This window comes from Sphaeramia orbicularis, chromosome 5, assembly GCF_902148855.1.
Source record: "Sphaeramia orbicularis chromosome 5, fSphaOr1.1, whole genome shotgun sequence".
Taxonomy (NCBI): Eukaryota; Metazoa; Chordata; class Actinopteri; order Kurtiformes; family Apogonidae; genus Sphaeramia; species Sphaeramia orbicularis.
Genome location: NC_043961.1, coordinates 899,824 through 1,044,002, shown reverse-complemented (window position 1 = coordinate 1,044,002; position 144,179 = coordinate 899,824). Strand labels below are relative to the sequence as shown.

General features: G+C 38.4%; 3 protein-coding genes across 3 annotated transcripts in view; 2 read left to right on the top strand and 1 right to left on the bottom strand.

The window, feature by feature from the left end:
* Positions 1-9,711: 9,711 nt before the first annotated feature.
* LOC115419866 (toll-like receptor 13) lies at positions 9,712-20,557 on the bottom strand. Its single transcript, XM_030134930.1, has 4 exons — positions 20,503-20,557; positions 14,517-17,057; positions 12,041-12,158; positions 9,712-10,650 (listed from the first exon to the last, which is right to left on the bottom strand). The coding sequence occupies exons 1-4, from the start codon at positions 20,528-20,530 to the stop codon at positions 10,413-10,415; spliced, it is 2,925 nt and encodes a 974-aa protein (XP_029990790.1). The 5' UTR covers positions 20,531-20,557; the 3' UTR covers positions 9,712-10,412.
* A 24,840-nt stretch (positions 20,558-45,397) lies between these two features.
* Positions 45,398-133,247, top strand: cntn2 (contactin 2). The gene is made up of 23 exons (XM_030134929.1): positions 45,398-45,535; positions 79,868-79,986; positions 87,857-87,998; positions 88,625-88,800; positions 88,896-88,991; positions 89,912-90,124; positions 92,844-92,946; positions 93,090-93,271; positions 94,422-94,558; positions 99,664-99,793; positions 99,899-100,049; positions 105,872-105,999; positions 108,574-108,749; positions 111,326-111,446; positions 113,088-113,246; positions 114,301-114,450; positions 116,004-116,074; positions 117,758-117,992; positions 121,914-122,029; positions 123,959-124,145; positions 127,904-128,016; positions 129,737-129,905; positions 133,077-133,247. The coding sequence occupies exons 2-23, from the start codon at positions 79,929-79,931 to the stop codon at positions 133,193-133,195; spliced, it is 3,132 nt and encodes a 1,043-aa protein (XP_029990789.1). The 5' UTR covers positions 45,398-45,535; positions 79,868-79,928; the 3' UTR covers positions 133,196-133,247.
* Positions 133,248-141,045: 7,798 nt separating this feature from the next.
* The window catches only part of chia.1 (chitinase, acidic.1), a 17,750-nt gene continuing 14,616 nt past the window's right edge, over positions 141,046-144,179 (top strand). The window contains exon 1 of the mRNA XM_030134240.1: positions 141,046-141,061. Coding sequence (XP_029990100.1) covers positions 141,046-141,061 — 16 coding nt within the window. The remainder of the gene's footprint in view (positions 141,062-144,179) is intronic.

The following is a 144,179-nucleotide window of genomic DNA, read 5'->3' as shown; positions in this document are numbered from 1 at the left end:
CGTTTTAAATTAAAATCGACTGCATCTCCACAAAAACTTCAGCCTGAAATGGTTTGTTTTTACCCTCTGTTCGACTTATTTTACCCAATTTTAGTCTGTTTTAACCACCTTTTACTGTGGTTTTACCCTCTGTTCGACTTATTTTACCCAATTTTAGTCTGTTTAACCACCTTTTACTGTGGTTTTACCCTCTGTTCGACTTATTTTACCCAATTTTAGTCTGTTTTAACCACCTTTTACTGTGGTTTTACCCTCTGTTCGACTTATTTTACCCAATTTTAGTCTGTTTTAACCACCTTTTACTGTGGTTTTACCCTCTGTTCGACTTATTTTACCCAATTTTAGTCTGTTTTAACCACCTTTTACTGTGGTTTTACCCTCTGTTCGACTTATTTACCCAATTTTAGTCTGTTTTAACCACCTTTACTGTGGTTTTACCCTCTGTTCGACTTATTTTACCCAATTTTTAGTCTGTTTTAACCACCTTTTACTGTTGGTTTTACCCTCTGTTCGACTTATTTTACCAATTTTAGTCTGTTTTAACCACCTTTTTACTGTTGGTTTTACCCTCTGTTCGACTTATTTTACCCAAGTTTTAGTCTGTTTTAACCACTTGTTACTGTGGTTGTACCCTCTGTTCGACTTATTTTACCCAGTTTAGTCTGTTTTAACCACCTTTTACTGTGGTTTTACCCTCTGTTCGACTTATTTACCCCAATTTTAGTCTGTTTTTAACCACCTTTTACTGTGGTTTTTACCCTCTGTTCGACTTATTTTACCCAATTTTAGTCTGTTTTAACCACCTTTTACTGTGGTTTTACCCTCTGTTCGACTTATTTTACCCAATTTTAGTCTGTTTTAACCACCTTTTACTGTGGTTTTACCCTCTGTTCGACTTATTTTACCCAATTTTAATCTGTTTAACCACCTTTTACTGTGGTTTTACCCTCTGTTCGACTTATTTTACCCAATTTTAATCTGTTTAACCACTGTTTAGTTTGTTTTCATCATCGTTTTGACTTTTTTTTTTTTCCACCCAATTTTAGTCTGTTAAATCACCTTTTAGTTTGTTTTTACCATCTTTTAGACTTGTTTTACACATTTTTTTTAACCACCTATTATTTTTTTTACCCTCTTCTATACTTGTTTTACCCAATTTTAGTGTTTTAACTCCCTTTTAGTTTAGTTTTACTGTCTTTTATGCTGGGTTTACCAACTTCTAGTCTGTTAAAACCATCTCTCAGTTTGGTTTTACTATACTGTAGTCTAGTTTAACCACCTTTAAGTCTGGTTTAACCGTCAAATAGTTTGTTTTTATTATTTTTTAGACTGGTGTTACCCAGTTCTAGTCTGTTTTAAGTACCTTTTAGTTTAGTGTTCCTCACTTACAAATCATTTTGACTCTTTAGGATTTACAGTGTCAAACATGCACTGACCGTTTTTTTTTTTTTTTTTTAATGTAATTTTTTTTAGATTAAAATCAACAGCGTCTCCATAAAAACTTCAGCCTGAAACCAACATGTCTGGGTGCGTGAGACCTGAAGTGGCCCTGGTGGACCCCCAGGGGCCCCCCAGGCAGTTTCCAGCCTCTGATAAATAAGTAAATAAAGCGTAGCTAATTAAATCCTGCTGAACACACTCCAGTGGTGTGTGCTGTCATCACACACTCCTCACATTATACTTTCATTTCAGGAACAAACACAGAAATGAGGCGTCGATGTGTGAGAACGTTTCAGGGAAAATGTACCAGGACTCTTCTCAGTGACTCCAGTATCCAGACAACAGGGATTACACAAAACTACACAAACCGCCCCATTCATTTGCAAAGGGGGTAAACGGGGGTAACCCAGACCTGGTTTAGAGACTCGTTACTGGTTTAACGTAGGAACGTGGGTCATAATTTGGACACTTCCGACTTTTCTGGTGTCGAATCAGTGTCTGGATCTGGTCTAGTGTTTATGAACTCAGTCTAAGTTTGATGCTCTTGGGTAATTGACCCTTTGCTAAGTCCCGCCCCCCATGGTTACAGTTGCTAGGCCTGGCAAGCGTTCTCTTGCGGTTCATTCCCGCTGGCATGTAAACATGGATTTCTCAACATTTTGAGGACTCCTGTACAGAACAGACGTGTACAGGAACAACAGTGTTCTTGGTGAAGGCTCGCCAGGCGCTCCTCTCTTAGTTACCGTTGCTAACGTATGATTGATCTGTGGTGGTTCTAGGGCGGGACTTAGCGAGGGGTCAGTCGGGTAATCTCATCGTCCACCTCTACTCATCTGTAATTTTACTACATTTTATCCTGGTTTTACCCACTTCTAGTCTGTTTAAACCATCTTTTAGTTTGGTTTTACTATACTTTAGTCCAGTCTAACCATCTCTAAGTCTGGTGGAACCAACTTCTAGTTTTTCCGTCATTTTTAGACTTGTTTTACTAACTTTTCATCTGTTTCAGTCATCCTATCGTTGGGTTTAGGATCTTTTAGTTTGGTTTCATCTTCTTTTACTTTGTTTTATCCACCTTTTAGTTTAGTTTTACTGTGTTTTTCACTGGTTTGACCAACATTTAATTGTCTGTGAATTTGGCTTTACTATACTTTGCCCAATTTGACCATATTTAAGTCTGGTGTAACTATTAAATAGTTTGGTTTTACCATCTTTTTTAGACTTGTTCTACCAAATTATAGCTTGGTTTATCCACCTTTTAGTTTGGATTTCCTGTTTTAACTTCTCGTCTGTTCAAACCATCCCTTTAGTTAGATTTTACTATACTTTAGTTTGACCATCCTTCTGTTGGGTTAAGCCATTTTGTAGTTTGGTTTTATTATCTCTTTCATTAACGTTGTTAAAATTGCACTGACTTCTATTAACCTCCTCAGACCCAGCTCTGGGTTTTCTGTCCATATTTGTGGACAAGAGTTCCACAACTTTATACAAAAAAAAAAGAAAACTGTCCACCACAAAGGACATTCCACAAAAATTTTAAAAACTGCATCTGAAAAAACTGTTGCATCAGGATGTTTCCAATATAGGCGCTGATTTAATACAAAACTAAAAAAGCTGGTACTGCTGACATTTCCTGGGTCTTAAGAGGTTTTTAAGACATGTCTGGTTATTCACATTTTTTGTAAAGAAGGGTTTATACGTGTAAATATTTTCATTTAATTTACTTTTTTACACTAAAGCAAAGAGAAACCTTTGGAGTTGTCATTATTTATAGTTTATGACACATTAGACATCACATTGGTTTGTATGTGGACTGAACTGAATTGATTTTGACATCCCTGACTTAAGTGTCATTTTTTCATTTCAGTTCATCCCATGGGCCGGGTCGGACCCTTTTGGCGGTCAGTTTTGGTCCATGGGCCGTACATTGGACCCCCCTGGTCTAGATGCTGTTGTTTTTGCTCGTTTTTGGTCTGACCTGGGTTTGAAATGAACTAAATCCATCCATGGGAGCGCTGTGAAAGTGAATTCCACACTGAAAAGAACCCAGACTGACAGCAGCCATGCCCCCCCCCCCCAGCCCCTCCTCTTAGCAGACCCCAGCCCAAACACCCAGGCCCCCCTGGGACTACGGCCGTGTACTGGCTGTCTATCTGGACAGGGTGGAGGAGACACATCACAGCAGGGGTGGGGGGGCATGGGGGGTTAAAACAAGCACATCTTTTATTAATTGGATGGAGGCTTTAAGTGATCTTTATTAATCATTCACATGGTGCGTTTCATTATATTTCCTGTCACTTTGGCCTGGGTCTGAACGGCGGCGGGGCGGGGGGGTGGTGGTGGATGGGGGGGGGGCTTTGTTTAGAGTTCAGTCTCAACAGCAGGACCTGGAAACCTGATTTATTTACAGGGCAAAAGTTAAATTAGGCCATTTTATTAACACGTGCTGAACAGGTTTTACTGAACACTTTGTTTCCGATAAATCAGATAATATAATTATAATGTACAGAAGGAGATTTATGGAATTAGAGCAGAGTGTCTGTAAATACGAACATCACAGCAGCTTTAACTGTCTGTTTAAAGTGGGCGAAAATATAGAATTAATAAAAACAAATCCAGAAAGTATCATGAGCAGATCACAGTGAATTTCATCTCTTTTAACCATTTTCCAGGTGAAATGCGCCTTTATTTCACTCGCTTCACAATAAATTCTACTGTATTTATGCTCAGGTTAACTGCCCTTCACTGTCTGTGCTGTAAACAGCGCTTCAGTGTCTTTATGCTAAGTGCTACTTTACTGTGTTTACTTCAGCTAAATGGTCCCTTAGCATATTCACACTAAACTGCAAAGTAGTTATGGGCTTTATGCTAAAATGGTGGTTATAGTCAGTACCATTTAGCATTTACACTGAGCTAAACAGTGCATTAGCATCTTTATGTTAAACTAATTATGCTTTAGTGTTTTTATGCTAGGCTAACAGTGCATTACTGTCTTTATGTCAGACTAAACATTATTTTAGTGTTTTTACACTAAATCAAATATTTCTTTACTGCTCATTATACTAAATTAAATGATACTTTACAGTCTCAATGCTAAGCTAAAGTGCATTACTGTCTGCAGTAACATTACTGTACTGCAGTGCATTACTGTCTTTATGTCAGACTAAACATTATTTTAGTGTTTTTTTTTGCTAAATTAAATGGTATTTTATTTCTCATTAAACTAAGTTAAATGAGACTTTACTGTCTTTATGCTAAGCTAAATAGTGCATCACTATCTTTATGTCAGACTAAATATTATTTTAGTGTTTTTTTGCTAAATTAAATGGTATTTTATTTCTCATTAAACTAAGCTAAATGAGACTTTACTGTCTTTATGCTAAGCTAAATAGTGCATCACTATCTTTATGTCAGACTAAATATTATTTTAGTGTTTTCACACTAAATTAAATAGTCCTTTACTTCTCATTTGGCTAAATTAAATGGTACTTTATTTCTCATTAAACTGTTAAATGGTACTTTACTGTCTTTATGCTAAGCTAAGCAGTACTTCAGATCTGAATGCTTAACAGCTGGTGTCGTCTTCAGTTTCTACTCAACAGACTGAGATGGAGTCACATTTATTAAACTGAGCAGGTTACCCCTCGTCCACATGTTATGATTTACATTTGCATTTGGCACTAATTTGGATCGAAACTTCCGAAAATCAGATACAAAGTGAATATTTTGTGTGATTTGTTTCAGAGTGAAATGAAAATAAGACTGAAGATGCAAATTTATTAATATATTCAGGAGATGTTTATTTTTTGTCTATTTTAGTGGTTTTTTTTCACATTTATTTTGTATTGTTGACAGTTTTGTCTTATTTGTTGATTTTTATTTATTTCAATATTTCAATAGTTTTGTTTTCTGATCATTTATGTTAATTTTGTTGCTTAGGGTTTTTTTTTCCTTTGTCAGTTGTTCTTTATTTTGATCATTTAGTTCACTAACTACATCTGTTCAGTCTTGATTCTTATGGAAGTTTGTTTTTATTTTCAGGACAGCTGGGAGTTTACCTCTAACCATCGTCTTTGTCTGACGGTTTTTGTCCTTCGTGGTCAAGGTTCCAAGTCCTGCTGGGACCTGGTCCTGGTCTGGGTCTACATGACAACCTCAGATCATTATGTCATATAAGTAGTGGACGTAGTGGGTCAGGTCTCCCCAGGGAGGGGGGTGGGGGGGGGTCTCCTCTTAACGGGGTCAGGAGGCTAACGGGATTAACTCCTGGTTACAGACTGTCCGTCACCCGTCCAGTTTATGGACCTCGACAGCGACCGGTGATTGATTCCAACACTGACAACTGTTTTGTCTCTTTAATCCTAATTAAAACGATCGGTTATCGACTCGTTAAATCCAGATCTAAGAGGATCTAAATGATCCATGTGGAGGATCCCAGACCTGATCCCTGACGGTTCACAGGGTTTTCACTGAGTTTCCAGATCTACGCTCACCTGTTTAATGGTCATGGTCATCATCATCATCATCATCATCATCATCATCTGTTCTGATCCATCTGGTCACTGGTTCTGGATCATAAATGTATTGTTATATAATTCTGTTATCACTATTATATGAAATAAGGTCCAAGTAACTTATAATTTACTGATTCTTTCATCAGCTTCAATGAATGAATGATTAACATAATTAACTGTTCATTTCTTCAGTATAATTTTTTTAATTTCATAAACTCATCCCATGGGTTGGACTGGATCCTTTGGCGGCTGGTTTTGGGCCGTGGGCCGCATGTTTGACACCCCTGAGTTATATGTTCCATAGGTTGATCTACAAAGCTACTGATAAATGTTTTATTTATTTATTTATTTATTTATTTATTAGGGACAGTGCATATTAATGAACATCTACAACAGTTGCAGCTGTGCTAATTTCCATCTTTTGTCTGGAAATAATATTTAGATGAACCAAGTCTTTCTCCGACCGGCTGTAAATCTGCGTATTTGCGTATTTTATTGTTAATTAATCTTTTTTCTGTTTGGTTTATTTTTCTCTCTTTGTCGTATTTTCAGATGAATCAACTTTCAACCTCATCAGGTTCAGGATCGGTCCGATTAGCGTTGAGGAGCTGAGATGTCCTCCTGATCGTTTAGACATGTGGTTCTTCTGGTTCTGGACCAGCTGAGTCTAGACCTGGTGCTGGATCCAGATGTGATCAGTCTAATTGATCAGAACCTTCAATGGTCCTGATAGAGTTGACGTTCCCACTCGTCCAGATCAATGACTCCACCTCCGAGTCCAGATAATGGGCCTTAATGGTAGGATCCTCCTGAGGCCGGGGGGGGGGCTCTGTCACCGTTTAATCATCATGTTTGATTGACGCAGGTCGGGTTTCAATCAGACCATCTGCACATGGACGGAAAACGAGCAACGACGTCTCCATCAAACAGAAAATCAATACGACCTCAGAGGACGACGCCCACAAATCTGTCTGTTCTCCTCAGGTTTGGATCAAGAACCAACAACTTTGAAAGAAAAGGTACAAATCACATGGAATGATTGAATAGTTTTCCCTCTTCTCATGAAATGACAGTGATAATGTGACTTATTTATTTCATTAGTACCAGTGTTTCCAACTCCTCAGTAGTGAAAGTGTCTTTGGTTTGTCCTAAAAATCTCTAGAAGTTGCTAAATGACGTCATCACCTAATTTACATAATTATAATTGTGCATGTAATAGTAATGAGCGATTTTAGGACAAAGGAATATCAGTTTTAGTGATAAAAAAATAAGTATAAAAACACCCTAAATATGTTTAGAACTACAAATAAACTATACTATGTCAGTTCTTGTTTGACCGGCTACAGTGACCCAGAAGAGACACTGGAGGAGTTATTTATGTTAGTTATTTGTTGGTTTGTTTGTTTGTTCAGTTTTTAGCTTCATTTCTTCCGTTTGGTTTGGTTTTTAACCTTAGGGTCCACTTAGGAGCCTACAACAAGTCATGGTAAAACATTTTTAAGCAGAATATTTGTAACTGTCAGTCTACGTTGACAATCTAAATCAGGGGTCTCAAATATGCGGCCCGGGGGCCAAATGTGGCCCACCTAAGGTTCCAATCCGGCCCTGTAGGATGAATTTGCAAAGTGCAAAAATTCCACAGTTGGACTGTCGAGCTGTGGAACTCATTTTAGTTCAGGTTTCACATACAGACCAATATGATCTACAGTCAAATAATAGCATAATAATCTACTAAAAAGAATGACAGATTTTCTTCCCGGTTTGATGAGAAAAAATAATATTACACTATGCCTATAGTTAAATAATGACAACTTCAATTTTTTTTCTTTTAGTGTAAAAAATACCATTAAATTATGAAAATATTTTCATTTACAAACTCTCCTGTAACAATGAAATGTGAATAACTTGAACAAATATGAACACCCTGAAATGTCTAAAGAAAATTAAGCACAATTTGAACTCTTTTCTGCCTGTTATTAAGTGTTTAGTGTCTTTGTAGATCTGATCCAGAATGCACATGTAGAAATGATAAGTTGAGGCAGAATATTGTTAAAATTGCACTTATTTTTCTTAAGAAATTTCAGGGTTTTTTATGTTATTCACATCTTTTTTGTTTGGATGGTTTATAAAAGTAAATATTTACAGAATTTAATGGGGTTTTTTTTTTAAACTAAAACAAAGAAAAATTTGGAGTTGTCATTATTTATAGGTTGTTATGCTATTATTTTACTGGTCTGGCCCACTGCAGATCAAACTGGGCTGAATGTGGAACCTGAAACAAAATGAGTTTGACAGCCCTGATGTAAATGGACCAAAAAGAGACAATAGACAAAACTGTCAGTGTCAATGGGACTGATTTATATTCAGTGATTGTTTTAGACCAGTGTTTCTCAACCATTTTTGAACAAACACCCACTAATGGCATCAGGAGTCTCCTGCCGACCCCCCATCCCTGAAAAAAAATTTGTGACCGTGACGGACCTGTTTGGAGGTTCTATAGCTCAGTAGGTAAAGCCGCCCTCACCTCACTGTTGACCACTTGGCGCCTCCTGAAAACAAATTTGCGACAGGGGCGGGGGGTGCAAGACCAGAGGGGGTGTATGGGAGTGAGGTGTGCCTCTGTTATACGTGGGACATGGGTTTACACTGGGGGGGGGGGGGGGGCAGTGATGTATAATGTTGTAAAGTATGACAGTGACTGACGCCCCCCCACTGAAAGGCAATCACAACTGTTAAAATCTGTACTTCTCTTAATATGTCCATCTGAACTTTGACACTGCTAGTATTAGTTGGCATACTTTTTTCTCTTTTTCCTGTCTTTTTTCCTTCCTTTTCTTCTCTCCTTTCTTTCCTTTCCTTCTGTACATGATCATAATTGTGCAGTTATATGACTTCTATGACGACTGATCACTTTGTATGATTGTTATGAAGGGTCTACATCTGTAATGTAAACTGGGCTGTTCTAAATAACGTATATGTATTAAAAAAAAAAAAAAAACACCCCCCTCCCCATTTGTGCCTGAGCGCCCCCCCGTTTCAGCTTTCTCTCTCCAAACACCCCCCCAAGATGCCCCAATGCCCCCTGGGGGGTGGTACTGCCCCCATTAAGAAACACTGTTTTAGACAAAGAACGATACATGCGTTGACAGCAGAGTCTCCAAAAACACCAGAAAAGGTTGATAGATTTGTCACTGGTGGATTTTTGGATAAAGAGTCTCTAGGGTCGGAAAAATCACAAAACATACCAACAAAGCGTCTAAGCTGGAAACACTGACGTTACAGCGAGAGACACAATAGTAAGAAAATCATTTGGTATCATTTAGGGGAAAAATGTGTGTTTTAGTGTTTGAGTCACTTTACAAAAGTTGATGAAAGTTTCCAAATACATTTTTAAAGAAGCTAAATTTGTCGCTAGGCTCTGAAAAGTTGCAAAAGCTACTTTTCAGAAGTGCTCAGTTGACATCAATGGCTTTAAATGACCAAAATCAAGATCAACAAAGTATTTGAAAAATTTATGACTTGAAATATCTGATAAAAAATACTGACCTTTTTGTGACGTTCTAATCAGCTGAGATGCATTTTTACATCTGAACACAAGTGGAACCTACAGGACGTACAGAGACACGGACTTCTACCTTCAAACAGGAGAGTTTAAGGTGAAAGATCATGAGTAGAATAATCAATGAACAGGTGGATTATACGACCATGTCAACACCGAATGAATGAACCAGACGAGGCCGGAGACAAGTTTTATTCTTTATCCAAGTCAAACATTCAGACAAATATCACAGGCATGTTCAAGTCATTTTAGTTCAGGTTCCACATTCAGCCTTATATGAGCTCAAACAGCTCAAACCAGGAAAATAATTACATCATAACCTATAGGTAATGTCAACTCCAAACTTTTCTCTACGTTTTAGTAAAAAGAAAAAAATACATAATGTAAAAGTTTACATCTACAAACTATCATTTAAAAATGTGAATATTTATTTATTTATTTGTACATCACAAACAACAAGAAGGGAATAAAAGAATTATGCAAGTGACGCCATTGTACAGGAGAGGTTAGAAGCCAAAAAGCCTTAAATAAATACCTCCCCTAGCAAATAAACACAACACACAAAAAAGAAAAAAAGAATATAAATTAAATACAAACTGGACCCTTCGGTGGCTGGTTTTGGCCCATGGGCCACATGTTTGACACCCCATCACATGGTTTCATCCTGATTCATGTTTGTTGTTGTTGATTCATGTTGAAAATGCAATGATTTATGCAAAAAAAACAAACAACTATATCAGGATAACAAATGAAAGTATAATGAAACTCAAACTGCAGCTTTATTCTATAAAAGGTTCCGTTTTTCTCTAAATATGACCACATGTTTTATATTTTTTCCTCTGTCAGGATCTTTTTCCTGTGTTTCTTGGAGGAGGAACCTCGGCGGTGGACGGTGGTGCCTACATCAGGTCCGGTCCGACGGGCCGGTCCTGGTCTGCGGCCTTGTCTCCGGTCCTCAGGGCTCGGTTCAGGTTCTGCCAGAACAGGCCAGTTTGTGGAGCGAACCGGGTCCAGCTCAGGTAGGTTCGTTTCTTCAGCACCTTCCTCATCCGATGGTGAGGAGACAGCTGCCAGGATGGGATGTCCTCCAGGAAAACCAGGACCAGGACGTCCTTCTGCTCGTCAAAAAGACGGAAACTGACAACAAAGACACACAACAGAGTCAGAACCAGAACTGGGGTTCATCAGGTCTGACCTTTGACTCTGGGTTAGGTGCACCTTTCACCTCATCTCTGTCATTTTTTATATTTGTGGGATTTTTGTCTTTTTCAGCAAAATATATCATTAATTACTAAAACTATCCTTTTACGCTGATGATACCGTCACTTATGTGACATTATGTTAGCATTTATTTGCGTCCATTTCCTTTTGTGTTTGTCAGATATTTAATATAGCCCTCATTCTTTGACATTTTCTAAACAGGCTTAAGTTTCAATGAATTTCAGTTGATTTATCCATTATTTTTTATTTGTGCATCATTTTGCATCTTAACCGTTAAATAGACCTACAACTATTTTTGTAGTGATTTCCAAATACATTTTCCTCCATATTTATTCTTTCCTACTTGACATATGACTATCTAATATACTATTATCCTCTGTATTTTTATCAATTTGCCAGTGTAAATCAGGTATTCAATATTTAATTCACTGATCATGTAGATGTTCATAAAAGCTCAGTAAATTCAAAAATTATTATATCAAAAGAAAAGTGAGAGAAAATATGCATAAATGCAACAAAACACAATAAGATGACAATGATGGAAAACATAAAATTACATGAAAAACTGCAACACTAGACACAACTAAATGTAATAAGACAGAAAAAATAAACAACCAGAGATAATGAGATCGAAAGTAATTTAAAATAATGCAACAGGAATAAAACGACACAAAACACTGAAGAATAACACAAAAACATTAGATACAAAATGATAAAAATAAAAAAAATTGCAACAAGACGAAAATAGTGACAATGAAACCAAAGATGAACCTAAATAAAAGATGAAAACACTGTAAAAAAAAAAAAAAAAAATGCCAAAAACGAAGCCATACATGAACCTAAATAAAAGATGAAAACACTGTAAAAAAAAAAAAAAAATGCCAAAAACGAAACCATACATGAACCTAAATGAAAGATGAAAACACTGTAAAAAAAAAAAGAAAAAAAGAAAAAAAAGCAACAAAAATGAAGTAAAAATGCAACAAGAAGAAAACAATGAAAATGAAAGCATACAAGATGAACCTAAATGAAAGATGAAAACACTGTAAAAACAAACAAACAACAAAAATGAAGCAAAAGATGCAACAAGAAAACAACAAAAATAAAACCATCCAGGATGAACTTAAATGAAAGATGAAAACACTGTAATAAATACAACAAAAATGAAGTAAAAAATGCAACAAGAAAACGACTAAAATAAAACTATCCAAGACTATCCTAAATGAAAGATGAAAACACTGTAAAAGATGCAACAAAAACACAGTCCAAACTACAATAAGAGGCTGTGGGTCAGCGGCGCCCCCACCTGGCCATCTGGATCTCTCTGGAACACCATTCACTCTGCAGGTAACAGCGGCTGATCACGCAGATGGTTTTCCTGCTGCCGTAGATGGCGTCGGTGATGTTGTCGACGATGGGTTTCCCTGGAAACACAAACCAGTTCAGACCAGTCACGCCATCGTCAACACCTGAAACATTTAGCGACGCTAGTTTCACCTGCAGGTCTGTCTGGTTTTACGTCTGGTTGTTTTGTACAAGAGCCTGGTTAGGGATACACTGCACAGTATTTATGTAGAGTAGAAACTGCACATAGGAATAATAAAATATATCATAACTGTAATATTAGGAAATAAAGTGATAAAATAAACAATAACTCAAGAACAGTACCTTTAAAAATAAAAATAGAAGCAATAAATATACAGCTGCACATAAGAAATGAAACAATCTGAATTTACAGTAATATTTTATTACTGTTAAAACACAGGACGTGAAGATTATATAACACAGTGTTATTTTGAGTGAGTAATAAGTGTCTATGAGTTTTAATTTGAAGAAAAAAACTTGATTATACCATAATACAGATGTATGGAAATAATTACATTTTATTTTATCCACCTTTTCATTTAGTTTTACTGCCTTTAATAGTAGTTTTGTGGACTTTTTTTTAACTGTTTAAACCATCTCTTAGTTTGGTTTTACTATGCTTTAGTCTAGTTTAGTTGGATTTAGCATATTTTAGTTTGATTTTTATCTTTACATTGATTTTTTTCTTCATCTTTTAGTATAGTTTAAGCATCCTTTTGTCATACCCGCAGCCAGACGTTAGTCTGGTTTTGTCTGTCTTTTATGTTTTGTTTGTCATTTCCTGTCTTATTTTGTTAAGTTTCCCCTCATGTGTCTTGTCTGTCGTCTTTACTTCCTGTTCTCTGTTCTCCCTGACCTCTTACCTGATTACCTGTCTCCGCCCTGATTTGCTCCACCTGTGTCTAGTTGTCTTCCCTCCCTTTTGTGTATTTAAACCCTGTCTCTTCCCTCAGTCAGACGCCAGTTTGTAACTCTCGTAGTTCTTACCAGCGTCTTGACCTCGTTTGTTCGTTTTGTCTGCCTGTTGTGACCCTTTTTGGATTCCTCAGTTTTTTGCCTACTGCCTGCTCCCTGTCGGTTTTGTCTGCCTCATCTGGTTTCGATCTTCTCGCCCTGACTTTCTGGTACGTGAGTATTTGTCCAGCCCTTATGTCCTGTTGCCTGAGTGATAGCCTGCCTGTGCATGACCTGTTTCCGTCCCTGACCTCCCTTTGCTTTTCCCCAGTCGGGAAAAATACCCCAAACGCCGCTCGGGGAGACGGGCTGCCGCCCTCGAACCGGAGGACGAATCAGAGGAGGATTTCTCCTACCATTATCCTCAAGATTCTGTCACTATTATTACTCTTACACTTTTGTGTAACTAATAAACCTTTTGAACCTTATTTTTGTGTCTGAGTTCCTGCATTTGGATTCAGTGTTTGTACTAACGCCATTACACCTTCATTCAGTTTAAACCATCTCTTAGTTTAGTTTTACTACACATTAGTGTAGTTTAATCAAGTCTGATGTAAAGGGGTTGTATTTTGCTAAACCCACTTTTATTACTCTTTGGTTCATTTATTTGTGTATTTGGATCCTAATAGTTCATACACTTTGAATTTGAACCCTCCAGCTGCTGCTAAACTATCTTTATATTCATTTTGGCAAAAAATCCAGTGGATTTCTACAACCTGTTTGAATTCCTTCTTAATTTGTTGTGTCCATAACTAGCTACGTCTCAATATTTGCACATAGGTCAAGACTTACGACGAACATTTCTCGGAGTATGGAAAAACGGGACAGAAAGCACAGCCAACGACCTGGAGGGGGCGGGGCCTGAAGTGTCTCCTGTGCATTTAAAGGGCCAGTGCTCCAAACAACCTTTCTGGTGTCATTACTCAGAAATAGGGTTGAAAATGGAGCTGTGGAGTTGAATGAATGAAGAATTCAGACCCAAGCAGAACATTTACAGTTTATGGAGACCACAGGGAAATGTTTGAAAATGCATAATTCCATTTTAAAAAAGCTAAATATCACTCCTTTAATCATCAAATGGTTTGGTTTTACAGTATTTTAGATGCTTTCTTTAAACCAATTTTCTGTCTGTTTCAACATCTTTAATGTAGCTGTACCATCTTTTATACTGGTTGTACCAAGGTTTATTCTGTTAAAACCATCACTTAGTTTGGTTTTACTATACTTTATCCTAGTTTAATTGTCCTTTAGTTGGATTTAACACCTTTTAGTTTAGTTTTATTGTCTTTTATACTGGTTTCACCCATGATCGTTATACTTTATACAGTGAGTGATACAGTCTGTGGCAATAATAGCATTGATTCGTTGGTGGTTTTGGTAGCTGTGGGTTCATTCTGGTACTTAGTTGGATTCATTTTTAATTGTCAGTGCCACATGTAAATCATTAAAGTATAAAACGTTACCTGGTTCAAAGTCTCGGTGGTGCAAGCAGAGCCTCCAGCCCTGTTCACCTTCCAGCACCGGCAACATTTCCCTGTAAACCCACTCCTCATCCTGAACGTTGTAGGAAATGAAGGCGTCATATTGATAGTGAACGCCTCTTTTCCTGTTCTTGGTATCATAGAGAAATGCCAGGAACAGGTAGTAGGCGTAAACTACGTGCCATCTCAGAGAATTGTAGAAAAGGGAAGTGAAAAGAACAAACACAATCAGGGACGAGGTAGAGATGAAGCAAATAAAACTGGCATCTACCCAACAGGAGTGGGCGTCAAAGTCCAGGAACTTTCTTCCTTGTTCACCGACGGGAAAGGCGCAGGGGTACTGGTAACCGTTCACCACCTGTGTTTGGGTGTTGTAATGCACCCATAGGTTGAAGCCGGCGTTGGTGCATTCACAGGTTAAAGGGTTGTCCATCAGGTCCAGATACCTTAATGATGGGAGCATTAGAAAGATGGTCTCGTTTATTATTGACAGTTTATTCTCCGTAATTATCAACTGGCTCAGTTCCATGAGGTTGGACTGGGCCAAGAAATCCAAAGACCGGAAATTATTTTTGGAGAGATCGAGCACCTGCAGCTTTGGAATATGATGAAAGAGTTCAGGAGGTAAAACCGACAACTCACAGTAGATGATCTGAAGACTCTGCAGGTGAGGGGTGTACTTAAATGTGTCTGGATGCACTGCTTTCTGGAAGAAGTTATCGGCGCTGAAGTCCTCCAAACAGTCCAGACCACTGAGTAGGTCTGGATAAATGTGAGTGAACAGAAGCCGGTTGTAAACCTTCAGCTTGAGCCTTTTCAGGTTTGGTAAACTTGAGAACGGTGGGTCATTGTTAAGTCCAGACCTCATCCAGTTCCAATGGAATGTCAGATGTAACGTCAGGTTTTGTAGATGTTTCAGTCCATGGAAAAGCTCCTTCTTGTAACGGTATGTTGAAACGCTGAGAGCCTGAAGATGATCAAGTCCTTCAAAAGCATTGTTATACACGATGTAACGGATTTTTGACTGTAGGTCCAGAAAACGAAGGGAGGATAGATTCCTAAACTCTCCTCGCTTGAAGCTCATGGCATCGTTACTGCGCAAATTTAAGATTTCCAGCTTCTGCATATTGACCTTGAAGCTGTTTTCAAGAGCGAAAATGGAATTCTTTCCAATATTAAGAACTCTTAAATTTTGCAAGTTTTGAAAGACACATTCTTGGAGTCTGAAAATGTAATTGTACTCAAGGTCAAGTTCTTTTAACTTTGTCATGTTTGCAAAGTCGAGGCAGTTGAGCTCAGTGATGTGATTGGAGTTGAGGGCCAGGGTTTCCAGCGTGGACAGTCCTCGTACTGTCAGCGGTACTTTAGGCAGCCAGTTCCCGATTAAACCCAAAACCCTGAGGCGTGTCATGGAACTGAGTGATTGTTCCGACATTTTAGACATTTGACTGGCTGTTATTCGCAGCTCCGTGAGCCGATAACAAGGTTGAAGCAGGTTGTCATCGACTGAATGTATTTCACAAAACTGCACTTTGAGAATCCTTAGTGACGGCTTGAAGCAGGAAACATGTACCAAGTGTTTGGCTAACCCGGTCCCCATGGAGCTCATGACTAGCGTCTGCAGCGAGTCGGTGCTGTTAATCATGACTCTGTATGTTGCCAAATTAATTTGAAGTCCACTCAAGTGTAAACTGGTCAAGCTCCTCAGAAATGTAGTATTTGCTACGTCCCATTCAATGTTGTAAGTGCACTTGGTGAAGTCGAGGGATTGAAGGTGAGGGAACTTATCTCTGGTGATGCTAAACCTTCTGAGTGGATTTTGACTCAGATCTAGAGTTGTGATATTGATTGTGTCAAAAGGAAGATCTTGGGATTGAATAGAAGTCAACTGGTTGTCGCTGAGGGACAAATCCTTCAAATCCAGTATCTGAAAGATTGTCCTAATGTCCCTGATCTGGTGCAGTCGGTTGGACTTCAGCTGTAATGTCTTTAAACTCGATAAGGATCTAAACGCCACCGGGGAGATGGACGAGATGCTGTTCCTCTGCAGAGACAGCAAAATTAAACTTGACAGTCCTTCAAACATGTGATCCGTCAGGTTTGTGAGTTGGTTTGCGTCCATGAGCAGAGTCTGCAACTGCTCCAGATCTGCAAAAGATCCATCATTCACCTCAAAAACCATATTATTATTAATGCAGAGAAACTTGAGCTTTGACAGATTCCTTAAATCGGTGGTGTTGATCGTAGAGATGCTGTTCATGCCGAGATCTAGCGTTGTCGAGTTTCGGGGGATGTCGTCGGGTATCGACACCAGGCTATAATTAAAACACATCACACTCATATCGGATGGATTCTCAGAGTAGGAAATAGTGCAGTTTTTCAGTGAAAAAGTCATTGAAGGCGTCGCATAAAGCAGAAGTGAGAAGAGGAACAGACTCCATCCACCGACCGCCGCTGTCGTCTTTTTGGTCTTCATTGGACTCAGGGTTTGTTCCCTTTTCTTTATGAACCTCTGAGCTGAGTCTGAGGAACAAGGAAAGACGTTGAACTCATTGACTTTTGACCACAAAATACTTCTAGTACAACATCATGAAGGACTAAGAATGAGTAGAACCTGGTGACACGACCAGGTCCAGGTTCAAGTTTCTTCATTACTACCTGTAAGTAAATTAGTTTTTCAGTCAGATGATGAGATACAGGATACTTTTGTCTGTTTTTATAACTCTGTTGTTTCCTGTCAGTTTGGTGGAAACATGCATATCTTGGTCTTTTTTGTTTGTTTTACTTCCCATTTATAATAATAATAACTTTAATAATAATAACTTTATTTGTATAGCACCTTTAACAACAAAGTTTACGAAGTGCTTTGACAGAGGGCACAACAGCAGGATACACCAAGCAAGTAAAAACACTCAAACACAAGCAACACAATTAGATGTATGAACAAATTAATAATCAAACAGGATCAAATTTAAAAATTAAAATTAAAAATTAAAAAGGGACAGACATCACATAAAAGCAAGTCTATAAAAATGCGTTTTAAGAAGTGATTTAAAAGAGCCTTATCTCCTGGGGCAGGCCGTTCCAAAGTCCAGGGGTCCTGATGGAAAAGGCCCGGCCCCCTTCAGATTTAAACCTGGACTTTGGAACAGCGTGGAGCCCTCTGCCCCCCCACCAGAGGATCTAAGGCTGCGTACTGGCTCCTAGTCAACTAGCATCTCATCTACATAACTTGGGGCCAGACCCGTTCGGGCTTTAAAAGCGATCAGTAAAATCTTACAATCAATTCTAAAACACACAGGGAGCCGATGAAGGGGGGCCAGGATACGAGTGATATGATGTCGTCTGTTAAAACCAGTGAGAAGCCGAGCTGCTGCGTTCTGGACCAGCTGGAGGCGCGACAATGACTTTTGGCTGATGCCGGACAGAAGTGAGTTACAGTAGTGGAGTCGGTGAATATGAATGAATGGATGACTGTTTCCATTTATATCAACATCAGACTGAATTCAACTGTACAACATTCTGTATGTACTGTAGTGAGCCAAATCTAATCCTATCACCCACGGCCGTTGATCAGGGCTGTTAGCCTACATAGCTGTGGGGGGGCCCAAGGGAGAGGGGGGCCCATGGGAAGTTAAGATGTTTTTTGGTTTTTTTTTAAGTATTTTTTTTTTCCTGTTGTTCAACTAAATTACATGATAAATATTGACCTATATGCAAGCTTCATGCTTTAGATTTTATAAACTGGTATATTATTGTATTCCAAAAAACTACAGACTGCTGTCACTACTCTGTGAACACCCCTGAGAAAAGCGCAAAATGGTTCAGTCCACGCGGAGTTTGACAAACGCACCTTGCTTGTTCGGCTTCTCTCCATTGAACGCACATTGGCAGGAGCACTGGACTTTAAAGACCTCATCAGGGATTTTTCCAGCAAGAAGACCCGTCAGTGGGCATGTTCTGTCCAGTCAACTGGAATGGATAGAATTGGGCTATTTTTTATTTTTGGAACACTTGTTCAAATCTGTTTGGTTTTGCCTTTTTGTATCTTCACAGGAAAATGACAATTGAGTCATGTTTTGTTTGGTTACCTTTGATGACATATTATGGGCTGTTGAAAAATGTGGCCCATTCTGGTTCCCTCAGTAAATCTAATGGGTAAATACAGTCTGTGCTTGTGTTTTCTTATACAGTAGCTTAAACAGACTGGTGAATTATGGTTAAATCATAATGTTAGCCCGGTGATAGAGCCGTTGTGTTGGTGGGTAAGGCCCTTGGCAGATGTGGGGTCCATCAGGACTTTTTGTGTATGGACCCAGAATTTGGTGCTACGGCCCTGCTATCACCAGAAAAACTGCTGCCAAATATCGCTGGTCTACAAGTAAAAAAAACCCCAAAGAACTCCAAAATAGAAGTAGTGAAACTTTACCATGTTTGAGTCACTAATAAATAAAAATTCAGTCCAAATGTTTCACAGATAGTCTTTGTTGATTATTTTGTTGATTTTATTTATTATTTCATTATTTTTTGTTTGTTTGTTGATTATTTTGCTGGTTTAATTGGCTGATTTATTATTGTTTGTTTTGTTGATTATTTTATTGATTTTTATTGATTGGAAACCGTGGATAACACTGTCCATAGTTATTAACACCAAACTTACAAATGAATCAGCTGAATTCCAATGAAAAGCAGAACATCCAGAAGACACTGATATGATACCATGAAGTGAAAATAATACTGAGATCTGACCCTGAATGAGTCGACAAAATTAACCAGTGAAAACACTTGTAGTAATTCCTCCTGTGCCCGTATGAGGATGGAGGACGCTGCATAAAAGTGGTTTCAGATGAAGTACAAGGAAGTTATTGTGAAATACATGCCATGGGAGACTGTATGTGCGTGTATTAAAGAGCAGCAGCTGCTTGGTACGAGTGAAAAAGTGCAAAGAAAAGTGTCAAATGGTTGGTTTTAGATGTTTTTACACATTTGTGTTAATAAAGCTGAATAAAGCTGGACAAATTACCCATTACTGTTGTGGTTAAATTATGAATAATTTCTCTTTTCCATTTGAAAACACTTTCCTTGTTCCTTTCAGATTAAATGTAAAAATTATTCAGTTACTAATAAGTCTTGATGTTCAATGCAAAGACAAAAAAATATATAAAAACACATAAATAAATACTTATTTCTGGGGGGAAAAGTACTGTTTTCACTCAAGACAATTGTTTTTAATTATACCTCATCTATATCCTTTATTATTACCACATATTTCCTTTAGGGTTAGGGTTAGATATATTTCTTCTATATCTGGTATAGAGTTGGTCTTTTGTGCATTGTCAGTGTTTTTCAGCATATATTTTTAGTCTAATTTTTTTGTGATAGTTTTATATACAGTCTTTCTTTTGGACTGGAATCTGCTGCTAAACTGTTTTTATTGTTCTTGTAACAGTCACACTGAAGATTTATTTTATTCTGTTAATGCTGATTGATTGATTGATTGATTGATTGATTGATGTATTTATTTTGAATATGAATGTCAAAACAGAAGAACATAAAGAAAGAAACATTTCAACATAAGACATATAAAACAGATTTGAAAAGGAGTAAGAAGAAGCATAACTTATAAACTCCCACCCCTTCTCCTTATATAATGAATAACAGTAATAATCTTCCTAGTCTAAGCAGATCTGTACTATTTACTATAATATGCCTGATACTTATGCAATGCAAACACAAAGCTAAACATGAGGTGGTATAAGTATGTGACGTTGGTATAAATGTCTAGAAACAGCGATAATCAGATACATTTTTATGCAAACATCTTAAAAACATCCTGCATGTGTTGCTTGCAGATGTCAGCGGTGAAATGTTCTCCTAATATAATCTTTATGTAATAGAGTCAATCTGAAAATACCGAACACGATGAGAACAGGCTGTAAATACAGAAGAAATAAACAAAAGATGTTACCTGATGTTCGGTTTCTGTGGACGAACATGTTTTATCACAAGCAGAAGACATGACGCGAAATGAAGAAGTGAAACTAGGAAGAATTAATTTCTCTGAAATGATAGGAAGTTGAAACGCCTTCATCTGAATGGACGATCACGGTTTTCTTTTTCTGTTTCTGTACATATTAATTTCTTTATTTCCTTTTTTTTTTTTTAAATATAATTTCTTACTGTCTGTTGTTCATTCCCCTCTGGATTTATGAAAAATGAAAAACTTCTAATCCTTTTCCTTTCTTTTATTTATTTATTTATTTTTCCTTGTCAGTCATAGTCAGTAGATCCAGTTGTGGAGCCTGATGTGAAATATGCATCCCTTCAGTTGGATTATTCATTTTAAAACAAACCCGGCTTTTGACATTATTCCCTCAGTGTGATGTTTTTTTGCACTCGTATGTTCACCATTAAATGCTTTTAAAGTGAAAAATTACAAGTAAGTTAATTTAATAAAAATCTGTAGTAACAGTCTATCATCTATAATAATAAAATCTGGTCTGACATCATGAAACTCTAAAATTTAATAAATTATAATAAAAGTAATAAAAGTTCCTGGACATGGTGGTGGAAAAGGGGCTGAAATAATTTCTTAGGAAGAAGCACCTAGTGGCTGTTAGCGGTATTACAACTTGAACTTACAAACTCAGTGGATTCATTTTGGTGTGGACGTCCTGGATCCTCGGTCCAGTTTCTTCAAGGACCGACAATATACAAGCATGAACATATAAACCTCATTCATTTCCTGTATGTTCTGAACTCCATCCAGGACAACGAATGTAAATGACATCAGGGTTTGACAACAATAAAAAACACAGAATGACTGGTTCTACGCTCTGAATTCTGTCTCCATGGAGTCCAGCTCTGTAGGCGATGTCACTAATTCATCAATTATTAACCCTTAAAGACCCAGTCCTACTTTTGTTGGCAATTCACAATTTTTTTTTATTTTTTTCTGTATTTCACCTTTCTTAAGTGATTTATCACCATGTATTGTAATAATTATCCTCTTTATTTTGAGTTTTTTCAGTGTAAATCATATTTTTTTTCTATATTTAATTCAATGATCATGTAGATTTTCATTAAAGCTCAGTGTAAAGTTGAGGATTATTGTATCGAAACAGAGAAAACGGAAGAAAAAGTGACTTTTTCAGCAAATATTTCTATAACTGAATGTAAAACTCAGTGTGTCCATCCACTGTCGTTGATCCAACTCCATGGGTTTTACTGGTGTATCCATGTTGTAGAAGATGACGGTGAATCCATGTTGTAGAAGATGACAGTGTTTCCATGGTAACTACGGAGCCTCTGAACGTCCAAATGGGTCATATCTGATGACCATGAAAAGATGAAGAACTGTATTTGACACTAATTATTGACATGTATTGATAGGATTAGTGGATCAGCAGGTATTAAACAGTTTAGATCAGGAGATGTTTTTGGTTAACGGTGGGTGTTTGGCTCTTTATGGGTTAATAGTGACAAACTGGCACCAAATACTCAAAGACTCCAAACTGAAAAACCCCTCAGTGGGTCAGTCTCCAAAAACACAATCCCTTTAACCTAATTACAAAGCAAAGCCAACAAAACACCCCAGAGACTGGAAGAACAAACCTGGAGCCAAAGTGGATTAGACGGTTATCAGGCCAAAGCTGAACTCTCCTCTGGTGGATGATGCGTTTACTGTGGAGCTGGTGTTCACAAAGCTGAGCCCAACGGCCATTTGGCAAATGAAGCAGGGCCCAAAGTCATGTGAGCTAAAAGCAGACATGGACGGAGGCCAGAGGGAGGACTGGGGATGAGACGCTGGAAGTGGGATGAGTCACTTCTGCTTCCTCTTCAGCCTTTGATGAAGATCCTCCTTCACTTGTAGAGTTTTAGTGTTTGAGGAGCCTCACTTATTTGTCCTTGAGTGTTTTTTTATTATTATTGTATTTAAGGACCTCAAACATACTTAAAATGATTAAGGTAATTAAGAGAAAATGTAGCTCAGACACATATTTTCATCAGTGTGTTCTTCATCGCAGTAAAACAAAGACCATCAAACCACAGGAAAAGGAAAAAAAGACAAATAATAATCATAATAACAATAATAAACTAGAAAAGCACTCAGAGAGCGCAGACCTCTGCCAAGGCTGATCAGCCCCCCCCATCACCACCAAAATGTAATCATTTGTTCCTTGTGCCAGTATCAACATTTCCTGAAAATTTCATCCAAATCCTTCCAGAACTTTTTGAGTTTTCTTGCAAACAGACAAACAAAAAAAAACATGTTTTCTAAATGTACAGATTTATGAAACTGATTAAACAACAATAGATCTAATTTGCTACTTGTAATTGTTCCACAAATAGATGAGAATATATGAGAAAAACAATGTATAACTTCCACAGGTGTTTAGTGTCCGACTGCAGTGGAAGCTCAGCTTCCCCTAAAATTATGAAAATTAAATGCTCAAATCTGTTCAGTTGTTTTCATTTCATTGACTCCAAATGTGTTGGAACACGTTCATCTCTCAGACCAGTTGGTTCAGAATCAGTTTGATCCCAGATCAGTGGACTGGATGTTGTTCACTTCTCCTCCATTCCCGTGTCTGTGTTTGTTCATTCCATCTCTGCTCAGTGCATTTGTCCGTAGACGCTCAGCGTCCATGCACTTCAATGGGACTGAGTGGAACTGCCGGAAAAACCACTACAAACTGGACCAGCACTGGACACAGGACACCATGTTGTCCCACCCCCGAATGCTAGGCGTCTCTGGGGGTGAATGGAGCCGTGGGCGGAGCTTGGCTGGGCCGGACACTGAGCTTCCACGTGCTGATTGGTGGACGGGTCCAAAGGCTGAACCCTGTTTGATTGACAGCTGTTTTCAGATCTGCTCCTTCACTGACACAGTTCAGTTTAATACCGTCACACATTCTGCTGGGAAATCACAGAAACCAAATGAACTGTTCATTTACTGACCTGGAAGAAAACACAAGCACTGGAATAACTGGTACACTGGACTGAATTTCAGCGTTTTCTTATTTAGTTGGTTCGATAAGGTCACTGAGCATTTTCTGAAAAAGGAACGGAGGACGAATTTATGTTTAAAGAACTGGACTTTTTTTTTTAATGTAAGCCAACAATGAGCTTCCCCTGTCTGAAAGACGAACAGACGCCACTGATAACTTCACAGATGTAGATCTGCATGAAAAGTATAAGTGATAATTATTCAGTACTTACTACTGACATACACACCCACTGAGCCGTCAGGTGACCGCTTTTCTATCCGGCTGTCCTCATTCTTTTCAGGATGTGACATTTGCTCCTGTATCTATGCATATACTGTTATATATATATATATATGCACAAGAAGCAGGACCAGGACCCCCTCCCCCTTCCATTTTTTGTGGATCTGCCACTGTATTCTGTAAAGTTAGGATCATGTGCATCAGAAACATCCAATTTTCTGAACTTGTGTTTGTTTCTGCTTCTTGTGCAGCTAAATTCATGTCTGTACGATTCTTTACTCACAGACCTCAGGTATTTTCTGTAAGGTTATGTATGCCTAGGCACTCCCTTAGTTAACCATCCATCCATCCATCCATCCACTGTTTAAGTCAAAGAACGATACCTGCTTTCACTCCAGAGTTTCCACAAGTCTCCAGTAACACCAGAAAAAGTTCATAGATTTGTCACTTGTCACTTTTTTGATGAAGCGTCTCCAGAGGGGTCAGAAGCACCAGTAAATGCACCACCAAAGGGCCTCAGCTGGAGACTCACACACACAGACAGACCCTGGGTTTTATGACTGTCACACAGGAAGTCATTTTGTGTCATTTAGACGAAAATATGTGTGTTTTAACGTTTGAGTCACTTTTCAAAAGTTGATAAAAGTTTCCAAACAAATTTTAAGAGCAGCTAAATTTGTTGCGAGGGTCTGAAAAATCGCTAAAGCTGGCAACAAAAGTGCTCAGCTGGCATCAACGGACCAAAGATCTAGATCAACGAAGTACTGGAAACATTTTTGACATAAAATATGGACCTTTTTTCCAGAGATGCATTTGGACATTTGAACATGAGTGGAACCTACAGGACGTACAGACAGATGGACTTCTACCTTCAAACATCTGCTTTTTTTATTTTGACCCGCTCATAAGGTTCATTATCAAGTCCAAAGGAAACCCCTCTGCTCATCAGATGATTCTGCTGTATATAGTTTGTCCTGCAGATGCTTATTGTCGCTTCTGAAGTAGACAAGTCCGACAGCGGCTGATGAAACATCACTTCAGGTTCTGAGTTTTAATCATGGAGGGCCATCATGGAGCCCACGGCCCCGGGACCCCGACCTGAAGGGCCTCTCAGGTTTCTGTGCAGGCTTTTAGGCCTCATTAACATCAGTGTATTGATCTGAGCAGCAGATGGAGGCACCTCAGGGACTCAGATCCACAACCAGACCTGGGTAGAGCAGGACCAGGACCAGGACCAGGACCAGGACCAGGACCAGGTAGGAATAGGATACATGTAGGAAAAAATCATTTGGAAGCCGCCACAGAAACAGTTTTAGGTCTTTAAGGGTTAATATTCATATAATAAATATGAGATTTCAGAGGCGGAGTCAGAACTGTTGCTAGGTAGAACACATTGTCTTTAGAACTGTGATTGGTTGATGGGGAAAAAAAGACAATGAATGGCAGAACATTTATAGATTTATTTATTAGTTAATAGTTATTTTATTTAATTTCACTTTTATGAGTTTTATTTTTATGTTACTTTGTGTTTTAATGTTGAAGGTTTTCCTGGGTTTTGTTTAGTAATAGAGACATCAAATGAACAAAATTAACTTTTTCTTCAGTTTTTCTGTTTTGATTTAATACCTTTTGAATTTTTTTTCTGAGCTTTAATGAACATCTACATGATCAGTGAATTAAATACAGAAAAATACATGATTTACACTGAAAAAATGCAAAATACAGAGGACGATATAACAAATAATGCTGTTAAATGTAGAATAAAAATGTTAAATGTTGACCTGGTTTACTATCAGTGATGCAGTAAAGTTTATTTGAGTTATATCACTAGTCACTTTTCCATTGGACATCTGCACAAAACTTTACTGATATGTACTAAATGTTGAAAAAACAGAAGTGCGTAATGTCAGTTTTTCCATTAAATCCTGAATTCAATGATTTGTTTATTTATTATCGCGAGATGACACGAGAAGTCATTCCATAAACATGGAGACTATGGAAGCAAATGTGTGTCATCAGATATTGAATGGTTATATTTTGCAACAATTTTTTTTTAATGGTTGTATTTTGTAATTTGAATTTTTTGTAGTTGAAAATTTATTTTAATAGTTGTATTTCGTTACTTGAATTTTTTTTATAGTTGAATTGCTTTTTTAAAAGTTGTATTTCATAATTTGAATTTTTTTTATAGTTGCTTTTTATTTTTTTAATTGTTGAATTTTTACACACAGAGTTTAATATTCTGAATTCAATTATTAAAAAAAAAAAGTTTATTAATTCAATATTCTCAAATACAATGTGTTTCAAATTCAATCTAAAAAAAAAATTAAATCTAAAAAAAATTCCATATAACATCTTGACCAGGCAAAACCAATGGAGTGCTGAGCCGCTCCATCTAACTTTCACCCAATCATACGTCACGCAGAAGATCACGTGATGCGCACGTAGTGGCACAGACCGGGACTCCTGTGAAAAACCATGCTGTTGTTTCGCATCGCCGTGCACATTTTTGGACCGCTGGTTGATGGCGTTTAGTGATGGGACTGTTGGTTCTTTGAAGGGAGTCGTTCAATCAGGAGTCGTTCACTGAAAAGAGTCGTTCAACAGACTGACTCTGTTCTGTTTTTGCATTCTTTTGAAACACCAGTGTTTGAATGACTAAACAGGCTACATGTGATGATTGACATTCCATTTTAAAGGTGTTGAATTGGTGTGGCAGTAAATATGATCTTACTGTAAAACAGAATGGTTAGTTCAAATGTGTGGGTTAAATCCATGACATGAGAGGTGACATTAGACAAATGATGGAACTGGAGCAAAAACATCCCAGTCCATTCTGTGGACTAGTCTGTAGAATAAAAATGAAGAAGAAATAAAACATTTTCTGATGAAATAACATTTTATTTTCCTCAAAACAAGAACAATAAATGTGTGGAAACATACGGAAAAAACTGCAGAAAACACAACAGTGATGAACCCTTTCATACACAGTGGTCACTCCAGTGGACAGCTGTTCTCTGGTATATTCATGGGTTTGGTTGTTTCAGTTCCATATCAGCCGACACAGTGCACACTCATGCACCATCCTATGCACTGACATTCATACCATTACTGTAACTTTGCTGCTCTGCATAAACCTGATCTGCACTAACGTGTGAGTATAAAAAAAAGTTGACAATTGTTACTAGACTGTAGTTAACAGTTTTGTTTTCTGTTTTTTTAAACAAAAGTTTTGTTTTTTTTTGTTTGCATATTATCTCCATGCAGGTATGTTAAAATGTGAGAAAACGTCAGATTAGCAGCATATTAGAAGTGTTTTTATTTCATAGTTTTCCCACTGTGTATCACTAAATGCATGTCTCTTTACTTCTAAAATGAAACACATGGTGTCCAGCTGAGTGGACAGTTTTGGAACTCCATGAAAAATAGGTTCATAAAAAAATCAATCAAATTATAATTTTTTTTTCAATGCCTAAAAATGAATAAAACACTCAGGAAAAAAAAATCTTCATTAAGGTTCTCATAATTCATGCATGAAAGGGTTAATCACTGCAATTACTTAAATACCTGAAGTATAGTGCAGTTCTCAGAACAAGGACCATAAATGTGTGGAAACATACGGAAAAAAGTGCACACAACACAACAGTGATGAATCAGTGCAGTTCCAGGACTGAAACACCCAAAAAACTGTAGTGCAAATAAAATACTTCAAGTAACATTGTAAAATACCTGATATCTGTAATGGAAATATCCAAATGATTCCACACCAGCAGTTCTCTCACTTCTACTCTGTATATGAAGCCAGCCCCTCCCCAGTGACGCTAAACTGACAGGCAACCGGACCCTCCCTCCTTAAAAAAAAATAAATAAATAAATAAAAAATAAACGGCTCTTTACAAAGACTCGGTTCCCATCGTTCATTTCAAAGAACTGTTCAAAAGATTCGATTCGTTCATGAACGTCACATCACTAATGGCGTCTGCGCTGCTTCTTCCTGATGGGGAAGAGCAGGAACCGGAGACGCTCTCCCACAGACAAGCGCTGCTCTGGTGTTCACAAGCCTGCCTGACATCCACAGGAGAAAGACCCAGAGTTCACTGAGTGGCATAAACATGAATGTGTGGGTTTGTCTGTGACACATGTACAAACATGTTGTAAGAACAGTCTGTAAAGTGAACATTAGTGAGGTCAGCAGAGCGGCGCTGTTATCCAAGTTTATGTGAGGCAGAAGAACACACCGACAAAAGGCTATATTAAATAAGGTTGAATTGTAAAAACTTTAACGTATTTAAAACAAAATAGTGGGTTATAAAGACAACAAACACCTGCACTGATTACTTAAAAAAAGGGACAAAACCCACTGAACTTCGGAGCTGTGTGTGTTCCTTTCCTTTCAGAACCAGATCTGACCAGTTCACCAAACTGAGGAGGCATTCACTGACGATCTCTGAACAGGAAAATACACGTTTAAGATCTACCTTCATAATAAATGAAATACTGTAAAGACACTTATTACATATGTAACTACATTTTAACAACCTAATATGAACTGTACATTTTTAATAGCACAATAATAAATTAACTTCTATGTTTTATAACCATGTGTTTATTATTTTTGCATTCTTCACTTTTTAGGCATTTTTATCCAGGCTACAACTGTGAATGGACAAGTTAAGCTAAAATTACTAAAATGCAAAACTATTTTGGGTCTGGGAATAAAAATAATAATATGCAACTTCCTTCGAGGTCAAACGTTGACATTTAACCCCAAAGGGAAGGAAAAGTTCCACAACTTAACTCTGTAACCAACCCTTAAACCACAACTAAATGAACACATAAATCTGAAACTAGAAAAAGGAAATAAGACAAAGAAGAGTCCCCAACCCTGAAGAAAACACACAGAAAAAGAACATGAGTCAGTTTGTCATGACAAAGAGGTGAGAGCTCATTCACTCTGCTTCTGCTCACTCCTTTTTGAATATTTTATCAGAATAAAGTTGAATAGAAAAGAGTCATAATTTTATGAGAATAAAGTCCTTTTATTTTAGGTTTTATCTCAATATTTTATGTCTTTTATTTTTTTTTAATTGATTTATTTTGTGTATGGAAATGGTACAAGCTTCCTGATTACTACTATTTGACTTCTTTGCACACCGTAAAATAGAAATGAAAATTCAAGGAAGCATAAAATAATGATACACACAAAAAGAAAAAGAAAAAAACGTCATTTGAAAAGGAGTGAGAAGAAGCAGAGCTTATATCAGCTCTGACCCCTGGGTCTAAAGCAACTATATGAACATATATACATACATAGACACATATACATACACATCTATCTATATATACATATATACATATACACACACACACACACATATATATACACACACACACAGACATACATACATATACATACACATGTACACAAGCATACATACACACCAGTGGTGTTTTCTCTCAGACTGCAGTGGAAGCCCAGCTTATGGTTAAATATGTACAGTTGTGTTGACATTTCATTGACTCCAAATGTGTTGGAACACGTTCATCTCTCAGATGAGTTGGTTCAGAATCAGCTTTATCCCAGATCAGTGGACTGGCTGTTGTTCCCTTCTCCTCCATCCCCGTGTCTGTGTTTTCTCCTCCATCTCTGCTCAGTGCATGTGTCCACAGACTGTGTCCGTCTGTGGGCTTCAGTGGGACTGAGTGGAACTGGTTTAAACTGACTCTAAACTGGACGCTAATTGGATAAATGACACAATGTTGTCCCGCCCCCGGACGCCGGGCGTCTCTGGGGGTGAATGGAGCTGTGGGCGGAGCTCGGCCGGGCCGGACGCCAGAATCCCACGTGCTGATTGGAGGATCAGTGGAAAGGCTGAATCCCGTTTGATTGACAGCTGTTTTCAGATGTGCTCCTTCACTGACACAGTTCAGTTTAATACCGTCACACATTCTGCTGGGAAATCACAGAAACCAAAGTACTGGTTCATTTCTTGCACTGTGAATAAAACACACTCATTGGACTTCCTTGTTTCAATTTAACATCATTTCAGTGTTTTCTTGTTTCAGTTCCATAATTTAATCATTTCTTGTTCAGTTTCATCTGGTTTTGTAGATAGTTAAATCAGTCAGACTGTCGGCTCGGTGGCAGTGAAAGGAGCATCTGTGGTTTAAAAAGGCTGAAGTCTGACACCCACAATGCACTGGGCCAAGGCCGTCTGAGCAGACCAGCTCTGCTGGACATTCAGAGGACACTGGTCCAGTCCTGGAAAAGACGCCTACTGGTACGATAAGGACACTGAGCATTTTCTTTTTTTTTTTTTTCTTTTTTTTTTTTTTTTAAGCCGACAGTGAGCTTCCCCTGTCTGAAAGACGAGCAGCCGCCACTGATATACACATCCACATATATACACACACACACACACACACATATACATACACCTACATATACATACATCCACATACATGCATATACACACATATACATACCCATGCACACACACTTACATATACATGTACAAATTCATATATACACTGTTCCATACACACACATATAGAAAACTTTAGAAGACTTAAATCTCGTAGTGTCAGTGTGTTTCTTTTCTTATGTGGCCTGAATACGTCGTCGTTTGTTTACCTCTTCTGATCTACTGTCTTTACTCTCAAAAGTTTAACCTCCTTTTCTGTTGCTGCTGTCTGTAATTCCAAAAAATTTTCCTCATTTTTCCTCCTCAAAATACGTTGTTCCCCCACAGACAGTAACATGAATTATTCATTGGACGAGGAAATGGACAAAACGACAGCAGAGTAAAAGCACCAGACTGGAGTGAATCATGCATTACATTATCTGAGGGAATTCATCTGGACACGACCATTCATCTGCTGGACGGTGGAAAAATAGGACTCCTAATGATGTGGGCAATGTTAGAAACTTGGTTTATTATTGGCACATCTCAAGACATAGCACAGCCCATTAGGTGGAATAGTGTGTTCAGTAAATGGCTGGAATGCAGAACGCTGATTAATTTACCTCCATGACGCAGAACTGGCCTGAAAACACACCATCTTCCATTCTGTTCGTTTCTCCCGTACGTATTTATGCATTCATTTATTCTGCTGCATATTGTCGGCTCCATTCTCCACTAAACTCTGGTAAAGTTGGCGCTGATAGTCGAATCAGCCCGGACAGATACGTATCTTTAAATTACACCGACTGGCCAAACCGTGGGCGTGATGGAGAATAAAAGGAAGCGTTTTTCATGGACTCTGCATATTTAACATCTTCACATGACAACACAGTCTCACACAGGGGGAAAGTTTTGACTGTAGTTTCAGGAACCAATCTGATAGTGATGTGTCGACTGATACTGAAATATCGATATCTTTGTTACCAGATCTTACATTCTAGAACAGGGTCCAAATCTGGCCCCCCAGAGGGTCCAGTCCAGCCCTTCAGATGAATTTATGAAATGCAAAAATACATATTAACCCTTTCATGCATGAATTATCGAACCTTTGTCGATACATTTTTTCTGAGTGTTTTTGTTCCTCTTTAGGCATGAAAAAAAAACAATGTGATCAAGTTTTTTTTTTTTTAAGGAGTTACAAAAATGTCCAGTCAGCCAGAGATCATGTATTTAATTTTTGAAGCAAAGAAACATGTATTTAAAACCTAATATCAGAAAGAGATATGGAAAACTATGCAATAAGAACATTTTTAATGCTGCTAATCAGATGTTTTCTCACATTTTAAAATACTCTAATACTGTTTATTATTCACTTCATGGAGATAATATGTAAAAAAAAAAAAAAAACAAAAAAACAAAACCCCTTTTTGTTAAAAAAAACAACAACCATTAATTACAGTCTAATAACAATTAACAATTGATTTCCTCTCAAACATGTCAGTGCAGATCAGGTTTATCTAGAACAGCACAGTTACAGTAATGGTCTGAATGTCAGTGTATTATTATGGGATGGTGCATTAGTGTCCACTGTGTCGGCTGATACGGAACTAAAACAACAAAAGCCATGAATATACAAGAGAACAGCTGGAGAAGAACTGTCCACTGGAGTGACCACTGGAGTGACCACTGGAGTGACCACTGTGCATGAAAGGGTTAAAATATGAACAGTCCTTTTAGTTCCGGTTCCAAACTCAGACCAGTTCCATCTGCAGTGGGTCAGACCAGTCAAATACCATCAGAATAACCTATAAATATTCACAACTCCAAATGTCTCTCTTTGTAAATATAAATATTTTCATGTATTTACTCTAAAACAAAGATTAATTTCACAAAAAATGTGAAGAAGCTGAACAAATGTGAAGAACCTGAAATGTCTTAAGAAAAATTAATGATATTTTAATAATATTCCACCTGTTCTTAAATGTTTTGTGTGTTTGTAGATCCACTGTGATCCTAAACTTATAATGTACATGTGGAAATGATAAACTGAGACAGAATATTGTTCAAATTACACTTATTCTTTCAGTTTGTTCATGTTATTCACATTGTTTGACAGGACAGTTTGTAGATGTAAACATCGTCATTGTTTAATTTTACTTTTTTCACTGTAAAATATAGAGGAAAAATTTGGAGTTGTCATTATTTCTATATTATTCTGTTCTTATTTGACTGGTCCGGCCCACTGCAGATCAAATCAGGCTGAATGTGGAACCTGAAAGAACATGAGTTTGAGAGCCCTGATCTAGAATCCATTCACAAATCAAAATATCAACACTTTCATTCTCATCATTGGGCCTTCTAGTGCTTCACCATCAGCCGGTAAATATGAGAAAGCTGCAGTTTTGTTCCATACGGTGACTGTGAAAAAGCTGATCCTGACAGTGTGGAGGAAGGACTCAGCCCTGATGTTTGACCTTCGTTTGGTGGAACCGGCAAACACCACATCTGAAAAGCCTGAGGTCTTCTAATGATGACAGAGGAGAAGTGTTGGAGCAGATGTGAGACCTGTGTTCACATGTCATCTGTGAGGTGACTGATGTGAGCGACCGACCTGTTTTTTCTGCATTACATTCACTTTTCTTTCTTTTATTTAATACTTGTTTTCTAATTTGTAGCATATTCATTTACTGTTGTCAGGACTGTGTTGCTGTAAATTCACTGATGTGCAGGAGGGAGGTGGGGCTGTTTTATGTTCATGCTGTTTTTTGAAAAATGAAAAAAAGGAATAAATATACTGTATATTTTTTAAAAGATTGATACTTTTGATACTTCAGTCATTTGAGGTAATGTACACCAGGAACACAGTGGAAAGTGGCCAAACTACAGGGTGTATACGCAAAAACTATACATTTTGAAAATTCCCCCAGTTCCACATTTGCTAAGTTTTTGGAACTGTCTTTTCTGGACGGCAGTAGGTGGGGGACTGGTGGATATTTGTCCAAACTTACAGACCCAGGTTTTCATGCATGAGTGAACAGGGACAATTGCACAATCCAGGTTAAAACTGGTTTGGGTGAAGCAGCGGTGGGATTTAAATCCAGTGGGAGGGGACATAGGGTCATGGGAGGGGCCAGTGGGCATCCATCTTGTTTTCCACCAAACTGCCAGGTTCCAGCAGTAACGCTCTGGACACCATGTCAGCTTCATTTCTTTACCCATGGCAGCTGGTCCTGCCTTTCAAAGTGAATTCAACTGCTTTAGTCCTGAGGACAGGACGGGTTAGGGACAGAGACAGAAAAGTTCTGTGATACACGCTGAGACAAAAGACAGTCACTGGATTCTGGAATCAGAAGATTTTACTTTCAAGGAGTCCAGTCCATCCAGCAGATGCAGCAGCTGACTGAGGAACTGCAGGAAGTTTAAGATCTGATGAAAGAACAGGAAGGTTCCAACCACTGGACCCAGTGTCCAAACAGAAGGACGTAGATCTGGGTCACCACTGGTTTAGGGACTCAACACACGCTGGTGCATGGGTGCAGTGGCTGCGTTTGTTCTCTTCTATGGTCTGATCTGCCCAAAGGCAGCAGACGCTCTGGTCCAAACTGGATGAAAACAAGCAGGTAGTGAAGACCTGGTGGACACATCCTGAGTGGGTGTGTGTGGACGTTCTGACAGAACATGTCATCAGAGCCCATCCATGCCTGGTGCTCTGGACACCTGCTGTTTACAGGATATAGTCCAATAGTCTAATATGACATTTTTCTAACAGATAGCTTTAGAGTTAGGGTTCAAAATGTATAGTTTTTTTTTTTTTTTTTATGCAGGAACTACTTCTTCTTCCGCCCGGGTAAGTGTGTACCGTGTCACACTTCTCGGTCAGCTGTTTCCACTTTTACACAGAAATCCAGGAAAAAAGGGGAGATGGTGATCCCTCCTTTTTTCCACCACTGACTGTTTTCCACGGCAGAACAGACAGAGGTGAGACAGGCTGGACTGTTACACAGCGGACCTGCATTCTGGAATCAAAGGGCGGTGACGCAGCGCAGCGTACAGTGGGACGTATCACTTCCATGTTGGAAATACCCCGAGCATAGCGGTGTTGTTAACCTCTCCCATCTTTCACTGTTCCACAAATGTTCAGCGTCACCAGTGGCAGATTTTTTTTTACTTAATTACCTTTGCCAAGTGTAACAGTGTAGTAACACAGGTTCTGTTTTCATCAGGGTTTGTTTGTGTGTTTGTCTGTTAGCAGGATAACTCAGAAAGTTTTGGATTTGGATGAGATTTTCAGGAAATGTTGATTCTGGCACAAGGAAGAAATGGTTCAATTTTGGTGGTGATGGGGGGGGGGGGGGGTCTGCCTTGGTGGAGGTCTGCGTTCTCTGAATGCTTTTTTAGTTCAAAACTTTTTTGCTCAATTCAACTTTTGTTTTTGCTTGATTCAATTTTTTTTTGCTTAATTCACAATTTTTTTTTTTTTGCTTAATTCAAGATTTTTTTTATGATTAATTCAACTATTGTTTTGGCTTAATTCAAATTGTTTTTTGCTGAATTCACGATTTTTTTTTTTTTTTTTGCTTAAATCAAGATTTTTTTTATGATGAATTCAACTTTTGTTTTGGCTTAATTCAAAAAAAATTTTCTGCTTAATTCATGTTTTTTTTTTTTTGCTTTCATCAAGATTTTTTTTTGCTTAATTCAAGAATTTTTTTTTTGCTTAATTCAACTTTTGTTTTTGCTTAATTAAATTTTTTTTTGTTTAATTCATGATTTTTTTTTTTTGTTGTTTTTTTGCTTAACTGAAGATTTTTTTTTTTTTTTGCTTAATTCACAATTTTTTTTTTGCTTAATTCAAGAATTTTTTTGCTTAATTCAAGCAAAAAATCTGCCAGTGGAATAAGTGAAAATTATCTTGGTAAAATTTGTTGAAATCCGATTTTCCAGATCTATTGTCTGTAAATCAGTTGTTCTATCTCACTGAACAGTTCCTCTTTATGTGACTCTGTCTGATTTTAAGTGTGATCAGATATTTAAACTAGAAATGAGACAAACACACTTGGTCAGATTTAGATTTTTCCAGTGTTGGTTCTTTGACAGCAGACAGAACTGGGTGTTGTGTGTCTCGGAGCTGGTTCCAGATCCGTTACCGTCTCCGACCCGGTCCTGGGTCTGCATCGGCAGAAAAGTCGTCATGTATGACGATGAAAGTCTGAGGACGTTCATCACAGACACTCAGGACGTCTGTCAGCTGATTTCATCAGACAACACATCCAATTCATCTGCAGAGGCTGAACAGCACTGTGGAAGAGTCAGAGGGTAAAGCTGACACCAGCAGCACACTAATACACACACTAATACACACACACACATAGACACACACACACACACACATAGACACACACACACACACACACACGCACATACACACACACACACACACACACACGCACACACACACACACACACACACACACACATAGACACACACACACACACACACACGCACATACACACACACACACACACACACACACACACACGCACACACACACACACACACACACACACACACACACACACACTTCCAGTGGATGACGGTGTGACAGTTGGTGGATGATTTGTAGACGCTGCAGCACAAATGAAAATGAATCGGACGACAGGGAGAGTGGAGGGCAGATGATGGGGGGGGGGGGTTAATAGTGGAGGTGGGGTACATGTGGGGGTGGGGTGGGGTGGGGGGGTAGTCAGTCTGTCGGGGGTATCTGATCTGCACAAGGACGGGCAAACTAGTGAAACTAGTGACCAGGCCGGTTTGTGCTTGTTTTTCCTCATATTTGTGAACAGGTTCCTGAAAATAATCAGTACATGTTTAAAAACACAGTGAACACTCAGTTTGATGACATCACAAAGGAGTGTGGGATCATGGGAGTTGCTGTTTTTAGATGTAACTCACTCTGAAGTAATGTTATATGTTTTAGTCACGGTATGTTTTCATGGAGTTAATTGACATCATGTGTTTTCATTTTACAGAAACAGCTGCAAATAATAGTAATGACATGATAGAATTAACCCTTTATTGAGCAAGTGATCATTTTCGGTAACTTCTGCACACATTACCTGACAGTAGTCACTTTTCCATCGACCCTCAAATTGCTCAAATATAACTTGTGCATAAAAATTTATTTTTTTAAAAACTTTTTTTTTTTTAACTTTTTTTTTCGCCACTTACGGGTAAGGAACCAAATTTGGTAACTTTATGTACCTTAATTTTCTATACAACAATAAGACTTTTTTTTTTTTTTTTTAAATTTCACAATATTAATAAAGTCTTGTTCTGTCCTCCAATAACACACTGGTTTACATTTTATATTTCAGAGTATTTCTATGAGTGTCCTATAAAGGGTTAACAGGTGACTAAATAAATCATGAGAACAGCTGATACACTGAAGAAAATCACAAACGTTTGACAAAATGTAAATTCAATTATGATATCAAGATTTCAAAAAGCTCGACTGCAGTCGTCATGAACAGGTTACACAAACAGCACAATGAGATGACCAGAAATTTATTGTTAGCTAGCATTTAGCATTAGCCCATCCATAACCCCTCACAGATGACTCCGCTCCTTTTGTCCAAATATGGTCATTTTTGTTGGCAGTAAAATTCTAAGTATTTGATTTTTGTCTGTCGTCTTAGTTTTTGTCTATTGTCATCTATAAGTTTTTCAGTTTTTTGTTTTTCCTTCATAGCTATTGTCTTTATTTTTGTTTCTTTTTTTTTTTTTTTTTTTTTTCTCGAGTGACTCGTAGTTTCCTGTTGTTGTGATTTTATCAGTAAAAATAGAATTTTTTTTTTTTTTATTCTAAAGTATTGGTTTCATTTTTGGACTGTATTTTTTTCTCCTCTTAAAAATATCAATAACATCCTGCATACGTTACTTAACTAATTTTACCACAATATGAATTTAATGAATCTTTAATTATAAGTTGACACAAACAGAATAGAAAATGTAAAATTGACTTTTTTTTTTTTTTTTTTTTTACATATTTCTCTGAATCTGACCATTTTAGGAAGCAGATAATGTAATCTAAGGCACAAAGCACAAAAATAACATGTTTAATTCCATAAGTGCTACATATTGCACCTTTAATCAGCCCATAACTGATATGAAAACATTGTAGCACCGGCTGCAGGTTGGATGTTCATGATGGGAAATGTGATGAGGGGTTCATGATTCTTCAGGGGTTTGGAAATCTGACACCTTAGAAATGAGTAAATCTCACAGTTACTGTAAGAGACTCAGAAGGGAGCAGTTTGGACTAAAAAATGACACATCAGTAGGTGTAAAAGGAGACCAGTCTGGAGCACAGCCACAGATGTTCATCTGAAACCCTTTCACTGCAACCACTCACCAGTTTAATGACGTCTTCTACAGAATGGATTAAAAAAACACAAAAGAGGAACCAGTTCAGTGACATGACAGACTGAAGTGAAGTCATATGTGTCAAATTATTTATTATTCATTATTTTGTTTATTCTGTCCAAAATTTTAAAAAAGAACTTAAAAAAAAAAACAATAAAAAATGGAGAAGTCAACTACATATGCACCTTTCAACGGTGCAGAAACAAAATACAATAAATGGGACATAAATGAACATGTGAATGAACTCATAAACACAGTTTGAGAAGGAGCAGACAGAAGCAGAGGTTTATCTAGTCCTGCCCTCCTTAGATTCAGAACCAGATATCATCTGTTATTTATCCCATTCAATTACAGAACAAGGAACAACTGGTCCGAGCACTTTTATACCGTTTGGATCAGCAGAGTGTGAGCGTTCTGCCACAAATGAACCAATACAGACTCAACTGTTCAGGCTCCAACACACAAACCCAGACTAAAAGATAAACCCAGACTAAAAGATAAACCCAGACTACACATAAACCCAGACTAAAAGATAAACCCAGACTAAAAGATAAACCCAGACTACAGATAAACCCAGACTAAAAGATAAACCCAGACTAAAAGATAAACCCAGACCAAAAGATAAACCCAGACTACACATAAACCCAGACTACACATAAACCCAGACTAAAAGATAAACCCAGACTACAGATAAACCCAGACTACACATAAACCCAGACTAAAAGATAAACCCAGACTACACATAAACCCAGACTACACATAAACCCAGACTAAAAGATAAACCCAGACTAAAAGATAAACCCAGACCAAAAGATAAACCCAGACTACACATAAACCCAGACTACACATAAACCCAGACTAAAAGATAAACCCAGACTACACATAAACCCAGACTAAAGATAAACCCAGACTACACATAAACCCAGACTACACATAAACCCAGACTACAGATAAACCCAGACTAAAAGATAAACCCAGACTACACATAAACCCAGACTACACATAAACCCAGACTAAAAGATAAACCCAGACTAAAAGATAAACCCAGACCAAAAGATAAACCCAGACTACACATAAACCCAGACTACACATAAACCCAGACTAAAAGATAAACCCAGACTACACATAAACCCAGACTAAAAGATAAACCCAGACTACACATAAACCCAGACTACACATAAACCCAGACTAAAAGATAAACCCAGACTACACATAAACCCAGACTACACACAAACCCAGACTAAAAGATAAACCCAGACTACACATAAACCCAGACTAAAAGATAAACCCAGACTAAAAGATAAACCCAGACAACACATAAACCCAGACTAAAAGATAAACCCAGACTAAAAGATAAACCCAGACTACACATAAACCCAGACTAAAAGATAAACCCAGACTACACATAAACCCAGACTACACATAAACCCAGACTAAAAGATAAACCCAGACTAAAAGATAAACCCAGACCAAAAGATAAACCCAGACTACACGTAAACCCAGACTACACATAAACCCAGACTAAAAGATAAACCCAGACTACACATAAACCCAGACTACACATAAACCCAGGATAAAAGATAAACCCAGACTAAAAGATCAACCCAGACTACACATAAACCCAGACTACAGATAAACCCAGACTACAGATAAACCCAGACTACAGATAAACCCAGACTACACATAAACCCAGACTAAAAGATAAACCCAGACTAAAAGATAAACCCAGACTACACATAAACCCAGACTACACATAAACCCAGACTACAGATAAACCCAGACTACAGATAAACCCAGACTACAGATAAACCCAGACTACACATAAACCCAGACTAAAAGATAAACCCAGACTAAAAGATAAACCCAGACTACACATAAACCCAGACTACACATAAACCCAGACTACAGATAAACCCAGACTACACATAAACCCAGACTACAGATAAACCCAGACTACAGATAAACCCAGACTACAGATAAACCCAGACTACACATAAACCCAGACTACACATAAACCCAGACTACAGATAAACCCAGACTACACATAAACCCAGACTACAGATAAACCCAGACTACAGATAAACCCAGACTACACATAAACCCAGACTACACATAAACCCAGACTACAGATAAACCCAGACTACACATAAACCCAGACTACAGATAAACCCAGACTACAGATAAACCCAGACTACACATAAACCCAGACTACAGATAAACCCAGACTACACATAAACCCAGACTACACATAAACCCAGACTACAGATAAACCCAGACTACAGATAAACCCAGACTACACATAAACCCCAGACTACAGATAAACCCAGACTACAGATAAACCCAGACTACACATAAACCCAGACTACACATAAACCCAGACTACACATAAACCCAGACTACACATAAACCCAGACTACAGATAAACCCCAGACTACAGATAAACCCAGACTAAAAGATAAACCCAGACTACAGATAAACCCAGACTACACATAAACCCAGACTACAGATAAACCCAGACTACAGATAAACCCAGACTACACATAAACCCAGACTACAGATAAACCCAGACTACACATAAACCCAGACTACAGATAAACCCAGACTACAGATAAACCCAGACTACACATAAACCCAGACTACACATAAACCCAGACTACAGATAAACCCAGACTACAGATAAACCCAGACTACAGATAAACCCAGACTACAGATAAACCCCAGACTACACATAAACCCAGACTACAGATAAACTTGCTGACAGTGTCTCCCATCACACACTAAATATAAATGTGGAACGCAGCATGGATCCATTTACCAGTACATTCCAGCTGCTGTAGGTCTGTCTGTCCTCTGTTTTACAGGATCTGCTCTTTTCTAGTTTGGTTCTGTAGGTGGTAACCCCACACTCGTCCTCTTCATCTTCTTCACCCCCCTTCTCCTTCTCCTCCTCCTCTCCCTCCCCCTCTCCCTCCTCCTCCTCCTCCTTTTTCTTCTTCTCCTCCTCCTCCTTCTTCTCCTCCTTCTTCTCCTCCTTCTCCTCTCCCTCCCCCTCCTCCTTCTTTTTCTTCTCCTCCCCCTCTCCCTCCTCCTCCTCCTCCTTTTTCTTCTTCTCCTCCTCCTCCTTCTTCTCCTCCTTCTTCTCCTCCTTCTCCTCTCCCTCCCCCTCCTCCTCCTCCTTTTTCTTCTTCTCCTCCTCCTCCTTCTTCTCCTCCTTCTCCTCTCCCTCCCCCTCCTCCTTCTTTTTCTTCTCCTCCTCCTCTCCCTCCTCCTCTTCCTCCTCCTTTTTCTTCTTCTCCTCCTCCTCCTTCTTCTCCTCCTTCTCCTCTCCCTCCCCCTCCTCCTTCTTTTTCTTCTCCTCCTCCTCTCCCTCCCCCTCCCCCTCTCCCTCCTCTCCTCCTCCTCCTTTTTCTTCTTCTCCTCCTCCTCCTTCTCCTCTCCCTCCCCTCCTCCTCCTCCTTTTTCTTCTTCTCCTCCTCCTCCTTCTTCTCCTCCTTCTCCTCTCCCTCCCCCTCCTCCTTCTTTTCTTCTCCTCCTCCTCTCCCTCCCCCTCCTCCTCTCCCTCCTCCTCCTCCTCCTTCCTTTTTTTCATTAACCTGGTGTGTTTTTATAATCTAATGACTGTTCTGTTTTTATTTCCTGTGTTTTCTATAAAACACTTTATTACTTCATCCTGTTCAACAGTTTGTTTCTTCGTTACAGTTTTTTTTCTTTTCTAAATAGATATTTAATGAGGTTTATTTCACTGTCTTCATTTTCAGACTCTACTTCTTGTTTCTCTTTCTCCTCTGATCCTTAATTTAATAACAACCTGGAAAAATTGACTGAAACCTGCGTAATTAAGAATAAATTATCCTTTACAGAGAACGTGCTGAGTCATTAATTAGCAGATAAACTGTACAGTAATTCTAACACTGTTTTAGTCACACCACGAACTGCATAATTCACAGTTTTTATTCATTTACATATTGATTTCAATGTAATTTTTATGTGTGTGAATGTATATTAGAATATACAGATAGCTTACATTTTATTTATTTTTGTTTTATTTGTTCAGTAATGTTCTCTTAATTTATTCAGTGGGTTAGTGTTTCTTTGTGATTTTTATTTAATTGTATTGTATTGTATTTAATTTTATTTTATGTTATTTTATTTCCTATGTGTTCAGTAATGTTCCCTTTATTTATTCAGTGGGTTAGTGTGTCTTTGTTATTTTATTTTATTTTATTTTATTTTACTTCATTCTATTTTATTTTATTTTATTTTATTTTACTTCATTCTATTTTATTCTATTTTATTTTATTTTATTTCCAGTGTGTTCAGTAATATTCTCTTTCTTGGTTCAGTGTGTTAGTGTGTCTTTGTGATTTTATTTTATTTTATTTTATTTTATTTTATTTTCTTTCCAGTGTATTCAGTAATATTCTCTTTCTTTGTCCAGTGTGTTAGTGTGTCTTTGTGATTTTTTATTTTATTTTATTTTATTTTATTTCCAGTGTGTTCAGTAATATTCTCTTTCTTGGTTCAGTGTGTTAGTGTGTCTTTGTGATTTTATTTTATTTTATTTTATTTTATTTTATTTTATTTTATTTTATTTTATTTTATTTTATTTTATTTTATTTCCAGTGTGTTCAGTAATATTCTCTTTCTTTGTCCAGTGTGTTAGTGTGTCTTTGTGATTTTTATTTTATTTTATTTTATTTTATTTTATTTTATTTTATTTTATTTTCTTTCCAGTGTGTTCAGTAATATTCTCTTTCTTGGTTCAGTGTGTTAGTGTGTCTTTGTGATTTTTATTTTATTTTATTTTATTTTATTTCCAGTGTGTTCAGTAATATTCTCTTTCTTTGTCCAGTGTGTTAGTGTGTCTTTGTGATTTTTATTTTATTTTATTTTATTTTATTTTATTTTATTTTATTTTCTTTCCAGTGTGTTCAGTAATATTCTCTTTCTTGGTTCAGTGTGTTAGTGTGTCTTTGTGATTTTTATTTTATTTTATTTTATTTATTTTATTTTATTTTATTTCCAGTGTGTTCAGTAATATTCTCTTTCTTTGTCCAGTGTGTTAGTGTGTCTTTGTGATTTTTATTTTATTTTATTTTATTTTATTTTATTTTATTTTATTTTCAGTGTGTTCAGTAATATTCTCTTTCTTGGTTCAGTGTGTTAGTGTGTCTTTGTGATTTTTATTTTATTTTATTTTATTTTATTTTATTTTATTTTATTTTATTTTCTTTCCAGTGTGTTCAGTAATATTCTCTTTCTTTGTCCAGTGTGTTAGTGTGTCCTTGGTGACTTTTACTACTTGTATTCATGTGTTCATTCATTTGTTTGTTGTGCTTATTTATCATCTGCAGGTGAATAATGACCATGAGGATGAGGATGATGAAGGCCGTCCTTCCTCTGGTCCTGGTCCTGGTCCTGGTCCTGGTCCTGGTCCAGTCCATGTGTTCCAGGCTGATCCTCCTTGGGCTGTTTCAGGGCCCTCTGTCTCCAGGTCCCCGGGGACCGGGGGGTGGGGTGGGGGGGGCAGCACCTGCCGCCTCGCGCTCCTCTTCTCGGAGCTCCACAACAAAAGGCTCCATCTGACCGACACACGGCGCGTGAAGCGGACGCAGAGCAGGACGGACCGGACCGGAAGTGGCTCCGGGTCCTTCACAAAGAGGACGGACCGACGAACCGGAACCGGGACAAAATGAATCTGAACAGAAACAAACAAACAAACAAACAAACAAACAAAAACAAAAAACAAACAAACAAACAAACAAAAAACAAAAAAACAAAAAACAAAAAAAAAAAAAAAAAAAAACAAAAAAAAACACAAAAAAAAACTGCTCAAAGAACGAACGGAACACCGGCAGGACTGACGGTAAAACGAAGAGTCACGTGGTTCCGTGGGTTTTCTACCATTTTGTTTTGCAAAAAATATCACGACTCTAGAAATGACCCAAAAAGTCATGTTGAACTTTAACTTCCATATTAACAGCATATGCTTCACTAATAAAACAAACGACACAATTATAGTAATAAAAACAATCTGAAAGTAAAATAAAATTGGCGAAATAACTAACTAATTCAACTCCTTCCACTTGAGTGCATTAAATACTTTACGTTTTATTCTTCTTAAAGCATCTCATTAAATGTTATGAAGATTCAAATCACATTAAACATATTCAGTTTAATGTAATAATAATAATAACATGAAACACTCATGAACATGAACATTGATTCTCACAAAGTTGTTATTAATTAATTAATCTGATTTAATCTCATTAGCAAAATGCAAATCACCAAATGACCAAAATTATTAAGTAACGAAATAATTTTAATGAATTATTTAATTATTATTAAAGTAAAAGTTAAAAATTTTCTCAAAATATATACAATATAATAATTATTAATAAATTAGATAATTACTTTATATAATGCCATGAAATATGAAATTGTATTGAATTTAACAGGATGTTTCATATTCAAATCTTTCCCAGTTAAATTTATTCACATATGCTTATTTAACTCCTGCTAAAATAAAAGTGATTTAATGAAGCTTGAAACTTAATTAAATCAATTAAATATGTCATTGTTTTTGGTTTCTCCCCTTTTTATTTTTAATTATATTAACCCTTTCATGCACAGTGGTCACTCCAGTGGTCACTCCAGTGGTCACTCCAGTGGTCACTCCAGTGGTCAGTTCTTCTCCAGCTGTTCTCTTGTATAATCATGGTTTGGTTTTTTTAGTTCCATATCAGCCAACACAGTGGACACTAATGCACCATCCCATAATAATACACTGACATTCAGACCATTAGTGTAACTGTGCTGTTCTAGATAAACCTGATCTGCACTCACATGTTTGAGTGGAAATCAATTGCTAACTGTTATTAGACTGGAATTAACAGTTTTCTTTAACAAAGGTTTTTTTCTGTTGCATATTATCTCCATGAAGTGAGTAATAACTAGTTTTAGTGTTTGTTAAAATGTGAGAAAACATCAGATTATCTGCTTAAAAATGTTTTTATATCATAGTTTTCACACAGTATAGAAGTTTAAAAAAATGCCTTAAGTTTAAAATTTTTCAGAAATATTGAATTGAGATGGTAGATGTGTTTTTGTTGTTGATATTTTTATTTGTTATTATTCTGGTGTGAATGTTCGATGCTGTACACATTTAAGTTAATGTAAGCAGTGGGTTAGGAGAAAAGGAGAGGCAAAAAGTAAGCTTTTGCTTCAAGCCTGTTCCTGTTTTGATTGTTATGTTCATTATGATTAATTTACTGAGTACAATGATTGATGTAAAACCAAAATAAATTCATTCATTCATTTATACATTCACTCACAGTATATCACTTTCTGATTTCTTTGCTTCAAAAATTACACCCATGGTGTCCAGCTAAGTGGACATTTTTGTAACTTCATGAAAAATAAGTTCATAAAAAATGTCCCTTGCATTGTTTTGTCAGGACCAAAGAAGAATAAAGACACTAAAGAAAAATACTGACTAAGGTTCTGATAATTCATGCATGGAAGGGTTAAAATATAAAAGGATGTAAATTCTTCTTTAAGATGTAAAATTATGTAAAAATTATGTAAAAATCCAGTTTATTCACAGTCCGTGTTTTATTTTGTAGGTCCAGACCGGAAGTGGTAGATCTTATTTTGACAGTGTGACGCAGCCGGAGGAGCAGAAGGAGGAGAGAAAAGGAGGATGAGGAGGAGGAGGAGAGGCTGATGCACCGGACACACCGACAGGCTCGTCCTTCACCGGCTCCCCTCGGACTCAGCGGCTCCTCTCGGACAGTCAGACGGGCTCTCTGCTGCCGGAGCCCGGCTCTGCTTCTGTCCGTGCCTCGGTGCTCCTTCCCCCGCCTCCTGCGCAGCCTCCGCCGCAGCCCTGCACCGCGGCTCCGCACCGCCCGGGGACACACCGAACCTCCGCCGAACCTCCAGGTAAGCCCCCCCCCCCCCGGTGTCCGTGCGTCCGGTCCACCCGCAGTCCGTCCTCTCCGGTTGGCCGTAAACGCCACAGCGGCTCCGGCTCCTCTGAACCGGGCTGAACCCACGGGGGTCCCGCTGTGGACCGGTTCTGACGCAGTGTAGCTCCGACAGTCTGCGCTAAAACAGAACGGAACGGAACGGAACGCGTTTGAGTGTGTTTTTAATCCCACAGGCCCTGCTGGAAGTTACAGTCCGCATTTCTGTGAACGTAAACACATCATAACGTGACCGAGGACCGTGAACGTTTCACTGCACACCTTTAACTGAATGAAGCTGAGGAGGATTTACTTCTGTTACTGAGAATGGACTGAAGAATCTGACATGTCACTCAGTATTCAGGTTATTTTACACCGTTTAACGTTCCCGCACTTGAGTTTGTTGTTAATCTGAAGGAAAAAACACCATGGACGTGTTTTAATGTTCACAAACATGGTGGATCAGCTCAGGACACAAACACTGGAAGTTCCAGACTCATGAAAACCCCAGATAACACCATAAACCTGTGCACAGCAGGGAGGGTTCTATGGTTAATGTCAAATCAGCAGATTACTTTAAGTGTGGGGGAGGATTTTTGGTCACGAGTGAAAAAATCAGAGTGATTTATGCTAAATTATGCAATCCAACTTTATTTAAAAAGCACTTTAAAACAACTGCAGTGGACCAAAGCGCTGTACAGAAGAATAAATAAAAGCAAAATAAAAGAATAAAATACAGAAGAGATTAAAAAGCCATACAATTTAAAAACAACATAGATAGATAGATAGATAGATAGATAGATAGATAGATAGATAGATAGATAGATAGATAGATAAGTAAATAAGAACAATAAACCCCTACCTAATAAAAACAACAGAATAAAGATAGCACCTTCAAACATCTCACATGGTTTCAAAAGCCAAAGAGAAAAGATGGGTTTGAAGAAGGGATTTAAAATTATGCATAAAAGACACGAAAACATGGAATAATGTGAACGATGAAACAAGACTGAAGTGATGTGAGACACCGAACAAGATAAAAATAACATAAACTATTAAGACCAAAATAATGTAAAATACACACTAGTAAAATAAAATGGAAAGTGGAACCAAATTAAAATGATGTAAAATATATAAGAAGATGAAAATAATGAAAAACTCAACAAAATGAAGCTAAAATAAACAAAATGAGACAAAACTAATTTAAAATACAGGATAAAACTGTAATAAAAAAAACAGAAGCAAATGAAAATGATGTAAAAGATGAAAATGATGAAAAAGCATAAAATGAAAACCCTGTAAAACAGGCTAAAAGAACAGGAAAAAGGTTTTGAGTTAAAAAAAAAACAAACAAACAAACTGGAATTTGTCTTTCAAAACAACTCTATGGGGCAAATACAATTAAAATCCATTTAACAAAAATGCACAAAACAGACGATAAAACTCCGAACCTTAAAGGTGTCAGATGTGATGCTTTTACAACATGCAGCCAAAGTAAATACGTTCTTGGTCCTGGAGATGAAACCTGTCAAACACTGATATTTGCATTTGCAGATTCTTCTTTATGATCTGAGCGTTTCTCGGATGCTGCTTTTCGACTCCGTTGTTCCGTCGTTTCCTTTGTGTTCGATCCAGATCCATCAGAGATCAGATCTGATTCTGTTTTATCGAGGTTCAAACTGAACCGTCACCCATTGGCTGATCCTGAATCGTCGCCGCTGTGTCGTCATGGCGACGTCGGAAACGTCAAGTTTTTTCTTTTCATGAAATCACAGTTTCCGGTTCATTTTCCTCCAGTAACAGATTACCTGTAGCTGCAGTCACGCTGAAGATAAGGTCACAGTGGTTTACATGGTTGCTATGACGACCAGGTGAGCTGAGACAGAGCGTTACCTGCAGGTAGAATGGTAGACGTCACTGAACGATTACACGTTCATCCTACAGAGTGGACAGGAGGAGCGGAGCTGAAGGGTTTATTACTCTGTCTGTCTGTCGGCTTTAGTTGGTCTGTCGTTGGTCTGTTGTCGGTCTGTTGCTGGTCTGTTGTTGGTCTGTTGTTGGTCTGTTGTTGGTCTGTTGTTGGTCTGTTGCTGGTCTGTTGCTGGTCTGTTGTTGGTCTGTTGCTGGTCTGTTGTTGGTCTGTTGTTGGTCTGTTGCTGGTCTGTTGTTGGTCTGTTGTTGGTCTGTTGTTGGTCTGTTGTTGGTCTGTTGTTGGTCTGTTGTTGGTCTGTTGCTGGTCTGTTGCTGGTCTGTTGCTGGTCTGTTGTTGGTCTGTTGTTGGTCTGTTGTTGGTCTGTTGCTGGTCTGTTGTTGGTCTGTTGTTGGTCTGTTGCTGGTCTGTTGTTGGTCTGTTGCTGGTCTGTTGTCGGTCTGTTGCTGGTTTGTTGTCGGTCTGTTGCTGGTCTGTTGCTGGTCTATTGTTGGTCTGTTGCTGGTTTGTTGTCGGTCTGTTGCTGGTCTGTTGCTGGTCAGTTACTGGTCTGTTGCTGGTCTGTTGTCGGTCTGTTGCTGGTCTGTTGTCGGTCTGTTGTCGGTCCGTTGCTGATCTGTTGCTGGTCTGTTGTCGGTCTGTTGGTGGTCTGTTGTTGATCTGTTGTCGGTCTGTTGCTGGTCTATTGTTGGTCTGTTGCTGGTTTGTTGTCGGTCTGTTGCTGGTCTGTTGCTGGTCAGTTACTGGTCTGTTGCTGGTCTGTTGTCCGTCTGTTGCTGGTCTGTTGCTGGTCTGTTGTCGGTCCGTTGCTGGTCTGTTGTTGGTCTGTTGTCGGCCTGTTGTCGGTCTGTTGCTGGTCTGTTGCTGGTCTGTTGTCGGTCTGTTGGTGGTTTGTTGTCGGTCTGTTGCTGGTCTATTGTTGGTCTGTTGCTGGTCTGTTGTTGATCTGTTGCTGGTCTGTTGCTGGTCTGTTGCTGGTCTGTTGCTGGTCTGTTGTCAGTTTGTTGTTGGTCTGTTGCTGGTCTGTTGTTGGTCTGTTGCTGGTCTGTTGTCGGTCTGTTGCTGGTTTGTTGTCGGTCTGTTGCTGGTCTGTTGTCGGTCTGTTGCTGGTCTGTTGTCGGTCTGTTGCTGGTCTGTTGTCGGTCTGTTGCTGGTTTGTTGTCGGTCTGTTGCTGGTCTGTTGCTGGTCTGTTGTCGGTCTGTTGCTGGTTTGTTGTCGGTCTGTTGTCGGTCTGTTGCTGGTCTGTTGTCGGTCTGTTGCTGGTTTGTTGTCGGTCTGTTGCTGGTCTGTTGTCGGTCTGTTGTCGGTCTGTTGTCGGTCTGTTGTCGGTCTGTTGCTGGTCTGTTGTCGGTCTGTTGCTGGTTTGTTGTCGGTCTGTTGCTGGTCTGTTGTCGGTCTGTTGTCGGTCTGTTGTCGGTCTGTTGCTGGTCTGTTGTCGGTCTGTTGTCGGTCTGTTGTCGGTCTGTTGCTGGTCTGTTGCTGGTTTGTTGTCGGTCTGTTGCTGGTCTGTTGTCGGTCTGTTGTCGGTCTGTTGTCGGTCTGTTGCTGGTCTGTTGTCGGTCTGTTGTCGGTCTGTTGTCGGTCTGTTGTCGGTCTGTTGCTGGTCTGTTGCTGGTCTGTTGTCGGTCTGTTGCTGGTTTGTTGTCGGTCTGTTGTCGGTCTGTTGCTGGTCTGTTGCTGGTCTGTTGTCGGTCTGTTGCTGGTTTGTTGTCGGTCTGTTGTCGGTCTGTTGCTGGTCTGTTGTCGGTCTGTTGCTGGTTTGTTGTCGGTCTGTTGTCGGTCTGTTGCTGGTCTGTTGTCGGTCTGTTGCTGGTCTGTTGCTGGTCTGTTGTCGGTCTGTTGTCGGTCTGTTGCTGGTCTGTTGCTGGTCTGTTGCTGGTCTGTTGCTGGTCTGTTGTTGGTCTGTTGTCGGTCTGTTGCTGGTCTGTTGTCGGTCTTCATTGTGTCCAGTCCATTTCCTGAACACACACTGAGGCTGTTTTTTTTCTCTTCCTTTAAAGCTGGTCTGTAATGACTTGAACACTTCAGTATTTTCTGTTATTTTCAGACTTTAAATGTCTCGTTTCTCTCTGATTGTTTCTGATTAGTTTGATGGACGTTTAATTTCCTGCTTCTATTTTCGTCTGTTAATGACCAACAGATGAATGGTTGTAGTCATCCATCCACTGTGTTACTGCTGTTGGACCAAAGACACTCATGAGTTGTGGTTTGAGTGGAGGTGAATGGTTTGTAGATGATCAGAGGGTGGGGCTGAACAGCAGTGATGTCATCCGTCATAGTTTTGTGTTAAAGGTCATCAGGTGTCACCGGTGTTGTGCTGGTAAAATAAAAATAACAGTCTGTAGTTTTACAGACGCTGGAGGTTTGATGGGATCAAAAATGTTCAGTTCCTCTAATTCATGACTAGAAGATGAAATATATGAAAACACTGTAATCTGGTAAAGTCATGACATCACTTCCTGTTTCCTCTCTTCAATAGTCTGTAATCAGTCTGTTGTCGGGACGTAACGATTACCAGGAAAACGATAAACCAGAAAATTCCAGATGGTTAGTATCACTGTTTAAATTCTAATGGTCATGATAAGAACCACACATGATTACAGCACGGTGAAAACCACAGGTACAGATCATTTCATTTCATTTCATCTATCTATCTATCTATCTATCTATCTATCTATCTATCTATCTATCTATCTATCTATCTATCTATCTATCTATCTATCTATCTATCTATCTATCTATCGTTCTATCTATCGTTCTATCTATCTATCTATCTATCTATCTATCTATCTATCTATCGTTCTATCGTTCTATCGTTCTATCTATCTATCGTTCTATCTATCTATCTATCGTTCTATCGTTCTGTCGTTCTGTCGTTCTGTCGTTCTATCTATCGTTCTGTCGTTCTATCTATCTATCGTTCTATCTATTGTTCTATCGTTCTATCGTTCTATCTATCGTTCTAGCTATCGTTCTATCATTCTATTTATTGTTCTATCTATCGTTCTATGTATCTTATCTATGAAAAAAAACCTGACACAACTCAAACTCTGTCTGTAAACTGTTCAGTCAGTTTTCATACAGTTCTGTCTTTAATGCACATTTGTATGTTTGATGTTTACATGTTAATATTTAAATGTTTCTGACACAGAAAGTACATTGTGCCATCGTGCAATTATTTGATTTCATTAATTTTTTTGTATTTTTTCCAAAATACAACTTGGTGAAATTATTTCAGTGTGTGTATTAATACTTTTTCAACATTTTGAACACATTTCAACAATACTGTGATAATAGTGATAACCGTGATAATTTAGGTCACAGTAACTGTGATAGGACGTTTTCCTGTGGTTCCATCCCAGTCTGGTGTGCAGAGTTGGCCTTTTGTGTGTTCAGTAAATTTGTTCAGCTCATTCTACCTCCTAACAGTAATGATGACGATGGTGTTAGCTAACATTAGCGCATTAGCTAACGAGCATTAGCCCTCACGCCATCTTTAAACCTGATCTTTGTGGAGCCTCCTGGTGTAGAATATGATTTGTATGTTTCACATCCTCAGTTGTTGTTCTTCATCTGTTCTGTTCAGTTCAAAGGAAGAAATAGAAATGATTTATGTCGTCACAAATAAGAATAAAGTGAAGTGATACGCTGCAGAAACTGGATTTAAGACACTGAACTCATTGTAAACCAGAGTCCAGACTCAGCTGTTGTCGACTTCTTGGACCCAGAAATGGACCTCCGAGGTCGGCGTTAAAATCTGGAACGCAGAACTGGGCGAGTGCAGACTGTTAACCAACTAGCCCAGAAACAGGAAAGTGCAAAATGTGTGAAGTGGACGCAGTTTGCGTCGCGCTGGGCTTAATGATTTAACGAGCCAGTGTATAAACGAGCCCCTGGTCCTGAAAACAGGACAGAGGGGCTAAAGTTCAAACCAGATGTAGACTAATGTTATGAAGCAGGTTTGGAAGCACTTTGGGTCTATTTAAAAAAAAGTATTTACTGAGATAAAAGAGAAACTATTTTTTAGATAAAACACATTTTTATACTATTTTTATACAAAAATCTACATGCACAGTAAAAAGGATGTGGAAATTATGCGCTACTTTTTTTCGAATATTTTTTTAGTCTCTCACAGGTACATTTTGGGAATCAAACTAATTATGCAAAGCAGAATGTTTCACAAAAATTAACACTGTTGCAAAATCATTCACAATTTATTTGTGTCTAAATGGGCAGGTTCCGCATGTAACGCGAGTGGACACGATAGGTTATGCACGAAACCTGGAATGAGACTGAGATTCATGAAAAACCCACATGTGTGGATTAGAAAAACCACTAGGACCATCAAATTGAACACAGTGTCTTTATTCATAGCAGCATTTAAGAACATTTCAAGCCATGTTTTCCAGATCTAATGCACTGACACCCAGGTAGCTTTAATGTCCCAATTTTGGTCCTATTTTTGGCCCCAATATTTTATTAAAATTTTATTAATTTTGGGATGGCTCAGAGCAAGAGTATAATTTTTTTTTAAATTATCTGAGGTCATCATTAGGTCCATCCTGGGGGGAAATATGTCTACATTTCTCTTTTATTATTGGGTCTAGAAAACCTGGCAAAGTGCCAGGTACCAAAATAAACCCAGTTTTATAGACGCACCCGTGTCTTTCTCGTCATATTGCTTGTTATCTCTTCATCTAATGGGTAGAATAAAGGAATCTGTGCGAACACACGTCTGAGCTTCTGTCTCTGCCTTTATCCGTGTTCGTTCCCGTAGCTCGTCACCGCTCCATCCACCGTCTGCTCCTCGGCAGCTCCTCATCTCCACATCAAGGCTGGTATCGATCGGACAGTGAATGCAGCACAGCTCTGATGGGCTCTGAGACACAGTAAAGCCTTCACTCCGGCTTCAACAGCTCTTTGTGCGTTAATAACGGCCAACACCACCGGGGTCAGTCTGTCTGGTCGGGGCCGATTATAGCCCAGTTGTAACTTCTGAACCGTGGTGGAAGTGTCACAGATGTGCAGATAAGGAAGGGCGAGGCTTTGTCCTGGACTCAGACATCAGCCCATGATGCCTTCAAATGAGTCAGATTCCACAAAACGCACAAGATGTCCTTTGTGTTTGACGGTTGGAATTCTGTACATTTCATATTCAGTCTAGTCAGTGTTTCAGCAGTAGGTGAGTCCAGTCCTGCCCCTGCAGGACTTTAGTTCATAAAACAGTGTATTCCACTGGTGAGGGAGGACAAATATTTGGATGAAATAATAATTATTCCATCATTTACTCATGTGATGGGTCCTCTGTCTGAGGGTTCTGTTCAGGGTCTTAGCTGTTCCTAGGACTGCGTTCTTTTGGACTCAGATCTCTGGTGTTGTTCCTGGTATCTGCTGGTTCCATCCACCTGCCTGGGGGTGGGGGTGGGGGGGTCACTACTGGGACCACTGGTGCCTTCAAAGTCCACATTTTCTTGAGCTCCACTTTCAGTCCTTGGTATTTCTCAAGCGTGTTCTTTCTTTCTGATGTTGCTATCAATTGGGAATGCTACATCTATCTTTTTTTCATTTTTAATTCATTTTGTTCATGTTTACCACTTTGACTATTTTTGCTTTTTTTCAGGTTATTTATTATTTTTCAATATTTGTTTTTGTTTAATTTATTTAATATACATTTAAACCCAGTGTGTCCATCCACTGTCACTGGTCCAACTCCATGGGTTTTACTGGGGAATCAATGTTGTAGAAGATGACAGTGTTTCCATGGTAACTACGGAGCCTCTGAACGTCCAAATGGGTCATATCTGATGTCCATGAAAAGACGAAAAACTTCATTTTACACCAATTATTGACATGCATTGATAGCATTAGTGGATCAACAGGGATTAAACGTTTAACGTCAGTAGATGGTTTAGGTTGGGGGTGGATGTTTGGGTCTTCTGAGGGTTAAATGGTGTTTAGAAAGTGTTTGAGGAGTGTACGCTCTTTGATGTTTGTGAATAATTACATGGTCTAATTATTTTTATTTTACCCGGTACAGTTGAAGTCTTCATCTGCGGTCAGACGCTACAGAATGTGTTCATTAGTTCTAAAAACATCTGACTCATCTTGAACCTGAACATACATCTACTGTCCAAACCCTGGGGTTCAGACTCAAATATAAGACCTAGACAAGTGTTTTCTGCAGATAAATGGAAGTAACAGCAGTAGATGAGAGATCATTCCAGGTCTTATGCAGACACCAGACCATCAGCTGTGTCTGTATGTGTGTTCCTGAAGGGTGGGCTGGGTTTTCCTGCTCTAGAAGTGGGTGTTTGAGCTGAATGTTGGGAAGTGTTGAGGTGTAGATAGAAGCTCTGCAGCAGACTGACTCCAAATTAAAACCCAGTGAAACGAGGATCTGCCTCATGGATGGCCTTAGGTAAACTGAGGATACACAGACAGACTTAGCAATGTAGTGTTGGAGATAAGTGTGGGTTAAAGGTGAGAATAAACAGCTGATGAGTTACAGCGTTTATCATTCAACAGAGGAAATCGACTGAACATGAGCTTCCATGACCTTGACTACCGGCGGCGTCCGTTCAATGAGTCTGGAAAACGTTTTATTTGCTTTGTCAGGTCTGATCTGATGTCTGGGGCAGATTGGAATAGACATGGACGGATCAGCAGGACTCGGTGGCTTATGGGTAATATTAGTTTCAGAGGTTGTTTCCAGTTCCCGAAATCTGAGTTCACAGCTACATGGAAATAGAGATGCAAGAAGGGATGTAACGACAGAAACATTTCAAAGTCACAGTTATTGTGACCAAAATTATCACGGTTATCATTATTATCACAGTATTGTTGAAATGTGGTCAAAATGTTCAAAAAGTACTGGTACACAATAGGGGTGTTAGAAAATATCGGTTTTGCAATATATTGCGATATTTCATTTCCCAATACTGTATTGATATTAATAAAGTACTGTATCAATATTTTTAGGTATTTATTCAAATGCAGAAGTGGTGCAGGTTCATTTATGTTTATATCTTATTTATTAATATTTAACACTGTTTTATTCAGTAATGGTTCTTTGAATCCTCCTAAAAAGCACTTTTTTCTGTCTGAGAGGCAGATGGTTGTTCCTTTGGAAACTAGGAGAATTAGAGACATTTTGTGATAGAACATTAGATCCTGTTGGGATCAAATACAAATGTGTTTAGTATTTGTGCAGATTTCTGCTGGAATTCAACTCTTCCAGGAAATAATCATTAAAAAAAAAGAAACAAACAAAAAATTGCCTCATTAACAGTATCATGATATATCGTGATATATCGTATTGTGATCCTAGTATTGTGATTTGTATTGTATCGCCAGATTCTTGCTGATACACAGCCCTAATACACAACCTGAAATAGTTTGAAAACAACAAACAAACCCAAACACAACAAAAAAAACAAAGTCAAAAACAGACACAATGTACTTTCTGTTGCAGAAACATTTAAATATTAACCTGTAAACATCAAACAAACACATGTTCATTAAAGATGGAACCGTATGGACACTGTTGGACTATTTTCCAGATCAAGTTTGAGTTGAACGTGCGGTAATCAAACAGTTATCATGAGAATTAGAATTTAAACGGTAATACTAACCGTTAGGAATTTTACCGCTGTTTATCGTTATACCAGTAATCATTACATCCCTAGATGCAAGTAATGACTACTTCAGTTACTGAGTAGTATTCGACTACTATAATGACATGGGCTGTAAGAAAATATCGGTTCCACGATATATCACACTATTTCATTTCACAATAGTGTATCAATATTAAAAAATGTGTATCGATTTTTTTTTTTAGGAATTTATTCAAATGCAGACACGGAGGTTTATTTTTGCTTTTTTGTTTATATTTTTGGGAATCCTGCGAGGTCTTTTACTGATATATTCACATGAGTATTTTGCTATGTTGTTTGTATATGACAAAGGTAGTATTGTGATACTGCAGGTCATACATGTACTTTTTTGAAATTGATAACACTGATTTGTTAAATAATGGTTAGTTCAAGCATCCTAAAAGCACTTTTTACTGTCTGAGAGAGGCAGATGTTAGTTTTCCAAGAAATAATTAAGAAAAAATAAGCAAAACAAAAAAATATCACCTTATTAACAGTATCATGATATATTGAAATATATCATATCGTGATCCTAGTATTGTGATTTGTATTGTATTGCCAGATTCTTGCCAATACACAGCCCTAATAATGACTAGTCCACTGGTCAGAATATGAACTTTTTTCCCTTTAACAGGAACATATGGTGCACAACACTTAGCATACATAATAAAGTTTGTTAAACAATTTTCAAACCAGATAATCTGCTTCTTAATCACACTTTAGCTGTAAAACTGCTCAGAACACAGGGGGAAAAGTCTGATTTCACTGGAGTCTAGTCGCTCAGTTATCAAGAAAAATAATACTAGTGATTGTTTTGAAATTAGTTTTTATTATTATTGTCAGGCTCAGCATCATCACCATTCCTCCATGTAATGGTTGCATTAATCCTCTGTGAACTTCATCATCCAGATCTATGGAGTGTTTTGGGTTTTATGTATGAACTACTGTAGTTTATTCTGTGTCCGTTTACAGAATCCTCCAGTTTCCTTCATGTTTGGTATTCAGGTCCAACTCTGAAGCTCTTGGATGAGTTCTTTGGGTGTTGACCGTCGCCTTCGTTTGGGGTTAACACAACTAATTTGGACGGGAATGTTGTTTTAGGGGTCCATGCCTGGTCATGGGGGCGGGATTAGGAACAGGACGGCTCTCATTGTCAAAAGTGTCCGAGGGTTCGTTACAAGGATCTATGTTGGTTTTCTTATTGAGAAACTAAAAACAAAATTCTTGAAGAAAGATGCCTTAAATCTTTCATTTACGAAGGGAAAACTACACCAAAAATCAGAACAAAACCTACAAACATCAACTAGAGTTTTTACATTAACCCTTAAAGACCCAAACATCCACCTCCAGCCTAAACCATCTACTGATTTATAATGTTAATCCTATCTAATCCTATCAATACATGTAAATAATTGGTGTAAAATCCAGTTCTTCATCTTTTCATGGTCATCAGATATGACCCATTTGGACGTTCAGAGGCTCCGTAGTTACCATGGAAACACCGTCATCTTCTACAACATTGATTCTCCAGTCAAACCCATGCAGTTGGATCACTGACAGTGGATGGACACACTGGGGTTATGTTCAGTTCATGAGAGATTTGAGTGAAAGAAACATTTAATAACCTTTGAATTTACTCTGAACTTTTCTGAACATCTACATGATCAGTGAATTAAATACAGGAAAATACATGATGTTCACTGAAAAATACAAAATGCAGAAAATATTATAATAAATGGTGATAAATCCCATGGGAAACACAAGTTATTGTAATAGTAGTTGTGGGTCTTTAAAGGTTAAATTGATACTGATATTGATTGAGTTGATGTAAAACAAAGGAAAAGCTTCACACTTTCAGATCCTCATGTGGTTCTGACCGAGGTTCTAATAGTTTATGATTTTTCCTTGGAGTTCAGTTTTATTTAGTTTTGACTTTTTTTTTTTTTCCCTAATTCAGTTCGTTTTAATTAGTTTTTAGAGCAGGTTTACTAGTTTGTTGTTAGTTCTCGCTTTTTTCTAAATGCTTAGTCTTAGCATTAGTTTTCGTTTTTTTTATATCTTCTTTTTTCCTCACTGTCGTATTCAGATAAATCCCAGACAGGACTCTGCTGCTTTCTCCCAACTGTAGTCTCCATGTTACAGGTAGAGTGGGGACCAGAAGCAGAAGAACTCTAAATGACAAGTGACGAGAAGTACTGGACCGTGAAGTGCCGTATGGTGCCGCCAGCTAAAATTGCAAAATAAATCAAGATCAATCTGACACTGACAAAAATGAAATTGAAGGGAATTTTATCCATAACTTTTACAAGTTTTAGTTAGTTTTGTAAACACACAATACAGTTTCAGTTAGTTGTTTTTTTTTTAATTATAGTTTTTATTTATTTCAGTAAATGAAAATGTTTTTTCAATTCTAGTTTTTGTCAGTTCGTTAGTTTTCGTTAATGATAATAACCTTGGTTCTGTTGTTGTGTCTGATTCTGTCCCGATGTCCCTGAACTACTCGTGTCTCCCATCCTGGACCTTCATCACCTTCATCAGACTCCCACTGAACTGCAGACTGTAGTGATCATCATACACCTGCTCAGACTTTGACTATAATCTGATTAATTCTACGTCTTTGTTTCCATCTATTCACCAGATTGCAGGTCTGATATAGAAAACAGGCTAAAAGACATAAATACAAGCGTCTAGGATTGTGTTTCCGACCGACTCTGCTTTACATTCCAGACTCACACTGAGTTTTGAAAATCCCACATTCAGAAGACGACACCGACTCGGGAACAGACATAAATAATCCTGTTGGCAGCGTTTCAGTAAAAGACTCGTCCTCTGCAGGGATTTCCAGAACTGCTCCCCAGAACATCACTTCCAAAGTTTACCAGTGTGGTCGGAGACGTAGCAGCATCCAAGCGGTTTCAACATGAACTCAAATATACAGAATAAAACTGGGCAGATGACTTAAATGGACTGGGAATGACACCGTTACTTTAGACCAGGGGTGTCAAACATGTGGCCCAGGGGCCAAATCTGGCCCACCAAAGGGTCCAGTCCGGCCTTTGGGATGAATTTGTGAAATGTTAAAATTACCCACACTATGATATTAATTATCATTTTAGTTCAGGGGCCACACTCAGACTAATTCAATTTCAAGTGGGTCAAATCAGTAAAATACTACCATAATATCCACTAAATACTCCGAACTCCAAAGTTTTCACCTTGTACATGTAAACACTTTCATGTATTTACTCCAAAATGTTTAATTTCAAAAAATGAGAATAACCTGAACAAATTACAACCTGAAATGTCTTAAGAGAAGTGCAATTTTAACAATATTCTGTCTGTTACCAAATTTTTTGTGTTTGTGGATTCACTGTGATCTGTAAGTTCTAATGTACCTGTGTAAATGATAAACTGAGCAGAATAGTGTTAAAATTACACTGATTTTTTCATTTTATTCATGTTATTCACATTGTTTTAAATAATAGTTTGTAGATGTAAGCATTTCCATAATGTAATTTTAGAAAATTATGCACAATTTTATCAGTTTTTTGCCTGTTCCTCAGTGTTTAGTGTCTTTGTAGATCTGATCCATAATGCACTTGTAGAAATGATAAGTTTAGCTATAATACAGTTAAAATTGCACTTATTTTTCATAAGAAATTTCCGTTTTTTTCAGGTTATTCACATCTTTTTTGTTTGGATAGTTAATAAAAGTAAGTATTTTTTAGAATTTAATGGGCTTTTTATGCTCTTAAAACATAGAGAAAACTTTGGAGTTGACATTATTCATATATTATTGTTATTATTTTACTGGTCCAGCCCCCTACACACCAGATTTGGCTGAATGTGGCCCCTAAACTAAAATGAGTTTGACAGCGTTACTTTAGACAGTCCAACACTAAAAACATCCTCCTGATATCAGAAAAATGCATTAGTATTAGAAGTGCACAGTAGATCGTTTGAGCATCGTCATCACAATGTGTGTAATAGTCCCATCGCAGGTCCTGCAATGTAGAGGCAAATGAACTCAACATTTTCTCATCTAAGCTCATCCTGGGGACCTGACACACACTGCACAGACATCCACCAATCACAATCATCCATAGTCAGTTTGCTGAAGCAGACCACGCCCCCTGCACACGGAGTGAGTCACTGGTAACAACAGCGACAAATGAGCAACGAACAAGAGAAAATCATCGAAAATGCAGACTTGGTACCGAAAAGAAAAGTACTGTGAGTTCTGTGGAAGTATTTCAGCTGCAGGAGGAAACTGTCGCCTGTTCTGGGTCCACTGGGCCCTGCAACTGTTGCCACAACGAGAGGAAGCACAACTAATTAGTTTGACCGTTTACGTCGGCACCACACAGCTGTGATATCCTCTGGAGTATTTTGTCATATCGCAATATCCAGTATGTCGCAGGGTTAAAAAAAATCGCAATGTCAGTTTTTTAGTATGACATTAGAACAGGTGAAACACAAGGTAACAAACATACGATAAAACCCATGAACTGTATGTTTTGATAATCCAGTGTTTCTGTGGAATTGATTTCTTAGTGTGGCAGTGTGTCGTGTGTGTGTGTGTGTGTGTGTGGGGGGGGGGGGCAGGTTGGTCAGTTTCTGTTCTGCATTTTTAAGGAAAGAAAATAACTACACTGGAACAACCTTTAGTAATTTAATTATAACATTTAATGACAAAAATAGTAATAACTAGAAAAACACTGAGATCAACATTTTCGGAAAATTTCACCCCCCCCCCCCCCCCCCCCCCCCCCGTTCCCCGATCACCTCCAGAATTTAACCATTTGTTCCTTGTGCCGGTGTCAACATTTCCTGAAAGTTTCATCCAAATCCGTCCATAACTTTGCGAACAGACAAACAGACCAACCCCATGGGAACATGACCTTCTTGGTGGAGGTCATTCATGATCCTCAGTCCACAGGTTTTGTGCGTGCACTTCATTCTTCTTGGTTTCTTCTAGATCTGTCCTGTAGGGAAACTCTACTCATGGTGGTCCACCTATTATGGTCCAGTCCATTAACACTAGGATCACTTTATCTCACACACTCGCCTGTCGTTGTTACAGCTGCTCAGTGTACAAAAACATGCCTTCACCTGCTAACCTTCTGATGATCTCAGAGAAGTGTCATGTTCAGTTTTTACCCCGTTATTGTTTTACTTCTGGTGTTTTCGCACACATGCAATTTGTGGGTAAATGTGGTACAACACCCAGCATGCTGGTTTTACACCTGTACTATTTTTACCCCCATTAACTGTAGTTTTGAATATCCAAATACAGTGAAATTTACTCGAATAAATGATCCATAAATGGGGTAAATTCAGTACGACAGGCTTCACTACTGGAGGTTTACGTCAAACAAATGAATGTGATAATAATGCAGTTATGGTGAAGAAAGTGCATTAGGGTTAGGGTTGGATTAAAAAGAAGAAGAAAGAAGAAAGAAAAAAGGAGAAAAAAAAAAGAAAGTGCATTAGGGTTTGGGTTGGATTAAAAAGAAGAAGAAAGAAGAAAGAAAAAAGGAGAAAAAAAAAAGAAAGTGCATTAGGGTTTGGGTTGGATTAAAAAGAAGAAGAAAGAAAAAAGGAGAAAAAAGAAAGTGCATTAGGGTTTGGGTTGGATTAAAAAGAAGAAGAAAGAAGAAAGAAAAAAGGAGAAAAAAAAAAGAAAGTGCATTAGGGTTTGGGTTGGATTAAAAAGAAGAAGAAAGAAAAAAGGAGAAAAAAAAAGAAAGTGCATTAGGGTTTGGGTTGGATTAAAAAGAAGAAGAAAGAAAAAAGGAGAAAAAAGAAAGTGCATTAGGGTTTGGGTTGGATTAAAAAGAAGAAGAAAGAAAAAAGGAGAAAAAAGAAAGTGCATTAGGGTTTGGGTTGGATTAAAAAGAAGAAGAAAGAAAAAAGGAGAAAAAAAAGAAAGTGCATTAGGGTTTGGGTTGGATTAAAAAGAAGAAGAAAAAAGAAAGAAAAAAGGAGAAAAAAAAGAAAGTGCATTAGGGTTTGGGTTGGATTAAAAAAGAAGAAGAAAGAAAAAAGGAGAAAAAAAAAGAAAGTGCATTAGGGTTTGGGTTGGATTAAAAAGAAGAAGAAAGAAAAAAGGAGAAAAAAGAAAGTGCATTAGGGTTTGGAAAGACCTGTTTTTTTCCAGACTGAGGGTTGGATCACAAACTGAACCTTATTCTGTCCTTATTATGTTTTTAAATTACTGGACAATCTGGCATGTCATTTAAAAAACTTTTATAACGTTTTTTCTGTTTTGTTACGTTTTTATGTCGTTTGTCTTTTTTACGTCATTTTCACTACAACACCTGCTACTACTACTATTACTACTATTACTACTACTGTTTTTATTACTACTACTACTATTTCTACTACTATTACTACTACTACTATTACTGTTTTTACTACTACTACTACTACTGCTATTACTACTACAATTACTACTACTATTTCTATTATTACTACTACTTCTACTACTACTATTTCTACTACTACTACTACTATTACTACTACTACTACTACTCTTTCTATTACTACCACTACTACTACTACTATTTCTACTACTACAACTACTACTACTACTACTACTACTACTATTTTTATTACTACTACTACTACTACTACTACTATTATTATTACTACTACTACTACTACTACTACTATTATTACTACTACTACTACTACTACTACTACTACTATTATTACTACTACTATTACTACTACTATTTCTGTTACTATTACTACTATTACTACTATTATTTCTATTACTATTACTACTATTACTACTTCTACTATTACTATTACTACTACTATTTCTGTTACTATTCCTACTATTACTACTTCTACTATTACTATTACTACTATTACTACTTCTACTATTACTACTACTATTTCTGTTACTATTACTACTATTACTACTTCTACTATTACTATTACTATTACTACTATTACTACTTCTACTATTACTACTATTACTACTACTATTTCTGTTACTATTACTACTATTACTACTTCTACTATTACTATTACTACTATTACTACTACTACTACTACTACTATTACTACTACTATTTCTATTTCTACTACTACTATTACTACTTCTACTATTACTATTACTACTATTACTACTACTATTTCTGTTACTATTACTACTATTACTACTTCTACTATTACTATTACTACTATTACTACTACTATTACTATTACTACTATTACTACTACTGTTTCTATTACTACTACTACTACTATTACTACTACTATTTCTATTACTACTTCTACTATTACTATTACTACTATTACTACTATTATTTCTATTACTATTACTACTATTACTACTACTATTTCTATTACTACTATTACTACTATTATTTCTATTACTATTACTACTATTACTACTACTATTTCTATTACTACTATTACTACTATTATTTCTATTACTATTACTACTATTACTACTACTATTTCTATTACTACTATTACTACTATTATTTCTATTACTATTACTACTATTACTACTACTATTTCTATTACTACTATTACTACTATTATTTCTATTACTATTACTACTCTTACTACTTCTACTATTACTATTACTACTATTACTACTTCTACTATTACTATTACTACTATTACTACTTCTACTATTACTACTATTACTACTACTATTTCTGTTACTATTACTACTATTACTACTTCTACTATTACTATTACTACTATTACTACTTCTACTATTACTACTATTACTACTACTATTTCTGTTACTATTACTACTATTACTACTTCTACTATTACTATTACTACTATTACTACTACTACTACTATTACTACTACTATTTCTATTTCTACTACTACTATTACTACTTCTACTATTACTATTACTACTATTACTACTACTGTTTCTATTACTACTATTACTACTATTATTTCTATTACTATTACTACTATTACTACTACTATTTCTATTACTACTATTACTACTATTATTTCTATTACTATTACTACTATTACTACTACTATTTCTATTACTACTATTACTACTATTATTTCTATTACTATTACTACTATTACTACTACTATTTCTATTACTACTATTACTACTATTATTTCTATTACTATTACTACTATTACTACTACTATTTCTATTACTACTATTACTACTATTATTTCTATTACTATTACTACTATTACTACTACTATTTCTATTACTACTATTACTACTATTATTTCTATTACTATTACTACTATTACTACTACTATTTCTATTACTACTATTACTACTATTATTTCTATTACTATTACTACTATTACTACTACTATTACTATTACTACTATTACTACTATTATTTCTATTACTATTACTACTATTACTACTACTATTACTATTACTACTATTACTACTATTATTTCTATTACTATTACTACTCTTACTACTTCTGCCCACTGACTGGTCCATTTAAATGACATATTTAATTCAACTCTCTTTCCTGTCTGTTCTCGTGTTCCTGCTGCTGATGACTGTATTTATTTGCTCTCATCATCCATCACATGAATAATCGCTGTCTAATCGTTTCTTCCACCGTTCACTAAACAGATCTAGTGTCTGTGTTTCTGAAATGAAACCGTATCATATGGATAAAGAACACATTTGCATGTAATTCACCCAAACTCACACCAGAGAAACAGAGAAATTAAATTAAGGGATAAATTGGATTTTATTCATTATGAGAAAATGTGGAAATGATTGTGAAAGCAGCCGAGTGTGACGTTATGTTACAGTGTTAATTCGACCAGGGACAAACATTTACTCACGACGCTAACTAATCTACAGAAACGACCGATTTGTGGGAAATCCTTTGTAATAGATTGATAATGGAGTCTGTGAAGAAAACACACGAAGGTTCAGGCGTTTGGATCCAACAAACAAAGAACTTGAACAGAGAGGACGGACTGAGGATGGAGGCGTTGTGGACAGATGAACAGGCTTTAGTCTGGGAAAGACAATTAAAGAACACAAACAGGACGGTTTTCTGTGTGTGCACGATCAGGTGGAACCACAATAAGACTGGAACAAAACATCTGAAATAATCAATTCTGTCACAAACAAAACTCAGTCATTTATCAATAATACTTTTCTTTTCTTTTTTTTTAATTGCATAAACAGAAGACAAAATGAATGTCATTAGCCTCATTTATCAATAAGTTTGAAAATGTGATTATCAATTCCTAAAATCCAGATGAATAAGGTTAAACATAACCTTCCATTACCCTGCCCACAGAGGTCCACCAAAAGTGTGTAATCCGCACAGTGATGTTAGTGTTAATGTTAGTTTGTCACTGGGTGAGGTCAAGGCCGTCTCAGATGGACCGCCCACTACTTTTTGATTCATAACTTCTGAACCAGACAAGTTTCAGACAAATATTCCACGGAACTGTAGAGGTCTAAATGCCATCTGAAACAGACTCAAAGGGCAAAGTTTAGTTTCAAATATTTTTAAATGCAAAATATGAAAAACTACTGCGTCACGAATGGACAAAAAATTAACGTCTATTTTTTGCAAGAATTACAAAGTTCTCAAAAATGAAGTTCCTCTGACATTTGTATCCTCAGATGTATTCAGTGTAAACCTTAAACCCTTTATCTTACAACCCAATAACTGGTTATAGAGGAAAAAATATTTGATCGAACCTAAATAGAAAGAGTTTTGAAAAATGGCAGCGTCACAGATGGAGAACAAAAGTAAATATTAAACTAAACATTTTTTATTTCAATTATCAATATCATATACTTTTTTTTTTCACAATATTTACATCATACAAATAATATTAACATTATATTCAAATGTTTTTGCATAGATATATGCATTTATTAATTTTAAACAGTGTGTTTAGAATATGACATAAATAATATAATAATCAAATATAAATGTATTTGGGATAAATGTAGTTTATTTATAGAGTTCATAAAATGAACCCAGAATGACGGCACTAAACTTGGTCACTTTCCAAACATTCACACTCAGAAAACGCCTATTTTTTTTTTTTTCACAAATTTTTTTCTCATTCCAAAATACATTTTCCTGAAGATAAAAGTGATTACCTACCCAAAACTGTAAGTTTGGGGTAGATTATTGTAACTGAATTTATTTGACCAGATGTTAACTTTCCCTTGACTTCACCCCACTAGTAATGTCAGAATGTTTGTCAGAATGTTTGTCGATCATAAAACTGTTGTTTTCATCATCACGTCCACAACATGGCTTTTGTCTGGATTAAGTTTGTACTTTATTTCTGTCTTTTGCCTCTTAACGTTGCTTCTGTTTTATTTGGTCTTTTATGTCTTTTTCATCTTTTTTTATGTTGTTTCCGTTTCGTTGAGTCTTTCACGTTGTTTTCATCTTTTTTATGCTGTTTCTGTTTTGTTGCAGCTTTTATGTTGTTTCCACCTTTTTTTTTAACGTCATTTCAGTTTTGTTGAGTTTCTCATGTCATTTTCACCTTTTTTTTTTTTTACGCCATTTCCATTTTGTTGAGTCATTTGTGTCATTTTTGTCTTTTTTTTTTTTTTTTTTTTTTACATGTCATTTCAGTTTTGTTGTGTCATTTGTCGTTTTTGTCTTTATGTTGTTTCCGTTTTGTTGTATCTTGTTGCCTCTTTTACATTGTTTACATCTTGTTGCGTCTTTATTTCTCATAAATAACTTTAAATCTGAATCATAAATCATCCTCCGAACTTTAAAGAAATAATGATCTGACATCGATTGAACTTTGTGATTTCACCTGATGTGCATGTGTTTTTATCTCGTTAACATCACTGATCAGTCCTACTTCGAAGGTTACGAAATACAGAAAAGGCTCAGAGTCTAAAATTGGGACCAAATGTGTGTCGGTGTAAAAGTTTCTGGGTCAGTTCATGGAGCGCCGTCATAAATAAAAGCCCAGGAGGAGAAAACAAACCCTGTGTCTCTGAAGGTCTCTGGGATCGGCCCATCCTGGACCTGACTGACCTTATTCCGGCCTCCAGTCGGACATCGCTCATCTGCGGTCGGGACAGGAAGTCAGAGGAGACGGAGGCTTCTCATGGGGGTCAGAGGTCACGCGTGGTGCATTTATGGACCTGAGACCGTCTGCTGTGTCCTTCACCAGGGACGAACCTGACTAGAGGACATCATTCATTCCCAGCAGCAGCTTTTAACACGTCCGTTAGTTCCTTTGACTTCCTGATGATCGTTCCGGTTCCGGACACTTCAGACTTTATGGATTTTCTTGAATCCGTGGCTTTTTGAATGAGCTGTCGCATTTTTCCCTCGTCTGCAGCCGGGACATGAACAAATGATCCTGTTTTCTCCTCATATGACCAAGGTTATTATCGTTAACGAAAACGAACGAAACGACGAAAACTAGAATTGAAAAAACCTTTTTGTTAACTGAAATAAAAAAAAAAACTATGATTAAAAGAAAAAACAATAACTGAAACTGTATTGTGTGTTTACTAAACTAACTAAAACGGATACAAATTCTGGATCAAATTCCCTTGGTTTTGGTCTTTGTCAGTGTCAGATTGATGTTCAATGGATTTCTTTGTCTCTCTCAGTTTTCTGTGCTGTCTCCATACGACACTTTTTGCTCCGTCACTTGTGTTCACTTGTGGTTTCCAGTCGTCTTCTGGTCCCCACTCTACCTGGAAACATGGAGACTAAAGCAGCAGAGTCCTGTCTGGGATTGATTTGAATAGGAGCACAGAGAAGAAGAGAAAAGAGACCACTGAACTACAACTGAACTACAACTGAACTACAACTGAACTACAACTGAACTACAACTAAACTACAACTGAACTACAACTGAACTACAACTGAACTACAACTAAACTACAACTAAACTACAACTAAACTACAACTGAACTACAACTGAACTAAACTACAACTGAACTACAACTAAACTACAACTGAACTACAACTGAACTACAACTAAACTACAACTGAACTACAACTAAACTACAACTGAACTACAACTAAACTACAACTGAACTACAACTGAACTAACACTGAACTACAACTAAACTACAACTGAACTACAACTAAACTACAACTAAACTACAACTGAACTACAACTGAACTACAACTAAACTACAACTAAACTACAACTAAACTACAACTGAACTAACACTGAACTACAACTAAACTACAACTGAACTACAACTGAACTACAACTAAACTACAACTAAACTACAACTAAACTAACACTGAACTAACACTGAACTACAACTAAACTACAACTAAACTACAACTGAACTACAACTGAACGACAACTAAGCATTTAGAAAAAAATGAAAACTAATAAAAACTAGAAGCACTCGGAGAGCGCAGACCTCCGCCAAGGCTGATCAGTGGCCCCCCCTGTGGGCCCCCCCACGCCAAGGAGGTTATGTTTTTGCCAGGGTTTGTTTGTTTGTTTGTTTGTTTGTCTGTCTGTCCGTTAGTGTGCAACATAACTCAAAAAGTTGTGGACAGATTTTGATGAAATTTTCAGGGTTTGTTGGAAATGGGCCCCCCCGTGGGCCCCCCCACCCCCGATCACCACCAAAATTTAATCATTTCTTCCTTATCCCATTTCCAACAAACCTTGAAAATTTCATCAAAATCTGTCCATAACTTTTTGAGTTATGTTGCACACTATCGGACAGACAGACAGACAAAAAACAAACCCTGGCAAAAACAGAACCTCCTTGGCGGAGGTAACTATCAAACCTGCTCTAAAAATGAATTAAAACAAACTGAATTAGAGAAAAAAAAGTCAGAACTAAATAAAACAAAACTAGAATGAAAAATCTAAAACTGTTAGAACCTTGCATGTGACTTAATGTGTTTAAGTCCATTTGTCTCAGCCAGGGTGTCAAACTCAGATCGTCTGGAGCCACTTCTGGCTGTTATTCAGAGACTGAGGGAAGAATCAACTTATAAAAACTAGAAAATATTCTCAAATTACTGCAATATGTATACTTTTTATTTCCAGTGTTCATTAGGGCTGAAATTAATGACTACTTCAAGAATCAGTGAGTCAGATTATGAACTGCAAAAAACCGCCCCAAAAAAACAATGGCTCTTATTCATATTTACTGCTGCAGTAAAGTCCATTTTAGTTGGAGGGTTTTATTCAGTTTAATCATCTCCATTTGTGGATTCTTAAACCACACATCGTCACTCATGAATTCAGACAAACCACCTGTTTTCGTTGCTTATTCATCCCGCACACATCGAGTCCAGAGCCTGTGGTTTGGGTGGTTTTTGGTTGTGAATAGTTCTGTGTACATGGAGGATTTTCAGTCCAGTAAATGTTTCAGGGCCAGAAGTGGTGAAGTGGACTCACAGAGCGTCTGTTGTTCAGTGACGATCAAACACTGTCAGATAATAGAAGTGTTTGAGTGTGGATGAAGTCAGCCTCAGTTTGGATGAAGTCAGCCTCAGTTTGGATGAAGTCATCCTGCAGCTGCTGTGGATCAGATGATGGATGAGAAGCTGAAGCTGCTTCAGGGGTCAGAGGTCACACTGTGATGATCCTTATCAGTCGGAACTCTTTATCATGGTCTGTAATGTCCTCAGTGGATCCACATCCATCCAGTTTAGGGTACAGGATCCGGGTTTTCCCTACATGTGGTTATTCAGTGAAGCCTTAACTCTTCTTACGTTCTGGCAGTTTCATGATTTACCCTGAAGAGCAGGAGTGGAGGCATCCTGACGGGTCTGTCAGGTGTCTGGAGGACTGGTTCAGGTCTGTCCAGGTCTCTGTAGGACTGGTTCAGGTCTGTCCTCATATCTAGAAGTCCGGATCAGGTCTGTCCAGGTGTCTGTAGGTCTGGATCAGGTCTGTCCACGTCTAGAAGTCTGGATCAGGTCTGTCCAGGTGTCTGTAGGTCTGGATCAGGTCTGTCCAGGTGTCTGTAGGTCTGGATCAGGTCTGTCCAGGTCTCTGTAGGACTGGTTCAGGTCTGTCCTCATATCTAGAAGTCCGGATCAGGTCTGTCCAGGTGTCTGTAGGTCTGGATCAGGTCTGTCCAGGTGTCTGTAGGTCTGGATCAGGTCTGTCCACGTCTAGAAGTCTGGATCAGGTCTGTCCAGGTGTCTGTAGGTCTGGATCAGGTCTGTCCACGTCTAGAAGTCCTGATCAGGTCTGTCCAGGTGTCTGTAGGTCTGGATCAGGTCTGTCCAGGTGTCTGTAGGTCTGGATCAGGTCTGTCCAGGTGTCTGTAGGTCTGGATCAGGTCTGTCCAGGTGTCTGTAGGTCTGGATCAGGTCTGTCCACGTCTAGAAGTCTGGATCAGGTCTGTCCAGGTGTCTGTAGGTCTGGATCAGGTCTGTCCAGGTGTCTGTAGGTCTGGATCAGGTCTGTCCAGGTCTCTGTAGGACTGGTTCAGGTCTGTCCTCATATCTAGAAGTCCGGATCAGGTCTGTCCAGGTGTCTGTAGGTCTGGATCAGGTCTGTCCAGGTGTCTGTAGGTCTGGATCAGGTCTGTCCACGTCTAGAAGTCTGGATCAGGTCTGTCCAGGTGTCTGTAGGTCTGGATCAGGTCTGTCCACGTCTAGAAGTCCTGATCAGGTCTGTCCAGGTGTCTGTAGGTCTGGATCAGGTCTGTCCAGGTGTCTGTAGGTCTGGATCAGGTCTGTCCACGTCTAGAAGTCTGGTTCAGGAAAAAAAAACTTGTTTGACCCTGTGCTTTAAATGATAATAGATGTTGTTAACTCATCTCTTCTTGGTCTATTTTCTTCAACACCTGGTTGATTCTTCTGCCAGTTTATTATTAAACCACTCCATGGGGTTGAACCATTCACCAGTGGTTGGGTTTTATATTTAGTCTCAGATCGACTGGTTATTAAGCTTGTGTTTTTCCATAAAATGACATGATTGGGCGGATCATCAGTTGTGTTCAGAGCTGCAGTGTGATTGGCTGCGACTGAACGTATGAATCACACCAGACTTCCTCTACTCAGCGTCTTTTGCAGCTGCACATCAACTGAAACAGCAAATCCAGCCTCCTACGGTTTGTAAATGTGTCCTTTTTATAAAACAGGGTCAAAGGGATGAAACTGAAAGAAAGAAACCAGACAGATGTTGGTGGCTCTAAATGAAAGATGAAAATGATGAAATGAACAAACAAAGCAAATCATTTTCTTTTTTTCATTTAATGTTGTGAAAGAAAATGAAGCTCGACATTAATCTATACATGAGTCAAATTACGTAAAATCCAAAAATAAGGTATTTGTCAGTGTTTCTACTTGTCAGTCAGTCCTTTTTGGGAACATCCTTCTGATCCAGGATCTGGATCTGGTTGTGATCCTTAAAGTAAATGAACACTGGACTAAAACCAGAGGCTGTGGTGCAGATCTGTTGCATCAGGTGGATTTCTCAGAAGAACAGTGGAGATCTGGAGCGTTAGTGAAACCCACAGAAGGTGGAGGCAGTGGGTGAAGGTTGACTCCACTGAAAACATACATGTTCATAAATCCATCCAACAGAAGTGAGGAGACGCTCTGAAACCTTCCACGTCTTCAAATAGACTCATAAGAAAGAAAAAAAAAATTGAAATAGACTCCTAGGTTTTGCAGAGTCGACGCCGGCTGCTTCAGACTGTTGGACCAGAGATAGAAACCCCAGAGGTAGGCCAGAGGGTCTGTGAAACCTGCACATGAATAACCTCCATGCACAACATGTTTGAACGCTGACGGTTTTTCCAAAGGTCGAATGTTCTGCTTTTAGAAAAGGGCATGTGCAGCGGCACGCGACTGTCGACCACCAGTATGACAATATAATATAAGCACAGTTCAGTTTACTGCACAGGACTCCACATACAAGACATGGACAGACAGGTGGACACAGTGGACAGACGGATGGACACAGTGGACAGACAGGTGGACACAGTGGACAGACGGATGGACACAGTGGACAGACAGGTGGACACAGTGGACAGACGGATGGACACAGTGGACAGACGGATGGACACAGTGGACAGACAGGTGGACACAGTGGACAGACACAGTGGACAGACGGATGGACACAGTGGACAGACAGGTGGACAGAGTGGACAGACAGGTGGACAGAGTGGACACCATCTGGTCCAACATGAAGCCACACCAGGTTTCCAGTGTCTTCAATGAGAAACAAATACTGAATGTGAGGTGAAGGTACAGACACATGTATGATCTTGTATTTTATCTGTGCTGATACAGGGATGTGTTGGTGATAAAACTCAGTTTTTAGTTTACCGGCCGACAGACCGTAAACTGTTGTCGTCATGTGGTGTCGTTTGTCGTCGTCCGTTACAAAAATTTCAATCGTCTTCTTCTCCGAAACTACAATTCCGATTGACTTCAAACTTGGTATACAGCTTCTTTATGATGATGTCAACAAAAGTTAGTGAAATTATTTGGATCCGGATCTGATTCTGGATTTGGTGCCACTTTGAAAAATGTCCCCATTATAACAGATAGGAAGTGGATGGATGCAATAACTCAGTAAATATAAATGATCTCCAGTGTAAATGTCTCCAGTCCAGCCTGATGGGGAGATGACCTAAACAGAATGTCCACATGCTGATCAGGATCTTCTTCTGGATCTGGAACTGACGCAAAATTTAACATGGGCTCTGATGGGGAAAACATTTCAACCGTCTTTTTCTCTTAAACTCCAGTTCTGATTGACTTTAAATTTGGTCTACAGCTTCTGTATGAGGATGTCAACACAAGGGATTGAAATTATTCCCATCTGGATCTGATTCTGAATTTGGTGCGACTTTGACATATGTTCCCATTCTAACAGATAGGAAGTGGATCGATCCAATAAATCAGTATCAGTGATATCAAGTGTGAATTTGAATTTTTTACAGATCTGATTGGAATATGAGCAAAACATGGACTATTTCTGTAATAGAATAAATACACAGAACTGGGGGAGAAGAAATGGATCTGGAGACATTTCCCAAAGCTTTGAATTTGGCCGCTAAGATACAGGGCCATTGGTCCGATTTTTTAGTTTTTATTGCCTTTTCTCGACTGTCTTTGTGCTTTTCAAGAGGTCCAACAAGTTCAGCCTTTTGCTTCCTCCCATTTGGACAGTTTTGATCCCAGGGCCAGAAGTGCACTGAATACTGCTGGGCATTAGTTAACTGTGTGGAGTGCTGAATGTTGTCCAGGATGATGATGTTTTATGTGTCTTTTATACTTCTAGTAACACTTTTTTATGCTGCTTTTTTTTTTTTTTAGATATTTATGCCATCAGGGTTTTTTCTTTTATATTTTAGTTTTTATACTCTTTCCATCCATCCATTACCTTCTGCTTTATTTATTTATCTTTTTAATACTCTTTCATATACATTATTTATATTTTTTATGGCACCTAGGACGATTGCACTTTTTTAATTTCGTTGTATCTGTACAGTGACTAGACATTCTATTCTGTTGTATTTGGTTTTAGTCTGAATCATTTCAATGTAATACACTTGTTTGGATTGTGTTCTGTTGTTCGATAATTGGCTTGTTCAGCTGTTAAGTGATGTTCTTCAAGAATGTGTTGTACTGTAGCATTACCATGGCCAAAGTACTTCAAATAATATCTTCTATTTTTGATAAACATAGGTTAATTGTCCCGTCAGTGTCCTTGAACAGGGTAAACAGGGTATTGATGAAGATCTGGAGTTGGCTCTTCAATGTGCTAATGCTAATCGCTAATGCTAATGTTTTAGGATGAGGAAAATGCAGAAACTGAGTTTTCCTTCAGTGAATTAACCTTAACCTTTAATTATGCTAGAGCTTTTATTTTGTAGTTAATCATTTCCACAGCTCATAAATGTAATAAGCACACAGACAGCCAAGAGAGCAGAATAAGAACTGTATAAGAGGTTTATCACATAAACATCCATGTATCAGCACACATAAAATATAAGCTCATACACGTGTCAGTACTTCGATAGACATGGGAAAATTCTCGTGTCAGTTCAGTATAAAACATCGATGAAAGTCCCTGAGCAGCTTCAGTGCATGCTAATGCTAATGCTAGGTGCTGTGTGTTTTAAGATGAGTAAAATGCAGAGACAGTTCTTCTATAGGGATGATGAAATGAGTTAATCTTTAACTTTTGACCTTGTATAATGTGTGTCTTAAGAGCTTTTATTTTCTAGTTAACTACAAAATAAAAGCTCTCAAGACATGGTTTGCACGTTTTCATCTTATTGCGTCTTTTACGTTATTGCCGTCTTGTTTCATTTTCATTATCTCCATGAAGTTTCCGAGTCATTTCATCCTTTACCATCCTGTTAATTTTTTCATGTTTTGTTTATGATGTTTCAGTCTTGTTCCATGTTTGACATGTTTTGCGTCCTATCGTGTTGCGTCGTTCATGTCATTTTCATCTCGATTCTCGACTCTGTAGATCAGGGCTGTCCAACTCATGTTAGTTCAGTTCCACATTCAGCCCAGTATGATCTGCAGTGGGCCGGACCGGTGAAATAACAACAGTAAAAAAGTAAAAGTACATGATAATAATGTTTACATCTACAACGTTTCCTTAAAAATCTGAATAACAAGAACAACCTGAAATGTCTTCAGAAAAACAAGTGCAATTTTAACAGTTTTCTGCCTCAGTTTATCATTTACACATGTACATTACAACTTACATTACAACAACAAATACACAAAAGATTTAATAACAGGCAGAATATTGGTAAAATTGCATGTGCTTCTCTTAAGACATTTCAGTTTATTCACATCTTTTGTAAGATAGTTTGTTAATATAAACATCCATCCATCCATTATCCACCACTTATCCGGGGCCGGGTCGCGGGGGTAACAGTCTAACCAGGGACGCCCAGACTTCCCTCTCCCCCGACACCTCCTCCAGCTCTTCCGGGGGGACCCCGAGGCGTTCCCAGGCCAGCCGAGAGACATAGTCTCTCCAATGTGTCCTGGGTCTTCCCCAAGGTCTCCTCCCGGTGGGACATGCCCGGAACACCTCGGAACAATATAAACATTTTCATGTAATTTTACTTTGTTTTTTACACGAAAACAAACATAAAATCTGCAGTTTTCATTATTTATAGGTTATTATGATAATATTTTACTGGTCTGACCCAACTGAGATTAATTGTTCTGTGTGTGAACCTGAATTAAAATGATTTTTACACCATCTTCAGTGTAATTCATCCTACGGGCCGGATTGGACCCTTTGGTGGGCTGGATTTGGCCCCCGGGCCTTATGTTTGACATCTGTGCTATAGCTGAACAGATCTGTCTTGAATCAATGAACAGACGTTAAATGGAGTCAGTTTGACTTTTTCTGCTGCCGTCTTTGAGCGACCTTTGAACAAACTCCAGAGAACAAAACAAAGCTGTGCAGATATGGAGGGTCTGGCTGGCTGAACGGGTCTGCGGAGGTTCTGTTTACGACGTCAGTCAAGGCCCAGGTCGACACCGGAGCGATTCATCAGCTCCACTGGAGGAGGGTTTTAGTGGGATTTAATAAATAGTTTTTCAGATGGAAAGCTGCATGTTGGCGTAAGAGTGAAGCAGGTGAAACGATACCTAAATGAGGTCCTGAGGGCGCCGGGTTCTGCCGACACACAGAATGATGCTGGTTCTGCTCAGCTGAGGGACTGGACTCAAACACAGTCCAAACCTTCAGCTGCTCTGTAGGTTTTGTTGTTAAACAAACGTTTATCATTATTTTTTATTTAACCTTTATTTAACCAGGAAAACGCTCATTGAGATTAAAAATGTCTTTTTCAAAGTGTCCTGACCGAGACAGCAGCAGAAGTTACACAAACAGAAATCACATACATGCATTAAATCTTACATACATCATCCACACTAAAAATATACGGAAAACACAATAAAAGTGACTTCTAAAACCATACATACATCACTAAACTAAGAACATACATATAAAACACCATCAATAATTTAAAACGTACTAAACGTGTAACAACAATGAGCCTTAAAAGCATCTCGAAGCAGAACCTGATTCAATCGATTAGAAAACCCTCCAGTTATCCTTTTCCCATCCATTTATAATGACTTTGAATGTATTTAAACAGACCAGTTCCTCCAGTTTAATCTCCTTCTGTAGGTTGTTCCAGGCAGCAGGAGCAGAACATTTAAAAGCTTTCTTTCCCAGTTCTGTTCTGACTTTTAGAACTTGTAGGGATAACAGATCCTGGGATCAGAGACTGTAGTTATTTAAGTCATTCCCACAGATGTAGACCAGCAAATATGATGGAAGCAGACCTAAAATACATTTATACATAAAAGAATACCAGCGGTTTAGTCTGCATGTTAAAAAAACTCAGTTCATCCAGTGTCAGTTGTGAATGTTCGACTGTAGATTAATGAAATATTCTGAGGTATTTAAAAATACACATAACTGTCTTAAGGTAATTTTTGTCCTTTTTTGTTTTGTGTTTCGTCTCATTTTCTTTACATATGTACTAGTATCCTGGTTCTGATCATATTCAGGTCATGGTGTTTACATGGAACACACTCAGTAGGTTTATATGACAATTAAAAAACTGAATCATTATGTTAGTCTGATTAAAACCAGACTTTAAAACTACATGTAAATATGTTTGTTCGACATCCAGATAATGGGATTGAAGTAGATCTACTCCTGTATGTAAACAGACCAGTCAGGCTGGAACCGGACCAGGTGTTCTGACCCAAACCATGACCCGGAATCCAACATCATTCATCTGATCTGCACTAAAAGTGGAGCAGAAAGTACAATATTTACAAATTTGCACTGTTGTCCATTAGGGATGTCCCAATCCGATCTAAAGATTGGTATCGGCTGCTGATCTGGCAGGTTTTTTTTAGAAGATTTAGAGATTTAGTCACGAGATTGGGCCGATCTGGGCCTGGTTATGCAGTGCAAAAATTATACTTAAGTTATTAACAGTCAAAGGTATCATTCTTGTTTTAGTTCAGTTTCCACATTCAGCCCAATTGTGAGCTCAAGTAAAATAATAGCATAATAAACTATAAACAGTGACTCCAAATTTAAATCCAAATTTCATAGTAAAAAGTATCGGATTGGTATCGGCAAAACTAATCATAAAAAAAAAAAAAATTGTATTGGAAGCAAAATAATCCAGATTGGGACATCACTATTGTCCACTGCAGTTCCAGTTTAACCTCTGGGTTGCTGGCTTTCTAACTCACTGTTGAGTATTGGTGTAGGTGAACAAGCTCAAACCTGACTCATGTCACTGTTTCGTGTTGTTGGTTGTTTTAGTGTGGACGTGAACGGGTCAATATCTGGATGGTTTTTTAAAATATTTTATTGCTGAATGACAAAACTCCATGTTGCCGTTGCTCCAGAACTGTGATGCTGTTATTTATGTGAATGTAAGGTTTGAAATTTGACCAAAAACACATTGAAAAATATCTTAAAAATGCATAAATTCAGCTTCATCCCAGCTGCAGATTCACTGAAAATGTATGAATGAGTGTTTCAGTTCTGGTCCTGATCCTGTTTGTGGTTTCAGTCAAACTCAGTCGTGTTAGAAACGCATCTTATGACAAATGAACCTCAGACCAGATGATGAAGGTCGTCTGATCGCTGTGATGTTCAGGATATGGTTGAAGCTGAAGCTGAAGCTGAAGCTGAAGCGTGTCTTTACATCCGTCACACTTTAACTCTGAACTCTAATCTGATTGGCTGGAGTGTTTGCGGTAGTAAGACTGTCGTTACCAGACACATGATCCACTTCTTTCTGCCTCGATTCCATTACAGAATAAACCCATTTGAAGGCTTTGCATTTAGTGGTTCACAGTTTGCTCTTCTTTACTTCCTCTGCTCCGTTCTCTTCTTCTCTTTCTTCTTTTTCCTGGTTTTGATTACTTTGTTTTCTCAACTTTTTGTGATTTATTCATCCAGACCTGAATGAAGTGGTCAAAGATAGCATCTCGACTGAAAATCCCCTCAGATATTGAACATCTTCACAGTAAATGACACATCATTTTATTTTAAAGGATGGTTTGTGACATTAATTATTGGTATTAAAGACACAACAGCAGGAACAGGAACATTTAGCCAGTTTTTCATCCAAACGTTTTGACAAATTGTAATAAATCATATTTCTTTTAACCCTTTGTGCTCTTGGATGTTTTTGCACAATTTGACTTTAAAAAGTTCTGGAAGTTTTGTGGTAAATTTTTTTCCCCCACATCTCCATAGTTTTTTCACACTAAATATCTCCTGTCTCCTTCACTGACACTTTGATCAGACTGTTCATCATATCTCATACTGCTGACGCTGACTGTTCATACTGTTGATCTCTACAGTTTTGCACATGAACATCTCACCTACCTCAGGCAGTTTTGCACATGCTGTCTGCCATTTACCTCTGACACTCTGCACAATTACCACATGTTCCACATTTATGTCAATATATATTTTTCTCTTAGTAATAGTAGTCTATATTTTTATGCTCATTTTCTAAATGCCACTTTGTTTTGGTTGTGTAAGTCCTTGATAAATTATTCTATTCCAATTTTTTTATATTTATATTTTTATACTTCTCTTAAATTCTTGTGGCATTCAGTGTGGAAGGCAAAGTAAGATTTTCATTGTACAGGGAAGAAGAATAATCTTTATTTTTGTCAGCAGGTTCACACGTAAACATGCACCACCTGAAATTTGTCTTTTGCCTTTAAGTTAAGTGCCCTGCTCAAGGGCACATCAGCCAACAACTCTCTGCCAGTCCAGGGAATCGAATCGGTGACCCATCAATCACAAACCGGCTCTCCAGCCGTCTACTCCATGGCTGCCCCTGAAACCTGTTTCTATACTTTACACATGAAAATAAACGCTTGGAATCTTGAATCCTTATTTTCACAGAAAATGTCACATCCTTTTAGTTTAAAAGACAATTTATGTTCTTGAGAGAAAGACGGAGGAAAATAGACGGTAATTAGTGATATTAAATTATCTGTAAATGACACAAAACCATGAAAATGACGATAAGATAAAATGATAAGACAAAAATAAGGCAACAGATACAAAATAGGTGAAGATGATTCCAAAGAGAAATGACAGGAAAAGCAAAAAGACGAACATGTTCTCCCACATTGTGTGGTGTGATGATGTGATCTAAATCCTTTATAATTATGTCCATATTTGATCTAATTGGATCCATTCTTTTAATTTTGAGTCATCTTCAGTGGAAACAGTGGTGCTTCTATTTTTACCACCTCTTTTCTTTGACTCTAAAACAGTGGTTCTTAACCTTGTTGGAGGTACTGAACCCCACCAGTTTCATATGCACATTCACCGAACCCTTCTTTATTAAAAAATACAATATGATTTTTTTCAAATTCAAGACACAGGCATATGTTTCACTGGTGCACAAAATGAACTGTGCATTAACATCACTGTGCTCAAAGAACAAAACCAATACAGTGCATGAACTCACAACAAATTCCATACCTTTTCACAAAGACATGATCTTTTTTAATACTACCACACTGAAATGGTTTTCATTTTTAACCTTATGTATTCCAATAATGAACTTATTGTATTTATGCTATTTATCATTTTGAACATTTTAACACACACCCATCACCTAATTTCCATCAGGCTACAATAATAATGAATATTTACTGCAAATCAGTGTGACTTCTGCTGTTGTGTATGTGTATGTGTAGGCCGTCAGGTCAGCCCGGTTTTCGTTTCATCTCACTCCGAACTTTCCGAACCACGCAATTTTGACATAAAAAAAAAAAAAGATAACTGCATGTAGTGTATCAAAAAAAAGTTCTTGTTATACTCCTTCAGTATTTTTGTGATCGTTGTTTTATTACGGCACTAGCTCAGCTTTAGCGTAATACGATTTCTCCATCCGCGACGGTGCATCAGTTGTCACATGATCGTAACTGACCAGTGCAGTGACCGAAAAATGTAAACAAACGCTACACATGTCTGCCTCTGTGGTTAAGAGGAAGTAGCAAAAGTCATGACAGCGATGTGGAAAATACTCGAATAATTCATCGTCAGACGAGTGGAGGAGATTATAAACACTTGTGGATGTGTTGTAGTGCTATAAGCAACAACAGTACACCGCGTATATTGGATGTCAATCAGAGAAAGAGTCTCCGAAGCCGTTTGTTTACATACACGGACCTAGCCCGACACACACACCTGACTAATGAGTCGAGTGTGTGTCTTGACCTCCGCCGAACCCCTGAGACCGACTCACCGAACCCCTAGGGTTCCATCGAACCCAGGTTAAGAACCACTGCTCTAAAAGTTATTTTATGGTTTGGTTGTTGTTTAGTTTCATCAGATTCTAATTATTTCTTGTCTATAAGTTTTCAATGAGATCGGCAGGCTCAAGGCTACAGTGACTCACTACTCCCTCTAGTGGTTACATAAATCCCCCCGGCCAATCAATGGAAATAAATTTACATCATATCTCTGCAATTCTATATATTGACATCTTTGGCACAACTTCAAAATGTTGATAATTTAAGGTTATTTTTTACTATTTGAAAGTAGAAATGGAACATCTAGAGCCTTTTAATGTAAAGCAGATGTAATCACCATGTGTCACAGATAGAAGTTTAATAACTACTGTATTTATCAGTGTCTGGGATTTGATTTTACTCATATTCATATAATCGACAGCTGATTTCCCTTCATTCACTCACTTCTACTGGATCTGTTTGGTTTTTTCTTCAGGTGTACATCAGACTCCTCTTGATCTGTTCGTGCTTCCGTCGTAGTCCACTGGGTCCAGACGATGGCGCTGTTTCTGGTTCTGCTGGTCCTGAGGTCCGTCGCTCTGAACGATGCCCACGGTGAGTTCACTGTCAGGTTGAACTGTACGTAAAACTGATACCTGTAACAGATGATGACCTGTTAGAGCTCAGAGATTTGACACAACGTTCATATCAAATGTCAGAAAACTGTCAAATCAGTGTGAAACTGTAGGTTCAAGGATGTTTTGTATTGTACTTTTTGTCAGCATTTTACCAACAGTTTTAACAAATAATAATAATTCACAATTATATTTGTTTTAACCCTTTAAAGCCTGAGCCTCAAAACATCTGTCCAGACATTTTTGCTTATTTGGACTATAATAAAGCTAAATGTTAATGTTAATGTTAGTTAAATGTCCTGCAAATCAGTAATTTTGCCCATTTTTCTAGAATATTTGGAAGTTTCAATATCATGCAGTTATTTTTTACATCTCTATACTTTGTATCCCCCATCTCCTACAAACAGATCAGCACAGAGGAGTTTATTTTCTGTATAACTGTAGATTCTTGTATTTATTTATGTTTGTAGTTTAATTTTTACTTGTTGATTATATTAGTGTTAGATAGTGTTTGTGAAGACCAACAGTGATTGGTGCTGCTTAATGACTCCATCCATCCATCCATCCATCCATCCATGTATTCAGTGGTAGCCACTGGGCTGCTTTCCTTCAGGTAGAGGTGTGAGTTAAATTACTATAATAACATCATATTTCCCATAAAGCTCAGTTTTCAGAGTTTTTCCAACAGCACAAACTGTGACATATGCTAATGTAAAGTTCACTTACACAAATGTGTCATTGATATCATCAGCGGTGGATCCAGAAAAAAATGGAGGGCGGGGGGGCAGGAGGATGGTAGGGTCCAGGGTTGGAGCTCTGGTACCTTTATGAATGCTCCAAATCACTTTTTTTTTAAACTTTTTTTAATTCAAGTTTTCTTGAACTATTGCAGTGGAAAGGTGAAACACATACACACTGTTGAGTATTCAACCTTGTGATGAATCATCATGTCTTTGATGTCCAGTAGTAGAAGAAATGGTGGTGGTGTCGTCTTCCTACCTTCTATAATTTGTCCATTTTTCCCACTTGTTATCAAATTGGGACTCTTGCAGTCTCAGTTTGTGAGTCAGTCTCTCCATAATATAAATGTGCTCCACAGTGCACGCCCACTGGTCCATGGTCGGGGTTGTTAGTTTGTAATACAATCTTGTGATGGACTTTTTACTTGCAGATAACAATATTTTATTTAGGTACTTTTTTTTTTTTTTTTTTTTTTGAACTTTTTATTTAGATTTTTGCACAATATAAAACAGAACAAAACATCTGAGACAAGACATAAATAAAATAAATAAATAAATAAATTACACCACATAGTATTATTATTGTTACAAATATTATACTACATCTATAGATACATTGCCAAATATCGAAATATTCATATATTTGTATACATATGTACACATCTATATAAATGCAAAACACCTCATGTCAGGGCTTATAAGAGCAATTCTCGTCAACAACCCAAAAAGTTTAATTATACAAATAGTCTTCGACCATGTGCCATCTCCGCTTAAAAACATCCATTTTCATTTGTAATGATGCAGTCATTCTTTCCATAGTGTACACTTGTTTCAGTCTTTGTTTCCATTCTGTTACCGTTGGTGACTTGACACTCTTCCAATTTACTGTTACTATTTTTTAGCAATCAATAGTAAAATATGTAAAATATATCTCTGCTCTGCATTAAAATCATTGACCAGTTTGACTCCAAGTAAATAGAACAAAACATTTGAAGGGACTTCTCTTTTTATAATTCTTTCAATTTCTTCTTTGATATTTTTCCAGTATATAAACAAGCTCAGACAGTCCCAAAATACGTGTGTATGGTCACCTGTTTTACCACAGTGATCCTCTTTTTGTACTACCTCACCCATCAAAAGTCCCAAGTACAGTACCTTATAAGATTTGGGTATTTCATATCCTATTTTTTTCACTTTTTAAAATGTATTATTATTATTATTATTATTATTATTATTATTATTATTATTATTATTATTATTATACACTAATAAAATGAATACAGTTGAACCTCACTAATGTGATCACTTTTGGAACCAAAGCCAATATTTGGTTTTAATAAGGTCGTCCTCAGTTATGGCATTGAAATCCACTGCATTTCAAATAATGTACAATCAGAAACAACAGGATACAGCAGAGATCTAGGCCTGTGTTTGACAACTTTGTGTGCTTGACTCAGTCACTTTCTGTGTTCAGCGGTAACTCAGAGGTATTTACTATTCAGTCTGTGCACTTCTATAGTTCCCACTGTATAATCATACATTCCATACCTTCTGTGGCTGCCCGTTTGTTTTTCACACAGACCCAAATGCTGCTTGAATAGACAATTAGCTCTTCATGATCAGACTTTAGTCTAGGTGCGTGCACAGTAGACCCCCCCCCCCCCCCCCCAATGCAAGAGACAGAAGACGCTTGGGATGCATAAATTTGTGCCCAGAAATACATGTGGACATATAACGTAGGTAACGTGACGGTCTATGATGTTATTCTATTCTATTCTATATTCTAACTGGGGTTAGAGTTCTGGTGGTGGTGGTGGTGGTGGTGGGGGGGTGGGGGGGGGGAAGCCGTAGGATATCATGAACCAAGTTTCTGAATATTCTCTAAAGAAGGAAACCTACATGTCAATGGTCTGCTGCAGTTTGACAGGTGTTCTTTACCATCTTTTCCACGTCCTCTGATACTGAACTGGTATTTTTTGTTGGAGATGTGGGTCCAGTTCTTCGGGGGCTTCAGGGCCTCCATTAAACTTTAATGGTTGTTGTTTTATCGGTGGGTGAGAGGATCCAGTTCTGTCCAAGAAACCCTGAAATAAAGCACTGGTCTGATGAATGATGGATGTTCAGCACCGTGAGCAGAAATGAACACCGTCCCCGTGGACTCACAACACGCTGCAGATCAAAACACTGTGGATGTGGATCAGAGATGAGGGCGCGTGAAGACAGACCTCGAACGCATCGCCTGTCCACTTCACTGAACATGAATGAACACGTCTTCATCCAATGATGTTTCACAGGTTTCACTTTATTTAATTTTTTAATCTCTTTCACTTGCATTGACTCTTAGGACCAAATATTAGGAATTCAAATGTAAATTCAACTCTTCGTCTTCTTCTTTTTCTTCTTCATCTTCTTCTTCTTCATCCTCTTCTGTCCTGGGCTTTAATTTCCTCGTGGTTTCTTCACTTCACAAACCTCCTGCAGACCCTCATCTTCATCTGCTTCAGGAGGAGGAGGATGTAGTCTGAGCCGACCGTCGGTTAAACTCTGAGAACATTCACAGACTCGTCTGCTCGCTGTTCGGTTTTACACTTATCGATTTTGAACAGGAAGCCACGAGCTCAGAGAGATGACGTTTCTTCTTTCAGATATTTCATCTGGACTTCAGCCAGATGGATGAGAACCTCCTCGTGGACTTGGATGTTGTTTGTTTGTGATGCGAAAAAAGCAAAGTCCTGTTTATTCCACAGACAGAGGAGACCTGAACTCACCACTCTGTTCTGTTGTGTCTTAGTTTTCAGTCTTGATCGTTTCTGAGGCGTCGTGGTTTCTCAATATTTGGTCCAAAGATGAGTCGGTGTGAATGAAGGAGGCATCATTCAGATGAAAATCTGAATACATCTATTGAAACAGAGAAGACTTTAGGATCAGTGGTGAAATGAACAATTTGGTTCTTTCTTACAAAGAAAGAATCCCACTAAATTTACCTTGGAGGTCTGGTTTAAAGTAGTTAAAGAATGTAAAATGGAGAAGGACATAAGAATATTCAGCTGGCCGGCTTATGATTCAAACTTCAAACCAGGGACTATGAATACGAAATTTAAAAAGTGGGCAAATAAGGGTCTAAATATATTAAATACTTTTATCAAAAAAGAGGAAATTATGAACTTTCAAAACTTACGACAGGACTTTGTGACTTCTTTATGTTCCTTCAGATCAGAGACTATTATCATAAAGAGATCAAACCAGAGCTCCAGTTTAAATAAACCAGATGACTGAAACTGTGGGTAAAGCGTATCAGAACGGAGGAGGAAAAGTGAGATCCAAACTGTATCAGGGGTTGGTGTGGAACAGGAAGACTTCAACTGTGTATATTAGAGATAAATGGAAGAAAGAACTGTTGGTAGAATGAAGTCATGATACATGAAATGAAATATGTGAAACTCAAGTGGCTACAACTAATTCCACAAATTGGAAAATATTTTGTTGGAAAAACATAATGATATTTTTTCTCCCACCACAGATCCAAAAGGCTTCAGCATCATTCCCTCAGTCCTGTTGGAGGGTGTGTGGTGAACAGGATGTGGGTCATGCACATGTTTTTAGGCAGTGCACAAAACTATCCCAATATTGGAATAATATCAGCGAAGAATGTGGAAAAATATTGGGATACGAACTACCAAGGACATGTTCTGTGTTCTATTTGGGTCATTTAACAGGAAAAGACAAAGCAAGTAAGGATGAATATGTGATTAAAATCCTCTTGGCATCGTCTAAAAAGCCATCACATGAAAATGGTGCAAAGTGGACCCCCCCCCCCCCAAATAATTGGAGAGACATTGTGGAAGAAATTCACAACATGGACAGACTTACATAGATCATAAGACTACAGCAAGAAACTTATGAAGGTCGATGGAAAAAATGGACAAAATACAGGACGACAACTGACACTGTGTTCTAAAGGTTTGTGTTGGAAAATTTTAAAAATGAAACAATAAAATATAAGAAAAAAAAAGGAAAGAATCCACTGGAAGGCCTGTGGAACATGGAAGTAAAACCCTTTTAGAACGTTCATCCAAGTCCAGACCCACCTGAGGAGGTCGACCTGGTTCAGTTAAATCTTAACTGCAGTAGACGGTGCTTTCTGTGGTTTTTACTTCGACCTTTATCTGAAAAACACCAAATATCCTCCACACTGGACGGTTCAACTGCATCTGTGAGATGAAAACCCGTCCGTTCCAACATGGACATTAGGTTTGTGTTCAGACTGGATAAACCGTCCTGTTTGAGCAGATGGTCGGGTTAAGAACCTCCACCAGGTCGACATCAGACCGAGGATGAGAAACTGAATAATGGAGGAAGAATAAATGAATAATGAAGCAAAAACATGTGGCCTTTTATACGTGTAGTTGGCACGAACACACGAAGAATGAATATGAGATGGAAGTGGATTTTTTCTCGTGGTTATCAAGGTTACGGTTTGTTTTTGTGTCTGTTCTGAGGCGTTCTTCTTATTTTATTCACAGTGCATTGTTTTAGTTGAACATCGAACACCTGAATCAATAAAAAAACACCAGAATCTGAAAAGCCAGGTTTTCTGCTGCAGCTTCTCCTTTTGGTCCAAATCAGATTAAATATAAAAACCGATGAACCTGTGGAAAACAGACCACACTTCTGCTTTAACTGTGAGTGGACAAACTCTGCATGTACAGCCTGAAGACCCAGACCAGGTACAGATGCAGACGTCTGCTTTCCCCACACACCTCTTCATTTACAGTCTGCTACCAGGTAATTATGGAGTTTATGCTCAGCGACGCCAAAAACCAGTCAGCCGATGCAGCTTTAACTCCCTGTTGAAATGCTGTTGTGCTTTAGCTGATGAGCGTCTGTATGAGCTGTCATTCACCCTTCGTTATCCCGCCCATAGAAGCCCTTCATGAGGGCGTGGAATCTGCACAGCACCATAGTACTGACAGAAGGTTTTTCATACAATTTAAGTTTTTAACTTTTTTTTTTTTTCAAAATTTTTTTTTGTCTTTTATCAAGTCATAAACAAAAATACTAAATACCCAATAACTCATATTTTTAACCCTTTAAATGTCATGTTTGTAATGTAAACAAACCACATTTTTTGATGCAAAAAACACACTTTTTTCTGTTAAATATCATATATATAAATTGGATTACTTATCTTCTTTTACATTTTTTCATCCTGGCATATGTCAATCATTAACAGCAACATTGGTTAATCTGCATTGTTATTTTTTGCGCTCGGTTAAATGGCAAAATGTGTCTGTACATTTTTTATTTCAGAGAAAGGTGTTAATGTAGTAATGTTAGTATATAGTGAGTTTCCGTTGTTTACAATGTGCAAAAATGAACAACTTTTGAATTCTGACCTGATACAAATTTTGAAAAATAATCTGACCTTTTATAACATGTAGTGCAGTGGTTTCCAACCTTTTTTTGCTCATGACCACATTTTAAAATCACAAATTTCTGGCCACCCCAGACATTCAAAATGGAGACTTTTTTTTTTTTTTTTTTTTTGCTAAAATTAATTTATTTTTGATCATGTAATAGTTTGCTATACTATGTTGCTAATAAATGTTAATTTTAGAGGACATTTAGTCTGTATAATGTCTATTATTGTGGACAGAGGCAGTAAATCCAGGTGTAGATTACTGCACAAAGGCTCAGGATCTGTCCAGTCAGTCCAGCTGGGATTTACAAGGAGGACAATTAATACTGAACAAACAAGAACTGAAACTATGAATTCTGAAAGAGCTGCAGCATCTGAAACTGACCACAGTGAACATGTGACACAAACAGAAGCACAGTGCTGCAGTTTCAGCTTCAGTTTGTCATGTCTGTTGTGGATTGGGATTGTCTCTCAATTCACCTTATATTTCTTATCAGTAGCTATTTTTTTTTTTTTTTAATTTTTTTATTTTTATAAATTACTACAAATTTCAGCCAACCCCAGTTGAATTCCAGTTGAGTCCGCATGGTGTCCCGACCCCAAGGTTGAAAAACACTGATGTAGTGCCAAGTGTGGATACCGTGTTCATGTTGTTGTGCAGATGGTGTTTTACTCCTGTTTCCTACACATGGAGTTTACGCTGTAGATGCTCAAGTGTTAAACAGTTATTTTAACATGTTGTAGGTGGTTCAGAACAGACGTCGACTCATCATAAACGGAGTCTTAGATCTCTATTCCAGCATTGGCTGCTGGTCTTTCAGACAGGGGAAGCTCACTGTCGCTTACATAAAAAAAATGTCAAGTTCTTTAAACATAAATTCGTCCTCTGTTCCTTTTAAGAAAATGCTCAGTGACCTTATCGTACCAACTAAAAAACAACATGTAGAAATTATGTTAAATTGAAACAAGGAAGTCCAGTGGCTGTGTTTTCTTTCAGGTCAGTAAATGAACAGTTCATTTGGTTTCTGTGATTTCCCAGCAGAATGTGTGATGGTATTAAACTGAACTGTGTCAGTGAAGGAGCACATCTGAAAACAGCTGTCAATCAAACCACATTCAGCCTTTCCACTGATCCTCCAATCAGCACGTGGAATCCTGGTATCCAGCCCGGCCAAGCTCCGCCCACAGCTCCATTCACCCCCAGAGACGCCCAGCGTCTGGGGCGGGACAACAGGTGTCCTGTGTCCAGTGCTGGTCCAGTTTGTAGTGGTTTTTCCAGCAGTTCCACTCAGTCCCATTGAAGTGCATGGACGCTGAGCGTCTACGACAAATGCACTGAGCAGAGATGGAATGAACAAACACAGACACGGGAATGGAGGAGAAGTGAACAACAGCCAGTCCACTGATCTGGGATCAAACTGATTCTGAACCAACTGGTCTGAGAGATGAACGTGTTCCAACACATTTGGAGTCAATGAAATGAAAACAACTGAACAGATTTGAGCATTTAATGGGAGTCATGTTAGGGTCAGAGGAGCTTCACTGCAGTCGGACACAAACAGCTGTGCTCTGTTCCCATCCCATTTATGTTCAACCATATTAACTGTGTGGATGTGTTTAACGTCTGAAGCTGAATATGTGCAACCAGAACCAGAACCAGCGCTCATAGTGTTGTTTCCATATGTTTCCAGGTGGAGACGTGTGCGTTCTGGGTCACGACAGCGGTCCGGTGTTCGAAGAGCAGCCGAGCAGCTTGATTTACCCAGAAGGCCTCACTGAGGGCAAAGTGACCCTGAGCTGCCAGGCCCGAGCCAGTCCGGCCGCTTCGTACAGGTGAGTCCCACCAGAACCAGAACCGTCTGAAGGTGGAGCCTCAACCCTCCAACAAAGTATCGGGACTCATTGGACCTCAGTCCAGTCCCAGAGGAGACGGACTAGACCAGATTTATGCCTGTGACATGGACGTGACAGTATAAGTCATCTGGATAAATACTGATGCACCGTTTTCACCTGGTCCTGTCACCTGATGAGGGATAATGTTCACCCAAGAAAACACTGATGTCACCAAAGGTCTACAAGTATCTGAATTTAACAGGTGCTGACAGTGTTCTTTTTTTATATTGATGCTTTTTAGTATTAGATACTTGAAGCAGGTTATTGTTATTTCAGGTAATTATCACATGTTTAACCATCTGCCTGTCTGAAAACACCTACGTCGACGAAACTTCAAACCATCCTGATAAATGTGATAAAAGTTGACAAAATTTCTCGATAAATGTGGTAAAATACAATAAAACTTTCCAATAAATATGGTAAAAGTTGTCAAAGCATCCTAATAAATGTGCTAAAAGTCAACAAACTTCCTGATAAATGTGGTCACAGTCATGTCTGTCAGAATAAAACCATGGTTCCAGATGAAGCGTGTGCTGGGTCATCATGCCCTGGTCTTGGTCTCACAGGTGGCTGGTCAACGGTTCGGAGGTTCCGTTGGGTTTGGATCTTCGCTACACGCTGGTGGCCGGTAACCTGGTGATCAACGGCCCAGAACCGAACCGGGACTCGGGCTCGTACCAGTGTCTGGCCATTAACCGCTGCGGCACCATCATCAGCCGAGCCGCCAACCTCAAGTTCGGATGTGAGTGTTACCGTCGGAGACCGTCGGCGGTTTGTATCAGAGCAGAGCGCCGTCGTAAACGTATCTGACCTGTGTTCTGTTTTTGTTCCGTCCAGATCTGCATGACTTCCCTCCAGACAGCAGGAGTCCGCAGACGGCGTACGAGGGCGTGGGAGCGTTCATCGCCTGTCAGCCACCGCCACATTACCCAGGTATGAGTCCTGGTTCTCCTCCTGGTTCTCCTCCTCATCCTCCTTTTTCTCCTCCTGTTTCTCCTCCTCATCCTCCCGTTTCTCCCCCTGTTCCTCCTCCTCATCCTCCCGTTTCTCCTCCTGTTTCTCCTCCTCATCCTCCCGTTTCTCCTCCTGTTTCTCCTCCTCATCCTCCCGTTTCTCCCCCTGTTCCTCCTCCTCATCCTCCCGTTTCTCCTCCTGTTTCTCCTCCTCATCCTCCCGTTTCTCCCCCTGTTCCTCCTCCTCATCCTCCCGTTTCTCCTCCTCATCCTCCCGTTTCTCCTCCTGTTTCTCCTCCTCATCCTCCCGTTTCTCCTCCTCATCCTCCCGTTTCTCCTCCTGTTTCTCCTCCTCATCCTCCCGTTTCTCCTCCTCATCCTCCTGTTTCTCCTCCTCATCCTCCTGTTTCTCCTCCTCATCCTCCCGTTTCTCCCCCTGTTCCTCCTCCTCATCCTCCCATTTCTCCTCCTCATCCTCCCGTTTCTCCTCCTCATCCTCCCGTTTCTCCTCCTGTTTCTCCTCCTCATCCTCCCGTTTCTCCTCCTCATCCTCCCGTTTCTCCTCCTCATCCTCCCGTTTCTCCCCCTGTTCCTCCTCCTCATCCTCCTGTTTCTCCTCCTCATCCTCCCGTTTCTCCTCCTGTTTCTCCTCCTCATCCTCCCGTTTCTCCTCCTGTTTCTCCTCCTCATCCTCCTGTTTCTCCCCCTGTTTCTCCTCCTCATCCTCCCGTTTCTCCCCCTGTTCCTCCTCCTCATCCTCCTGTTTCTCCTCCTCATCCTCCCGTTTCTCCTCCTGTTTCTCCTCCTCATCCTCCCGTTTCTCCTCCTGTTTCTCCTCCTCATCCTCCCGTTTCTCCCCCTGTTTCTCCTCCTCATCCTCCCGTTTCTCCTCCTCTACAGCCCTGTCCTACCGCTGGTTCCTCAATGACTTCCCTAACTTCATCCAGAAGGACGACGGTCGCTGGTTCGTGTCTCAGGTGTCGGGGAACCTTTACGTGGCCAAAGCTGAACCCAACGACACCGGCAGCTACTTCTGCTTCACCACCATCAACATGGACATCAGCACCAAGAGCACCTTCAGCAAAGCCAACCAGCTGACGGTGCAGCCCGACGGTACCGCAACCACAACCACAACTAAAACCACCACCACAACCACAACCATGACAACAAGCACAACCATAACCACAATAAAACCAAAACCACCACCACCACCTTCACCACCACAACGATAGCATAATGACAACCATGACAACAACCACAACGATGGCAACAATGACAACCACGACAACAGCAACCATGACGGCAACCACAACCCAACCAAAATCATGACAACTACAACGACAGCAATAACAACAACCACAACTACAGCAACAACAATCAGCACCATGACAACCACAACGACAACCACTACAACCACAACAATGGCAAAGACAACAACCCAGCCACAACCACAGCAACAACAATGATGACAACCGTGACGACAATCACAACCATGACAACGATGGCAAAGATGACAACCCAACCAAAACCAAAACCATGACAACTTCAGTGACGGCAACAATGACAACCACGATGACAACCACAACCACCATGACTACCACAATGAGGACAACAATGACAACAATCAGAACCACAACCAGGGTGACAATAACCACAACCACGATAACCACAACAATGGCAAAGACGGCAACCCAACCACAACCACAACCACGGCAACAACAATGACAGCCACAACCCAACCAATACCACACCTCAACAACGACAACGATAGCAACAAGGACAACCACGTTGACAACAACGACCACCACCATGACAACCACAACGACGGCAACAATGACGATGATCAGAACCACAACCAGGATGACGACAACCACAACAACCCCAACGATGGCAGTGACGACAACTCAACCACAACCATGACAACAACAATGACAACAACCATGATGACAGCAACTCAACCACAACCTCCGACATGTCAACAACCACTACGTTTTTTTTTTTTGTGATTTGACACGAACATTAAAATAACAACAATCTACAATGTTGAGATGATTTTACGGTTTAATTTTCGTACATGAATGAACTTAGTCTGTTCTTTCGTAAGTGTCCAACACAAATCCAGAACTTGATCAGACCTTGAAAAGTCATGGAAAAGTTGTGATGTGTGGTATTTGTGGTAAAACCTGCGAAATATCTCCGTAATGCTGGTATTTTTAGTATGAGCTGAGTTTACAGTAGGAAGGGCTCAGTCACAGCCTTCACAGCAGGAAATGATTAAAAACCAGGAGTCATCCTCCAGCGGCTGTAAATATCCACAGTAGGGGTAAATATCCACAGTAGGGGTAAATATCCACAGTAGGGGTAAATATCCACAGTAGGGGTAAATCTGGCTGGATATCCGCTGGTCACGGTGACGCTTTAAAGACGCTTCAGTCATTTTAGAACATGTTTTCATGCATCTGTTGGACAGTGGACGATTACATGAAGAAAGGAGACGAGGATGAAGACGTTCAGGTTCTGTAGGTGGATGAAAAATGTGTTGAACGCTGGAGAAACGCAGCAAACCACAAAGATAAACAATGAAGAAATAAGACAGAATGAATCAACATTAGTCTGATACAGTGACATGAATTTAACCAAACAGTCAAATTATAGTTGGATTATAAACATAGGCTTTAAGAAGAACAAGAGACATTTAGCGATGTTAATCAACCTGAACATGACAGATATGACACCTCCTAAATAAACTTATTATATTTAGTGTACATTTAGATTAGATTAGATTAGATTAGATATAACTATATTGATCAGGTCCTAGTAACAGCTCAACACCAAATGTACAGATATAAGAATTAAAAGATAAAAATGAAAAGAAAATAGTATTAACAATAACTATAAAAACAACAGTGAAAACAGGCAATTGCTCGTTCAAAGTAATAGTAGTAATAAGTAGTAAAGTAGCAATAATAATAAATAATAAGAATAACATAAGTAATTAGATCATATTATTATTATATGTATAGTTTATAATTACAGAAATAATAATAATAAAGTAATCATAGTAATAGTTCTCATCACAATGTTATACAAGTAATATAAGTATGTATGTAGTAATAATAATTATTATGTTATTGTACTGATAATAATTTTACTTAATTGTCTGTATGTCCAATCTGATGATGGGTGTAAGATGTAAAACATCAACGCTGATCAATCAATGATCAATGAAAATCTATAACGGTCACTCAAATGTGCTTTGGAAACTGATCTATCTGTTATTAATCATGTAGTTTCTATAATTTGTGATTCAGTGATGAATAAGGACCTTATCTTCTGTTTGTTTATTTAGTTTTCATTGTTTTCCATCTTTTATTCCAGCAAAGAAAGAAGGAAATCCTCAAAATAAAATAAAATTGTACTGTTTTATAGTCTTAAAAAATGAGAACAAATCCAGTCGTTCAGATTTAAGAAACAATGATAAATGAAGGTGGATTTATCGGTGCATTCTGAGCTATAACATCATAAAATAGCAGAAAAATCCAGTCACGTCTTCTGAGAATCCTCCTTAAAATCCAACCCTGTTATTCCTCTGTGATTATTCAGTCAAACGTCTATATTCAGACTTTTCTGTCATTTCCACCTGTTTTCAGAGCCTTTCAGATTTAGGATTGGACAGTTTGGTAATGTTGGGAGGGGCTTATTGATGGTTTAGTTGACTCATTGTTGAAGCTCCGCCCATTTGACCCTGATGACCTTATTTTACAGCAGGTAGATGATGTTAAAGCAGAGGTGGTGCAGGTGTTTGACTGGTTCCATGTTTTATTCTCTGCAGCCAATCCCAGGAAGTCGGCGCCGAGCATCAAAGTGCGTTTCCCGGCCGATACGTACGCTTTAGCCGGACACACGGCCCAGTTGGAATGCTTCGCCTACGGAAAGTACGTCTTCACCCTCAGCCTTTACCTTAACTCAGTTTTTCTCTAATTAGTCTGCTGCCCTTTTCCTCTGTCTCCTTTGGTTTGCTTTATTTTTCATCACTGACCTTCTCATCCTCCGTCCTCTGTCCGCGTTCCGTCTTCAGTCCCGTCCCGAGGCTGCGATGGCGGAAGGTGGACGGGTTGATGCCCTCGAAGGCGGGTTCCAGCGCAGAGGGTCCCACGCTGGTGCTCCCAGATCTGTCCTTCGACGACGAGGGGGTCTACGAGTGTGAGGCGTACAACTCAGAGGGCAGCGACACCTACCAGGGACGCATCAACGTCCAAGGTGAACACACACCCTCTGAGTCCACAGGAACCTGGATCTGGATCTGGATCTGGATCTGGATCTGGATCTGGATCTGGATCTGGACCAGTAGACCTACTTAGAACTGGTCTCCCTTCCCAGACTCACATCAATACATCTTACTACATCTACTTACCACGTGTATTTGTCTCATTTCTAGTCCAAATATCTCATCACAGTTAAAATCAGACAGAATCACCTAAAGAGGAACTGTTCAGTGAGATAGAAGAACTGATTTTTATACAATAGATCTGGAAAATCTTACTTCAAGAAATCTTACCAGGATAATTTTCACTTGTTCCATTGGCTGAATTTTTTGCTTAATTCAAGCAAAAATATCTTGCATTAATTTTTTAAAACTTTTTTTTAGAGGGGCATTTTTTCCAGTGTGTGTAGATCTGTGTATGATTGTAGTTTAACACTGGTGATGCTATTGGCTTTGTTTCAATAGCAGTAAGTTAAAAATGTCTAAACTCTGCTTTTGTTCAGTCAGAGAAAGTACTTAAGGTTTTTTTTTTTTTTTTTTCATCTCACCAGCCGATCGGCCATGAGCCGTTTGAAGGCGCTGTGTCTTTGTCATTGTTAACAGTTTCTTTAAAACATCTCTGAAACTACTGGTCGCATTTATTTCAAGTTTTATTTGTATCTTCCTTGGGAAAATGTCTACAACGTTTGTTCACAGTTTTGAGAAATTTTGATTTTTGACTAATGTTTTGAAACATGAAACATTTGCCTTTAAATATAATGGTCCATATTTTGATGGCTTATAACATGTAAATGTTTACAGATGTTAATATAGTTCCTATGAAGCACTGATAGGAAGTCACATATGGACTTTCACTTCTACTGGGAGACTGAGCTCCTTCATCCAGACCACAGGACTCTAAAACAGAGACAGAACCTGACAGCCTCACAATATCAGCTAGTAGCTGGTTCTTGATAGAACATGACGTTGAGATACAGGGACACTGGAACTGTTTTTTCAGCCAGAATGCAGTTGTTAAAACTTCTAATGTGAAAAAGCTTAAATCTGAACATTTACTCTGGTAGTTCTGGAGCTAACAGGACCTTCTAGTTGGGGTTTTGTTGTCGTTTTCTGTCGTTCACGTGTTGTTTTGCTGTCGTCTTCCAGCTCAGCCTGAGTGGCTGCAGGTGATGAGCGACTCCGAGGTGGAGATCAGCTCTGAGCTGCAGTGGAGTTGTATCGCCGCCGGAAAACCTCGACCGTCCGTCCGCTGGCTACGCAACGGACAACCACTGAGCACACAGGTGACACAACACACACCAGCACCTACACACAGCTAATATAACACACACTGACCATAACACACACTGACCATAACACACACTGACCATAACACACACTGACCATATGACCATAACACACACTGACCATAACACTATAGTTTACATTCAGTTATCTATATCAGTACTAGAAGGTCTAAGAGCGTGTGTGTGTGTGTGTGTGTGTGTGTGTGTGTGTGTGTGTGCACAATTATGAGAAATTGAGACATTTTTAACAGGCCAATTTGGTACCTGCAATCAGTGGGTTAGTGGTCCCTGGAGAAGTGGGTATACTCTCAATATTTCCCTTTTTTTTTTGGAAGTAGTCCAGAAAAACATTTTAGAAACAGTGACATGTCTGACTACTCTATTTAGTTTACCCAAAAATCCATCAGTAGAATTTGCTCACTTTTATAAAATTATCAGGACTTGATCAGGAGCAGTTTGTAGGTGTTACTGGAAACACAAGCAGCTGCAGGAATGAAAACAGTCAACATGAGGAAAACATAGGCTAACGTTAGCCTTTCATAACATTAGCCTTTCATAACGTTAGCCTTTCATAACGTTAGCCTATTCACACAGTTGAACTATTGGCAACAAAATCTCTTCTCCTCTAAATGTGCAGTCATTTGACTCATTCTGAAACCACCTTCAAACTGACCTCAGAATTCTGTATTCCATGAAAGCAGGTTCCCTCAATATGAGTCATTCACTTGAAAGACGTTTGTTCTGCTTTTCTCGTTGCATTTCCAATAATTGTGCATCTTTAAATGAGACGTGCAGTGGCCTGTCAGTCAACTGGAGTGGCACTGGCACCTGGGGTGTCCAATCAGGTTCCAGAGGTAGAAATGTTTTCCTCTGCATGACCCGCCCTACTCTGCCTCTGATTGGCTCATCAGTCCTCATGCCTTAAGTTAACCAATCTAATCAGTGAAGACAGCGAGTACAAGCCAATTAGAGGCAGAGTAGGGCGGGTCATGGCTTCACCATCCTAGTGGAAGAAATGAGCAGTTTGGCTGCAGATCAAGGAGGTTTAGAAGTGGGTATACCCAGTGCTGGCTGAAAAAGAAGTACTTATACTCCACATACCAGCGTATACCCTGGACTACAGCACTGCCTACAGCTGAGGAATAGTCCCATCCCCACCATAAATATCTCTGCAAGTTGAGAGGACCAATACTCTGGGAGATATTAGTCATTTTGGAATACAGTAGCCTTACAGTCACACTGCTATATGGTCATGACAGCTGACAGGAAGCACAGTACCACACTGCATGATGGGAAATGAAGTTGAAAACAAGAACGACTCAATTACTAACTTCAGTCCCTACATATATATCTATGTCTATATCTATATCTATCTATCTATCTATCTATCTATCTATCTATCTATCTATCTATCTATCTATAGATAGATAGATATAGATAGATAGATATTTTAACCCTTTCATGCACAGTGGTCACTCCAGTGGTCAGTTCTTCTCCAGCTGTTCTTTTGTAAATTCATGGGTTTGTTGTTTTAGTTCCATATCAGCCAACACAGTGGACACTAATGCACCATCCCATACACTGACATTCAGACCATTACTGTAAACTGTGCCGTTCTGGATAAACCTGATCTGCAATAACTTGTTTGAGTGTAAATCAGTTGCTTGTTATTATTATTAGACTGTTGTTGTTTTTTTTTGCATATTATCTCCATAAAGTGAGTAGTAACTAATATTACAGTATGTTAAAATGTGACAAAGCATCAGATTACCAGCATTGAAAAAATTTATTTAATAGTTTTTCAATAAATACATTTTCTTTGCTTCAAAAATTAAATGCATGGTGTCCAGCTGAGTGGATATTTTTGCAACTCCATGAAAAATAGGTTCATAAAAAATTCTTCAATCGCATTGTTTTTTTCAGGCCTAAAGAGGAATAAAAACACTCAGGAAAAAAAATCTTGATAAGGGTCAAAACACAGCATTCAAAATCTCTCTGGTGGGACATTTTAGAGACAATTTGACCCACATTTTTACTATTAAATTTATTTTTGCTTCAGTTGGACCATAAGGGATTATCCTAAACAAGGAGCTACTTTATATTGAAATAAACGTTGGAATGGAAATCAATTAAAGTTCGCTCTCTGACTGGACATGATTGTGTTTTTACTCATTAAGGTTCTCAGAATTCATGTGTGAAAGGGTTAATTGTCATTTAAATTTTAATGAATGATTTACCAAACAATTTTTGTGTCAGTACTTATAAAATATAGACTAAGAACTTTTCCCATAAGTCAGCTCTCTCAACCATAAAAACTACCACATCTAGAGCCCATGGGTCAGCGCACTAGTTACACTATATATTCTTATTATTCTTTTATTTTGTGGCACTGAAGAGGGTAAGCTCTACCCAGTTTCATTGTACAATGACAATAAACTTATTCTATTCTGTTATTACACACAATAGAAACTGTTCTTGTCCTGTTTGGAAAGTCATCTATTTAATATTAATCATTTCGTTTCTATAATTATCGATTCACTGATGAATAAACCCTTATCTTCTGTTTGTGTATTTTGTTTTTAAATATCTATAACAATAAAAAATGACAATAGCTCTAAAAACATTAGTGAAAACATGCAGTTGCACATTAGAAATACCAGTAGAAATAACTAATGTAGTACTAATAAGAAGTAATAGTAATAAAGTAATCATAGTAATAGTAGTCATGACAATAATTTATAAGTCAGTATAAGTAATATGAGTATGTAAGTAATACTGATAATAAAAAAATACAACCCTGTTATTCCTCAGTGTGATTATGTAGTCAAAGGTCTATAATCAGGCTTTTCTGACATTTTCGAGCTTTTCAGACGTAGGATACCAGAAACATCTTTGTAAAGGGAAATTAAAAAAACACACACACAAAAACCTTTAAATCAGTGAATATATTAAACCATGAAAAGGTCAAATTCTCTAACGAGGGTTTTTTATTCACAGAGGACGTTGCCTTTTCCACAGCTTCATATTAATGTAACAGTAGTTGAATGGATTCTTTAGCCTCATTTTTAACCACATTAAAACGGTGTAGGCCGTAGTGTTTTTCTGCCATGAATGATTAACAGCTGAATGTGGTCGAAGTGTCAGGGGGAATTCCACATAAACCCACTAATGGAAAATTAATTTAACCAGAGAAAAAATGATTATATCGTGTTAAATAAACCTGTGGTAAAATTAGAAATTCACCAGAGGAAACGGATCTGATCTAAATTCAACCTAGAATACAAAGACATGACAGTGATGCATAACGACCACCGTGACGGCTTTGACATTTAACTCGTCTCACAGCTCGATAAGAGGGCGGAGTTTAGGAAGATCAAGAGGTGAAGCTCGCCGAGTGAACGCCGTCCACTCCACCTGTTAAATCTGAACCATAAAAGTCATTTCTGCATCCAATTCAACAGTGATAGAGATCTGTCGTTCAGGGTCATGAACAGGAAAACCATCTACAGCGACAGAAGTGTTTTGTACCAGGTTGGAAACAGGTTTATTTCTGCGTTAAAGACATTTTATCATATGAGTCTATGGTTACTGACATGGTTTGGAGCCTCTAGTGGTCATTTGATGGACCGCAGATTTTGGTGCTTCTTTGGGTTTTTTTTTTGTTTTGTTTTGTTTTTTAGCTCTAGAGGTCAACGCTCACAGTCAGTATCCAGGTGAGCATATTATGCACACTTAACACTTTACGTTATAAAAGGTCAAATTATTTTTCATCATTTGTATTAGGTCAGAATTCAGAGGTTGTTTTTGCATGATTTTTTTATTTTTAGTTTTTTGTCATTTAAGTTTTTATTGGTTTTATTTTCAGTCATTTACATTCATTCATTTGTTCATTTTCTGAACCCGCTTTATCCTCACTAGGGTCACGGGGGCGGAGCCTATCCCAGCTATTTATGGGTGAAGGTGGGGTTCACCCTGGACATGTGACCAGCTCATCACAGACTGAAGATATAGAGACAAACAACCGCTGTCACATTCACACCTATGGGCAATTTAAATTAACCTATCAGAGCATGTGTTTGGATGGTGGGAGGAGCCAGAGGACCAGAGAGAACCCACGCAGACACGGGGAGAACATGCAGACTCCACACAGAAAGGCCCCACCCCCATCAGCTGGTGTTGGAATGGAACCCAGGACCTTCTGTGTGTGAGGCACCAGTGCTAACCACTGCACCACCGTGTCGCCCCAGTCATTTACAAAAAAGGAAAAAAAAGTGGAAAAAAAAGATAAAAAGGAAAAGAACCAACGACTTAAAAAGGCAGCCGCTGTGCAGATGACGTGCTTTTGGTGGTGGATACTGAAGGGTTAATACAGCTGAAACTATCCAGCAGCCGTTTAGTTCTAATGCACAGTAACTGGAGCTGCTGTGTATTTATTTTAAGTATCGTTTATTTCATAGATATCTGTGTATTTAAAGATGGCGCCACCAGCTGTCAGTCACCAGGGCTGAAATCAGTATGACCAGAGCGTCCCAGTTCAACCACTGATGCCACATTCCTCATTTATTTATTTATTTATTTATCTACCAACCATCTTCCACCAGATCAGTTCCCATCAGACCTCAGTTATTTCCACAGATGTCTGCGTGCGTTATTTACTGTTGTTGAGGTGAAGACACTCTTTCCTCCATTGCTTCATCCTCCTCTTCCTCCTCTTCCTCCTCTCTCTCTCACACAGGCAGTGCAGGCCTCTGCCATAAAGTGTTATATAGTGTTGCAAAGCTCAGAACCTCAGCTTTCCGATGCCATTTGAATTGTGCATAGCACAAACGGTTCAGGAGTTACAGTACTATGAATACTGTAATGTGCAAAATGCAGCACCAGAGCGATTGTCGTCGTTAAAGGGTTAAGTCCAGGTGTGATCCATGTTCAGACCTGGTCTCTCTGCAGATGATGGGTTCAGTCGTGCATGGATCAGAGTCAGAGCTGACGACCACGTAAATTCAGAGATAGCATCATGGAGGAAGAATACATTTAAATGAATTAAGACTCAGTGAACACGAGGCTCGGTTCAACCCGGTTCTGTTTCCTTTCCTTTAACCCAGGATCGACTGGAGGTGAACGGACCCCGGCTGAAAATCAGTAACCTGGCCCTGGAGGATTCTGGGATGTACCAGTGTGTGGCTGAAAACAAACACGGCACCATCTACTCCACCGCGGAGCTCCGGGTCCAGGGTAGGGGGGGTTGGGTGGGGGTGGGGGGTCCTGCTGTTCCTGGTTCTCTCCTGTTGTCCTGCTGTGACGTTCTGAGGTTCTGACTCCGTGTTCTCCTCCCTCCAGTCCAGGTTCCAGACTTCAGGCTGAACCCGGTGAAGAAGCTGATCCCGGCGGCCAGGGGGGGGCAGGTGATGATCGAGTGTCGACCCCGAGCCGCCCCCAAGCCCCTCCTGTTCTGGAGCCGAGGGACGGAGCTGCTCACCAACAGCAGCAGGTAGACCTGGACCAGATCTGGAGGTCCACCAGGGCCTCACGTAGACCACATGAAGACAAAACAGGATCCATATGTTTATAAGGAAATGACGGAAATACATGATTTATACAGAAAAATGCAAAATACAGATGATAATATTACAATAAATGGTGATAGACAGTCATGCATTACTATTCTATACTATTGTCATTCTATAGCACAGGTGTCAAACATGCGGGGCCGGATTTGGCCCCCGGGATGAATTTGTGAAAAACAAAAATTACATTAAAGATATGAACAATCAAGGATGTTAAAATCATTTTAGGTCAGTTCAGTCTGAAGTGGGTCAGACCAGTAAAATACGATCAGAATAAACTATAAATAATGAAAACCACAAATTTTTCTCTTTGTTTTAATTTTTAAAAAAGTAGAATTACACAAAAATGTTTACATTTACAGACTAGCCTTTTAGAAAAAATGTGAATAACCTGAACAAATATGAACATCCTGAAATGTCTTAAGAGAAGTATGTCTAATTTTACCAATATTCTCCCTGTTATTAAATGTTTTGTGTATTTGTAGATCCACTGTGATCTGTAAGTTGTGATGCATAAATGATAAACTAGGCACAATGTTGTTAAAATTACACTTATTTTTTTAAAATAATCTTCAGGTTGTTCATATTTGTTTAAGATATGTTCAAAGACAGTTCGTACATGTAACATTGTCATCATGGAATCTGACTTTTTCCGCTCTAAGACATAGAGAAAACTTTGGAGTTGACATTATTTATCAGTTCTTGTCCTGTTATTTATATTATTTTACTGGTCCGGCCCACTTTAGATCATATTAGGCGGAATGTGGAACTGAACTAACCTGAGTTTGACACCCCGTTCTATATTATACTTTATATACTCTTATTGTTCTATATTAATAATAATAATAATAATGGATTGGATTTATATAGCGCCTTTCTAGACACCCAAAGCGCTTTACATTATTGACCCATTATTCATTCGCTCTCACATTCTCCCTCTGGTGGTGGTAAACTACATCTGTAGCCACAGCTGCCCTGGGGCAGACTGACAGAATTATATTATTATATATATTATTATTATATTATTATTATACTTTATATACTATTATTATTCTATATTTTACTTTATATACCATTATTATTCTAAATTATACTTTATATACTGTTATTATTCAATATTATACTTTATATACTATTATCATTCTATATTATACTTCATCTACTATTATTATTCTATATTTTTACCTCCGCCAAGGAGGTTATGTTTTTGCCAGGGTTTGTTTGTTTGTCTGTCTGTTTGTCTGTCCGTTAGTGTGCAACATAACTCAAAAAGTTATGGACAGATTTTGATGAAATTTTCAGGGTTTGTTGGAAATGGGATAAGGAAGAAATGATTAAATTTTGGTGGTGGTGGACAAACAAACAAACCCTGGCAAAAACATAACCTCCTTGGCGTGGGGGGGGCCCACGGGGGGGGCCACTGATCAACCTTGGCGGAGGTCTGCGCTCTCCGAGTGCTTCTAGTACTTTATATACTATTATTATTCTAAATTATACTTTATATACTGTTATTATTCAATATTATACTTTATATACTATTATTATTCTATATTATACTCTATATACTATTATTATTCTATATTATACTCTATATACTATTATTATTCTATATTATACTCTATATACTATTATTATTCTATATTATACTTTATATACTATTATTATTCTATATTATACTTTATATACTATTATTATTCTATATTATACTCTATATGATATTATTATTCTATATTATACTTTATATACTATTATTATTCTATATTATACTCTATATACTATTATTATTCTAAATTATACTTTATATACTGTTATTATTCAATATTATACTTTATATACTATTATTATTCTATATTATACTCTATATACTATTATTATTCTATATTATACTCTATATACTATTATTATTCTATATTATACTCTATATACTATTATTATTCTATATTATACTTTATATACTATTATTATTCCATATTATACTCTATATACTATTATTATTCTATATTATACTCTATATACTATTATTATTCTATATTATACTTTATATACTATTATTATTCTATATTATACTCTATATAATATTATTATTCTATATTATACTTTATATACTATTATTATCCTATATTATACTTTATATACTATTATTATTCTATATTATACTTTATATACTATTATTATCCTATATTATACTTTATATACTATTATTATTCTATATTATACTTTATATACTATTATTATTCTATATTATACTTTATATACTATTATTATCCTATATTATACTTTATATACTATTATTATTCTATATTATACTTTATATACTATTGGGGCGGGGTCAAGGGCATCCCAGATGGACCACCCACTACTTTTTGATTCATAACTTTTGAACCAGACAAGTTTAAAACAAATATTCCACATAATTATAAAGGTCTAAATGCCATCTGAGACAGACTCTAAGGGCAAAATTTAGTTTCAAATATTTTTTAAAAAATATCAAAAACTACTGCGTCACAGATGGACAAAAAATTAACGTTTATTTTTTGCAAAAATTCCAAAGTTCTCCAAAGTGAAGTTCCTCTGACATTTTCATTCTCAAATGTATTCAGTGTAAACCTTAAACCCTGTTTTACAACCCAACAATTGGTTATAGAGGAAATATAATTTTTGATCAAACCTAAATAGAAAGAGTTTAGAAAAATGGCAGCGTCATGGATGGACAACAAAAGTATATATCAAATTAAACATTTTTTGTTTTAATTATCAATATCATATACATTTTTTTTTTACAATATTTACAACATACAGATTATTTTGATGTTATATTCACATGTATTCTGCATAGATATATGTGTTTATTAATTTTAAACACTGTTTAGAATATGACATAAATAATATAATAGTCAAATATCAATGTATTTGGAATAAATGTAGTTTATTTATAGAGTTTATAAAATGAAGCCAGAATGAAGGAACAAAACTGTGTCACTTTACAAACATTCACACTCATAAATCTCCTCAATTTTTTTTTCTTTGCAAATTTTTTCTCATTTCAAAATACATTTTCATGAAAATAGAAGTAATTACCTACCCAAAAATATAAGTTTGGTGTAGATTATTGTAACTTAATTTTTTGAACTTGATTTTTTGTGAACCTTCCCTTGACTTTGCCCTTTTACTATACAACTGCTTTTATAACTTTTTTTGCTCATGCATCATATTTTCATCATCTAATTGCAGAGGATTTACAACACATGGTCTGCAGTTTAATCAGATACTAAACACACATTTTACTGATGCCTTCGTCCTCGTGTCCTTCAGTGTTGGGTTCTATCGGTGGAGTTTCCACATCTTTCCACTCGTCAGCATCAGCGTCGTGAACTAACGCTGCGTTTCTTCAAAATGAACTCATTAAAATTACTTTTCACTCCTGTCGTCTGTTAGTGATGAAAAATGAGATCAAACGCTCCCGGTTCTGGACAACGGAGGGTTTGTTACTGACGATTTCATCACATTGGGTCGCAGATGAAAGTTTGTGTCACATTGATTTTCAAAGAGTCGAGTCTGAAAACATGACTCAGGAGGGAATACAGACGGAAACTAGTGGGAGAGTTTTAGATTCGTCATCTGCACCAACTGATGATACAACACAACCTGTCCTCATCTGTTTGAAGGTTAACCCAGACAGACCCAGAGCCACTGTTGGTGCAGCTCCCAAATGAATTTGTCTCTATTTTTAACCTTTCTGAGGTGATTTATCACCATTTATTATAAAATTATCCCCTGTATCTTTTATTTTTTTCAGTGTAAATCATGTATTTTTCCTATATTTAATTCACTGATCATGTAAATCACTGGTGTCAAACATACGGCCCGGGGGCCAAATCTGGCCCGCCAAAGGGTCCAGTCCGGCCCCTGGGATGAATTTGTGAAATGCAAAAATGTCACTCAAGATATTAACAGTCAATCCTTATATATAAAGCCCTACATTAGTCTGAAGTGGGTCAGATCAGTAAAATACTACCATAAAAACCTACAAATAATGACATTTGCCAAGGGGAGGGGGGGGTCCACACTAAATATTAGAGTCAAATGTAAAAAAAGGACTGGACTGATAAATTTATAGGTGAAATATTGTCAGTACCTTTGCCTTTACCTTTTGCAGTGGAAAAAAAAGTGAAATTCAGGCTCTGGGAACAAATAAACCAACAGTTTCTGAAGATTTGACAAGTGTTGTAATATTTTTGCACACCATTGTATAGTAATATATATTGGCTAAAATGTCCTTCGGGGGTCAAATGAGTGTCCATTTGTGTCCAGAACAGTTGTCCTACAGTCATAGAAGTGTGTGTAAATAATGCTAATCCATTTGTGTACAGACTACTGATATTCTCTGACAGTGGAAGCTCTATTTTCATAAATATTGGATTTGGAATAGCACGTGGATGTGAAAACTTTTGCTGGTGGACGGACGTGGCATTACCCATGATGCTCTGGTCTGTACCAGTACTTTATTAGGAATAAACTTCTAGACTTCCTATTGCTAATTGTGCTCTTCTTCATAAATGTTGGTATTGTGGATCTAAAACAATCCCAGCTGACACAAAAACACTAAATGTGTCAGTGGACGGATGTGACATGGTTGTTGTGGATCCCATCATACTGATGCTCTGCAGCCATGTCAGCGTTTACACTAATGATCCCTGTGCAAAAACTAGGAGCACTATTATTTATTGGATAGTTTAGCATCAGACTAAAGAGGAGAGAACAATCTAGAATTGTTCTTTGTGTCTAAAAATGCTTCTTATTGTAAAAGTGTTGATGTAAACAGTGCTGTGTGCCATTCTTCATGTATGTATTGGTGGAACAGAAGCAGGATGGATCAGCACCATACTCCAGATTGAACCTGTACAAATAAAACATGTGATATGGAGGAGAGAATCTGGGAAGAAAAACTGGGGAATCCAAAAGAAGAGAAGATTTGTTTTTCAGCTCAGTTCAGTTCAAATAGAACTTGTCCATTTGTGACATGAAAATATAGCATTAATTGTGCTGAAATGGTTCATTTTGGAGCTGAAAACATAGTTCATATGAGCATCAACATGTTGAACAGAACTGAAATCCTGTCCATTTGAACAACTGTCATTTACCAACACAAAGTTCCTTTGGATTCACTGAGACTGATTTAATATGAACACAGACACAGAAGAGCTGTGAGCACATGTGAGCTGATTTAATAATTGTATTTGTGTCCACAGAGTCCACTGTGTTTCTCCAGTAAAACAGAAACAAACAGTTCAGAATAAGATTAAGATTCACAAACTGGATGAATTATGGTTAATTATGAACTCAAAACTACAGATACCCAGGATGAACCCAGGAGAAAAGACGAAACTACAGAAGGACTGTGGTGTTTGGTGTGTGTTCTGTAGATTTGTAAGGAATAAAAGCCAGGAACCATCGGTTTAAGACACATACTGGAGCTGAACTCGTCCTGAATGTGACAGAAATATTGCGTTTGCGTCACAGTGACTAAAACCAGTGGGAACATGTAGGCGGGAAGTGAACAGAAACATTTACCTGAATGATTGTGGACCAGGAGCGGCTGCAGTGGAGGCTTAAAGGTTAACATATGCAGAGACATTTCACTGAAGCACAGCCACTTCATCAGGGCTTCAGCAGTGGAACCACCTGGACCGCGGTGACACGGTCTGAGACACGGGGGGGTCTGACCCACATGGTTCTGTCTCCCCAGGGTCACGGTGACTCCAGACGGCGTTTTATGGATCTACAACATCAGCAGAGCGGACGAAGGCAAATACACCTGCTTCGCCGAGAACTACCTGGGGAAGGCCAACAGCACCGGACACCTGTCAGTCAGAGGTAAAACCACGCCCCCGCCGCCACAGAACCTCAACTCCCCCCACCCAAAACCTGAAATCACTGGTGTCAAACATGTGGCCTGGGGCCCAATCCGGCCCGCCAAATGGTCCAATCCGGCCCATGGGGTGAATTTGTGAAATGTAAAAATTCCACTGAAGATATGAACAGTCAGTGGAGTCCAAATCATTTTAATTCAGGTTCCACGTACACACATACAGACCAGTTAGATTTGAAGTGGGTCAGAACCAGTCAAATATGATCAGAATAACCTATAAATAATGACAACCCCAAATTGTCTTGTTTTTTTGCTGTAAAAAAGTAAAATTACATGAAAATGTTTACATTATCAAACTATACTTTTACGAAAACGTGAATAACCTGAACTATTTGACCAATATTCTGTCTGTTACTAAATGTTTTGTGTGATTGTAACGCACATGTGTAAATGATAAACTGAGGCAGAATATTGTTAAAATTGCACTTGTTTTTTCTTAAGACAATTTGAGTTGTTCATGTTATTCAGATTTTTAAGGAAACTGTAGATGTAAACCTGATCATTATATAATTTTCCTTTTTTCACTGTTATTATTGTACTGGTCCGGTCCACTGCAGATCAAACTGGGCTGAATGTGGAACTGAACTGAAATGAGTTTGACAGCCCTGCCTTAAATCACCCCCTCCCCTGCCGCTGTGAAACCTTAAAATGCCCCTTCCCAAAACACATCAGAGGTAAAACACCCCCACTGCCATAAGGTCGGGTATTAAACCAAAAGCCATCGGAGGTAAAACACTGACACGACATGTTGTATTAACATTAATAAGATATTCTTCACATTTAAGATCCATGAACTGGGAAAAAGTATTTAACTATGAATGAATGTATAATTACCTGTTAATAACTGCATGGTTATCTGTTAATAAGTGCATAAGAAAAGATTTATTAACTTAATAAATCATGGTTTGTACTTAAAAAAAATACAGTAGTTAATGATAAAAAATGTAAGAGTTTTAAGATTTCACTTTTATTAACTGCATGATTAACTGTTAATAAATGCAAGATAAACAATGAAAAACCTTAAGAATTCTTGGCTCTTATTTTAGATGTATTGCCTCCAAAAACTTCTTTAACTTTAGTACATAATAAGCTTTTATTAACCTTTATAAGTACTTGTAATTGCTTTTGATCCATTAGCTGCAAAAAAAGTTAATTGTTAATAAATTCTTAATAAAGCAAATAAATTAATGTCAATAAGGCATTGATCTCATTTTCCATCTAGAAGCTGTTAAAAGTTTAATTTGTTTAATGCATAAGAAATGTTAATAACTGCATAGTTAAGTTTTAATAAGTACATAGTTAAGTGTTAATAAATGCTCAATCAACCATTTATAATCATCAATAAAGCTTATTTTTTATTACATGTTGTAGCTGTAAATACATATCTAACAGCTAATAAGTGGATAATAAAGGCTTTATTAACCTAATAAATCATGGTTTGTACTTTTACATAAATGCAATAGTTAATGATAAAGGATTTAAGATTTTTAAGATTTAGTTTTTAAAAACTGCAGAAATAACTGTTAATAAATGCAAGATAAATCATGAAAAACCTTAATAATTATTTTAGATGTGTTGCCTACAAAAAGCTTATTTACCTTTTGTACATAATAAGCTTTTATTAACCTTAATAAGTATTAGTAATTGCTTTTGATCCATTAGGAGCAAAAAAAGTTAATTGTTAATAAATACTTAATAAATGTCAATAAGGAATTATTCTCATTTTACTTCTAGAATAGAATAGAATAGAATAGAAGCTTTATTTGTCATTGCATAATAAATACAACAAAATTGCACATGCCCCCCACATAAAAAAAAAACACAAATAACATTCATACTACATTCTTCTCACTCATAAATACATTCAATAAGCACAACAAACACACTGAAACACATCAATATTAAAATACCACTATATAAAAGTGCAATTATATAAAAAAAGTGCATCTTATATAAAAGATAGAAGCTGTTAAAAGCATATTTAACTCATAAGAAATGTTAATAACTGCATAGTTAAGTTGTAATAAGTACATGGTTAAGTGTTGATAAGTTTGTAGTTAAGTGTTAATAAGTACATGGTTAAGTGTTAATAAATGCTTAATAAACATTTATAATCGTCGATAAGGCATATTTTTTATTCCATGTAGTAGCTGTAAATACCATATATAAAAGTTAATAAGTACATAATAAAGGCTTTATTAACCTTTACAAGACATGGCTTTTGCTTTAGATATGTTACTTTGTATTTTATTATTTTATTTTTATTAATAAAGCTCCAAAAACTTGAACTGTAAATTAATTAAACTCATAGGAGTAACTGAAAACTGTCAAGGCTTTAATAACATGAATAAATCTCTTATAACCTCCTTACTCATTAACTCACTTCATTAACTAACCCGTATTATGAGGTCGTTAACGTGGTTAAACCTGTTCCTGCTGCTGAAATAAACCAGTTCAGTTGTTTCATTGTAAAGTGAATTTAATCCAACCATCTGCTGTTTTTCCTTTTTTCCACGCAGACGCCACTAAAATCACTCTGGCTCCGTCCAATGCCGACATCAACCAGGGTGAGAACGTGACGCTGCAGTGCCACGCCTCCCACGACCCCACCATGGACCTGACCTTCACCTGGGCCCTCAACGGTGTCCTGCTGGACCTGGAGGACCCGGCCGGACCGTACCACCGCGTGGAGGGGGTGAGCGACGGCCAGGGGGGCGGGGTTTAGGTTAGGCTAGACTCAGGGACAACAGGAAGCTGGTCGACGTTTAGCTCCGCCCACCGCAGTTATTGATGGAGACAGTAGATCAGCGGAGGTTTTCTGTTCAGTTCCTGACAAGAGTCATTACGATAAATGTCATTATTTGTCTTAGGGGTGGTTTTTATCCCCATCCTTTGAGGTTTTAGGTTATTTATGAAACACACATTAAAATGTCGCGAAAGACAAAACAAGTAAAAAGTGTCGCACCAGCGCTAAAAGGAAGCAAAAGGTTCAGTATACAGTATATGGTGACGTGTAGTTAAAACAGAATGGATCAAAGCAAGTGTGTTCTGTGTGGTTTTAGCTCAGCGGCTGACAGGACATGAGCTGCTGTGAAGGAGTTGGGTCCAGTACAAGGTTATTATCGGTACCCAAAACTAACGAAATGACGAAAGATAGAATTGTAAAAACATTTTCATTAACTGAAAGAAATAAAAACTATAATTAAAAGAAAAAAACACATAACTAACTGAAACTGTATTGTGTGTTTACAAAACTAACTAAAACGGATACAAATTATGGATAAAATTCCCTTCATTTTTGTCTTTGTCAGTGTCGGATTGATATAAAATCAGTTTCTTTGTCTCTCTCAGTTTTCTGTGCTGTCTCCATACGACACTTTTTGCTCCGTCACTTGTGTTCACTTGTGGTTTCCAGTCGTCTTCTGGTCCCCACTCTACCTGGAAACATGGAGACTAAAGCAGCAGAGTCCTGTCTGGGATTGATTTGAATAGGAGCACAGAGAAGAAGAGAAAAGAGACCACTGAACTACAACTGAACTACAACTGAACTACAACTGAACTACAACTGAACTACAACTAAACTACAACTGAACTACAACTGAACTACAACTGAACTACAACTGAACTACAACTAAACTACAACTAAACTACAACTGAACTACAACTGAACTACAACTAAACTACAACTAAACTACAACTGAACTACAACTGAACTACAACTGAACTACAACTAAACTACAACTGAACTACAACTGAACTACAACTGAACTACAACTGAACTACAACTGAACTACAACTAAACTACAACTAAACTACAACTGAACTACAACTAAGCATTTAGAAAATAATGAAAACTAATAAAAACTATCAAACCTGCTCTAAAAACGAATTAAAACAAACTGAATTAGAGAAAAAAAGTCAGAACTAAATAAAACTAAACTAGAATGAAAAGTCCAAAACTATTAGAACCTTGGTCCAGCATCATCTTCATCGTCTTCCATCGTCATCTTCATTAGGAATTTCTTCAAACATCTTCTCTGACGAAACTACTGATCAGATTCTTTTAAATTTTTTTCTGTATCTTCCTTGGGACAATGTCTACAAAGTTTGTTCACAGTTTTGACCATTTCTGATTTTTGAAATTTTTTTTACAAATATTTCAAATATTGAAAATGTACCTTTACTTATAATGATCCATATTTTAATGGTTTATAACATGTAAATGGTTACAGATATCAGTATAGTTACTATTGATCACTGATAGGATGGGTGCTTGGGTGCTTCAGTGAAACTGGGTTTATTTTGGTATCTGGCACTTCTCCAGCATTTTAGACCCAATAATAAAAGAGAAATTTAGACATACTGTATTTCCCCCCAGGATGGACCTAATGATGACCTCAGAGAAATGCAAAAAAATTATGCTCTTGCTCTGAGCCATCCCAAAATTAGTGAATTTTTAATAAAATATTGGGGCTAAAAATAGGACCCAAAATTAGGACAGTGAAAGCTCCCTAGGTGTCAGTGCATTAGATCTGAAAACATGTCTGCACATGGTCTTATAGAAACTATAAATAAAGACACTGTTAAAGTTGATGATCCTAATGGTTTTTCTAATCCACACATGTGGGTTTTTCATGAATCTCAGTCTCATTCCAGGTTTTGTGTGTAACCCATCGTGTCCACTCGCGTTACATACAGAACCTGCCCATTTAAACACACATAAATTGTGAATGATTTTGCAACAGTGTTCGTTTTTGTGAAACACTCTGTCTTGAATAATTAGTTCCCTTCCCAAAATGTACCTGTGAGAGAATAAAGGGATATTAAAAAAAATAGTAGCGCATAATTTCCGTGTCCTTTTTACCGTGTTACTTGCAGATTTTAGTATTAAAATAATATAAAAATGTGTTTTAACTGAAAAATAGTTTCTCTTTTATCTCTGTAAATATTTATTTTTCAAATAGACCCACAGTGCTTCCAAACTTGCTTCATTTCATTCGTCTACATCTGGTTTGAATTTTTAGCCCCATGTCCTATTTTTAGGACCAGTTTCATAAAGCGCCCATATATGGGCTTTGATTGAATTAGTTGAGTTCTCCTCCAGTGAAAGTACCGCCCACTTCTACTGGGATATTTGTCTTCTGTATCCAGACCACAGGACTAGAACACAGAACAGAACCTGACAACCTCACACATTCAACTCACTGATTCTTGACAGAACATGGACGCTGGTCATGTTTAGATACTGACCCACTTCCTCTCGTTTTCCAGAAGGAAACCATCGGTGACCTTCTGATCGTCAACGCTCAGCTGAGTCAGGCGGGGACGTACGCCTGCACGGCCCAGACGGTGGTCGACAGCGCCTCGGCGTCGGCCAAACTGGTGGTCCGAGGTGAGACACACTGGACAGGACGGTGGTGGACAAAAGCATCACAGTCATAAACCTGATCCTGAAATACTGGTGGAAAAGTCTGACGAGTGTTTCTAAAGGTGTGGCTGCGTCAAACACAAATAAATAACAATTAGTTTGGTTTATTGTTAACAAGAAAAAATACCCAAAGTAAATCATTGTCAGTTTCATCGTGTCACGTCCTGGAGGTGTTTCATTATCTGCACAAACCTCCTGTTCAGACACTATGGAACTGAGCATGTGCAGAAGCAGCCGGTGGGTTTGGAGAAAGCAGCAATATTTGAGTTCAATGACTTCTGAGTGACTCTGAATGTAACAAACCACAAATGCATGGGGTGAACTGAAACTATGAGGTTTAATGGATTTATACACAGGGAAGAAATAGGAAGATGTGGTTTTAAACAGATGTAAAAACAGCAGTTTAGCTGAAACTGATGCTGAGTTCTGTTTGATTATGTAGTTTTTGTTATTTTTGCAGGAGAGAACCTGACAATTCATTATGAACTAGAAGCACTCGGAGAGCTCAGACCTCCGCCAAGGCTGATCAGTGCCCCCCCCTCCCCGTGGCCCCCCCACCCCCGATCACCACCAAAATTTAATCATTTCTTCCTTATCCCATTTCCAACAAACCCTGAAAATTTCATCCAAATCTGTCCATAACTTTTTGAGTTATGTTGCACACTAACGGACAGACAAACAAACAAACAAACAGACAAACAAACCCTGGCAAAAACAGAACCTCCTTGGTGGAGGTAACAATATACGGATTGTTTTAACCTCTCCATTTAAAGATAAATACGTTAAAGATAAATGCGTTGAAGTTTCTACAACAAAACTTTTGTCTATAGACATAATATACCTTGTTAAATTTTTATGCTGTTATTATTATGACATTGTGAATATTATTGCTTTGACAGATAGATAGATAGATAGATAGATAGATAGATAGATAGATAGATAGATAGATAGATAGATAGATAGATAGATAGATAGATAGATAGATTTGTAAAATACAAAATGTGCTGTGTGCATACAGTTAAAAATCTGTTTAAAAGTGTATAAAATAACAGCTGATAAACCTTTGATTTCTAATAAATATCGAATATTAAAAAGAATTAAGACAAAAACACTGTTTCAAAACCTGTAAGATTTTACCCCAAAAATTTGGTGAGATCAGTATTTACTGTCACAGGAGACGCTTCTCTTCTGTTTTAATTCAGAAAATGAAGTTTTTTTACTTTAAGTTTTATCCTAAATGTGGATTTAACCTTTGTTTCCTCCTCACATTCACTTGGTTGTGGTTTATATGCATGTTTTCACTTTGGTGTTTTATCGACGGTGTTAGAACTGAGTTTTACTGTTTAATGTTCAGGTTTAGTGTTTATGTATGGATGGAATCTGTGTTTTCTGTAACTTGGTGGGACACTCTGGAAAAGAGGTTTTTAATATCAATAAGTTGTTTTTTCTGTTTCGTTAAAGATTATTAAATAAAACACATAATAACTCTGACTATTGATAAAAAAAACTAAGAAAAACCGAAGGAAAAAACACAAAGTAAAAGCAGTCGTGAGTCTTGAGTTGACGCCGTGGTTTAATGAGCGTTGTGTGTGCGTCCTGGTCCAGGACCCCCGGGACCCCCTGGAGGTCTCCTGGTGCGGAACGTGGCCGAGACGTCGGTGGAGCTTCGCTGGAGTCGAGGCTACGACAACCACAGCCCCATCGGCAGATACGTGATCATGGGCCGCTCAGCGCTGTCGTCTGATTGGAGGAAGATGAGGACGGGTGAGTGTTGGCGTCAGTTTTCGGTTTCAGGGGTTTTCAACGGTTCTGTTCAGTCGATGTCAAGAATCAACTCGATAAACGTCAGTATTTCTGTCAGGGCTGATTTTCATCCTGATGCTTTGAAGTTTTAGATTATTCTTAAAAAACACATAAAAATGTTGCAAAAGACAAAACAACTAAAAAGTGGCATAACATTTAATTTCTAAAAAAAAAAAAAAAAAGGAAATAAATATTTTAAAAAAAAATATGAAAAATTAGAAATTAAATTAATAAAATAAATTTGAAAAAAATAAATAAGATTTAATAAAGTATTGGAATAAAATAGAATCAATTAAAAAACAATGAAAAAGACACAAGACAAACAGCTGTCGTCTCATTTTTTGTAATTTAATATAGAATCAAATAAATCAAACAGGTTTAATCTGATTTCTTAAACATTAAAACCATAAATAATCATCTTTTACATTATTTGCAGCTCTTTGACAAATGTTGCAGAATGTTTCACTAGTTTAGAGGCAGAACATTTAACAGAATTAATGTAAACAAAAATAACAAATTACAATTAGAAAAATTAAATTAAGGAAAAACGCTGAAAACAAAATAGAGCTGTTAGTATTATTCTTAGAATTAGTATTTATAATATACTGCCATGATTACTGCATAACCACTGAAACATGATCACAATAAAGAGTGGAAATAAACTAAATATACTTTTCAAAAAAAAAAAAAAGTATTTTATATATATATACATATATATATATATATATATATATATATATATATATATACATATCAAATTTATGAAAAAAAAAGTGGAAAAGAATGTGTAATATGCATGATGTTTGTTTGTTGGCCATGTTGCCAGAAAATAATTGATAAAAATCATAAATAATCAATAACACTGGAAAACATCTGAGTAGTTTCTCGTCTCTATGATCTAAAAGCATGTGTCGGTCTTTTCAGTGTTGTTTTCTGTGGCTGTTGTTTTAAAACTGGTCATATGTTAATGAACGTTGATGTGATGAATGATGAACCTGTGCGTCGTCGCCTTCAGAGCCGGCGAACATCGAGGGAAACGCCGAGATGGCCCGGGTCACGGGACTCATGCCCTGGATGGACTACGAGTTCCAGGTGATAGCCAGTAACATCCTGGGCAGCGGAGAGCCCAGCATGCCATCGCACACGGTCCGAACGCAGCAGGCAGGTGAGAAACCACGCCCACGTAACCGGCGGCAACCAGCCACAGCAGAGCGATGGCACTGGGAGGGGAGGGTTAGAATTTACACAACGTTCATGGATCAGACTATAGCACGTAGTACAAGAAGCTCCAAAAGATTAAAAAATAATCCAATAAAGTGAAAAATAATTTACTCTACTCGTCGCTACACTGGGTCACACCTCAGACTGAAGTTGAAGAAAAAAAATAGAATCTGAAAAACACAGATGAAAAAATCAAGATGAGGGATGCATCTGTTCAGTACTGTCACTGAGTCCTCAATGTATTTTCCTCTAATTCCAAGTAATAGACAGATCCCAGAATGCAAATACAAGTAAACAGGTCCTAATGGTTCAGTTAAATCTAAAAGGTGTTTCATTAAAGATAAATTAAATAAATAACAGATTTTTTGTATGGATGTATTTTTTGTAAGTTTTTCTGGTTTTAATGAGTTTTGAGAGAAAATTCAGGGAACAACAGTAGAAGTGTCAGTGTGGTGTCACTGTAAGAACTTCAACCAATAATGAAACCTGTTTTAAAACAGATTCAACTTAATCACATGTTTTAACGAAGGCTGTCGTCGTAACAAAGTGAGTTAGTGGAACTGTGTCGGTTTCATCATCGGTGAAGGTGGTTTAATGTTTTTTTTTGTGTTTTTTGTGACTGTTTGACATTTTAGGAACATTTAGATCGATCGATTAGATCCAGGTCTAAGCCTGGTCCAGGTCTAAGCCTGGTCCAGGTCTAATGCTTTGTTTCCAGTACATGGTGCTGGTTCGACTGGACTGGACTGGACTGGACTGGACTGGACTCTGCCTTTTTGTGTTTCCATTCTGTCATAGAACCTGGACTCTTGTACCCAGTCCTGGTTTTTTTCTCTGCTCTGCTGAGGTTCCAAAACGGGGGAACAGATCCTAAAACATGAGGTGTAAACACTGCAGACCACTGACTGGTCAGAGTTGTCTGTGCATCATATCATTCTCAGTGTGCAACTGGACATTTAAAAACACAGAGTTGGAAGTTGGCAGTAAATACAGCAGCAGGTGAATCCATGATGACGGTCTGTAGAACTACACTGTGGTCAGTCCAGGAGGTTCAGACATGTCTGTCGTTGGTGGCCGACGGAAAACTTCAGCCTGAGATTAATGGAGGAACAACAAACGAGTGAGTTTATCAGCAACTGTCTGAGCTGACGACATGAAAGTTACACGCTGCGTCGCTGTGACGTCCAGGTTCTGGAAAGTCTGTAGTGTCCTGAACTGGAAGCAGTCTGGAATATAGGACCTGGGACCAGAGTCCAGTTGAGCCAGTTCCACATAGTGGAAACGCAGCATAATGGTCCTGGTCTAATGGTCCAGGTCTTATGGTCCTAGTCCAATCCTGGTCCAGGTCTTATGGTCCTGGTCCAATCCTGGTCCAGGTCTAATGGTCCAGGTCTTATGGTCCTGGTCCAATCCTGGTCCAGGTCTAATGGTCCAGGTCTTATGGTCCTGATCAAATCCTGGTCCTGGTGTCTTCATGGTGTGTTTTTGTGTTCTCAGCTCCGACCGTGGCGCCCAGTGGACTGGGAGGAGGAGGTGGAGACCGCAACGAGCTCATCATCACCTGGACGGTCAGTTCAGCGCCGACACGACAACGACACGACAACACCAGCACCTCACACAGCACAGCGGCCATTTTACATCCACAGAACATTACAGCAGGATGTTCATGGTCCTTCCTCTGTCCTCCATGTGTCCTTCCTCTGTCCTTCATGTCTCCTTCCTCTGTCCTCCATGTGTCCTTCCTCTGTCCTTCATGTCTCCTTCATGTCTCCTTCACGTCTCCTTCCTGTGTCCTTCATGTCTCCTTCACGTCTCCTTCATGTCTCCTTCACGTCTCCTTCCTGTCTCCTTCATGTCTCCTTCACGTCTCCTTCCTGTGTCCTTCATGTCTCCTTCCTGTCTCCTTCACGTCTCCTTCCTGTCTCCTTCATGTCTCCTTCACGTCTCCTTCCTGTCTCCTTCATGTCTCCTTCCTGTCTCCTTCCTGTCTCCTTCATGTCTCCTTCCTGTCTCCTTCCTGTCTCCTTCATGTCTCCTTCCTGTGTCCTTCCTGTGTCCTTCCTGTCTCCTTCATGTCTCCTTCCTGTCTCCTTCATGTCTCCTTCACGTCTCCTTCACGTCTCCTTCCTGTCTCCTTCATGTCTCCTTCCTGTGTCCTTCATGTCTCCTTCCTGTCTCCTTCATGTCTCCTTCCTGTCTCCTTCATGTCTCCTTCCTGTCTCCTTCATGTCTCCTTCCTGTCTCCTTCCTGTCTCCTTCCTGTCTCCTTCATGTCTCCTTCCTGTCTCCTTCATGTCTCCTTCCTGTGTCCTTCATGTCTCCTTCCTGTCTCCTTCATGTCTCCTTCCTGTCTCCTTCATGTCTCCTTCACGTCTCCTTCCTGTGTCCTTCATGTCTCCTTCATGTCTCCTTCCTGTGTCCTTCCTGTCTCCTTCCTGTCTCCTTCCTGTCTCCTTCCTGTCTCCCTCCTGTCTCCTTCATGTCTCCTTCACGTCTCCTTCCTGTGTCCTTCATGTCTCCTTCCTGTCTCCTTCATGTCTCCTTCCTGTCTCCTTCATGTCTCCTTCACGTCTCCTTCCTTTCTCCTTCATGTCTCCTTCACGTCTCCTTCCTGTGTCCTTCCTGTCTCCTTCCTGTCTCCTTCATGTCTCCTTCACGTCTCCTTCCTGTCTCCTTCACGTCTCCTTCACGTCTCCTTCCTGTCTCCTTCATGTCTCCTTCACGTCTCCTTCCTGTCTCCTTCATGTCTCCTTCACGTCTCCTTCCTTTCTCCTTCACGTCTCCTTCCTTTCTCCTTCACGTCTCCTTCACGTCTCCTTCCTGTGTCCTTCACGTCTCCTTCCTGTCTCCTTCATGTCTCCTTCACGTCTCCTTCCTGTCTCCTTCACGTCTCCTTCCTGTCTCCTTCATGTCTCCTTCACGTCTCCTTCACGTCTCCTTCCTGTCTCCCTCCTGTCTCCTTCATGTCTCCTTCACGTCTCCTTCCTGTGTCCTTCATGTCTCCTTCCTGTCTCCTTCATGTCTCCTTCCTGTCTCCTTCCTGTCTCCTTCATGTCTCCTTCACGTCTCCTTCCTTTCTCCTTCACGTCTCCTTCACGTCTCCTTCCTGTCTCCTTCCTGTCTCCCTCCTGTCTCCTTCATGTCTCCTTCACGTCTCCTTCCTGTGTCCTTCATGTCTCCTTCATGTCTCCTTCCTGTGTCCTTCCTGTCTCCTTCATGTCTCCTTCATGTCTCCTTCCTGTGTCCTTCAGCCCATGGCCAGAGAATACCAAAATGGCGACGGTTTCGGCTACATCCTGGCCTTTAAGCGCCAGGACACGGCGTCGTGGGCGGTGGCTCGGGTTCCCCAGGTGGAGTCGTCTCGGTACGTCTACTACAACGACAGCCTGACCCCCTACAGCCCCTTCGAGGTCAAGATCAAGGCCTACAACCGCAAAGGAGAAGGTCCGTTCAGCCAGGTCGCAGTGGTCCACTCTGCGGAGGAAGGTGAGTCGTCACCATGGAAACGGTCCCCCACCTCATATTGTTGAAATGGTTTGAACCAGACGTTAAATCCATCTGAACAGTAAAAACAGTCAGAACACAGACTCATGGGTAATGACCTCAGAGGCAGAAGGTCAGCAGTGCCGTGGTGGCGCCCCCTTGTGGTCGTGTGATGTTCAGTTTAAAACACATGAGCTTCAGGTCCTGGATTTATCGGGTGGTTCAGAACGATCCAGAACGACTGATGTGTTTTTAATGAGTCAGCAGGATGCTCCACAGCGCCACCATGTGATGAGGAGCAGCAATTAAATGAACCCAGGAATCTGAATGAAGGAATGTTGGATTTCCAACGTATTAAAAAAAAATCACAATCCAACAAAGTAAACACATGAAGCAGAAGACAACAGAAAACAGCAAAACAAACAGAACATGTGTCTGACTGTATAAAAGAAATACTCCATACAATCATAGTGTTATTTACACATCGAAAAGAAGTACAAACAGCATTTCAGCCTCCTGGTATTTGTGTAAAACTGCAAAAACAGAGAGAATCTGAACAAAACAATGAGAAACTGAAGAGAAAAAATTATTATTATAAATAAACAAAGAAATTCTAAATCAGCTACTTCTACTACTACTACTACTACTACTACTGCTACTACCACGAATACTACCACTACTGTTATTACTACCACTACTACATCTACAACCATTACTTCTACTACTCCTATTACTACTACCAGTACTATTACTACTACTACCATCTCTACTTCTACTGCTACTACTACGACTACTACTATTACTACTACTACTACTACTACTACTGCTATGTCTACTGCTGCTACTACTACCACCACCTCTACTTCTAGTACTCCTATTACATCTACTAGTACTACTACTTCTACTGTTATTATTACCACCAATACTACCACCTCTACTTCTACTGCTACTACTACTACTACCACTTCTACTTCTAGAACTCCTATTACATCTACTACTACTACTACTTCTACTGCTATTATTACCACTAACACTACTACCTCTATTACTACTACTACCACCTCTACTTCTACCACTACTATTACTATTACTACTGCTACTACCACTAATACTACTACTGTTATTACTACCAGTACTACTACTACATCTACAACCACTACTTCTACTGCTACTACTACTTCATTAACCACTTCTACTTCTAGTACTCCTATTACATCTACTACTACTACTACTACTACTACTACTTCTACTGCTATTATTACCACTAATACTACTACCTCTACTACTACTCCTACCACCTCTAATTCTACTGCTACTACTTCTACTGCTACTACTTCTACTACCACCTCTACTTCTAGTACTCCTATTACATCTACTACTACTCCTATTACATCTACTACTACTACTACTTCTACTGCTATTATTACCATTGATACTACTACCTCTACTACTACTCCTACCACCTGTACTTCTACTTCTCCTACTACTACTATTACTATTATTACTACCTCTACTACTATTACTACTACCACTAATACTACTAATACTCCCACTACTAAAGCTGACGTGCTCTCAGGCTGTAGTACCCACTGTCTCCACCAGAGGGTGACATCAACCTGTCCGTTAAATAATCAATCACTCAATCAAATTTTATTTATACAGCACCAAATCATAACCAAAGTTACCTCATGACACTTTGCATGTTGAGGAACCAGACTCTGAAGCCAGTTTACAGAACCCAACAGAATCCTCCAGGAGTAAACACCAGTGAGTGGAGACCTGGAAACCTGGAGCAGAAGCAGACTGAGGAGGATGGACGAGTGACAGGAGCAGCTGGGGTTAAAGAGAGAGAGGAAAGGAGGAGAAAAGAGAGAGACTGGGGGAGAGGAGGAGAAGGGGGGACGTAGGGGGAGACACATGTAGAATGTGTCCACTGTGGAATGTGGACTCTGTGGACATTTCCACTGAACACTGAAAATCCCATTTCCCACACATTTAAAATTAGAACTCAACTAATATTGATGTGAATTGAATCTAATTGGACAGACACATGACTGGGACCAGATTCAGCTGTTTCTGTGTATGGAACAACCTGGAAACTGTGGAATTTACACAGAAAGAGTGGATCCACACATGCACAGAGTTCAGGGTGAAGGAGGAGCTCTGAGTTCTGAACACTGGTTCTACTGTGTTTTTATACGCTGCTGTCACTTTATTATTATTGACTTCATATCCTGTCACATCCACAGGTGTGTTGTATATGTGTAACCTGTGACTGAAGCAAACTCAATAAAATAAGTTGAAATAAATAAATAAATAAATATGATTTTTTTAAAAAAATTCTTGCTATAATACACTGTTTTAAAGAATGGATTACACGGGTGTCCAACATGTGGCCCGGGGGCCAAATCTGGCCCGCCAAAGGGTTCGATCTGGCCCGTGGGATGAATTTGTGAAATACAAAAATGACACTGAAGATATTAATAATCAAGGATGTTAAAATAATTTTAGGTCATTTCAATCTAAAGTTGTGGTTCAGAAGGAGCTGAGCCGAGAGGCGAAGCTCTGGATTTACCGGTCAGTCTACGTTCCTACCCTCACCTATGGTCATGAGCTTTGGGTCAGGACCAGAAGGACCAGATCCCGGATACAAGCGGTCCAAATGAGTTTCCTCTGCAGGGTGGCTGGGTGCACCCTTAGGGATAGGGGGAGGAGCTCAGCCACCAGGGAGGAACTCGGAGTAGAGCTGCTGCTCCTCCACATCCAGAGGAACCAGCTGAGGTGGCTCGGGCATCTGTTTCAGATCCTCCTGGACTCCTCCCTGGGGAGGTGTTCCAGGCATGTCCCACCAGGAGGAGACCTGAGGGAAGACCCAGGACACGTTGGAGAGACTATGTCTGTGGGCTGGCCTGGGAACGCCTCGGGGTCCCCCCGGAAGAGCTGGAGGAGGAGTCTGAGGAGAGGGAAGTCTGGGCGTCCCTGCTTAGACTGTTACCCCGGCGACCCGGCCCCGGATAAGCGGTGGATAATGGATGGATGGATGAATCTAAAGTGGATCAGACTAGTAAAATACTTTCATAATAACCTATAAATAATGAAAACTGGAAATTTGTCTCTTTGTTTTAGTGGAAAAAAATTAAATCACACAAATGTTTACATTTACAGACTAGCCTTTAACAACAAATGTGAATATCTGAAATGTCTGAAGAGAAATCTGTGGAATTTTAATAATATTCTCCCTGTTATTAAATGTTGTGTGTATTTGTAGATCCACTGTGACCTGTAAGTTGTGATGCACATGTAGAAATGGTAAAATAAGGTGTAATATTGTAACATTGCTCTTATTTTACTAAAGAATTTTCAGGTTCATATTTGTTCATGTTATGTTTGAGTACAATTCATTGATGTAAACATTTTCATTACAGAATTTTCTTTTTTCATTCAAAAGTTCTTATCCTATTGTTTCTATTATTGTACTGGTCCGGGCCACTTTAGATCAGATTAAGCTGAATGTGGAACTGAACAAACAGGAGTTTGACAGCCCTGATGTATTACATCTAATAATGATAATGGCCCAAAACCCAAAATAATTGTCAAAAAGGACATTTTCTGACACTTTTGTAGCAAAAATAACATAAGAAATCCAGGCGGTCTATAATAATGGGAGTCTTTACAGAGTTAAACTGTAAATGAATGATGATTTAACACTGAGTTTGATATGAACTCTTCTCATATTACTCATGTGAACATGTCTGACCACGTCGCCCTGTTCCTCTTCTCTCCAGGAAACTTCTCTTTAACATTGAAACAATAACACCAGGACCAGAACTGTGTTTAAATCCAGTTCAGTCCTCTGCTTGTGTTGCTTGGTGGTGTTTTCTGGTCGTTGTGTCGTCAAACCCTGTGTTTTGTGTGTGGTGTCAGAGCCGACGGTCGGACCTCAGAGCATCAACGCCACGGCGCTAACGGCCTTCGAGATCCTGGTCCAGTGGGATCCGGTCCAGACGCTCAACGCCAACGGGATCCTGCGAGGATACGAGGTGAGAACAGGAAGCGCTGGTCTCCACGGCAACAGAGGAGGATTATTTGTATGTTATTTATGAGCTGTAAACATTCAGCTTCTTTATCGACTCTGGGTGTTTTGATCCCAGATTATAATGAATTTATCACTTTATTATTGTGTTATGGTTCAGATCAGCAGCTCAACACGTCACTGATCTGACGATAAGATGGGTTTGTGTTGATGATGGAGACGTTGACCTCATTAAACGAAGCAAACCGGATCAAACCGACACGAGTAATGTGTTCAAATAAACCTGAAAGTGAAAACACTGAGCAGTAAATGAGCTGTTTCACACTGAACACAGCTGAGCCAACAGTTTCACCTCATGAAATGTCAAAAGAAACACTTTATATTTGATTTATACAACGTTCAGATGAATGTTGGGACGGTAGCGGTGACCTCTGACCCCAGACCAGCACAGACCCAAGTCTTGGACTGGATCTGGACTGGATCTGGTTCTGTTATTATTCTTGTTTATTCGTCAGGGATCGTGTACAGAAAACACTAGACTCAAACACAGGAAACAGGAACAGATTCTAACTTTCTTACTTAAAAAAATGAACCAGATTATGGTGTAAAGAGACGATTGTAAAGAGAAGGTAATAATATTTATTTATTTTGTTGTTTTTTTGTTTTTTGTGTGATTTTGCCTTGTTTTCTTTTGTTTAATAGGCTTGTTGTGTAGTTTGTTTTTTGTATCATGTTTGTGTGGTTTTTTATGTCTAAGTACATGTTTATGTAAATGTATAATTTAAAAAAATTAAAAAAAAAAAAAAAAAGAAGAAAGAAGTGAAGCGGATTATGTTGTAAATTGATGAACAGGTACAACAAATACTCACTTAAAGTACACATTCATACAGATTACCTTTATTCCAAAAAAACTTTATGATGAAAATAAGAGCGGTAGAAGACTCTGATATTTCTTCATTTTTTAAATATCTTTGATTTGACCTTTATTTACCCAGATACGTGTTTAAGAAAACATTCTTATTTTCAATAACGACTTGGAAGAAGTCAAAGCCTGACAGAACAAACACACGTAACAACATGAAAATGACCAGAGCAGCAGCTATTGATTAGGTTTGTAATTGAGTAATTTATTTGTCTGTTGCTGTTTTTTGGTGTTTGTTGTTAGTTGTTTCTGTTTGTTGCTGTTCATTGCTGTTTTTTGGTGTTTGTTGTTGCTCTTTGTTGCTGTTTTTTTCCAGTTTTTTTTTTTTTTTGGTGTTTGTTACTGTTTGTTGCTAGTTGTTGCTCTTTGTTGCTGTTTTTTGGTGTTTGTTGATGTTTGTTGTTAGTAGTTGTTGCTGTTTGTTGCTGTTTTTTGGTGTAGGCCACGGGCCAGGATGGTCCCTTGTGCACCCCCCCCCCCCCCCCCCCCCACAGTCCTATAAATTTGGTATCATTGAATTTCTTGGGATGTCTAGATTACAAATGTAACTGGTAACAGTAAAAAAACTGGGACATATCAACAGTTTTATTGACCTACCGTAAAACATACAAAATGGCTAAAAGGAAAATCTGTCATTTTACCATTTGATACAAAAACTTATTAAATCCTCTTTTTTTATAGATAATTGAACATATAAAGCACAAAATAAAAACTACTTGTGTGCCAAATCATTTACTTTTTTAATAATGCATCTATCCTTATTGTGTCTAGAGACACGCTAGAGTAAAGTATGGCATAGTATAAACAACAAACACCTGTATCACATACATGATCATGAACTCAATAAATGTTCTTCACAGTTCTCCATACATCTGGCTAAAATATATATACAACAACAAATATATATACAACAATAAATATATGTATACAACAACAAATATATGTATAACAATACATATATACAACAAGGAAGGTGTCTGTTGTTTGACTGTGCGCTTCTGTCCTCGTCCTCAGATCCGATACTGGCGGCAGCATGAGCGGGAGGCGGCGGCCGACCGGGTTCGGACGGCGGGTCTGGAATCCAGCGCCCGGGTGTCGGGGCTCAGACCCAGTACCCGCTACCACGTGGCCGTCCTGGCGTACAACAGCGCCGGCACCGGACCCCCGTCGCCACGGACAACCGTCACCACCAGGAAACCACGTAAGACCACGACACACACAGGGAAACATGAACAGAAAACGGCAAGAACCCAATGGGACGGAAAAAACAGCAGTAAAACCCCGAAGAACTGGGAAGAGTTTAGGTTTTATAAAGAAAATCAAACAAATCATCCATATATGAACGAATAAAGACCTGTTCATGACCAAGAGGCTGTAGAAGGAGGAAGAACCGACTCCTGAATGATCATTCAAACTGAGTTATACAGATATTATCCATGACAAAACTACTTTAATCTAAAACCAACACCAGATACAGACCTGTCGGTGTGGGTTCAGTTTTTAACACTAGACTAAACACAGGCTAAAAATGATAAGAAATAATTAGAAATAAGAAGCTGGAACACAGACAGAGAAGGATCTAGACAAACAAAAAAGTTAGAGCACATGTAAAACAGTTGGAAGTGTGTTTCTCTGACCTCATAATGTTTTGTTCTACACATTTACAGTTTTTTTTTTTTTTCAAAATAAATATGATTGAATCAAATCCATCTTGAACTGCATACATGTACAGAAGATACGATGCACACTTCAGCGCTCCAAGACCAAATTTTGTACAATGTGGACCCCTTTTCTTTCATATGCTAGAGATCTAAATTTCCTAAATGACTGATTAGTTGTGTCTTTTGTGTTCACCTATGTGGCCGTTCCCTCCCTCGACTGGAATGAGCTGAACCTAATTTACCCCTGAACATTTAGGAGCCTGAGACTATGTGTGTAACGAGGAACCTTAAATGCTGAGATGGTCCATGTTTACACTGACTGAGCCACACAGGATGGTAGAATTGTATTCTTTAATGTCCAGGTTCTGTTTGTTTGTCGTCTGTCTGTTCTGTGTGGAGGTTGTTTTATTTTATTTTTATACACTGCTGTCACTTACATTATTGACTTCATATCCTTTCACATCCACAGGTGTGTTGTATACATGTAACCTATGACTGAAACAAACTCAGTAAAATAAGTTGGAAAAAAAAAAATATGATAAACAAAAAATGTTGCTATAATACACTGTTTTAAAGAATGTATTACATATAATAATAATAATAATAATAATAATAATGGCCCAAAATGCAAAATAATTGTCAAAAAAGACATTTTCTGACACTTGTAGCAAAAACAACATGAAGAATTCCAGGCGGTCTGTAGTAATGGTAGTCTTTATAGGGTTAAACTGTAAATTAACGATGATTTAACACTGATATTGATATGAACTCATATCATCTTTGGTGTTTGACCACATCGCCCTGTTCCTCTTCTCTTCAGGAAACTTCTCTTTAACATTGAAACAATAACACCAGCACTAGAACTGTCTGTAAATCCAGTTCAGTCCTCTCCCTGTGCTGCTTGGTGGTGTTTTTGTTCCTGATCTGGTCATTATGTCATGAATCCAGACGTCGCGCTCCGTTTCCAGATATGAGGAGAAACAGAAGGAGGTCAAACGTCTCCTCCCGTCCTCCGGGCTCTTATGGGTGGTCCCTGTCAGCTGGGACCGCCACCGCCGGCTCCAGTCGGTCAATAGGACCCGGACGCTTCCAGGGCCTGGAGGCTGTAACTGAGTTCAGCAGGAGGATTAGACCGGACCTGATCCGAACCCTCCTCAGCCCGAGGCGGCGGCTGAACATGACACCGACAACATCCACAACACGCCAGTCAGAGGATGAAGACATGATGAATGAGTTTATGAAAATAGAAGGGAGGTTTGGTCTGGAAACAGAGACCAGGGTTAAAGGTCACCTAAACATGGGTCACAGAGAAACAAACCAACACCAGAGTCGGCACATTAGAACGTACTGGAAGAAAGAAGGAATTATGTAATAATATTATAATATGCACAGTATACAATCACAGTATAATTATTATAATAAAGTGATAATAGTAATAGTAGTCATAACAACGATGTAGAAGTAATATGTAATTTTATTTGTAATATTTCAAATATGCAACAAAACAAAATAATCCTACTTAGTCCTTATAAATGAAACAGATCATAAGAAAACAAAACAAAAAACATAAAACCTATACATACACATGAAAACAAAGTATGACTTCATGTGCATATTTGAAAAGGAGTGGGAGGAAGTAGAACTTATTTAATTCCACCCCTTCACCACAAAACAGTCTATCGTTTATCTTCCTATCAGCAAAATATGTAAGTAATAATAATAATAATAATAATAATAGTAACAACAACAGAAATATCAATTAATATCAATAATCGTCACAGTAGATAAAATCATTTCATGGTTGATACACTATATTTCCAACAGTATTCCCTCTCCTGCTTTGACTCTCATATGAATGTCAGGTCCATCTCATTCCTAGTCTATGGGTTCAGTCTGACGTGGCTCCACCCTTTGCAGCTCTAACAGCTTCAACTCTTCTGGGAAGGCTGTCCACAAGGTTTAGGAGTGTGTTCATGGGAATTTTGGACCGTTCTTCCAGAAGCGCATTTGTGAGGTCCCACACTGATGTTGGACAGAAGGCCTGGCTCTCAGTCTGCGCTCTAATTCATCCAAAGGTGTTCTATGGGGTTGAGGTCAGGACTGTGTGCAGGCCAGTCCAGTTCATCCACACCATGGAATTGTCCAAAATGTCTTGGTATGCTGAAGCAAGACATTTGGGACAATTCCATGCTCCCAACTTTGTGGGAACAGTTTGGAGCCGGCCCCTTCCTCTTCCAACATGACTGTGCACCAGTGCACAAAGCAAGGTCCATTTGGACATGGAGGACAGAGTCTGGTGTGGATGAACTGGACTGGCCTGCACACAGTCCTGACCTCAACCCCATAGAACACCTTTGGATGAATTAGAGCGCAGACTGAGAGCCAGGCCTTCTGTCCAACATCAGTGTGGGACCTCACAAATGCGCTTCTGGAAGAACGGTCCAGAATTCCCATGAACACACTCCTAAACCTTGTGGACAGCCTTCCCAGAAGAGTTGAAGCTGTTAGAGCTGCAAAGGGTGGAGCCACGTCAGACTGAACCCATAGACTAGGAATGGGATGGACCTGACATTCATATGGGAGTCAAAGCAGGAGAGGGAATACTGTTGGCAGTATGTGTGTATATATATATATATATATATATATATATATATATATATATATATATATATATATATATATATATATATATATATATATATTTATATATATTTATATATATATATATATATATATATATATATTTATTTATTTTTAATAATTATGTTTTATTATTTACAGGCAGCATTATCTTATCAGCATTTACATCATGTATATAACATCTATATATGTAAAGAAAAACAAACAAAAAACAAAAACATACCCATACTGAGGAGCAATGACAGAAATAGGAAAAATATACAAAACAGAAAACAGAGTTAATGGGACATAAGTATTTTTCTCATTTCATTCTTTCCTTCCTCTAACCCTTTTCCCCTGTTTCAGATTAACACTGAACGCCTAAAGTGCACAGCATGAACCAGGGTGTACATGGGTCTATATGAACGTTAGTCCTATCAAGAAAAATCAAGGTTGATTTTTAATGAAGCTGAAGAAATCAGGTGGTTATTTGGGGTTTTATTTGCAAAACAACATTTGCAACAAACACATTTATTCATGACTTTAATGATTGTTTTTGGTCCAAACATGACCAACGAAGCCTCATGAACAGAAAAATAAACAGTTAAATGACTGAGTTCTTTCATCATTCTGAAATATTCTGTGGGTTTTTTTTGTCGTTGTGTCTGGTTTTCTTCAGCTCCAAACCGTCCTCCAGGGAATGTGACGTGGAAAGCTGATGGATCGTGGGTAATGGTCAGATGGGACCACGTTAAGGCTCTTCACAACGAGTCGGCCATTCTGGGATACAAGGTGGGTCCGAGCACGATGCGTTCAGTGGACTCTGAAGACGTCAGGTTATCTGACACTTATTTGAACTTATTGGTTTTATGCAGTTGTAGTTTTTGTGTTATTAGCCCAAACCCCCACAGGTGGGTCCAACTGAGCTGACTGCATTTTCAGTGGAATTTCATCTGAGACTTTGATTCATTCAACAGCAAAACCAAAAAAAAAAAAAAAAAACAAAAACCACACACACACACACACACACACACTCTCACTCACTAAATGGATGCTGACGTTGTTCTATTGCCGTTGTACTTTGCTTTTCAAATTGTCAAACTTTTCAGTATCTTCAAAATATTTTAAAATGTTTAAAAATGAAAAATATTTCAAACATGAAATCCTTCTTTTGTGAACTGAAACAATACAAATGAATATTTTTAACATGACAAAATGACAAAAGTGGCATAAAAACGCATTAATAACATTTCCGTCTGTGCAAATGAATCAGTGATTAATCCGTTTTTTCCTCTTTGTAAAAATCCACTATTTATCGACCTGTTTCTCCAAAAGCTATAACCTTCTTATCTCACACAGATCAGATTATTTAATTTGAGTCTTTTGTGGTGTTTATCACATTTATCACATATCACTGCACTCCCTCTTTTCAAATCCAAACTCAAACCCATCTGTTCAGATCACTGGTTTCAGCCTTTTTTGGCTCCTGACTCCATTTTAACGTCACAAATTTCTGGCGACCCCAGACATTCACAACACAGACTGTTTTTTTTCCTAAAATGAATTTCTTTTTGATCATGTGATAGTTTGCTGTACTATGTTGCAAATAAACGTTAATTTTAGACACATTGAGGCTATATAATGTACGTGGACAGAGGCAGAGATTACTGCACAAAGTGAGAGTTCTTTTTTCCTTGGTCAGGATATGCAGTCAGTCCAGCTTGTACTGACAAGGCTGCAATGAATTAACGAACAATTAAGGAATTTTGAATCAGTAAGTTCAAACTGACCACAATGAACATGTGACACAGAAACAGAACCACAGTGCTTCAGTTTCAGCTTCAGAGTTTGTCATGTCTGTTATGGATTGTGTTTGCCTCTGTCAACTCAACATATATTTTATTAATAAGCTTTTTTTTTTGTATTTTTGTCAATTACTAGAAATTTCAGGTGACTCCATTTGAATTCCAGGTGACCCCATGTGGGGTCCCGACCCCAAGGTTGAACAACACTGGTTTAGATCCACTTTCTCTTTGTGAACACAGTTGCATTGTCCAATTTTTTCACCTGCCTTTTATTTTTTACTGTGTTTTATTGCTTGTTTTATACTCTCCTGTTTACTGTTTGACTGTACGGTGTCCTTAAGTGCCAAGAGAGGCGCCTATAAGTAAAATGTATTATTATCATTATTATTATTGTTATTTTTATTATTTTTATCAGACTGAGGTTCATAAATTGGCCTCAGTTCTATCAGAACATATCGAAGCTGTTGTTTTTTTTCCGTCGTGTTCAGGCTTTGATACATGAGATATGACGGGTCATAAACGCTGTGGACCCAAATCAAAGATCAGCTTTTATAAGCTCCGTATCAGCGTTTACACGAGGAAACAGAACCTGCAGAGATAAGTCCCGAAACAACGGGCCTTTGTTTCCAAACTGAACCCAAACCCTGACAGGCCGTGACCTCTGACCCCGGTGGGGATCCTGCTGAACCCAGATGGTGTTTCCACAGGTTCTGTACAAACACGAGGGCCAGACGGCGCTGAAGGTTCTGGACAAGTCCAAGTCGTCTGTGAACCTGCCCCTGCCCAAAGACAACGGCTACGTGGTTCTGGAGATCCGGTCCTGGGGCGAAGGCGGCGACGGGCCGGCGCACGAGATCATCGTGTCCCGAGACTCAGGTGAGGCTTTCAGAGTCCAGCGGGCCAACGGTCAGGTGTTCTGGTCCAAAACGAACCGAGTCCAGCACCAACATGAACCAGGATCAGACCCTCACATGTAGAATCAAATCAACCTAAATGACTCCGTGTCATCGCTGTTTCCACATCGTTTTCAGCATCAGATTCTGTAGGTTAAGGTCGTTCATGTTCAGCACAGGTCAGAGGTGTCAAACATACGGCTCATGGACCAGAACCGGCCCGCCAACAGGTCCAGTCTGACCCACGGGGTGAATTTATGAAAATATTAACAGTCAGGGATGTCAAACTCATCTTAGTTCCAAACTCCAAAATTTGAACAATATTCAGGCAGTTATTAAATGTTTTGTGCCTTTGTAGACTCATGGTTTGTTACATTTATTGACTGCTTTATTTATTTTTATTCCTTTGGTTTGTTATTTTATTCATTTGTATTCTTTTTATTGACTATTTTGGTTCATTTTTGTCCATTTTGTCAGTTATTTTTTGCTCTTTTGGCCTCATTTTAATGCATTTGAGCAAATGCATAAATGTGACGACAAAAGGCCAAAAACAGATTAACAAGTAGTTGAGACAAATGAACAGGTGGATGAGATTAGAAATCATACAAATATTAAAGTTACACAAAAGAAATAATCAGAATGAATGTATTTACCAAAGGGATTATGATGTTAAGGAAAACTGTTAAAATATGGGAGTTAATTCTATTAATTAAATTATAAGACTGATCCAGCGGGGTCAAAGAGCTGTGTAAGAAGAGGCCGATCATCTAAAAGCCTGTTATCGATCCAAGGCTGCGTTATCTGACAGATAGAAGAGAAGGAAATCTGTTCTAATAAACATGTCAGCAGAGTTTTATATGATCGTACGACTCCTTACAGATCAATCCCAGGTGAAACTCTGGACTGGAAGGCATCGTTCCATTTACAGTAAATGACACAACGACCACAACACTCAGCTCATTATCAGCTGAAATCTACAAACATCAGCTTTTAGTCGCTATAATCAGGTTAATATTAACTAGGGCTGTCAAAAATAATGCACACAATCCATCATCGTGATTAATCTGATTAAAAATTGTCATCGTTTGACAGCAGTAATAGTAAGATTAAAAATAAACCTGTCTGTTCATATTAACCCTTTCATGCATAGTGGTCGTTACAGTGGACAGCTGCTCAAAGGTGTTCTCTAATGGGTTCGGTTGTTTCAGTTCCAGATCAGCCGACACAGTGGACACTAATGCACCATCCCATAATAATACGCTGACGTTCAGACCAGTACTGTATTTTACTGTTCTAGATAAACCTGATCTGCACTGACAGGTTTGAATGTAAAAAATTGGTAATTTTTCTTAGATTCTAAAGGTTTGTTTTTGTTTTGGATATTATCTCCATGCAGGTAGGTTAAAATGTGAGAAAACCTCCGATTAGCAGCATTTAACATGTTTTTATTTCCTAGTTTTGATGAAGTATGTCAGTAAATATATGTTTCTTTGCTTCTGAAATTAAACACATGCTGTCCAGCTGAACTTTTGGAACTCCATGAAAAATAGGTTCATAAAAATCTTTCAATTGTTTTCATGCCTAAAGAGGAATACAAACACTCAGAAAAAAAAAACAACAAAACTCTTCATTAAGGTTCTCATAATTCATGCATGAAAGGGTTAAATCAGAAATAAATGGGTATAAAAGCTGGCAGACATTTCCAGATGTGGTTAAAATGTGGACTTTCAGCTTTAATTCAAGGTTTTAACTAAAATATCACATGAATCATTTAAGGATTTTTGTTTGTTTCATATTTTTATTGAAGTGTATACAAGAGAATTAAAGGGACGTACCACCGCCAGGACACACTGACGTCAGCATGTCGTGAACACCATTATGTTTACATTTGCAGAAGGATTTTGACCCATTTTAAGACTAGTTTCTCCATTTTCAGAAACTCAAAAATAATTAAACTCAGATTATTCTACATTGGTTCCAAAATAATTAGAACTCCTGACAGATGTGAAAATATGGACCTTTTTTAAACCTCTAAAATATGATTTAATTTGATCATGTGGTTGAAACGTGCAGATGGTTGGTCTGAAAACTAATCACATCAGATGGAGTGAGTGCGACTGTTTTTCTGCTTTGAACTGGAATGTTTCCTTCAGGACCAGGATGGAGCGCATACGTTCAGCAGATTCACAGCTGGAACGAAGACTCACATCAGCCCAATACTAATGGACAGAAGAGGAAGGATTACTGCACAGGGATACTTTACATTAGTTTATTATTACATTATTACATTACTTTACATTACATTAGATTAGACTATATTAGATTACATTAGGTTAGATTATATTAGATTACATTACATTACTTTACATTACTTTAGATTAGACTATATTAGATTACATTAGATTAAATTACATTACTTTACATTACATTAGATTAGACTATATTAGATTACATTAGGTTAGATTCTATTAGATTACATTACATTACGTTAGATTAGATTAGACTATATTAGATTGCATTAGAGTTCATTAGTTTACATTACATTAGGTTAGATTACAATAGATTATATTTGATTTGATTACACTACATTACATTACATTAGATTACATTGGAATACATTACATAATATTACATTACATTAGAGCACTTTGATTAGATTACATTACATTAGATTAGATTGCATTACATTAAATTTCATTACATTAGATTACATTTGAATAGATTACATTTTATTACATTATGTTAGATTAAATTAAATTAAACTATGAGATTAAATAAAGGTTAGTATAAAAACAGGTGCATGTTTGTGACGTAACAGTCAGAACACAAACAGGAAACGACGTCAGAACATGAATAAATGAAAACGCATCAGAAATCCTCAAACTGTCTTAATTGGGTTCTGACATCTGGGATCTGTAAACACACATGAGATGTTTTACAGATCTGCACTGAAGGAACTTAAAGGTGTTTAGGTTCCAGGAGGCTGTTTCCTGCATCGTGGTCGTCGTCATGGTTACGGTCGTCGTCGTCTTGTCCTGTTTAAATCATTCGATCGACTCTAAGTGATCCAGTCGAGTCCTAGTTTGGTATCTGAACCTCCATCTGTGTGAAAACCTCCTAAAGGTCCGGTTTCTCTGTGTTCTTGTTGTTCCAGGTACGGGTATGATGGTGCAGAACGCTGCCGGGGCCACGCCCATGCCCTCCAGGCTCCGCCTCCACACCGCCGCCGTCCTCTCCGTCCTCCTCCCCCTCCTGTCGTGGTCGTGCCTGTGATCGCAGCCGACCTCTGGACTTGAAATGAAAGGCTTGAAGCGGTCCCGTTTGGGCTCGGGTCGGGTCGGGTCGGGGTGGGGGTCAGAGGTCAGGGATGAACGGGGGGTGGGAGGGGTGGGAGGAGCAGGTCGTACCACCACATGGGTTGGGAGGGGTTTCAGTTCAGATTTTTTTTAATAATAAAAGCAGAGAGGGTGTTTTTTAATAATGAGCATATGTTTCGGACGGGGAGGGGGTCGGGGGGGGGTGGGGGGTCAGCCCTGTCCGGTTGTGTTTTCGTGTAGCAGCGTCAGTAGATCCACGCCTTATGGACCATCTCATCCCCACGCCGTCCGAACTGTAGCTGTAAAACACAAACTTCAGGTGTAAACGTGTGGGTTCAGACTGACATGTGACGTCTGCGTGTTCGCACCGAGAGCAACGAGTCCCTGAACGCATCACGAAGCTTCTGCTGCTACGTTCACAGCCTGATGTTCCTGAACAACCTGGAATACGGAGGCATTCCCACACAAGACCAAGTTCAAGGTACAATATTAGGCCGTCCCAGTTTTGGGACTTCTTTTCTGATCCAGTTCTTAATCTGACCAGTTCATCTCGTATATTTCAGTAACTCCCCAAAAAAAAAAATTTAGCCCAATCTGTACAGTTTTAGACCCCACCCCCACCCCCCACCATCTTTAGGGTGCCCATCAGCCGAGTGCAGAAAACCCCAAAAGAACTGTGGTACCTGCAGAACTGCAGAAAGGGGAGGGTACCAGATGTAGGATCAGATGTTCTGCAGTCAAAGCTCTGAGTGCAGATCTGTGAGATCAGACTGGGACAGAAAGAAATCTGCACAAACCTGGGACTGGACCCATTGTTCTGTGTCGAATGAGCTTGACCTTGTCTAAAATCATGTGACCTTTGACCTGTACATGATCTGAGACCTTCATAAACGACAGTTCCATCCCCCAAAACCTCTAATCTGACATTTGCATGAGCAGATCTGGCAGAACTAACCCACAAATGCAGGATTTTCCATTAAAATGGGTTTTCTGCACTGGGCTGACGGGCACCCTAAAGATGGGGGGGGGGGGGTGTCTAAAACTGTACGGACTGGGACGACATGTTTTTTGGGAGTTACTGAAATATAAGAGATTAACTGGTCAGACTAAGAGCTGGATCGGAAAAGAAGTCCTAAAAATGGGACGCCCTAGTACGATATGTGTCATTATATCAAATAGACATGAATCAAATGTTTTTCTTATTTCCAGCGTCTGAAGGGTTCACGATGTTCTGGTGGAATTAGTTTCTACGTCCATTTCACCCTGAGGATCTAAATCCAGACCTGTATGATCTGTCTTTAACCAAAAGTACAGGCATTAAACATATGGCCCATGGACCAAAACTGACCGCATAAAGGGTCCAGTTTGGCCAAATGCAAAAATTACACTGAACATATGAACAAATGTTAAATGGAACTTTTTAATTGTACTTTTTTACACTAAAAGACAAAAACCTGGCATTGACATTATTTCTAGGTTATTCTGTTATTATTTTCCTGGTCTGAGTTTATGGTCATATTGGTTCTGAATGTGGAACCTGATCTAAAACGACTCCTCTGGTACAAACACGGCTGGATCCAAAACTGAAGGAATACGTTTACATATTTATTCCAAATAGCTCATGTTTCCCCTTGAAACTAATAAAATCACCATCTGCTATGAGTTATATTTGGAGAAAACTCTAAAGAACAGAGGATCTTTAACCTGAGGAGGATCTTCAAGACCTTAAAGACGTCTTTAGACCAAATCCGGATCAACTCCAGATTTTATATATTTATTTTATTTATTTAACCAGGAAAACGATCCCATTGAGATTAAGAACCTCTTTTTGAAGGGAGTCCAGATGTTCTAATCTCACCGTAAACCGTCGTCCTGTTGCTCTCAGTGCAAACCCAGCGTCTGAACTTTCTCCTGTTGTCTTTCGGTTCCATTAACGTCTCGACGCTCGTTTGCGTTTCGGCTTCGACTCAGAACTACGTCGCTGGTCCAGATGAATGTTTACATTTTCTATTCTTTACGGTTCATTGAAGGAGCTGATGCTGCGTGGACGAAGGTGTTTATTCCCTTATTTGTTCTGTTCTTTTGTGCCTGCGTTGTTTAACTCTGATGTAAACCTCGGGTCGTGTTTGGGTTTAACGGACTGCGTCTCCAAGGTAACGGAGGGTTCGCCGTCGGGACGCCGCCCTGGTCGTATCCCGTCAGTTCAGTTTTCCAGGAAGGACTGGACCTCAGACACATGGAGTTTGTAGATGTTTGATCCTGTCCAGGTCAGGGCTGGTCACAGGAAACCTACAAGTATTACAAACCTGCTCATTTTGTTGTTGTTGTTGTTGTTGTTGCCTTAATTTCAGCGATGCACCGACCTAGAGCTGGACGATAACGACCAAAACGATGATAAAATGTTCCGTATTGAAAGTCACGAAGCCTATTTTTTGTCTTGAAGAAATCAGAAAAAAACAGATGAAAATGATGTAGAAGATGCATCTGTAGTTTGAGCATAACGATTATTACGACCGCAGCATCCTTCCCTTGTTTTGCATCAGTTTCTGGTGTTTCCCAAATTACAGCCACATGTGGGTCTAGAATTAGAACAGCCAAACGTCTACAACATTATCTACTCAAACTCTTAAAATAATATTCCATCTTACTTAGGGCTGCATGATTTTGGCCAAAACTAAAACCCTGATTTTTTTTCCTCTAAAAACTCAATTTTTGATTCAGATTTCTGGGTAAAACTATGAAAGACAACAGAAGCCGGCATGTCGTTTTCATGTGCAACCCACAATGCACTGCTCCCACTCCGGTGTGTGATGATGTTTGAGGAGCTGACATAAGTTGTAGTGCTGCTGTCTGTGACTGGTACCGCCTTCAGGCAGAGTTTGCAGCGAGGAATAGTCTGGTCTTCATCGGAAACTTGGAAGCCGTACCACTTGCTCTCGCTGTTCTTGTTGTGGCTAAAATTACGAAGAAACCACGACTTGGGGATGGTCTGAGGGAATCTCTCCCAGTCTTTATTCGACAGGGGTTTTCTCCAGGGGGATCTGACATCACTGTTACCATGAAAGGAATCAACCATCTGACACGTATGTGATAGACTCCTTATTCTGTTCTGTTATTAAAGACCCTCTTAGAATGGTTTGGAAATGTGCCTGCTAGAACTTCCGGTCCTCTCGACTCTCACAGCTAAACTTTCCAAAGTTCTGTTGATTTGCCAGGTCACTGTGAAGGAGACAGGACACACACACCCACACAATTCACCAGAACTTACTCAGCTTCATGAAATAAGATCCCCAGACTAAATATTTTCCCCAGTTTTCACAAATATTCACAGTATTTTCAACCACGAACTTCTCACTCTCCTTAACAAATGGTATTTGTGTACTGGTGTGTGGAGACCAAAGACTATGGAGACCGCTGTCACAGTTAGGAGGAGGAGCCTACAGTAGCAAAGAGGAGGAGCCTATGGTAGCCTAAAGGAGGAGCCTACAGTGGACCAGAGGAGGAGCCTACAGTGGACCAGAGGAGGAGCCTACAGTGGACCAGAGGAGGAGCCTACAGTGGACCAGAGGAGGAGCCTACAGTGGACCAGAGGAGGAGCCTACAGTGGACCAGAGGAGGCATGAGAGAGATTAAATTGGATTTGACAATTACCGTTTTTAAACACTGTCATAATAAATGAGTTTGATTTCGATATAAAATTGATGAATCATGCAGCCCTAATGTTACTGAATTTATCAGTAGAAACATTAATACTTCTGTTCAGTGTCATGGCGTCTCTGAGCTCCTGTGCTCCTTTTTATAGATGGTGAAGATCTCGTATTAATGCGGTCATTAAAGGTGGGGTTCGAGATCTTGGAAAAACAGTTCCAGCAGCTACATTTTGAAAATACTCAGTTCAACAGTCCAACCCCTTTCTTCAGATGTCCCGCTGAAGCCACGCCCCCAGAGTACTGGCATGCACAATGCTTGTTCTGGAGGCTCCGGCAGACCCGGCCCTGGTCCATGCATACCTCGTTCAGTGTCCTCTAACCCCCCCGCTCTTCCAGAACAGCCCCAGTTCAGACCTGTGGGACGAATGTTCCATTTCCTACTGAGTTCTGTTTGTGACTAAACAGTTTACTGTGAACTGTCCATCCTAATAGAACTGACAGAACTAATCTGGCCCAGCTCTGGCTCTGGCTTCGTTTCCTCTGCAGTCGCTCCAAACCTCTGAGAACAAATGATTCATGCACGAAGAGGGGTACGAGCAGAGGGGGGAGGGGGGAGGGACAAATGGTAGTTGAGTTTGATAGACATATCACTGTTCAATCATTTCGATTGGGCGCTGAAAATGATTGGATGTAGAGCTGCAACCGATTAATCAACTCAAAGTGTTCAAAAAAAAAAATCATTCAATCATCAACCACAGTTCTCCTGAATCTTCAGCTTTGTTTCCTTCATTTCTCTGCTGTTAAACATTGGTTCCACTGTTGTGTTTCACACGGACGCTTATTGTGACGCACAAAGAAGCTTCAATTCAGGAAAACTGACAGAATATTTCCCTTCAATCAATTGGAGTCAATTAATCAAATCATGAATTTTTACATTCGCTTCAAGCACCTAATTGATTAATCGGTTGCAGCTCTAATTGGATGGTGTTTTTTCAGACCTGTCCGTTCCACAGGTGACTACATTTTTTTAATTTTTGTGTTAGAGCATTTAATTAATTGGTCATAATTGGGGTGTGAAGGGGATTTTAAGCAATAGAGTAAAAAAAATGCTCCAGGAAAACATGTCACACCCCAGCTTTAATGTTGTGTTTTTTCAGGTCTTCACTTCTGAATGGCAGGAGGATGAAAGTATATGGATATGTGATAAAACAGTCTGATCCTTGGAGCTTTAAGAGCCTGAATCTCAGAGATAACGCGTCACAACGTCATATCCCATATGTGATTGAAGATTTTGTGTTTGATACGATTCAGCATTAATTCAATATCGAACAATGAAAGATTTGATGAAACAAAGGGATACAGGGTCAGTGAGTCTGAGGTTTATGTTCATTTACTCCAGCTCCAGTCTGAAAATGCTCTTCTCTGAATCTATCTGAATCTCCTTTCTTTAAATACATGCAAATTACAAATATATTTCAGTCAAATTCACTGTTGTAAACTACGAGTTTAGCTGCGACAAAACGTGAAAACTAATGTAAGAATCAACTGGTTAAAGCCGTGGTATCGGTCCAGTCTCAGGTCGGTGAATCGCTCACTTCAGACTTGATTTATTGAGAATTTTTTGGACATTTTGTTTTTGTCAGTTCAGTTGATGAAAGAAGAAGATGTGATGTTTTAGCTTGAGATTATTTTCTGAAAGTCGACTGGAAAACAAACTGGAAAACAGTCTATGAAACAACAAGGACTTGACCATTGATCAGTGATCAATGAGTAAATTAATCACTAATCGATCAAATAAGTTTGAGTCAATATAAAGAAAAAATAAGTCACTATGACCGGAATGAGATGCTTAATTTGCTTGTTTTGATCATTTTTGTTCATTAATTTGTTTCATTTTTTGTTCATTTTGTCAATTTCTTGTTGGAACAATCTTATTTATTTTGGTCATTTTTAGGTTAATTTTTGCTTTTCTATTGAATTTTGTTTTTTTTTTTTGTTACATTAATGTGTGTAGATTTGTTACATTTTGTGTCCAGATTATGTATTTATAGAAAATGTAAGCGTTATTACATGTAAAAGTGCTGATTTCTTACATTTTCTCATCATCAGGTGTTTGATCTCAAGCCAAAACATCACATGAAAAATGTCATTTAGATAAAGTTTGTAAAGATTTTTTTATTATTATTGAAATCTGAAAGTGAATGAAGCCAAAATCAAAGTGTTTGATTTCTTTTGGACATATTTTATTTTTGTATTTATTTGATTGTATTGAACCATGTTAAAGGTCTTGACAACCAGAACCTTCAGTTTCTTCACTGTCGATGATGTTTTCCAGGTGGTTGAATGATGGACCGTTTTACTGTACGATGATGTGCTTTATTCTGTTTGTGTCTTTAAACAAACCAATGCTTTATGGTTTGACTTATAGATAGTCTGGAAGTGTCATGTATTAGCTTCAATCTCACCGACATCACTGCAGTATTCGATGTTTTGGCCGACGCTCACTGCCTTTCACTGCACAGACTCCTGCACGCTTCCAGAACGTGGTCTCGAATGTGCTTCTTTGTGTTTTTGTGCTTTAATGTGTTTTCTCGATGCCTTTGAAGAGCCATACGGTCTTTGAGTTCGCCACGCTGTCGCTGAATGTTCAGGTTTCGGGCAGATCGACTGGTGGGCGGCGCCTTTGGACCTTTTCAGGTCGGGGGGGTCGGACGGAGACGTGGGAGTGGGAGGGGCGGGACAGGATGGGACGGGATGAGGGCTACCTGTAAATATGATTTCAAATAAAAACCCTGGGATTGTCTTTGGTTACACGGTCCAGAATTTTCATGTCACTGTCTTGTATTTTATGGCATCTACATCAGGGGGGTCCGATCCTGGTCCTGGAGGGCCAGTATCCTGCAGGTTTTACATATTTCTCTCTTCCAACACACCTGATTCAAATGAAAACACACAGGTGTCAAACATGCGTCCAAGCAGATAAAACAGATCAAACATAAAAACTTTTATCTTAAATGAACAGTGCAGATCTGAACTGATGAATACAAACTCTATTCAAATGCAGCTGAGAACAGGTGGGTCTGGAACCTGAATTTAAATACTTTTACTGCACTTTAAACTTAAACTTAATATGGAAAATGGTCAAACAGTGTCCATAAGGTTCCATCTTTAATCCACATTAGTATGTTTGATGTTTATATGTTAATATTTGAATGTTTCTGATACACAAAGTACATTGTGCCGATTATTTTATTCGTTTTTCTTTTGTTTTTTTCAAGATAAAACTTGGTTAAATTATTTCAGTGTGTGTATCAGTACTTTCAACAATATCACAATAATAATGATAACTGTGGTAATTTTGGTCACAATAACCGTGATATGAAATTTTCCTCTGGTTCCATCCCTAGTCCAGTTCCATCTGCTGTGACTCGGACATTCAGAAGAATCAATGATTTTCCAGATTTCCGTCTTCGTTGAACCTTTCTCTACTTCGACACTAACTCATCCATGGTCACAACATGTGATTCGTTGCATAAGTCGACAAAGAACTCAGTCTGCATAAACTATTATCATTATTCCCGTAAATCAATTTATCACGGCGGTGGTCTGTGATGTAACAGATTTCCCAGCAGGCCTCAGGGTGTTTTCACCTGGACTTCCCTGGAGGGGGTTTATTAGACTCCCACTACTCCCAGTCCTTATCAGCTGCACTTTGCCACCAGTCATTAGTCATTAATGAGTAAAATATAAATTGGAGTTGACAGCGGTGGAACTGTAGACGCCGCTCCTGATCGTCGGAGGAAGTAAAGGTAATGAGATCATCCTCATCAGAGTCCAACGTTTGGATGTTTAGACCAGAACAGAAGGTTTGATGGACAGGAGCAGGCTTCACACACCCAGAATTAAGCAAGAATTCAACGTATACAGTCTTATTTGAATGTAATGTCGTGTATAAAAGTAGTATTTTAACTGAAATCAAACATAAGTTGATTTAATTCACTATTCACATCAAATACATTCACATCAAATTCACAATGTATTCGATAAATAGTTTAGTTTGTGTTCACTTACTGAATCTTTTGCCGCTTTTGTGTTTCATTATTTTTCACGTTCATTTCAGTTTTTTCTGAGAATCGGCCGGATCTGACTCGTCACCATGAAACTCTTCACAGGTAAAACTCCTCATTCATCCACATTTTTATTAAGTTTCTGTTCATGTGAAGTCTTACTGTTCAATTTTAACCTGTTATATCACAGTTTTTATGATTTTCATGTTAAAAAAATATGTTTTATTTTAATCCGATCAGGCCTGTAATGATTAAAAAAAAAAAAGAAACAAATAAATAATAATATGACAGCATTAAAGGCAGGTTATTTTTATTTTTTATACAGTCAAAGCTGCTAAAATCATTGGCGTAAACACAGATTCCCTTCGCTGCTCGTCTTTATTGGCTCAAATTAAAAAACTAAATGTAAACATGGATAGTTTGACATAATAGAGACTTACCTGATTGAATTTCATCAGTCAGTCAGTATTTAACCTTCATCCAGTCTGAAAATACACCAGAGCGTTTAAACCAGGTTTCACATCCAGCCCAGTATGATCTCAAATGGACTGGACCAGTCAAACAATAGAAGAATAACCCATAAATAATAACAACTTCAAACTTTTCCTCATGTTCTAGAGTGAAAAAAGTAAAATGACATTATGAAAAATGTCTACGTCTATAAACTGTCCTTTAAAAAATGTGAATGACATGAACAACCTGAAATGTCCTCAGAAAAATAAGTGCAATTTAACAATATTATGCCTCAGTTTGTCATTTACACATATGCATTACAACGTACAGATCACAGCATAAGGACAGTTTGTAGATGGAAAAGATTCTCATGTATTTTTACTTTTTTTACTCAGAGAAAGAAAGAAAAATTTAGAGTTGTCATTAGTTTTAGGTTATTATGACGATGAATTATACTTTAAGTCACAGTTTCTCAAGGGGGGGGCTTTGGGACCCTATGGGGGGGCGTTTGGAACAAGAAAGCTGAGGGGGGAGGGGGGTGCTGAGACCGAAATGGGGGGAGTTAGTCTGTGTAAGTATCAGTGTCAGCAGCATGTTATGTCAGCATGTCTGTGAATGTCTGCCCCCCCACCCCCACCCCCCCAGCCTTTGGCAGTAACATTCGTCACGTCCCCCCACCCACCCCAGTCATGAGGGGGCGCTGTATATAATGCAATGTTTTATTTATTTATTTGCACATCATAAAACAGCAAGAAAGAAAAAACACCATTGAAACAAGTCCCATCACTGTGCAGGAGAGGACAGAAGCCAAAAAAGGCTGATATGAAAACCTCCCCAGAAATGAACAATACGGAAGAAAAAAAGAATTAAAAATACAATATAAATGAATTAATAAACTAAAGCAAAAACAATAAAAATGTAAATCACATTACAAATCATCAAATACAAAACAAATGCTATACAGCCTTTCATTTTTTATGAATTCCAGTCCTTTTCAGATGCTTTTTAAATAATGATAAAGTAGATGTGGATGGAAGTTCCAGTCGTAGATTATTCCACAGATTTGGTTTCATCATATTTCAGAGAATACTGACAGACAGAAGTTCAACAGTACGGAAGTCTCACCTTTTCAGAACAGCCTACCCCCATAAGCTCTACTCTGCATTTTACATCTTCATTTCTATGTATAGTAATTTTTTTTTTTTTTTTTTTATCTATTTATTTCTTTGTAATTTATGGATTGTTTGTTTTATCTTGTACAGTGTCTTTGGGTGTCTTGAAAGGCGCTTATAAATAAAATGTATTGTTATTATTATTAGAAGATCAAATTAGCTTGAATATCATGTAGGATAATTGTGAATAACAGAAGACAACATAAAGAAATTCTGAAAAACTTTGGGAAGAATATGAGTAAAGTGACCATATTTGGACATGAAGACGCAAGTCTGGGAAACGTTCACATCCAAAAGTGAGGGAAGTTTGAATTTTTGGAAAAGAGGAGCAGATGAGTGGAGTCTGTTGGAAAAGCTGATCATTCTGAAACATTTCTGTTGAATCAGGAGAATCTTCTGTAGATTCGTGGGACAGGTTGTCGCCCAAACAGAACTGCAATAAATGATGTAAGGAGAAGTGACGCAATAATGAAAAGTCAAGAAACAGGAATGATTTAACAATGAACGGACTCTGCTCCAAATGCAAACTGACTTCAGGATTTTTTACAGACGAGATCAATATGAGATTTCCACTCAGTTTTTCATCCACAGTCACACCTAAAAATGTCATGTAAGAAACCTGAGTTATTTCCAAGTTATCTATGAATATGTTGTGGGTTTCCTTGTTATACTTATTATTTTTGTTACAAAATATGTTAAAATTAGATTTTTGGGTTTTGAGAGAGAGTTTATTCATCTGAAACCAGCTAGAATATAAGCGCTGTCAGACCTACCCCCCCCACCCCCCCCACCCCGCTCTGCTTCACAACTTGTAATGGAGCACTATAACGCACCCCCCACCACCACTACCACCACCAGTCACCAAATTTTTCGGGGGGGCAGCAGGGGGCTCATGATGACGAAAAGGGCTGTTTGTTCCAAAAGGTTGAGACCCTCTGCTTTAGATCATGTTGGTCTGAATGTGGAACCTGAACTAAAATGATCTGAACAGCATCAGTCGTTCATACCTTCGCTGTGATTTTTTTCATTTCACTCATTCGTCCCAGGGGTCGGACTGGACCCTTTAGTGGCCGGTTTTGGCCCACGCACCATATGTTTGACATCACTGGTCTAAAACCTCCCATCACAAGGTAGATCATAAAACAGAAGGCGGTAGAATTCTTACATCCTCTGAATAACTTTAAGTACAATGTGCTGAATTTGGATGTTTTTTTTTACCCATGACGCCAATAAACCATCAAACACTGCATCTTTAAACCCCACCCACTGCCTTCAGTAAATATCTAACAGGTTCATGTCAGTCAAGACGACAAATATGTGTGCAATTTGTTAATAAACAGATATTGGACAAATCTTACAGGAAATGTAGGAGAAACTTCTGTAGGGAAGACGATATGGTAGTATGGTGTTATCAGTTTAGTCATCTGAAAGGTTGTTTTTTTTTCACCTGCATTGTGTAATAAAATATAAAAATTAAGGTACCATATAGTTGTGTATTTGAATATTGATATTGTATTTATTCCGTGGAGCATTTATTTGTACATTTATTTCCTTTTACACTGAGAGTGAGAAAGTACTCACTTTTCCACTGGACATCT

What these genes read in the sequence shown, in the direction of transcription:
- LOC115419866 (XM_030134930.1), bottom strand. Translation starts at nt 20,530, where the DNA reads ATGTTCGTCCACAGAAACCGAACATCAG. An exon ending in CCACAGAAACCGAACATCAG is followed by an intron (nt 17,058 to 20,502) that starts GTAACATCTTTT and finishes CTTGTTCCTCAG; the next exon opens with ACTCAGCTCAGAGGTTCATA. An exon ending in CCACCGAGACTTTGAACCAG is followed by an intron (nt 12,159 to 14,516) that starts GTAACGTTTTAT and finishes TTGTGTTTCCAG; the next exon opens with GGAAACCCATCGTCGACAAC.
- cntn2 (XM_030134929.1), top strand. Translation starts at nt 79,929, where the DNA reads ATGGCGCTGTTTCTGGTTCTGCTGGTCCTGAGGTCCGTCGCTCTGAAC. An exon ending in GGTCCACTCTGCGGAGGAAG is followed by an intron (nt 117,993 to 121,913) that starts GTGAGTCGTCAC and finishes GTGTGGTGTCAG; the next exon opens with AGCCGACGGTCGGACCTCAG. An exon ending in GGATCCTGCGAGGATACGAG is followed by an intron (nt 122,030 to 123,958) that starts GTGAGAACAGGA and finishes CCTCGTCCTCAG; the next exon opens with ATCCGATACTGGCGGCAGCA.